Below are 114,639 nucleotides of genomic sequence, written 5' to 3' on the forward strand. Positions count from 1 at the left end.
TATTACCACTCCTGTTCAAAATAGTTCTGGAAACATTAGCCACAGCAATTAGAAAAGAGAAAGAAGTAAAAGGAATAAAGATAGGAAAGAAAGAAGTTAAACTGTCATTATTTGCTGATGATATGATACTTTACATAGAAGACCCAAGAAACTCTACCAAAAGACTTCTAGACTTAATTACAGATTCAGTAGAATAGCTGGATATAAGGTCAACACTCAAAAAACAATAGCCTTCTTATACACAAATAGCAGAGTCACTGAGAGAGAAATTTGGAAAACAATTCCTTTTACAATAGCATCCAAAAAAATGAAATGTCTAGGAATCAATCCAACAAAGGAAGCAAAAGACCTCTACACTGAAAACTACAGCACTCTGAAAAAGGAGATCAAGGAGGATATAAGAAAATGGAAAGAGATCCCTTGGTCCTGGGTATGAAGAACCAATATAGTGAAAATGGCCATACTTCCAAAACTACTATATAGATTTAATGCAATGCCAATTGAAAGTCCAACAATATACTTCACAGAACTAGAGAAAACAATCTAAAAATTCATTTGGAACCAGAAGAGACCGAGAATAGCAAAAGCAATACTAGGCAACAGAGACATGGCTGGGGGTATCACAATCCCCAACTTGAAACTATACTACAAAGCTACTGTGATAAAAAAACAGCATGGTACTGGCAAAGAAACAGACCCAAGGATCAGTGGAATAGATTAGAAGATGCAGAAACAACTTCAGACATACTCAGCCACCTCATCTTTGACAAAGGAGCCAACCACCCTCATTGGAGGAAAGATAGCCTATTTAATAAATGGTGTTGGAAAAACTGGATTTCAACCTGCCAAAGATTAAAAGTAGACCCATACACTGGAAGTCCCGTTTAACCCTGCTATTCCACTGCTGGGGATCTTCCCCAAAGAATTAAAAGAATCATACCACAGTGATATGTGTGCACCCATGTTCATAGCAGCACAGTTTGTGATAGCTAAAACTTAGAAACACCCCAAATGCCCATCAACTGGAGACTGGATCAAGAAAATGTGATTTTTTTAATAAAATGGAGTACTACTCACCCATAAAAACAGAGAAATTAGAGACATTTATAGCTAAATGGATGCACATTGAGGCGATACTCTTAAGTGAAATAAATAGGACACACATGTATAAATACCGAATAGTTTCTCTGGTGTGAGTAACTGAAAGTGTAAATAAGGACTAAAATGTATAATAGGTAATATGAAATAGGAAGAAAAGGGGCAAAGGGGAAGGAAGTGGGAGGGGTAGGGGAAAGGAAAGAAGGGTATGGAATTAATATGAGAAAATGGAAAAATAGGAACAAAATCTTTGTAAATAGGGAGGAATGGAGGGGTTGAAGGGAGGGCTGGGCAAGGGTGAAAAATAAGAACCAAGAGAGATTATGTAAAGGTGCAAATTTCCAACGATGAATGTCATTATATTGTATACCTAAAATGTACCAATGATTAGAATGAATAATCGATAATGCAAAATAGGAAGAAAAGGTCCAAAGGGGTAGGGGTAGGGGTATTGGGAGGGGCAGGGGAAAGGAAAGAAGGGAAAGGAAAAATGCCGAGAAATGGAAAAAAATGGAAATAAAGTCTTTGTAAATAGGGAAGGGTGGAGGGGGTGAAGGGAGGGCTAGGAATGGGGAAAAAATAAGAACCAAGATGCATCATGTAAAGGTACAAGTTCCCAATGAGAAATGTAATTGTGTTGTGTACCTAAAATGTACTGATAAAAGAATTACAAAAAAAAAGTAGACCCATACCTATCACCATGCACTAAACTAAGATTGAAGTTGATTAAAGATCTAAATATTAAGACAGAAACACTAAACTGGGTGGAAGATAAGTTAGGTAGAACTCTTGAAGACATTGGCATAGGAAAAGATTTTATGAACAAAACCTCAGTAGCACGGGAACTAGCACAAAGAATCAACAACTGGGATCTCATTAAAAAGCTCTGCACTGCAAGAGAAACCACCATCAGAGCTAAGAGACAACCTACAATGTGGGAAAAAAATTTTAGCAGCTGTACCTCAGACAAGAGACTACTATCTAGAATATATCAAGAACTGAAAAAAATTAGACCCCCAAAATTCAAAGACCCAGTTCAAAAATGGGCATCTGAAATGAACAGACATTTCTCAGAAAAAGAAGTAAAAGCAGCAAATAAATATATGAAAAAATGTTTGACATCACTGGTCATTGGAGAGCTGCAGATGAAAACAACACTGAGATTCCACCTCACCCCAGAAAGAATGGCTGCTATCAAGAAATCAACCAATAACAAATGCTGGCAGGGATGTGGAGAGAAAGGAACCCTTCTCCATTGTTGGTGGGAGTGCAGACTGGTGCAATCACTGTGGAAATCAGTATGGAGATACCTCAAAGAACTAGGGCTAGAGGTCCTATTTGACCCAGCTATTCCCCTGGATATCCATGCTGAATATCTTCCCCAAATAATTAAAAAGAATCATACCACAGCGATATATGTGTACCCATGTTTATAGCGGCACAGTTTGTAATAGGTAAAGCTTGGAAACAGCCCAAGTGCCCATCAACTGGAGACTGGATAAAGAAGATGTGGGTTTTTTAATAAAATGGAGTACTACTCAGTCATAAAGAACGAGAAACTAGAGTCATTTATAGCTAAATGGATGCATATTGAGGCCATACTCTTAAGTGAAATAAATAGGACACACATGTGTAAATACCAAATAGTTTCTTTAGTGTGAGAAACTGAAAGTGTAAATAAGGATTAAAATGATTAAAACGTATAATTGATAATTTTAAATAGAAAAAAGGTCCAAAGGTGTAGGGGTGGTGGGAAGGGAGGGGGAAAGGAAAGAAGGGAAAGGAAAAATTATGAGAAAAGAAAAAAAATGGAAATGAAGTCTGTAAATAGGAAAGGGTAGAGGGGATGAAGGGCGCACAGGTAATGGGGAAAAACATAAGAGCCAAGGTACATCATGTACAGGTACAAGCACCCAATGGTAAATGTAAACATACTGTATACCTAAAATGTACCAATAAAAGAATTTAAGGGATTAAACAAAAAAAAGAACAGACAGAAACTAGACTTACACTGGAGAGGCTGAGTCTTGGGTCCTGGTCAGTGCTGCTGATGGCAGGAAAGACAAAGACCCCCAAGCACATCCAGTATTTATCGAACACAATCGTAGGAAGGAATAGAGAGTGGGGTATGCATTGAAGGCATCTAGTGAAATACTGCCGAACACCTGGCATGATGGTGCCAGGCAGGGCTCTTAGGGAGGAAGCACTGCTTATCTTGCCTGGATAGAACAAACCAGTCCTGGGACCGGGTTCAATTAGCAAGCAATCCATCGGGACAGTGAGAAGCCATAATTCAGGGGAAAGGGTTTTAATTGGGGTCATGCTGCCCTCAGCTGCACAGAACTCAGCAGAGCCCTGCCACTTCACAGGCCAGGGCCTAGGTTTCCCAGGTGGCCACTGAGGGAGGGGCTCTGCTTGCCCAGTCTGCCATGTGACATGCCCATTTGGGTCATGGGGCGCTTCGGTCTGCTTCCTGTTATAAAACAATATAGCTGAATTACAGAAGGCAAGAAGCGCGTACCACTCATAGCCCACTAGTACTGGGCAGGGATGTCTGCTACACTTTTGCATATGAAGTAGGACTGGATTTTGCCACAGGTAGCAGAATCTGACCTTAACCTAAACAGGGAAGGATTTGCTACCTCATTTCCTTTGCTTAGCATATAGCCCAATGCAAACTAAATACTTAATACATGTGTGTTAAATGAGAGAATAAGTTCCTTAAGTAATAATTCTGCTATCTTGCATCAATATACTATTTTATTGTTAATGCTTCCTCCTCGTAGTTTCTGGAAGTACAGTACCAGCATGCTCATTTTGGGGGTCACAGAGAAGACCCCATGCTGTTCTACCTGTGCAAACAACTCTGTGCATGTTTTAATACCCCCATTTTGCAGAGGAAGAAACTGAGGCTTAGACAGCTTAAGTGATTGCCTAAAGTCAGAGTAAGAGCATTGCAGTAGAAAATTCAAAAGGCATTTTTCTGAGTTCAAGGTCAGCACTCTTTTTCTATGATTAGTATACCTCCTCCTTTAAAGAATGTAGAGGGCCAGGGATTTAGCTCAATGGTTCCGCCACCTGCCTTGCAAGCCCAAGGCCCCGAGTTCAATCCCTGGTACCAAAAAAAAAAAAAAAAGAAAAGAAAAGAAAAAGAATGTTGTAGAATCTAAGATGCATATTATTTTTTCTCATTAGCATTTTTTTAAAACATGGGTTTAAGGTTTTACCAATGGGGCCTATTTCACCTCAATCATCCAGGTGCGACTTGGTGAGGAGAGGGCATGGCTCACAGTCCTCCCTCCTCCCTCCCTCTTTCCTTCCCCCCCTGCCTCCTATAGTCTTGAGTCCTGCTGTGGAAGGAGCTGGAAGGCCAAGTCTGAAGACAAGAAGAGAAAACCTATTAGTTCCCTAGTATGATAATCATATAACAGAAATTTATGGTGCCCCAGAGGGAGAGAATTACAAATGGATGAAAGGTGACTATTTAATGTGCAGAGATTTTTTTTAGGGTGTAAAAATAAATAGAGGAAAACAGAGTGCAAACAGAACCCAGGGCAAATGGGAGGCAAATGGGCCCGTTTAGTTGGTGCTGTTGTTACCACCCACGACCCTGCAGAATGACAGCAGTGCTTAACATTGCCTGCTTTGCCATCTTTCAAATAGCACTACAGTTCCTCATTATTTGCCAGTCTTCAGGAGGTTTCTAGCACTCCCAGTGAATGATGAGTGCCTTTGTCCCCTTCTCCTTTCCCTGCATCCACAGGCCTTGTCCCTGCCACCTCCCTCCAGGAACATCTTGGGTTCAGGCCCTGGCCCACGTGGGCAGGAATGGAGCAACACTCCCCTCACTGTCCCCTCAGCCCAGGTTATCTTGCAGGGATGGTCTGTATGTGCTTGAGACATCCTGTGGGCAGCCCTTGGGAGGGGGTAAGGGGCAGAGAGCCAGTCTCCCGGGGAAACCAGGCCTTTGCTGACACATTGTGACAGGGTCCTTCAAGCACTCTGGCTTCTGGCTCAGCCCTTCTCCCTTTCAAATTAGCTCAGGTCAACATGAGGCCATCCCCTGCAAGGGACACCAGGCACCCACACCCCAGGTGTACAGCCTAGGTAGTCCTGCCGGCTGCCCTGTCCTGCAGCCCTCAATCTGCCCTGGGTCTGCCCTGCACTCTCCTTGCCGGGCCTGGTGCTACCAGGACACTCAGTGGGGACTGCTTGGCCCTGAAATCCAGCTGCACTCCATCAAGACTGCGAGCCATTCAGTAAGGAACTTCTCTTTTCCCCAAATCGTGCCCCATTCCAGGCTTCACCATTCTTGAGGAGGTTCCCGAACCTTTGCCTGCCACAGATGCTATTTGACTTGATGACCAAAGCACTCTTTCCCCTTTGTCTTTGTCCTCTCCCTGCTGTCCTCTCTGTGTGCTGATCCCCTTGTTCACCTCTTCTTCAGGTGGCATGATGCTCTCTGCTTTTCTTTCTGATTCCCATTCTCTCTTCACTCTCTCTCCTGTTGGCACAGCAAGCCAGGCAGCCCCAGCTCAGCCTTGGCAAGGCTAGAGAGGAGACGGATGTTTCCCTCTGGTTCCATGTTGGGTAGAGATGGAGGCAGAAGGTCCTGGCAGGAAGGGGGAACAGGAGGCTGGGGTTGTCCTCATCTTCTTGCAACACCAACCACTGACTGCCCACTGACCCGCCTGGGACTGGCCCCTCTGCTGCTCTATCTAAGCCCCAGTGTGGGCCAGGTTTCTGACTGAGGGAGGCTCTGCCCTGCCCGCCCAAGCTTCAGTTGCTGGCCCCTGTGTACCCCGGGGTCCACCGGCTTTCCAAGAGCTGTGAGACAAACAGGATATGCATGGAGCTGCTCTGGGGCTCTGGATCTCTAGCATTTGCCCATCGTGGCTTCACTCACCAATGTGGTCAGAGAGTGAGCTTGCATTTCCCTGTCCTTGTGTCACCCTGGATTTCTCCCCAGCATCTTCATCACCTCTACATTCCTTAATGTCTCGAAACCAAACCAAACTTTGACCAGGGAGCAGGGAGAAGCTGCCACTGAGCATGGGGGCATCACTTTCCTCATGTAGAACTGCATTATACAGTCAGTCCATTTCTGCCTTTTAAGGTTGAGGTAACTGTGGCAGAATATCAGTGTCTCCCAGGCTTTGTCAGAATGAGCCAACCACCTCCACCTTACCCGAGGGTCCTGGATGACATCTACTATTGGGAAGCAGAGGGCCAAACCCTAGGCTGTGGGGACTCCACCAGGGTCCCAAAGAGTGGCCCACTGCCCGGTTGCTCTGTGACAGGCTCTCCTATATCAGAGCTTTTGAGTTGGGCCCCAAGAACACAACAAAGCCTTGAAAGAAATGTATGAAGTCTGAGAGACAGGGGACAACCCAGGGACCCCAGAAATCAATAGCATAAGCCCGAGAGTTGTTCATTCCCCCACTCCGGGAGGTTAGGGAAGGCACATTAGGTAAGTCAGGCTTCTTGGAGGAAGTGGGCCGAAAAAGGGGAGGGAGCCACCCACAGTGGATGGCTGTGAGGAAAGGAACCCCTGCCCATGTAAGCCAGGGGTGCAGTTTTCTGTTCCTTGCAGTCCCATTTGACATACAAGGGGATGGTTTGGAGAACAAGAGACAAATGCTTTACCTTTCCACTGCCTCTCGCTGAGTTGTTGTTGTTTTCTCAAGCCTGCAGTATTGATATGATCTGCTCTTTTTCTGCCTCCTGCCCTTTTCCTTGCTCCTCACAGGCCACTAAACTGGGAGAGATGCTGACCAATGGCCATTCAGAAACCATCGGGCTCTGCTGGAGAGGAAGAAGGCACGGAAGGGAGAGAGGACGGTGCCTGCTTGCCACATGTCCTCTTTACCTTGCAGGACTTCCCCTGGTCCTGGGAAAGGATTGCTCAGCTTATAAAGGGAGATTGGGGAAAAAATTCCTTTCTGCCACTGTATACAACTCAGGTACATTGGTGAGCAGCTAGGTCAGCTAGGAAGAGCCCCTAGAAGTGTTTTCGATAATTTCAACCAGAAAAGTGTTTTTTCCTCGCTTCTAAATTGTTGAATTTTAAGTTCCTGTGCAAAAGTGCACATGATATCATTGTCCTTCTTCCTCCTGATTTGCAGGTCTCTGAGAATCTTGTGATATATGTATTACATTTTTGTTTAATAGCTAATTTGTGCTCAAAGTCTATGGGCTTCTCATTGAACAAAACTGACAGGTCTGCTTTACTGAAGACAGAAATAAGGAGAGGAGCTGGGCATGGTGGGCTACCTGTGGTTCCAGCTACTTGGGAGGCTGAGGCAGCAAGATCACCAAAGGCCAGGAGTTTGAAATCAGCCAGGGCAACAGAGCAAGAACTGTCTCAAATAAGGGGTGGGGATGCACTTGGTTAAGCCCCTGGGTTTGATCCTCAGCACCAGACAAAGCAAGCAAAAAACAAAATTAAAAAAGGAGAGTAATACAGTTCATTCCTAAGTCCTAAAGTTATGGAGTTTTGCCTCCAGTTTAGCCAATAGTGAGTCTGGAGGAGAACTTTCAGTAGGTCAGAGCTTTGGAAGATTTGATGTTGGGGCACTTTTAAAAAAAAATTCTGGACCCACTTCATTTAATTTTTTAAAGGAAAAACGGAAATGACTCTCCAAACAGAATCCACATAGAAATGATATATAGGCATTTTTTGGAATGAAAATAAACTATAAATAAGTAAGAAATCCTCTATAGGGCCATTGGAAATGGATAGCAATAATGTTGTGTTTATTGCCTTACTCCCAAAACACAGATATTTATTATAATTCAGTGCAATTCATTGTACTAGTCTGGCATTTATAAAGTTCCCATCATGATGTTAGTGTGAAAAGCATTTCCTAGAAAGCATTGTTATAATAAACTGTAATTAGTGGCTTGCAAACAGCCATAATTCATTGTTCAGAGGACAAGGAATGTGGACAGTGAAATTCTGTGTGCGGTCCCTCCCCTCTTTGGGCATTTCCGTCAGGTGGGCTGCTCACCTGGAGTGCAGGTCACCGAGGCAGCTGGGCAAGGGCTGGTGCCAGGCTGTGCTAGCCTCTTCAATTCCAGGCCATTGGATTTTCCCCTAATAACCTAAGGCCAGCCCCAGTCCCCAGGGCCTCTACTTATGCTGGTTTCTGTTCTTTTACAGTTTCCCCACCTGGATGTACAGCAAGTTGGATTCCCCAAGCAGAAACCAAGCACCCTACCAGGAAGAGGAAGCCAGGAGGGCTCAGGCAGTCTGGGCTTGCCATGACACAGTGTGAGTCCTTGGGCTACAACACAGGACTCGGGCGCTGTTCTGACCCCTCGTGTCTTGTGTTGCAGCCGGAGGGACACAGGTCTGCAGCAGAGCCTGCTCAGAGGCCTCCAAGGGAGTTGGCACAGGGAACGGAGGTGGAGATTTTGGGAAAACCAAGGTGGAAGTGGGTGGAGAGTCTGGCAGAATTCCGCTCCATCACCCTGGGCAGCACCTGGCTTGCCCTCCCTTATCCTTGCTCAGTCTCCTTGTATGTGGCCTGGCCTCCTCCCTAGCTTACTTCAGGAAGCTGATGCCAGCACTGGTTGGCACATTTTCTGTAAGATGGGTTTCACTGATGATTTTACTATCCAACATAATAGAGACTGAAATGAAGTGAAATCACATCATGAATTTCAATAGGGAAGAAGCCCCTCCCCTGAAGAACCCTACACTTGAAGTTGGGAGGTGTCAGAGACAAGACTTCTTCATCCATTCAGCTGTCACAGCACTGGGGTGGCCCTGGGGATGCAGGGTCCTGTGAGGGACCCCACCGGCACATCTCGGGTCTGTGGGTCACATTTCTGCAAGTTTCCTGTGCTGGGATGACATCTTTCAACCAGACGCAGATGTGGAGTGACTCTCTCCACACCTGCCCTGCATCCTGGGCAGAAAGCAGCTGTCAACCCCCACATGTTTACACTGGCTTTGTGCTGCTCTTATTGGTTCCTCTTTTACAAGAAATTGACTAGTTTTTAAGTGAAATTTGTTCCATGTTTTTTCTTCTTTTGAATGATTTGGAGGGGAGTCAAATAAAACAAGGAGGCTGTATTTAAATGGGAATAATAGAAGTTTAAATAAATAGAAAGCAGGGAGTTGAGAGGATTGAGCTAAAGAGAAGGTGCTAGGTTCTGCCACAGAACAGGTAACAGTCAAGTTAGGGCTACCATGGGTGCATTGTGTCTGGAAGCCTGTGTTTTCTTGCATGTCAAAAACTAGCAAGAGGCCAAAACCAGACAGGGGCAAGTGGGCAACTGCAAAGGAAAACCAAAGGAAGTAAATGGACAGGCACTTCTGTAAGTCACTATGAGGGCATGTCGTTTTGTGGCACTGCGGGGAGGGGGTAGTGGGGATTTAACCCAGGGTCTTGACACTGAACTACATCCCAGCCCCCTTTTGACTTTTATTTTGAGATAGGGTCTTACCAAGTCACTGAGTTGCCCAGGTTAGACTGGAATTGCAATATACCTGGCTCAGCCTCCCGTAGTGCTGGTATTATAGGTGTGTACCACCATGCCTAGCTTGTAAGATTTTTATTTTTGCATTTTCAAAGAAAAGCTACGACTTTCTCTCCCTTTTCCTTCCCATTCTGACCAGTTCTATCTAGAATTTGCTAGGTGGGGCTGAGTGAGAGGCATCTTGGGGCAGGGAGCCTCAGTGGTTTGATGCAGGATTATAGAACCCTAGTGGGTGAGGTTGGCCTCCGCTCAACATGGGGTGTCAGAACTGAGCAGGGCAGGATGTTTAGGGCAGGGCTTCATCAAGAAAATTTGTTATAGAGAATGGGAACAATCAAATACATAAATATAAACACCAGAATAACTCTGGAGTGTTGGAAAAAATTGGAAGTATTACCGTGAATTAAGGCTTTCGTAGATGGACATAGAAATGCACAAACACACACACACACACACACACACACCCCATAAGAGTGTCCATGGGAAGGACCTGGGAACTGGGACATCCCAATAAAAATGTGTCCACATCTTGGTTTTCAAATACTATTTTCCTCTAAAAGTATCTGGAGCTTCTTGAAGAAATGGCTGATTCTAGGTCTGGGAGAGGAAATATTTAAAAATGCCTGGAACCTCTTATCCCAGTAAGTAAAGAATCTCTTTAACAAATAATGAGTGCTTGTCAAAGGACACAGGAGCCAGCTAATGATTCCCACTAGCCATATGTAGGAATATTCAATCACCAAAATATGTACTTATATGTATTTTAATACATATATTTTGAACCCATTGAATAAAATAAGAAGCCATGGGTCCCTGCTGACTTAAGACCTTTTGTTGTTTTTGTTTTGGTACCGGAGATCAAACTCAGGACCTTGCGCTTGCAAGGCAGGTGGCAGAACCACTGAGCTAAATCCCTAGCTCTGGGCCCCTGCTGACTTAAAACAGTAATAAATGAGTAAGTTGAGAAAGTTTGATGAGGCAAAGGTTTTTGCATAATCTCGGTGTACATCTGACTAATGACAAAGGCAAGGGAATGAAGTTACTGTGGAGAGGCCTCACAGTCCTGCCCTTGATCAAGTGATTAATAAAAACATCATCAGTAATGGACAAAGCACCAATACCTGTTAGGTATTGTGAACCCAGAATTACTTCTGTGATTGTCCCTAAATCTAATCTCACACACACACACACACACACACATACAAGTCAGATGTGTCAAAATTGAGAAACATTTTCTGAAATGACTAAGCTGTCATTTTCATCAATTTTAATGTCTTGTAAAGCAAGAAAACCCTGAGAAACCTTTCCAGACTGAGAGAGACTAATGAGGGATCACAACCAAAGGCGCTATGTGGTTCTGGACTAGATCCTTTTGTTATAGAGAACATTATTAGGGTCTGGGTATGTAACTCAGTGAGAGAGTGCTTGCCTAGTACACTCAGGGCCCTGGTTTAAATTTCAGTACCACCAAAACAAAAAGCAAGCAAACAAAACCAGGAAATTATTGAGACAATTGCCAAAACTTGAATGGAGTCTAAGATTGAATGGTGGTGATGTAACAAGGGTGACTTCCTGGGTTTGATGTTTACTTTGGGCTTATGTAGGAGAATGTCCTTATGTGCAGGGATCACACACAAAAGAAATCAAGAATGAGGGCAATGTGTCCATGGTTTATTATCAAATGATTCAAGTAAAAAAAAGTTATTTTTATTATCCTTGCAGTTTTTCTGCTAGTTGAGATTGTTTCCTTTTTTTTTCTTTCTTTTTTTGAGTCAGAGTCTCTCTATTATGTAGTCTGGCCTTGAACTGGCTATGTAGCCCGGCCTGGATTCAAACTTGCAATCCTCCTGCCTTAGCTTCTCACATGTTGGGATTACAAGTATATGCCACCACTCAAAATATTTTAAATGCACTTGAAAAAAATAAAGTTACAATTTCCTCTAATGTTAAAAATACTTGTTTATTAAACAAAATTGGAAAATGAAACTTTAAACAATCACTGTTAATATTTTGCTCTGTTTTCTCCCAGTCTCTTTCCTGTGTGAACTAAGAAGGAAAATGTTACAATTTCAGTGGCTGGTAATAGAATTCTTAGGCAGTTGTCTTTAGTCAGGGGAAATCTCAGAATAGTAAATGAGGCCATGGAAGTATGGCTTAGCAAGCATCAAGGAATCAAAAGAAGCTTCTAAGTTGCTTTTACATTAGAAATGAGTAATAATTTGTGGATAGGGGAGAGAAAAGAATGGGTGAGGCTGGTAGGTTTTTTATTATACAATCTGAGGTATGTGTTGCTGAGGAAACAACCATCCTGTCTCCCTGATATTCACTAAAGTCTGTTATGCCTGCAAAGGGTATGTAAATGGGGTTCTGTTGGTTTGCTGGTTTGAGGGGACTTGATGGAAGGGGCTAAGTTCCACACTAACATCACATGTGAGGTGGTCCATTGATTCATAAACTGAACTAATTTAGGAGAAATACTACTTTGGAGATTACAAGAATATTCATCCTTCAAGAAACTTTGGAAATTGTGGTGGCAAGGTATGATGGCGAATTTTATGTTGACTTTGCTGAACCTTAGTTTCAAGATATTTGGTTAAACACTATCCTGGATATTTCTGTGATATTTTTGAATGATACTGATGTTTAATTGAGTGGAATTTGACTAAATCAGTTTGCCTTCTATAATGTGGTTGGAACCTCATTCAATCTATTGAAGGCCAAAACAGAATAAAGACTGACCTCCACTTAGGGCTCAAGGTGCAATTCTTCTCTGAGTGTTCTTACTTGCAAGCCCACTCTTCTCCTATTGACATACCCTGGAGAATTTGGATTTGTTAAATCTCCACCATCATGTGAGCCAATTCCTTAAAATAAATATCACTCTCTCTGTATATTTTGTTGGTTCTGTTTCTTTGGAGAACTCTGACTAATATAGGAAGAGGTGGATATTGGATTTCCGTAGAATAGAAAGCAAATCTTTCAGTCAATCATACCTAGATTTGGGGCAGGGATACTTACAGACATGTAAGTGAAGAATTGTGTGTGTTCTTTTTAGTTTAATTTAATTATGATCAGAGAACATTTTCTGTATGAGTACCGTCCTTGTGATTTTTTGGGTTGTTTTATGGCCTGGTACATGGTCTGTGTTGGTGAATATTCCATGTGCACTTGACAGGAATGTGAGTGTATTTGGCTGTTGTTGGAGGGAGTGTTCTATAAATGTCAATTAGGTAAACTTGGTGGGTAGTATCATTTAAATCTTCCATACCTTAGTGATATTTTTGCCCATTTATTCTATCAATTACTCCAACTGTTAAAATCTCTGTTCTATTTTTGCTTTATGTATTTTTATGTGAAGGGATATTATTTGGCACTTATATTTAGGGTTTTTATGTCCTGTTAAGGTGATCCTTTTACCATTATGAACTTTCACCATAATAAGCATTTTTTTAAGGCAAGGTCTTGTTAAGTTTCCCAGGCTAGCCTTGAACTTGTGATCCTCCTACCTCAGCCTCCGAAGTAGCTGGGATGATAAGCCTGGGTCACTGTGCCCACTGTGACTCCATAGTTTTTGATAAGTTAGTAACTAATAGTTATAATAAGTTAGTAACATCTTCATCCCCTTTCCCTTCCCTCCCTTATTATTATTGTTATTATTTATTTTATATGGTCCATTTTGGATACTTTCTATTGGTCCAGCTTTGATTTTTGATGATCATTTCTCCTTCTGTGTCTAGTTTTTAGTTAAGTCTTCTTATGAAGTTTTTATTTCAGATGTTGTATTTTTAACTCCATAAAGAACTATTTGATTCTTTTTAAGAGTTTCTCTTTCACTTTTTGAATTCTCCATCTCTCTATTTATTTTATCTTTTCCTGTGTCCCTTTAAACATATTTATAATAGTTATTTCACAAATCTTTGCTTTGTAATTCTGACATCTGAGTCATATATGGGTCTGCTTAATTTGTACTTTTTCTTCTTGATTATGGATTGCATTTTCTAGTAATTTTTTCTTGAATGTTAGACATTGTAAGCGATACATTTTATATGCTCTGTGCTATGTTGTCTTCATCTCAAATTCTTCAATTTTATTCTGACAGGCAGTTAAATTATTAGTGGGTACTCTTGATCTTATCAGCTTCTGGTTTTAGGTCAATTTTTTTTTCTTTTTTTTTTTTGCGGTACCAGGGATCGAACTCAGGACCTTGCACTTGCGAGGCAGGTGCGCTGCCACTGAGCTAAATCCCTTGCCCTTTACGTCAATTTTTTAATGGTTAACAATGTTGAAAAATAGATTATAATAAATACCAGTGTAAAGTCATGGAGTAGGTCCTTAGGACCAATGAAGAATGCATATTTTAGAACCTACATGATGTAGTAATGTTGAAAAATAGTCAGGAACAAACAAAACAAAACAAAACAAAAAACTAGCCATGGTGGTAGATGCCTGTAATCCCAGAACTTGGGAGCCTGAGGCAGGAGGATTGCAATTAGCTTAGAACCAGCGTGGGCTACATAGTGAGTTCAAGGGCAGCCTGAACTGCATAGTGAGACCCTGTCCCAAAACAAACAAACAAACAAAAATAATCAGGGCACAGATTTCCATTAATTTAGTGGATGAGAAATTTTTCATATTCTAGCCTAATTCCAATCATTTTAAATATCAGAAGTTCTTTGGGTAGAATTTTAAAATCTTTACCTATTTTGACACACCTCATTAGTCACTTCAAGTGATTGTCACTATAGTTCTTAAATCTTTGTATCACAATCTCTGTATCACAAATAATTAAATCAATTTACAAAGAGATTATCTGCAAGGATCTTTATTGCAGCATTGTTTATGATACAAAGGGAGACTGGAGTGAGATTAAAAACCCGTGTCTATATATTATGTATATAATGGAATATTATACACATTATATATCTATGTTTAAGCACATGGGACTATATACGTATTATATATTAACTAAAAAAAGTTTACTAAACAGAGTCTGAGCCATTTTTTCCTAAAGAAAGTATTATATATGTATTTAAAATATCTTTAGAAGTAGGCCAATGTATACTTTTTATTTTTGATGCTTATGTTGAGGACTGTAAGACTATCCTTAGGTTTGATGACTCAGTAGAAGACTTGCAGGATTCAGAAAAGCTGTTATAATCAGAGTTTATTATAGCAAAAGGATGTGGATTAAAATCTGGAAAGGAAAAGAGTAGGTTGAAGTGTGAGAAGAACCAGGGAAAACTTCTATCTGTCCTTACCCAGTCACTAGTCAGTGCTTGTTTCTCCCAGCAAGTATGTTGCCAAACAGGGAAGCTGGATGGAGCCTTGGTATTCAGGATGTCAGTCACCTTGGCATGCGGTGGCTGCGTGACTTGCCTCAGCTGCTCAGACCCCTTCATACCAGAAAGGCATACAAAAAGTTGCTCACCATAGATCACATAGTTGCTGTAAACTATCTGGTGCAGCCCAAGGCCTCAGGTACACACAGACACTCCCATTAAGCAGAATACTCCCAAAGTTCAAAGGTCATTGTCCAAGAGCTGGTCCAAGGGCCAGTCCTGAAGATGGAGGAATGCGCAGGGTTTGAGCAACCTAAGCCTGTTTAGTTAACACCTCCCTGCACAATGCTTTTTTTATTTCTAGTGTTTGGTACCATAAAGAACAATTAAACTATTTATATTTTGTGAAAAATGAAATACATCGGAAATTTTTGTGATGTCATTTTAGCATTATCATCAGGTGTAACCAAATTAAATCTCTACTTAACAACTTTCTGAGCTGCCAGAGGTGACATCTCAATAACCGTAGGCAAAATATATCCATTATGAAGCAACTTTCTGGCCAGGAATTCCCAGAACTTCATAAATAGTCTTATGAATTCACACCAAAGAAGGCCAGGAGCCAAATCCCTTACTTTATTGTGAAGTAAGAAATCTGAGTCCACGGTGCTAAATGACTTGAAAGTTAGAGAGAGCTAGCTAAGAAGGTGACTGAATGAAGATGAAATTTGTCACCCCAGCTACTTGAGAGTCAGGTAATTTAAAGCCACTTAGTTCTGGTGACTGTGTTATGAATTAAGCATTGAGAATTTCAGGTCTGTCCTGTTCAGAGCCTGTCGCACTCCACTGTTCATTTGTAGACAGTTCCCATCATGGACTCAGGGATTAGTGTAAACACCTATACTTTACCCTCTCACCTGCTTCAACCATTGCCATGGTCTCATTTACCCCTGATTCTCAACTTGGCTGGATTAAGAGACTCCCTAACCTCCTTAGCCCGTTGATGAGTTCCTAGCTGAGTGGGCTACTAGGAAATGGGGCCTAGTTGGAGGAAGTGGATCATGGGGCTGTGACTAGGAAACTATATCTGGTTCCTGGCCCCTTTCTCTGGGGCTCTTCCCCTGCACTCTGCTTCCCAGATGCAAGGAATTGAGCAGCTTTTCTCTGCCATGTCCTTCCACCATGATATTTCTGCCTTAGAGCCCAACGACTGTGGATCACAACTTCTTCCAAACCTCTCTTCCTTATGCTGTCTCAGCAACAGGAAAGCTGACCAACACAACCATGTTACTTCTCCTTGTCTGGCAAAGAAGGAAAGTAAGAATTGTTTGCCCTGTGCTAAGGCCTTTTCTTTGTCAAATGCTCAGATGATATTTAATCTTCACATCAATACTGTAAGCTATGCATTTCATTCCTATCTTACAGATCAGTACAGTTCCCAATGCAGTGACGTTGGAATAAGAGGTCTTTTCATTATAATAACTTGTTGAAGTAATGACACTAAGTAATGACAGTAAACTGTATAGAGGCTAAGGAGTCATACATTTCAATCTTATGGAAATGTCATAAATACGATAACATTTTAGAATTAAAATCTTTCCCTCTTAACTAGAGAAAATGGAAGATATAACCTAAATAAAATTCTTGAGAAAAAGAGAAAATTGCTAGAAAATATTCAGCCCAAGGTTGACAATGCTTCCATAACATTTGGAATTTAGATCTGATTGTGAGTTAAGTTTCAAGGGGTAACAATTCTGAATAAATAGATTGAAACTAAATAAACAGTTTCTGCATCCTACTCCTCAGCAGTTAATTATAGTGAAGACTCTGCTTCCTAGGAAGTATTGTTATAATAAATTATAATTAGTGGTTTGAAGTGGAGATTTTTTTTTTCTTTAAAAGATGTGTGGCGAAGAGCTTTGTTGGAGCTGTAGGATTTTAGTTAGAAAAGAACTACTGTATTAAATTTGTTCTTTTGGCAGCTGTAAAAACTGTCAGTCAAGAGTGCTACTCGAGGGCCCCGAAAATTATTCAAACAGGAGAGAATGAACCTTGTAAAATGTTCAGGTGTGGAGAGGCCCTCAGAGCCCTGGAAAATATTCTGCATTGCTTAATGCCGAATGCTAATTGATGGATCTCTGCTGATTGCTGTTGGTTTTAAAGCTGCATTCAGATTAGGCTTTCTCTGCCTTGGAAGATGAGGCAATTAAAAAGTGCTTTAATGTAACTGAGAATGAGCCCAGGAGCAGCATGATGGCTCCATGAGCACATCCAATGTAACGGCAGATGTGGGACTGTTGAAAGTGTTCAAGGTGGGTAAACAGCTCAAAGCACTGATTTTTAAACAAAGGCTCTGAGCTCAGCCCTGTGATAGTGGGATAGCAGAGAGCTTTCCCCACTCCATTACTCTCAACTCCACCTTGAATGTCTCTTTTCTCCTTTCTTGTTGCCTTTCTTTCCCTTTTCTCTTGGAGCTTCCTGTCATTGCTGTCAGGGTCCTGGCCTCTAGTGAAGGTAACTAAAACTTTCTATGGCTGCTATCCTTGCAAACAGCTTCACCCAATTCAATTATTTCTAGAATTATTGGAAAAAGCAAACTGGAAGTGAGCACTTTTCTGTTTGTTCCACCCATTCCTTCCATTCTGTGCCCCCAAAGGTGGACTTCTATGGAGTGTGACAGCTGGGGTTTCTTGGCCTCTGGCTTCTGATTAGATGAACATGGGAGGCATTAGCTGCAAATCAGGGGGTAGTTAATGAAAGAGAGGTGATATTTATTCTCCACCAGGGTCCAGCCTTGCCTGCCCAGCACTTATCTATCTGGTAGGCCTTGGCCTGAGGCTACCGCTCTCCCTGGGTTCCAGTAACTGCTCGCACTGCTTTCACTTACAGGCTTAGAGGTTAAAAAAAGTCCTTCTATATGCCAGATGCTTCTCCACATTTCTCTGGCCCCTCAATTAACTCTTTACATGCCCTCTGTCAAGAGTGTCTCCTTTATACAGTACTCTCTTCAGTGCCCTTTGGAGCAGCCATACATTAGCTACTGAGACTTTGATACTTGCAGCAACTTAAGTCCTTTTTGCAGAAGTGACTGCACATTAGATACCAGAAACATGTAGGATAGCCACTTGTCACCTGTGTGGCCAAGCAGTTGTCCTCTGTCCTGTGGAGCTCAGTTTCCAGTGAACATGTATTTCTTCCAGAAATATCTCCAGGTTCCAGGTCAAGGGTATTATAGGGTCCTGGTCTTGAACGAGATTCTCACTCCATCCTGTTTCTTTCCTTCTTTTCTTTGCTAATTTCAGGACTGTAAGTGGTGCCTAGTGAACCTTGGTTTTCTTGCCTCCTTTTCATTCCTTAACTCTGTGCCATTTTACTACCATCAGAATTGTTCTACTGAAATTGCTTTTGTAAAGTCACCAGGTTCCAGGACACAGAATTAAAGCAGTCTCCTGAAAAGCTGGTTTTTACTCTGTTCTCTGGAAAACTTGTGACCTGAATCCTAGATTCCTGGAATATTATCTGTAGAGTGTGTGTGTGTGTGTGTGTGCGCGCGTGCGTGCCTGTGCGTGTGTAGTGTATGCATGTATGTGTAAGTTTGTATAGGTAAAGATTTGTTTATGTATTGTCTAGAGGCCTGTGGTCTTTTCATTCAATCTTTATTTACTTTGGGGGTTACAATGAGACCTCATCACAGTTGCTTACATGTGGTAGGATATCATTAAATGTTAGCTAGGCTCTGTGGTAGGTAAAATAATGGCCCCCTAAAGATGTCTGTGTTCTAATCCCAGGGACTGAATATGTTACATTAAACAGCAAAGATGAATTAAGGTTGCTAATGAGCTGACTTTAAAATAGGAAAAGTAACCCAGATTGTCCAGGTGGCCCTGATGTAATCACAGGTTATTGTAAAAGTGCAAAAGGGAGGCAGAAAAAAAGGTCAGAGCGAGAGGGATGGGAGAAGGCTCAGCCTGCTGTCGCTAGCTTTGAAGATGGAGGAAGAGGCCACAAGCGGGAAGCCTCTAGAAGCTTCAAAAGTTAAAGAAACAGGTTGTCCCCTCAGCCTTCAGAAGGGAACAGAGCCCACTGCCACCCTGACTTTAACTCTCTGGGATCTGTACTGGACTTATAACCTTCAGAATGCAAAGATAATATGTATTGTTTTAAGTTTGTAATAATTTGCTACCACAGCAATACAAAAGTCATAAGTGCACTGTGCAGACCTATACATGGTACAGGAGCTAGCCTTAGAGCAAGAACCGATATGAGCCAGTGATCAGGGTGCTGCACGGGTTGCAGAATTGGGACTCAGCCTAGCCAAGGATAATGGCAGAAAAGCAGGTTGAGGGTCCTTAGGCACTCATGGGGTGGGAGTTGAAGCCCTAATCTAGTGTATGCTACATCTTGCAAGAACATCATGGTGAATAAAATATAGTCTATGTTTGTGCATGAGAGTGAGCTTATGGGGTGGGGGTGGATATGCTATTCTGGAAGGGCCATTCCTCAGAATGACTGCTACCTGTGCGGACACTTGCTTCCCCGGTTCCCTGCGTCCTTGTCCTACTCTGCTTGCCTTCTTCCTAAACTATGGCTGGCCGGGCGGGGTGGCACATGGTGTAAGGCAGTCAATCTGCAGGCTGTCAGCAGCTACCATGTGATTGCACAGAGGGAGGCACTGGACCATGTAGACTCTCTCCCAATAATCTCAACCATGAGATACTGAGGAACAGGGCAGCAGAGCAGGGGAAAGTGAAACTAGAGCAAGCTGAAGCAGTATGCCAGTCAAGGAAGAGGCTAACTCATGAGGAGCAGAAGCTGCTGGTTGGTACCGAGTGGAGCAAAGAGAAGAGCCAGAGACCAGTGGCCCATGAGGCAGATTCTGAAGAACCTCTGGTCACCCCAGGTGGCTCAGGACCTGATGCCTCCCTCTTCACAGTCCCACTGTGCCTGGCTGTAATGAACTTTTTGCTCTTGACTTCCCCTCAGTTTGTTGTTTCCCTGTATGTGCCAACTGTCTGCTAAGAGTGATGGACTCTTTAGCAGACCAATATTGTGTGGTCTCTGATCTTCACAATCAGAACAAGTCTGACTAAAATATTTGTGGGCCCCAAAGTAAACAACACACCTCACTGGGGACCCGGAGAGACTACTACAAGATTTACAAACTCTGAAAACAGAGAGGAGTGGTGAAGAAGGGAGGAATGGGGAAAAGGGTCCCCAGCCCATTTACACTCTCTTGTCCATGGTTTCCAGAATGAGACTGTCTGTTCTCTGCCCTGTCCCTTGGGATGTCGCACTTCCTCAGAGTCTGCTGCTTGAAAGATGTGGTACAGGGTCAATATTTAGGGTGATGGCTCTGGAGACAACTTGCCTGAGTCTGAATTCCAAATCTTTAAATTACTAGCTGTGAAATCTCTAGCAAGTTATTTAACCTCTAGCCTGAGTTTCTTCATTTGTAAATGGGTAAATTAATAGTATCAATTCATAGTATTATTATGAATGCTAAATAAATTCATCCACGTAAATGGTTTACCACAGTTCCTGGCATAAAATGTGTGATCAGTGTAGTGGGTTGAATTGTGTTCCCCAAAAAGGCATGTCCAAGTTCCAACCTGTGGCCCTGCGACTATGACTTTATCTGGAAACAAAGTCTTTGCAAATGTAATTAAGTTAAGGAACTTGAGACCATCCTGGATTTATGGTGGTCCCTAAATCCAATACTCACTGTTTTTATAAGAGAAAGGAGAGGGAGATTTGAGACAACAAATCTCAAATCAAACAGAAACAGAAGAAAGAAATAACATGAAGGAGGCAGAAACTAGAGTGATATGGAGAGAATATTTACTGTAGGAGCTGCTAGAAGTGGCTGTATTTTATGTGGGATTTCAAATTTATTTGCTCCGAAGTTTGAAGTTTCTTATGATTTTTGAAAAATTCAATCATTTTTCCCTTTTCATTTCTTAATCTCCCTTTTTTCTTGATTAGATTATCTGGTATTCTTCCTTTTTTCTCCATTAGATTGTCTAGTGTTCTTCTAGTTTGTTAATTTCTTCAAAGAACCAGCCTTGATAATTAACTACATTGTTTTCTTTTTTAACTTCTGCTTTCTCTTTTTTTTCCCCCCATTAAGTTTATTGGTACATTTTAGGTATAAAGTACATTTACATACATCATTGGGATCTTGTACCATTACATGAGTATCTTGGTTCTTATTTTTTTTCCCCTTCCCCTGACCTCCCTTCACCCCCTCCACCCTTCCCTATTTGTGAAGACTTTGTTTCCATTTTTTTCCTTTTCTCATATTTTTTCTTTTCCCTTCTTTCCTTTCCCCTACCCCTCCCACTTCCCCTGCTCCTTTAGATCTTTTCTTCTAATTTCACAATATCAATTATACATTTTTTAAATTAAAATATCAAGACCTAGGAGACATTACCACAGATTTTACAGAATTTAAAAAAATATGGAAAGCATATTTCAAAAATCAGTTTTGAAATAAATTTGACAACTTCTAAGTACCTTGGAAGACAAATTAATGAAACTAACTCTGGAGGAAATATAAAATTTGAATAGCACCTATTAAAGAATGTATATTCCTAGCTTGAAACCCTACCTATATGACAACAACAGGCTCATATACATTTTAACTGATAAATTATATCAAACATTTAAAGCAGAAAAAAAAAAGGAACACTTCTCCCCTCATTTTAGGAACTCAACATTGTGCTAATCCTAAAACTGGATAAAGATAATAGAAGAAAAAAGTATGAACATAGATAGAAATTTGTTTAACAAAACAAACTATTAGAAGTCAGATCTGGCAGGATGTAGAAAATGGTTTTGTTATAGGGATGGCAGTGTTGGTTCAGCATTGGAAGATCCACCCCCAAAAGTCATCATTTTAACAGAGGAAAGGAAAAAGCCATATGATCCTGTCACTAGTTGGAGAAAAAGTATTGGACTAAATTCCATAGCTGTTCATGGTAAAAGCTATCAGGAGACTAGAAGTAGAACAGAACCTTCTCAACAGATTAAAGACATGTACTCCATACTTCTAGTGAGAACACCTTATATGAATGGAGAAGATACAATGCTTTCTCCTTAAGGTGGGGAACAAGGGCAGATATGTTTACTCTTCATCTGTCCATTAAACTTTTTTTTTTTAATTCTTTTATTGGTACATTGTAGGTATACAACACAATTACATTTCTCATTGGGAATTGGACCTTTACATAATGCATCTTGGTTCTTATTTTTTCCCCATTCCTAGCCCTCCCTTCATGCCCTCCACCCTTCCCTATTTACAAAGACTTTATTTCCATTTTTTCCATTTCTCATCACTTTTCCTTTCCCTTCTTTCCTTTCCCCTGTCCCTCCCACTACCCCTACCCCTTTGGACCTTTTCTTCCTATTTTACATTATCGATTATTCATTCTAATCATTGGTACATTTTAGGTATACAATATAATGACATTCATCATTGGAAATTTGCACCTTTCCATAGTCTCTCTTGGTTCTTATTTTTCACCCTTGCCCAGCCCTCCCTTCAACCCCTCCAGTCCTCCCTATTTACAAAGATTTTGTTCCTATTTTTCCATTTTCTCATATTAATCCCATTCATTCTATCCTCTCCCCTAGCCCTCCCACTTCTTTCCCCTTTGCCCCTTTTCTTCCTATTTCACATTACCTATTATACATTTAGTCCTTATTTACACTTTCAGTTTCTCACACCAGAAAAACTATTCAGAATTTATTCATGTGTGTCCTATTTATTTCACTTAAGAGTATTGCCTCAATGTGCATCCACTTAGCTATAAATGTCTCTAATTTCTCATTTTTTATGGCTGAGTAGTACTCCATTTTATTAAAAAAACCACATTTTCTTTATCCAGTCTCCAGTTGATGGGCATTTGGGCTGTTTCCAAGTTTTAACTATTACAAACTGTGCTGCTATGAACATGGATGCACATATATCACTGTGGTATGATTCTTTTAATTCTTTGGGGAAGATCCCCAGCAGTGGAATAGCAGGGTCAAATGGGACTTCCAGTCCTAGTTCTTTGAGGTATCTCCATACTGATTTCCACAGTGGTTGCACCAGTCTACACTCCCACCAGCAATGGAACAGGATTCCTCCTTCCCCACAGCCCCACCAGCGTTTGTTATTGGTTGATTTCATGATAGCAGCCATTCTTTCTGGAGTGAGGTGGAATCTCAGTGTTGTTTTCATTTGCATCTCTCGAATGACCAGTGATGTTGAACATTTTTTCATGTATTTATTTGCTATTTTTGCTTCTTTGTCTGAGAAATGTCTGTTCATTTCAGATGCCCATTTTTGGATTGGGCCTTTAAATTTGGGAGGCTTGATCTTTTTAAGTTCTTTATAGATTTGAGATAGTAGACCTTTGTCTGAGGAAGAGCAGTTGAAGATTTTTTCCCACATTGTGGGTTGTCTCTTCACACTGCTGGTGGTTTCTCTTGCTGTGCAGAAGCCTTTTAATAAGAAGAGATCCCACTTGTTTATTGTTTGTGTTAGTTCATGGGCAACTGAGGTTTTGTTCATAAAATCTTTTCCTACACCGATGTCTTCAAGGGTTCTACCTAACCTCTGTTCCAACTGGTTCAGAGTTTCTATTTTAATATTTAGATCTTTAATCCATTTTGATTTTAGTTTAGTGCATGGTGAGAGATATAGGTCTAGTTTTAATCTTTGGCAAGTTGAAGCCCAATTATTCCAGCACCATTTCTTAAAGAGGCTATCTTTCCTCCAGTGAGGGTGTTTGGCTCCTTTGTCGAAGATGAGATGGCTGAGTGTGTCTGGCATTGTTTCTGCATCTTCTAATCTGTTCCATTGGTCCTCAAGTCTGTTTCTTTGCCAGTACCATGCTGTTTTTATCACAATAGCTTTGTAGTAGAGTTGCAGGTTGGGGATTGTGATACCCCCTGCCATGTCTCTGTTACCTAGAATTGCTTTTGCTATTCTGGGTCTCTTCTTGTTCCAAATGAATTTTTGGATTGTTTTCTCAAGGTCCATGAAGTATGCTGCTGGGATCTCAATTGGAATTGCATTAAATCTATACAGCAGTTTTGGAAGTATGGCCATTTTCACTCTATTAATCCTTCCTACCCAGGAGCAGGGGATGTCTGTCCATTTTCTGATATCATCTTCAATCTCTCTTTTCAGAGTGCCATAGTTTTCAGAGAAGAGGTCTTTGCTTTCTTTCATTAGGATGATTCCTAGGTATTTCAGTTTTTTGGATGCTATTGTGAAAGGAATTATTTGCCCTATTTCTCTCTCAGTGAGTCTGTCATTGGTGTAGAGGAAAGCTATTGATTTTTGTGTGTTGACCTTGTAACCAGCTACTTGACTGAATTTGGTTATTAAGTCTAGAAGACTTTTGGTGGAGTTCTTGGGGTCTTCTCTATACAGTATCATGTCATCTGCAAATAATGACAATTTGACTTCTTCCTTACCTATCTTTATTCCTTTTATTTCTTTCTCTTGTCTAATTGCCATGGCTAATGTTTCCAGAACTATATTGAACAAGAGTGGTGATAGTGAACATCCTTGTCTTGTTCCTGATTTGAGTGTGAAGGATTTCAGTTTGTGACCATTTAGTATGATATTGGCTGTTGGTTTTTCATAGATGGCTTCTATCAGTTTGAGGTAGAGACTATCTATTCCAATTTTTTGTAGGGTTTTTATCATAAATGCATGTTGGGTTTTCTCAAATGCTTTTTCTGTGTCTGTGGAGATAATCATATGGTTTTTGTCCTTGGCTCTGTTGATATAGTGTATTACATTAATTGATTTACATATATTGAACCATCCCTGCATGCCTGGGATGAATCCCACTTGATCAGGCTGTATAATCTTCTTGATGATCTTCTGCATTCTGTTTGCCATTATCTTATTAAGGATTTTTGCATCTATGTTCATTAGTGAGATTGGCCTATAGTTCTCTTTTTCGGTTGGGTCTTTCTCTGCTTTGGGGATCAAGGTGATGCTTGCTTCCAGGAATGAATTTGGGAGTATTGCTTCCCTTTCAATTTCATTGAAGAGTTTAAACAGTAGTGGCAGCAGTTCCTCTCTAAATGTCTTGTAGAATTCAGCAGTGAAGCCATCAGGGCCCGGGCTTTTCTTAGTTGATAAGTTTTTAATTACATTTTCAATTTCATTGGTTGATATTGGGTTGTTTAGAATTTTTAGGTCTTCTTCGTTCAACTTTGGTCATTCATATGTATCTAGGAATCTGTCCATTTCTTCTGTGTTGTCCATCTTATTGGTGTATAGGTTCTGGAAGTAGGTATTGATGATCCTCTGGATTTCTGCTGGGTGTGTTGTAATTTCACCCTTTTCATTCCTAATTGCATAGATTTGGACCTTTTCTTTCCTTTTTCTGACAAGGTTGGCCAAAGGTTTGTGAATTTTTTTTATTCTTTCAAAGAACCAACTCTTGGCTTCATTGATTTTTTTATATCGTTCTCTTAGTCTCCATTGCATTGATTTCTCCTCTGATCTTTATAATTTCTTCGCTTGTATGAGCTTTGGGGTTGTCCTGCTCTTCTTTTTCTAGAAGCTTGAGGTTCAGCATTAGGGTCTTTAATTGGGCTTGTTCTGTTTTCCTAATATGCATATTCACTGCTATGAATTTCCCTCATAAGACTGCTTTCATTGTGTCCCATAAATTCCGATATGTTATATTGTCATTGTCATTTAATTGAAGGAACTGTCTGATTTCTTCTTTAATTTCCTCTGTGACCCATTGGTTATTCAGAAGTGTGTTGTTCAATTTCCACATGTTTATGAAATTTTTTGAGTTTCTTTTGCAATGGATCTCCAATTTCATCACACTATGGTCTGATAATATACAGGGGATAACTTCAATTCCTTTGCACTTACTTAAACATGTTCTATGTGTGAGTATGTGGTCTATTTTGGAGAATGACCCATGTGCAGCTGAGAAGAATGTGTATTCTGATTTTGTGGGGTGGAAGACTCTGTAAACATCTGTTAAGTTCATTTGTTCAAGAGTTCGATTGAGTTCTTGTATTTCATTACTTATTTTTAGTCTAGTTGATCTATCTATTTGTGACAGTGGGGTGTTAAGGTCTGCCACTACAATTGTATTAGTGCATATATGACTTTTCATGTCTGTTAGTATTTGTTTTATATAGTTGGGTGCACTAGTGTTTGGTGCATAGATATTTATGATTGTCATCTCTTCCTCTTGGATTGTTCCACAAGGATGTAGTGTCCTTCTTCGTCTCTCTTCATCAGTGTTGGTTTGAAATCTACCTGATCTGCAAAGAGGATAGCTACTCCTTCTTTTTTTCGGGTTCCTGTGGCATGGAGTATTGTTTTCTACCCTTTAACTTTCAGTCTATGAGTTCCCTTTTGAATTAAGTGTGTTTCTTGTATGCAGCATATTGTAGGATCTTACTTCTTGACCCATTCTGCCAGTCTATTTCTTTTGATTGGTGAATTCAGACCATTAACATTGATGGTTATAACTGAAACGTATTGACTTGTCTTTGCCATGACCTTTTCTTTTTGTTGGGTTCTCCCCCTTTACATTTAATTTCTTGTCATGCCAGATGGGTTCATTCTGCTTTGCTTCCTGGGGTTGTGATCCTCAATGTCTGTTCCTAGGATATTGTGTAAAATTCCTTGGAGTGCTGGTTTGGTATTCAGGAAGTTCCTAAGGTGCTTTTTGTCATGAAAGTATCTTATTTCTCCATCCATTTTGAAAGATAGTTTTGCAGGGTACATCAATCTGGATTAGAGGCTGTTTTCTTTTAGGGCTTGGAATATGTCACTCCAAGCTCTTCTTGCCTTGATGGTTTGTGTTGAGAAGTCTGCTGTGATTCTGATGGGCTTTCCTTTGTATGTGATTTGTTTCTTTTCTCTGACTGCTTGGAGAACTTTGTTCTTCTGTTGTGTTTCTGGAATCTTAACAATTATATGCCTATGTGTAAATTTTTTTTGATCAAGGCTATTTGGAGTCCTATATGCCTCACTCATCTGTATGTCAAGCTCTTTTCCCCTGCTTGGGAAGTTTTCTGCCATTATTTCTGTGAAGAGATTTTTTTATGTCATCTCCACTCTCTCCTGTTTCTTCATTGAGCCCAATCAGTCTTATGTTATTCTTCTTTGCATCATCTAGCAGCTGCTGGATTGATTTCTCATATTCCCTTATAAATTTGAAGCATTTTTTCTTTTCCTGGTCACTAATTGCAATCTTATCTTCTATATCTGAAATTCTGTCCTCACACTGGCTCATTCTGCTGTGTAGACTTTCAATGGAGTTTTTCATCTCCTGGAAATCTATTTGCATGTGTTTTATGGATTCCATTTGTTTCTTATGTTGGGATTTCATCATGTTCCTGAGCTCCTCTCTAGATTTATTAGTCATGTCTTGCACTAGGGGCACAATTTCTCCTGTTATCTGAGAAATTATTTCTGATTTCATTTTTTCCAGATCCCCTTTTGTTGCCAGTTCAGTGGGTCCAGGTGGTTGAGTATCAGAGTGTTCCATCTCATTTCCCTTTGGGGTTGCTGTAGGTGATCTGGAAGTCTGGTTTTGAGACTTATTTATGTGTTTTCTCATTTCACCTGGGGGGAGGGCGGGGGGTGCTGTTGGGGCCCAGGCAGATTACCTCCTGTGAGTTGGGAGAGTTGGGACAGGGGCTGGGAGCAGTGGTAGGGATGGTGACCCCAAAGCCCTTTCCTGTGGGCTGGGAGCAGCGGGAGGGATGGTGGCTGGGAAGCCCCTTCCTCTTTACCAGGAGCAGTGGGATGGTGGCTCAGAAGCCCCTCCCTCTGGGCCAGGAGCAGTGGGACTCAGTACCTTGGTCTGGTGTTCTGGTGTCCTCTGCATCTTTGTAGTGTGGAACCAGGTAGCTGCCTATCTGCAGCTGGGTGATTCGGCGTCTTCCACGCAACTCAGGACCTTGGTAGGGCGTGCACAGACCTGCCTGTCTGCAGTGGGGTGATTCCTGTCCATTAAACTTTGAAACCTAGGCCCAAACTGAAATAGTCTGGCAATAAAATGACACAATTAGGATAGGATTGGCAAGGTAGAAGCAAAATCTTTATATGTAGATGAAATGATTATCTACAGAGAAAATACTAAGAAATCTCTAGGAGCCCCTAGAACTTGTATTTGAATTTAGCAGGATTAGAAAATGCAAGGTATATATAAAAATTCAGGTCTATGTATACTTGCTATAAATGAAGAAGTGGATATTGAAATTTAAAATTTATATAGGAGTACAAAGGACTTAGAAAAGTAAAAAAACAAACAAACAAAAAACAGTGTTGGAAGACGTTTAGTACCTAATTTTAAGACTTCTTCTAAAGCTACAGTAATCAAGGCAGTGTTGGTGTAAGGAAAGACATATAGATCACTGGAATAAAACAGAGAATCTAGAAATAGAACCACACATATATGGTCCACTGAGTTTTGAAAGATTATTTAACATTAACATTTTATAGAATATAAACTCGAGGAAAAGATAGTGTTTTCAGCAAACAGCACTAGAATACCTGGTATCCGTATATAAAAAATTAACCTCAACCCTTTATTTCCATACATAAAAATAACTTGAAGGGATCTATGAACCTAAATATGAAAGCCTAAAAGTATAAAACTTTAAGAAGAAATTATAAGGGAAAATGTTTTTGAATTTAGGGTAGGCAAGAATGACCTAGGATACAAAGAACATGATGTATAAAAGAAAAAAAATTGATAACTGAGATTCCATCAAAATTTAGAACTTTAAATGACATCATTAAAATGAAAAGTAGTCCTTAAACAGACCATATTTACAATGCATATAACCTATGACCAGAATATATAAAGAACTCTTGTAGCTCATTAATAGACAACCCAATTAAAAAGTAGACATAAGAAGATGATAAATAGCCAGTACAGCACAAGGAATGGTGTGCAACTCTAGAATCAGAAAAATACTAATCAGTATGTGAGACTGAACAACAGTTACTCCATTTTGTACTCCATTTTGTAATAGGGCCCCAACTTGTCTGCTTGTGTTATGGATCACCAGGTAGACATCAAGTTCTAGGATTGTACTTGTTGTTGTGCCAGGAAGGTCTGTTGTGTGTGCAGTGTTCTGTCATGCTTGCCCAACTACATATCTGAATATGTTATCTTAAGAACAATCTGTAAAAGTTCCTTCTGCATTTCGCTTCTGTATTTCTGCTTGCCAACTTCCCTCTAGCATCTCCTATAAAAGAACCTCAGGCTCTGAGCTGGGCACCTCTCTAAGTTTGGTGCTTGGAGAGTGCCATCTGGCCAGACTAATAAAGGTCTGTTTTAAGTTCACAACTTGTCCGGTGTGTTCCCTCCTGGGTGATCCTCACTATAGTCAGCTCCTCAGAGCGTTTGGCAAGACACACGGTCTTACAAGTACAATAACAAGACTGAATTATACACTCATTAGGGAGATGAAGTTAAAAGTTTTAAAAGCCTTGTCATGACTTTTTCTTTTGGTTGGATTCTCTCCCTTTGCATTTAATTTGTCACATCCAATGGATTCATTCTCCTGGGCTTCCTGGGGTTGGGATCCTCATTATCTTTTCCTAGGATATTGTCTAAAATTTTTTGGAGTGCCAGTTTGGTATTCATGAAGTTCATGAGGTGCTCTTTATCATGAAAGTATCTTACTTCTCCATCAATTTTGAAAGATAGTTTTGCAGGGTACAGCAATCTGGGTTGGAGGTTGTTTTCCTTTAGGGCTTGAAATACATCACTCCAAGCTCTTCTTGCCTTGAGGGTTTGCATTGAGAAGTCTGCTGTGATTCTGATGGACTTTCCTTTGTATGTGATTTGTTGCTTTTCTCTCACTGCTTGTAGAATTTTGTTCTTCTGTTGTGTTTCTGGAATCCTATTATATGCCAATGTGTAGATGTTTTTTGATCAAGGCTATTTGGAGTCCTATATGCCTCACTTATCTGTATGTCAAGTTCTTTTCCCCTCCTTGGGAAGTTTTCTGCCATCACTTCTGTGAACAGTTTTTTTATGTCATCTGCACTCTCTCCTGTTTCTTCATTGACTCCAATCAGTCTTATGTTATTCTTCTTTGCATCATCTAGCAGCTGCTGGATTGATTTCTCATGTTTCCTTAAAATTTTGAAGCAATTTTTCTTTTCCTGGCCATTAATTGCAATCTTATCTTCTATATCTGAAATTCTGTCCTCACATTGGCTCATTCTGCTGTGTAGACTTTCAATGGAGTTTTTCATCTCCTGGAAATCTATTTGCATGTGTTTTATGGATTCCATTTGTTTCCTATGTTGGGATTCCATCATGTTCCTCAGCTCCTCTCTAGATTTATTAATCATGTCTTGCACTAGGAGCACAATTTTTCCTGTTATCTGAGAATTTATTTCTGATTTCATTTTTTCCAGATCCCCTTTTGTTGCCAGTTCAGTGGGTCCAGGTGGTTGAGTATCAGAGTGTTCCACCTCATTTCCCTTTGGCATTGCTGTAGGTGATCTGGAAGTCTGGTTTTGAGACTTATTTATGTGTTTTCTCATTTCGACGGGGGGGGGCGCTGTTGGCACCTGCACGGATTACCTCCTCTGAGCTGGGAGAGGTGGGAGGGGCCGGGAGCAGTGGTAGGGATGGTGGCCCAAAAGCCCTTTCCTGTGGGCTGGGAGCAGAGGGAAGGATGGTGGCCGGGAAGCCCCTTCCTCCCTCTGGACCAGGAGCAGTGGGATGGCGGCTCAGAAGCCCCTACCTCTGGGACAGGAGTAGTGGGACTCAGTACAGTGGTCTCGTGGTCCAGTGTCCTCTGCGTCTTTGTAGTGTGGAACCTGGTGGCTGTACAGAGGAGTGGGGCGGGGGTGTCCAGCGGATTGTTGCTGGGGTGCAGGCTGATTCGGCATGTTCCGCATGACTCAGGACCTCGGTAGGGCGTGCGCAGACCTGCCTGTCTGCAGCAGGCTGATTCGGCATGTTCTGCCTGACTCACTCTCTCCTGTTTCTTCATTGACTCCAATTAGTCTTATGTTATTCTTCTTTGCATCGTCTAGCAGCTGCTGGATTGGTTTCTTGTGGTCCCTTACAATTTTAAAGTAATTTTTCTTTTCCTGGTCACTAATTGCAATCTTATCTTCTATATCTGAAATTCTATCCTCACATTGGTTCATTCTGCTGCACAGACTTTTGATGGAGTTTTTAATCTCCTGGAAATCTGTTTGCATCTGCTTTATGGATTCCATTTGTTTCCTATGTTGGGATTCCATCATGTTCCTGAGCTCCTCTATTTTTTTATCTGTGTCCTCTCTAGATTTATTAATCATGTCTTGCACTATGAGCACAATCTTTGCTGTTATCTGAGTAATTATTTCTGATTTCATTTTTCCCAGATCCTCTTTTGTTGCCAGTTCAGAGAGTCCAGGTGGTTGAGTATCAGATTGTTCCATCTTGTTTCCCTTTGGGGTTGCTGTAGGTGATCTGGAAGTCTGTTTTTGAGGCTTGTGTACATGTCTTCTCACTTCCACCGGAAGGGGGGTGCTTCTGGCACCCGTGCGACTCACCTTCTCTGCCCTAGGAGCGTGGAATGGTGTGTGGGGGGGGATGGAGCCTCCTTCTGGATGCTGGTACTGGCTCACCTTCTCCACTCTAGGAGCATGGAATGGCTGCAGGGGAGCCTCCTTCCAGGTGCTGGGACTGGCTCAGCTTCTCTTCCCTAGGAGTGTGGAATTGTGGCCTGCTTTTTCTGTCTATTACTTCTTTCCTTTTGCTTTATTTTGGTTTTACTTTGCTGTACTTCATCTAGATCTTGAAAGTAGGATTTTAGTTATCTTCATTCTTTTATATTTAAAGTTATGATCACGTTTTTTGTTTTTGGTCTTTACACTTTACACTGGCTATGCCCCACCCCTCTTTTAAAAATTATTTTTTATTTTGAAAGAGGGTCTTGTTAATTCCCTAAGTTGCCCAATCTGGACTTGAACTTGTGGTCCTCCCACCTCAGTTCCCCAGAGTGCTGCAATTTTTTTTTTTTTTGTGGTACCGGGGATCGAACTTGGGTCCTTGCACTTGCGAAGCAGGTGGTAGCACCACTGAGCTAAATCCCTGGCCGGAATTTTTGAACACTTTTTAAAATACGTTTTATACCTTCTAAAATGTAGTGTTGTCATTATCATTACTTTTTAGAAATTCTGTAAATGTTTTAATACATGTTTTTGTTTCTATGTGGAATAAAAATTGAAATAATTTTCAACATTCTCATTAATTTCTAATTTTATGACATTGTGATCAAAGAGTGTTTGTAATATTTCTACTAAAGAAGTTGCCTCTGCTTCTTTGTGACCTACTAATACAAGAACTTTTTGTGGATGTCCATATGTTCATGAGAAGAAACTGCATTCTTTTTTATTAGGGTCAAGAGTATCCTGTTCTGTCAATGTCATATGTATTGCCATAGGCTTCACCTTATAGAAATTTTCTTTTTATACTGGGAGTTGAATCCAGGGCTTCACCCATGCTAAGCAAGCATTCTACCATTGAACTATATCACCAGTCCTACTTCATTTAATTTTTAATTTTATTTTGAGACAGGATTCTGTTAAGTTGCTTAGGCTGGCCTTGTATTTACAATTCTCCTGCCTCAACCTCACAAGTAGCTGGGATTACAGTCATGTGCCGCTACTCTTACTTTTTATTTAGTTTTCACTGACTGTTTCATCTGTGTTTAATGGTATCTTTTGACTCTTATTGCCTGTACAATTAGTAATGTATGCCTCATAGACATGTAAGTAAGATTAGAAGAATTTCTAAGTTATTTAATACAAATTGTAGAATAAATTGCTTTGGAAATGTTAGTTGCTACGGTTACTTTTTTTTTTTTGGACTAGCCCAAAGCCTTCACTGAATCCACGGTCTTATAAAAAAAAAACTTTTTAAAATTTTGAGATAGGGTCTCACTAAGTTGCTAAGTTGTACTGCCTAGGCTTAAACTTGCCATTCTCCTGCCTCAGCCTCCTAGAGTGCTGACATTGCAAGTGTGTGCTACCATGCTGGCATATTACTCTTATTGGATCTAATTGTGACATGAGATGTGGCAGGAGTGAATTAGGAGGAAAAAGCTGGTTAAATTTTCTTTTCAGGGGAGAAGTTAAATATATAGTTAACAGAAATATATATTTAAATATATGTTTTAAATATTTAAGGGAAGCCACTACAAGAACAAAATAGAGGAAAGAAAATTCAATCAATCTTACAAAAGGCAAGAAAGAAAAAAATACTTGAAAGCCATAGCAAATTGAAGGAGATGGTAGAGCCAGTGTATAATCCAAATAAACATAAATAGGCTATATTCTATTATAGTTCAGAGTGGTTAAAATTAATAAATCATCTGTTATATATGAATCTCTCTAAAACAAAATGACATAGGAAATATATACCAGGAAAATATTAACAGAAACAAAAAATATACAACATGTTCTAAGACAAGGGAGATATTTCATATTGGTAGAAGTTATATTCCAATAAGAAGTTATAATAGTCTTACCTTTATGTGCCTAATAGTATAGCTCAAAATATAAAAATAAAAAACTTGTAGATGAGAGAAAAGCAAAACCACAATGAAATACCATTTCATATATAGTAGGATAGCTAGAATCAAAAAATAATTGCAAGTGTAAGTGAAGACATAGAGAAATTGGAACAATCACATGCTGTTAGGAATGTAAAATGGTCTGGTTACTCTGTAAATCAATTTGACAGCTTCTCAAAGACTTAAAACAGAGATACCATATGACCTAGTAGTTCTACTCCTAGACAAAAGAAAACACACCCACAGAAATTTGTACAGGAATGGTCATAGCAGATTATTGTAACAGGCAAAAAGTGGAAGTAACCCAAAGGCCCTCAAATGATAAAAATATCTTTTCAAAAGTAACATAACCATACTAAGGAATATTTGACAATGAAGAGGAATGAAGCATTGTTCGATGTGATGACATGGGCGGACCTTGAAGACATTATGCCAAGTGAAAGAAGTCAATCACAAAAGCCATGTATTGTATGATTCCATTAATATGAAATACCCAGAACAGGCAAATTCAGAGACACAGTAATCAGATTGGTCATCTATGGCTGGAGAGGTTGGGGCAGTGGAGAATGACTGTTAATGGGTGTGGGGTTTGGGACCATGACAGTGTTCAAAAAGTGTGGTCATGGTTGTGCAACTTTGTGAATGCACTGAAAACTATCGAAATGTACACTCTGAATTGTATGATATACAAATTATATCTTAGAAAAGCTGCTAAAACAGCAAACAGAAGCAGGTAGAAATATGAAAAGAAACTAGCAAGTAAAAATACAGATTTAAAAGAGCAATTGTAGGCACAGCAGATCATTCTGTGGAGTATTAAAAATGTCAATTGTATTCACTAACTCCAGACTCAATTTCTTCACCTGTAAAATGAGAAGCAGGCAAACTGTATGATCACAAAGAACCTTTCAGTGAAAACCTGAATGTTTCCCTTGATAGGCTGTCCCCAGAGGACTTCTTGACATGTGTGGGTCGTGCTGTCCCCTACCAGTCAGGAATTAAAACCCACCACACCTGAGTGGTAACCGTACAAAGAGAGAGAAGACAATGTGTGTGTTCATCTTATTCCATGGAGAAACCAGGTGGAAATTATGGAAACATGGGAAAAAGAGAAATGGCAAGTTGATATCATGGCAAAATAAGTGTGCAGTTTAGGGTGAGATCTAGACTTGAACCTTGGCTCATTAGTTAATAACTGTATGACCATGGGCCTGTTAAATCAACTCTCTGAGACTTAGTTTTCTTATCTATAAAATGATGATGTCCCAGCACATGGGAGGCTGAAGCAGGAAAATTGCTATGAGTTCAAGGCCAGCCTGAGCTAAATAGCAAGACCGTGTCTCAAAACACCAGGAAGGGCCAGAGATTTAGCTCAGTCGTTCCGCCGCCTGCCTTGCAAGTGCAAGGATCCGAGTTCCATCCCTGGTACCATAAAACAGAAAATTGGGCCGGGGATTTAGCTCAGTGGTTTTGCCACCTGCTGCACAAGCGCAAGGACCCAAGTTCAATCCCCAGTACCAAAAAATAATAATAATAAATAAAAAATAAATAAATAAAACACCAGGAAATAAAATTAAAAATAGCACAAAGACAATATGCCTGATCTTAGAGTTGTAAGATTTAGAGATAGTAGTACATGTTATTATTTCCAATTATTAAATGCAGGAGTTATTACATTAAATGCATAAATTATTACTAGTTTACAACAGCTAGATACTGCTCACAGTGCCAAGCATAGTCAAAAACTGACTTTGTGGATATCTGTGATTGCTATAAATTTTATCCTTATATAGGGGTCAAAATATGCATCCTACCATATTAACTTCTATCTATTGTCCTGGTTTTATTATTTAAATTATCCTGTTATTGTCATGATAGACTTTAGGTGCTATATTTTACCCTGCCTTTGACACTCAATTTATTCCCTTGGCTAAATATTCCCCATTGCCTCACATTTTCCTTCTGGGACAAAGTTTCCAGATTCCCCACCATCAGCTGGGTGACAGTCACTGTGACTTGCAGCTGAGAACAATGGACTAAATGTGATCTGATTAACCCAAAAATCACTGAGGCAGTTTCCTCCCTAGATACTTATAATGGGGCCTCGAGTGTCATTAACTCATTTAGCAGCCTAGTCACATCTTGATTCCTGTTGCATCTACATTCAACTAAAACATCCAGAGTTTTTCAAGTGGACTTTTTTCAGAGTCAAGTCTGGTGTCTTCTTCATCCTGTGTAGTTGTGTGTAGGGAACAGGGAAAGGGGACGTTACTAGAACCTCTGCAGTAAGTCCTAGTCTCCTGTGAGCCATGGCAACACAAGGTGAATTACAGGAAAGATAGAAAAATGAGACTGACAAGAAGCTGAGCTTTGGGTCTGATCAGTGCTGCTCTGGGCGGCAAAGACGAAAGCCCCCAGTTTACCACACTTTTTATTCAGTACTCAGTACATTGGGAGAAACAAATGTAACAAATGACTTGCAGAGAGTTCAGTACATCCGTGTAAACAAGATGGTAACAGTCCAAGAACAATGAGGAACTGAGTAGATGTTTGTTCCTCCCAGGATGCTTTCAGCTCCCAGGATGTTCCTTGTCCTGGAGAATCACAGCATCACCGGATCATTGAGGTCTCAGTTGTGACCGGAGGCCAAAATGGAGTTATGTCTCGGAATTCCATAGCTGGGCTGTAGGCAGGAGAACTAGGCTAACCAAATGATTTTACCCTAAAATTAGGTAGCATTGCTCCCACATATCTCCCTTTCTTTTTGTTTTACGTGAAGGTGTTTTAGGAAAAGCAAGCACACCCAACAATGGCTTGTCCCTATATATTGTGAGGATCTATAGTGTGTTTGACTGGCTTAGCTGTCTATAATAAGCACAATTTCTCTTAATTGGGGCTGTAACAGGATTAAAAATCTAATAATTTTTTTTTAAACATTGTTGGCTAAAAAACTTAAAACTTTTGTTGAACTCAAATAAATATTGTCTTCAGTTATACTTTTCTATTGGGTGTTTAAGACCAAGTTATGGTGAGACCTATATTAAATAAAATCAACCTCTTGCTCTCTAACAAGGTCAATTAAGTCTCTGCAGGCACTGTCTTGGAACCATGCATACAGCCTCTTAGCTCCTCTGTCAGTGTCAGCCATCAGGATATGTCACGGCCTTGCTTGACCATGTTGCTTTCTGCGAAAGCATGGGAGAGTTTTTCCTCCAGGTGACATTCCTTTGGCACACTTTTTGTTGGATCTTTACTGTTTTGGTGTTCAGCAACCTCCCTGCTCAGGAGGTTGGGTGACTCACCAAAAATGCAGGATCTTGGAGATGGTTCTTTCATGACCTGGATCTTTTTGCTATTGTTGTTGACCTTGGAGGGCCAGGGCCAAAATATTGGCTGCCTTCTTAGCCCAGGTGCCTCTTCAGTTTTGGTCTCTAAACTTTGGTTGTTGAACACCCAGAAGAGAAGATCAATAACATTAGCATTGTAAGAGGAGTAGTGAACTCAACTATTATAATTTTACCTGGATATTAAGCATTTTGGAATAAAAATATAGTTAAACTGTTATTATTGCCAATTATGGTTGTACTTGTGGTTGGATCCCTAAGTAGCTATCTTTTTATAGGATGTCATCTAAGGAAAATAAATCAGCCTACAAGTGTGCTTATTATCATAGGTGGCTGGAGCATAAGAGAAGGGCAAATATCTGAATCAAAAGGTTATTACCATACGCAATATGTTGGAAGATCCATACAATTAGAGGGCATGAATACATTTTGTACCCCAGAAAAGGAGCAGTAATAAATATCACAGTTATATAAAACCTTATGTTCTTCAATGTAGTTTGGTACCAAAAGCATCTTTCTAATAACACTCTCTTGTTTATGCCACAGAAATTAAGCTTTTGAAGATGACCAATGTAGACATATCACAATAACATTGTCAGAACTTAACCAATATAAACATTTTATAATAACATATTTAGAACTTAAACTTCAATGATAACTGATGTAATCGATTTATAATAACATAGATAATATTTATTACAGTGTGTCTCCCATAAGGTTATGAAAATTACTAAGAGGTCCCTTTAGTGAATTAAGACCAGAATAATTATTTTCTGGGCAACCACTTCTTTATTCACTAAAGGGAGTACCCATGGTCTCTATGTACTTTGACAAATAAATCTCTATGGCACTTTGATTAGTTAGCAACCGGGGGGAAGAAGGGCATGCCTTTAATTTAATAACATTCATTTGTAAGCCAATCCAATAATAGGTGAATATCTTTTAAGGAGAAAAAAATTTTTTTTTCAAAAGGTGAAAAGGAAAAGAGAGAAAAAATAATTGAGCTCAACTGTACAAACAGACAACAGACAAAACATATAAGACAATTTATAAAATTAGAGTGCACTCAAATATATTTGGCCAAATCAAATTACAATATCCCTTTTATGATTTTGAGGTTTATAATTGTATATAAGACTGGTCAAAAACTTTTGTAGTCAATTAACAGAGATCTCTTGAGATTAGAATCAGAAGGAATGCAAGCATTTTTATACTTATAAATGTAAAAAGAACATTTTCAAGTTGTCCCTTCCCTTTTTAAATTTTTTACCATAAATCTATAATTATTATTCCTCTGGGGACATCATCTCAGTCCTGGACCCTGCTGTGGATTTGTTGGTCATTGCTGGTGAGGTGGGTCGCTCAGGTGCAGCTGACTCATTAGTCTTAGCCAGGGTGCTGTCACCCATCCTCCAAGATGTTGGCGGTTCCACCAGCGTGACCCACTGTCTTATATTCCAGGAGGGCAGCCACAAAGTTTCATCATTATCTGTTAGGACACAGGCAAAACCTCTCCCCCTAGTTATTAAGGCAGGAGCAATTTTTTGACATATGGCCTTTTATAATCTTAAAAACAAGTTTAATAATTTTGGTTCTAAGGTAGAGCAGACCATAGCTCCTTCCAGTCTTTGAGTCAACCAAACTGCATAAGAGGAATCACTTAAAACATTAAGAGGTTGGGGAGGGAAGTTTTCAATCACAAATATAATGGCTAGCAACTCTGACCTCTGAGCAGAATGGACTAAGGCCCCAAGAAGGGAACGTTTGAGGGGAGAGACAATCACCCCTTCACCAGGCCTCATGGAGAACAGTACCTACACGTTCCCATGCTATTAAGTTAGTTGTCCCTTCCTGGGGAAAAGATGGGATGTACATTTGTATGTCTTTTAACAAATCTATCATAGCATCCTTAGGTACTGGGTACATAGCTTGCTGTAAAAGTGACTGAAGTAATTTGGCAAAGTTACGCTGCTCCGATGACAGAGACTGACCCATAGTTGTAACTCAGCAAAGATAGAAAATTACCCCCAGCTGGACACACTTATCACCAGTGTCCCTCGTCCGAGTCTGGAAATCAACCTGGGAGATCCATGTGCTGTCTCTTTTACTCCAAGTTTGTCTCACAGGCGAGTTCACCCCTGGATCCGATTCACATCCAAGTTGGGTGCCAAATGTAGGGAATAGGGAAAGGGGACGTTACTAGTTGCACACACACACACACACACACACACATACACAATTTATTTCTACAAATAAATACATTTATAGATGTAGTAATTATGTACATATTTCTAAGTTAACTATAACTACATTCATATATTAGCTGTGATGAAATACCTGATTTAATAAAGATATTAGGAGGAAAATTTTATTCTGGTTCATAGTTTCGGTGGTATCAGTCCATGGTACTGCAGGTTAGCTGCATTGCTACTGGGCCTGTGACAAAGCATCACATCATAGAAAACTGCTCTTCCCATGGCAGCCAGGAAGCAAAAGAGAAGAGGCAGCGGGGCTGAGGTCCTCACATCCCCTCAAGGTTATGTCACCAATGCCCTAAATTTCTTTCATTAATCTCCACCACTTCCCAGTAGTGTCACAGGCTGGGATAAACCCTTTGACACATGGGCCTTTGAGAGACCTTCAAGATCCAAACTAAAGCAGTTCATTTGTTTGAAGAGTTCCCAAAAGTTCTAAACATACTATACAGATAAAACCTAACATTTATTGAAAGGGTGCTATGAGTGGGCACTGACTTTACTCCACATTCAAATGAGGAAAGAGAGAGGTTAAGTAGCTTATGTGACTTTCCCAGCCACCACATGTAGGTGCACCACTCTTACGAGAGTAGGCAAGCAATGAACTGGTAGAACTGGGGGGACACTGAACAGCTCATACACAACAGCTCTGTGAGCCTCATTCTTTTCTTTGGTGAGCAGCTTCTCACTGTAGTAAGATTTAAAAAAATCACTTTTGGTAAGACAAGAGCCTGAGTCTTCTAATCCTGGCCTTCTTTTCCCTCATTCCCAAAACTAAACAAGAATTTGTCTCTTTTTAAAAAATCAATACACATACTCTGCAAGAAAAAGAATTCTTTTCATGACAGGTTTTGGTTTTGCTTTTTTGTTTTTGTTTTTGTTTCTTTGGTACCAGGGATTGAACTTGGGACCTTGCACTTGCAAGGGAAGCAGCAGAACCACTGAGCTAAATCCCTGGCCCTGCTTTCTTTTTTTAAACCAGTTGTTTCCCAGGCTCTGCATTGCAAACAAACCAAGCTGGGGTGATGTTTGATTGTCACAGAAACCCTGGCACTACTTGGGGAGGCCTTGGGGAAATTTTTCCTTCATGGCACTGACTATTTTTTTTTATCATTGGCTGCTGATGGAATGAATAGAACGATCAATATCCTCTTCTTTTTTTTTTCAGTGATATACACAAAGATTGATATTCTCCTTCCCAGAACATCTACTGTGAATCTCCAACCAGTAAATATACAGGCAATTTTACAAATTTCAGTTAACTTTCCCTTTTTTGTGTAGAAATTAGGCTTGCTTATTGAAAAATATTTCTAGACAAGACTAGAAGGAAGTCTGTCTCCTTGTTCCCCAATGAGGTAAGAGCATTGTTAATTAGATGTCACCTTTAACTCAGGAGTTTCTGCCCCAAAGAAACAGAAGTGAGGGCTAGGGATTTAGCTGAGCGGTTCCACCGCCTGCCCTATAAGCGCAAGGTCCCGAGTTTGATCCCCAGTACCAAAAAAAAAAGGAAAAAAAGAAAAAGAAAGAGAAGTGAGCCAGGATTCTTTACTCCTTTGCCTCCCAAAATATGGCAGAGGTACAGCCTTAGTCACAGCCATCTCTGATTTCCCCCACCCTGCCCAAAGACAAGTAAATTGAGTCATCTCTGAGGTGTTTCGTTGGATGTAGAATCCTACTTTTCAGGCACAGGAAGGAGCCAAGTAATGTGTGGATTTTTTTCAGAGGAGTTGGTACATGCACATAACACATCTGAATTCCTGGACTTGCCTTTTACTGGGAGAATGAGACCTCTCATCTGCTGTTTCTGGGAGTCCTGTGCCTTATGTCACATCACAATAAAAAAAAAGTGTCACCGGCCCAGACATAGGCAGCCTCCCTAATTTTGGCATGTCCTAAAATAAACAGTGAGGGATTAGATGCTAGGGTCATCTGACACCCAGCTCTCCTGACTCTCAACCCAGAGTCCTTTCCTCTTCACCTCAGGGGCCAGGTTTCTTCAAGCTGAAGGGCAGACAGATGCCACCAGGGTAGGTCTTCTAGCAAGGGCCTCCATTGGCCTCCATGCTTCTCTAGCGTGGGAGCCCCACACCAAAGATCTGGGGAAAGACGTCTCTGTCAAAAGAGCCGATTTTGGCCTCAATGTAAGCAATATGGTTTCTCTGGGAGAAAAGAGTAAGAAAAGACTCAATTTCCTTTTAGGTGGTCTGTTCCTCTGGGCCAGCCACGCCTGAGATCACTTCTTCCATTTCACTGATGTTGCAGCTCAGGAGATGCTACCCAGAGTATGACTCTTTGGTGTGTTTAGTACTTTGAACAAAAGGAAACTGAAGGGCTGGGGATTTAGCTCACTGGTTCTGCTGCCTGCCTCGCAAACGCAATCCCTGATACCAAAAAAAAAAAAAAGGAAACTGAAAGGCACCAGAACCAATGTCTTTCTGATCTTCTCCTGGCCTCCTGTTCCTCATCCCCCATTCTTCCATGAAAGTGAATCACAGAAACCAGAAATCTTCCCGAGGATGGGGCATACAAATTGGAAACTCTTTTCCCCAGAGGAAGACCTAAAGCCTAAAAATATTACCCTTTCCCCACCTTTCTTTTGGCCATAAAGAAAGTCTCTGACCTACTCTTGTCTGAATAAAGATAAGATGGTGCTCATTCCAAAGGAGTCCACCCTGTGCTTGGGAAGAAGAATGCTACAAACAAGAGGATGAGAAGAATCTGGACAGATAAGGGCTGCTGGGTTTCCTCACTCAATCTATTACTATTAGATCATTATCCTTTTTTCTTTCTTTTTTTTGGGGGGTACCGGGGGTCGAACTTGGGACCTTGTGCTTGCGAGGCAGGCAACAGCACCACTGAGCTAAATCCCTGGTCCTCATTATCCTTTTTTCCAATCACATTTCTACATGGCTTCCTGTGAGTTGTCATACCTAAGCATTAAAATGAATAGTTCCCCTTGGATCTCTGGGTCTTCATGCAGAAGACCTGGGGCCATGTAAAAGTTTGATTAAAAAAAGATTTGTTGCTGGAGATTTAGCTCAGTGGTTTCGCCGCCTGCTGTGCAAGCACAAGGAACTGAGTTCGATCCCCAGTACCAAAAAAAAAAAAAAAAGATTTGTTGTGCTTCTCTCTTGCTGACCTATCTTCTGTTATAGGATGTCAGAAGGACCCCTTGATGACAGGTAAGGAAAGGGACTTCCCTTCCCAACCATCTACTATGGTGCTGTTCCGAGCAACCTGAGCTGAAGTCCAAAACAGCTTCTTTTCCAATTCGAAGAACTGTAGTGACAGCAAGTTCTTTGGGTTTTCTAGTTCTCCTTGGATCAGTTCTTCTGTTGAGTGATGTGTCTGTCTTTCGTTGCAAGATTTACCTCCAGCTCTGTCCTTCCAGTCTGCTAGGGCAGGGGCCTCTTGGCCAGGTCAGCCAACTGTCCTAGAATGTCAGATTTCAGGCCCCAAGGTTGCCTCTCCTTATCCCTGGTATTTTACCACCATACAGGTATTTTGCCCTTTCTTTTCTCTGATCATAACATGAACATCCACACTGACTGTGCCGTTTAATTAAGAGGCCCCCAAATGAAAAATACCTAGAGGTCTATTCATCAAGAAGCCCTGGAGAGCTGGGCATGGCTGCAAACACCTATAATCCCAGAAGTCTGGGAGGCAGATGCAGGAGGATCTCAAGTTTAAGCCCCACCAGTTAACTTAGTGATTTAGTGAGACTATCTCAAAATAAAAAATGAAAAAATGCTGGTGATGTAGCTCAGTGCAAAGGCCCTGGGTCAATCCCCATTACCCACAGTGGAGGTATGGGGAATTCTGGAATTAGCCAGTCCATCCTGCCTAAGTACAGTTTGCAGCCAGGCCAAGGAGTCCACTTCCTGGTGGCAGCCAGATGAGGACATGAGGGGTCCCTTAAGTGGTGTTTAGGGGCAATGGTAGCTGCTCCTGAGCTGGTTGCTGCTTGTGCTCAATTTGCAGTTCTTACCATGCTCCAAAAACAAATGGTTTCTTTCGCTTCATCTTAGTTTTTGTGATAAATATAACCCTGACAAGCCAGGCAGAGTGGCGCGTCCCTGTAATTCCAGCACTCTGGAGGCTGAAGCAGGAGAATTGCTGAGTTTGAGGCTGGCTTGGGCTACACAGTGAATTTAAGACCAGCCTGAACTATATAACAAGACCTCACTGTCTCAAAAAAATAAAATCAATCAATCAACCAACCAACCAGGAAAACAAAACAAAAAACCCTGGCAAGAGGCTGAATGTACAAATGGACAGTGGCCAGACAAGATGTAACAGTGGAATTCTGACCTATGATCTCCATAGCAACCAGCCTGGAAAAAACGAAATCAAACCCTCTGCAGGAGTCAGCTCAGAGAGGACAGCATTTGGCAGTGGCTCGGTTTCCTGCTGTTTTAGCCCTACCCTCTGAACTCAGAACCAACGAGAGAGAGCCAACTATACACCCTAAAATGGTCATCTAAAATCTGCCTTCTTTTTAGCCAGCCAGCTTTCAGCTTCACCATGCCAGCAGCCTCCAATCAGAAGCCTTTCCTCCTCCCTTACAAAGCTTTCTCGCTCCCCTGCTGGCCCCCAGGCCTCTGCCAGCCAGCACAGCTCATGGTGGTGTGGACGACTCCCTTGCCAGAGCTCTGAACACATGCCCTCTGCCTGGTAGTTACTCGTGTACTCTGTTCATTTTCACCCTGGCTAAGTCATACCAGCTCTTCACCCTCCTGCCCATATCCTGCCCTCAGCTGCTCAAAGGGAAAATAATCCTCAATAATGAAGAGGGAGTGATTTTGCACTGATGGGCTCTATTTTCTTTAAAAGGACATAATCAAGTGACAGGAGAAGAACATAAAGGCACTTTTTCTCTTAGTATTTGGAGTTGTCTCTACATCACCCACACAGATATTAAAGGGAAGTGGCCAACTCTTAGGCTGAGGCTGTGAATGGAATTCAACATGTTCTGTAGAGAACAAAGCTTAAGAATTCTAAAATCCACTCGCAAGTGCCCTTTTCTTACTAATGGCTGAAGCTCTCACACAGCACAGGGTCCAGGGAAGTACCTCTAAAGAGGAGATGGGGACCGAACTCAGCCTAGGCAGATTCTTGACCTATCATCACAGAAAAGCACTTCAAGACTTGTCAGTGAGAGGCCTAGGCAGATTTATTAGGCACAATAGACAGAAAGAGAAAATGGGAAGAAATTTCAGCTTGAGGAGCTGAAAGGGTACAACTTTGATGGAGAGGATCTGATTGGCCTGTTAACAAACAAAGCCAGATTTTATAAAGCAGCTGAGGTGGAAGGGGGTCCAGTTGATCCATATCTCAGTTCTGTTTTTTTAAGATGACTTTGGAGAAGTCCCTAGCAATCTGGTCTCTATGAGAAGGTTGTTGATGCTTGGGGCAGTCTTAGTTTTATGGAGCTTTTTTTTTGGTACTGGGGATTGAACTCGGGTCCTTGCACTTGCGCAGCAGGCGGTGAAACCACTTGAGCTAAATCCCCAGCAGTCTTAGTTTTATGAAGGTTTTGATGGAATCCAAGATGACCACAGGTTTAGGGCCATGACTAGAGACCTCTAGGTGCCCACTGGTACTTGAATGTCCCCGTAAGTCTCTTATCTTGGTGTCCCTAGTTTTAAGGGGAATGAGATAGGTTATGTAAATTTAAGGCTAATCAACCTTATATTGCCAACTTTTAGACACGCTTCCCTAAATGATTAACGTTAAGGCAGAGCTGAGCAGGAATCTGACCCAAAGTTTTAAGGTAATAAAGGAGATACATTAAAAAGGAAGGTGAGGCTTTTTTCTGCTTTTAATTCCCCACTGGCCATCTGTAGACACGTGAAGAGTCACTGTTACAGCAAAAGAAGAGTACAAGTCCTTGACTGTCTCAAGAGAAAACACAAACTCTTCTTTTAATGAGTAACAGGTTAGGAGCCCAGGAGTGTACCTGCTCTTTGTCCCCCTGGTGGGGTGTCTCAGCTCCACCCACCCCCCCATTCTTATACATCCCTTCATTCTCTTTTTGAACACTTTTCTTCTGCACTGGGTTTGCACCCATAGATAGCTCTTTGCTCCCTGTAGAACCTCTGATTAACAGCAATTAAAAAAAGTCTTCCAGCACCTTGACACTTTTGAAATGCTAATTGATGCGAAGCAGAACCATCAGGCTGTCGTTCACACCTACTCAGTCCCTGCCTCAGGCTTTTTTGCATATTTGAATCAATAAGTTCCTAAATGAAGAAAGTGTGAGTTATGCAAATAGACTGTTCCCACCACCTTTGCTGAGATTGGTACCTATGGGGCTCCAGAAAGTCCCCACCCTACCCACTCAAGTTGACAGCATTTCAACTCTTCTGCAGGTGGATGCTCGCATCATCCAGGGAGCGATCTTTGTTGGAGCTGTGAGTATTTGCATGAACTGAATGAAAAACATTGCTCAGGTCCTTTGTCTGAGCAATAAAATGGTTTGAAATAAAACTTATGTGTACTGCCAGTGAAATAGAATGTAGTGATGAGGTTGCTAAATTAAGTATAGAACTGGTTAACGTCCACAGGCAAGAAATTCATTTGCAACTTATGAATTGTCCATAAGCCAGTATCTAGCATTATAGTCCGATCATTAATTAATAGTTTGTCAGTAGTAGCCAATTATATGTCAAGTTGAAGTAGGATAGAAGAAGTGAAGATAGGTAGAAAGGAGAGAAGGAAACCATAGTTTTAAGACATGATCAAAGTTACACAGGGTTAGTCATACATTTACTCCCTAGGCTTGTTTTTCTTTCAGGCCTATCACTCCCAAATCTCTTAAAGATATTATAAGTCCATAAATGAACTTAGTTGATAAAATAAAGGTCAAGAAACAAAATTAATATGCATTAATAAAACTTATTTTAAAAAATGTTTATAAGAAAATAAAGAGATAGGATACAAATGATTCAAAGAATGTTTTTAGGTAGAATATCTTAGATTGTCCATCTTAGAGGATATTGCCAAGACCGCACGCGCACACACACACACACACACACACACACACACACAGTCCACAGTGCTACTGGGTTTTGGGGTGCTCACCCCTTGGTTTCCAGGTTCTTCTCGTCTCGAACAATAACTTGAACAAGACAAGCAAAAATGGTGACAAAGTTTATTTGAAAGAGTAAAGAGTAAAAGTTAAGGGCAAGGGAGAAACTGGTTCTGCAGAGTGAACTTGGGCCAAATAAAAGAAGGAAAAAAGTATACCCTGAGGTACGCAGAGTGGGATACCATGAGGAAAGCCACCGTAGTGAGCTCTTCATTGCATCTGTGCACTTTTATGCTGTACACACCTGAAGGGATCCTGCAAGAACTTCTACATATGGGCTCCTGAAGGGCAATGCTGCATACTCTAGGACCCCCCACCCCATTCTTCCCAGCCAGTCTAAGCCACGCTTCTTCTCCTATCTCATTAAGGTGTCTCATCTCTGAGTGCCAACATTCTATTTCCTAAGTGTGTACTTCTACAACACTGCCTAATAAATCTGCCTATGCCTCTTACAGCTGTGTCCTAAATTTTTTTCTGCAGTGGGAGTCAAGGACCTGTCTAGGCTGAGTGGAAGTCTGCATCTCATCTCTATAAAGGCTTCCTTGGAACCTGTCTATCAAAAACTACGATAGGTCCCTCTAGAGCAGCAGATGTCCCTTAGGTGTGTTAGGCAAAGCTCCCAGGCACATCTGTTGAAGGCCAGGCCTCAACATAAAGACAGAATGACCAGGCCTACGTACTTCCCCAGGGGACAAGATAATTGGTATCACCTGGTCCAATAAAGTCTAGATAGGCATCAGTCACCCCGGTGCGTGAGCAAGACCCCTGATCCATCCTTTCCTAAAGAAGGTCTTTGGTGGGGCCAGGGATTTGGCTTAGTGGTCCTGCTGCCTGCCCTGCAAGCGCAAGGACCTGAGTTTGATCCCTGGTACCAAAAAAAAAAAAAAAAAGAAGGTCTTTGTTCTTTCTATGTACACTTCCTATGTAACCTGCTTCCCCATTGGATCAATATTACCTGAGTGACTCTTCTTGTAATCTTATTGGTTGATCATAGTTTTGACCCACATTGTACCCACCTCGTGATTTTGCTCTATAAAATTTCTTTTGAGAAGTGGGCTCATTGGCAGCTCACTTTTCAGGAGCTATCCCTCCCAATAAAGCTTTCTTACTCTTTACCTCTATTGTTCCTTAGAATTCATTCTTTGATTTGAGGGGACACAAACTTGGCATATCTGACATCTAGCAGGATGGAAGTTACATTATTCCACCTATATTACTTGTTTTATCATGAGGGATGGGTTCTCAGACAGGTTCCTAGGTTCTTGTACTTGACGAACAAAGAACTGAATGTGGCACATGATGGTAAGGAAAAAGCAGCAAAGCTTTAATCAGGTGACAGTACGCTCAGAGTGAGCCATCTCATGCTGGCAGAAAGGAAAATGGCACAAGTGCTGAAGGCGTTGGGTTTGGGGATTTAAAATTCTGTGCTGGGTGTACAATGCCTCTCACTGGGTCTTCCAGAGAATGACTGACAATATGAATGACAGGGTGCTGAGGAATGTCAGCTGCATCTACTCTGAACATCCTTTCCCATAATTCACTCTGTTATAATCGGATGTATGAGATGCAGCCCCGATGCACGAACTTTCCATGAGCTCCAAGTGAAGAAAGGTTACTGTAGTTCACGCCGGAGAATCTGGCACACATTCATCCTGCCTTGGGATTCTGGAATTTTCGAGGACAGGCTCAGGGGTCTTTGTTTTTGTTATCTCTGCCTCCCCATAGTAGGCCTTAGGACAAAGTTTGGGGGACTAGGCTTGGAGCATTGCCCAGGTTCAGGTTGAAGTAGAACTTAAAAAAAAAAAGGAAAAATAAGTTTTCCCAATCTTCCCCTCAGACATCCCCCCTCCCTATGGTGATTGTTAACTTTGTTCCTGTAAGTAAGGTTTTATGACCCCTCACTTCTATAAGATCCAGTTTGTTCCACCAAGATATGCTAAGTTGCCAAACTGTCACTACTTGATTAACTGCCTTTGTTCTGCTTCTGAAAACCCACTTGCCCACCCACCAGTTTCATGGCACTAGGAAGACTGACCCCCTTGACCACATGTATAAAACTGGAGTCTCTTCTTTGTTCGGGGCTCAGCCTTTGGATATGAATCCATTGGGCTGGTGCGCACCGAAAGAAATCCTGCTGTTTCACCCACTGGTCTCTCCAAGCTCTTAAATTCTGCAACAAGATGAGTGGAGGGGAGCAGCCTCCACAGCCCCAATTGTATTATCTATATTACTTGGTTTCTCTTTAACAAGACTCCTCCTACCCTTCATGTCTCCTTAGTAATTTGCCTCCCACTGACCCCAATACTCTGCTCCTTGCTACCGAGAGAAAGAAAAAAGCCCTCTTAAACCTTGAGAACACTCTCTGAAACCCTAAAAAAAAATCCTTTTTCATTAAGCAGTATTCTGTTTCAGATAAAAATACTGGCATTGCCAGGCATGGTGGCCCATGTCTGTAATCCTAGCATTTGGGAGGCTGAGGCAGGAGGATCACTGCCAGTTCAAGGCCAGACTGAAATACATGGTGAGTTCAAGGCCAGGGTCTTACATAGTGAGTTCTGTCTCAAAAGCAAAAAACCCAAAAGAGAAAAACAAAAAATAAAGAGACAAAACAAAAGAAACAACCCTACTTAACAAGCCATGCAGGCATTTAGCTTTTAGCTACTGCTGCAAAACAAGATGCAAGATAGAACCAAGTAAAAATTGGTTTCAGTCATAAAGGACAACATATTGATCTATCACTCACCAGCAGACTCATTACCATCCCATCGTAATATATGATCCCAATAAAACTCCCACCTACCAGAGCCATCTTTCTAACCTAGGCTGGAAACGGCCCATTTAAAGAATAAAAGAAAATTCCATCTCTGAGAATGAAGACCATCTCCCCTTCCTCCTCTTGCCCTTTAAAGAATTCTCAGCCTTTGTTCAGGTTGTGAAGCTGAGTTGTGAATGTGCCTCTTGCTTTTCCTGTTCTTGGCCAAGGTAAGTTTCTTTTCTTTTTTTTTCCAAGGTAAGTTTCATTGGCTGCCTGTCCAGTGCTTGGTTTCATTAATTGGCCTTGTGACTCCAAGAAGGAAAAAGGACCCAATTTGGGGTGCAATTTGATAACAAGATTAATGAGAAAAGCTTACAGAAGTTGAATAACATGTATACCTCATGTATACAGCAGATATCTATAAAATATCATCGTCTGATGAAACAAAGAAGAACTGTGGGGAAGCAAATGGGAAAATCCTGGTGGACAAGGGTGAAGTTTGTCTTGCAGATTCAAGTGGGTGCTTTCTTCATCCAGAAAAGTCTCCAGAGATTTAGTCATCCTTTTTTCCTGATACCGAGAGGAAGACACCCTTACAAATGGAGACTTCCTTTACAAATGTAAATTTCCCTTACAAAAGAGTAACTCCCACTCTGTTTTCAGAGCTTCTCTGTGTCTGCAGTTTCTCAAAATAATCAGCTCAAAATAATCCTTATGCCAAAAAGACGTATTCGAGATGGAACATTTGGGTCTCCTACAGCTATAAATCTCCTTTGTCGCTGCTTCATTCAGAGTGGAGCCCAATTTTCTCCCCTGTTGCAATACCTTCATTGCAATAGTCTTGACTTAAGTTTTCCTTTCCATTTTAACAAGTATAGGAACAATTATTTCCTCTAATAATTCCATAGGACACCACTGTCTGCCAGGACTTCTATTGCTGGATGACTGGGGCTTATAGAAACACTGGGTCCAGCAGGTGCATAGGGGTGGCAAATGTTGGAGCCATTGCTTTTGCCAGCAGTTTCCCTTCACCCCCTTTTTGTAGCACCAGCCCCTTCTTACTGGTCATAGGGTGGGCACAGGATTCAGGTCCGGGCCACTGCCTGGACACAGGTTGGTCTATGTGCTCTGGGGCTGATAGACTGCAGCAGAGATAAGGTCTTTTGTTGAGGGTGCCAAGCTGGGATGATGTCAATTTGGGACTTAGGTGGACAACATTTCCTGCAGTTGACTAAAATGAAGTTAAGATGCAGAAGGCATCGGCGCAGCAGAGGGAATCATCCTGAAGATATCCTGGAGATTCCAAACAGCCTGGGGCCCTCCAAAGCCAAGATTCCCAAAACAACCTCCAACCCACCCACCAGTGCCCCGTTCCTCACTCTGGAATGGCAGTGACACAGCACAGCTGGGGAAGGGTCTGACTTTTCTTCTCTCATTTCTTTTGCTCTCCTAACATGCCAACAGATGAAGGCAGGATTTCTTAAGTTTGGGTAAGGTACACACCCTTTTCAAAGAAAAAAATAGCAGACCCCTCACGTGAATTTATTTTTATATGAAATGCAAACATCTAACATATGCTTATGACTGTATAACACCAAAATAAATTTTCAATGATAAAATCAGCCACACTCACAGAGACAACAGTTTAGTGACAGATTATATTTTGCAAATGTTGACACTGTTTATTATTAGAAAATGTTCTTTATTTCATTGTCTCTGAAATTTTGGGGTTTTTTCCTTTTTTCATTTCTTGTTTTTTTGTTTTTGCTTTTGTTTTTGTATATCCTTTTATTGGTACATTTTAGGTGTACAATATAATGACATTCATCATTTGAGATACGCACCTTTACATACTCTCTTGGTTCTTGTTTTTTTCCCCCTTTCCCTGCCCTCCCTTCAACCCCTCCATCCCTCCCTATTTACAAAGACTTTGTTTCCATTTTTTCATTTTCTCATGTTAATTCCATTCCCTTCTTTCCTTTCCCCTACCCCTCCCACTTCCCCTTCCCCTTTGCCTCTTTTCATCCTATTTCACATTATCTATTATACCTTTTAGTCCTTATTTACACTTTCAGTTTGTCACACTAGAGAAACTATTCGGTATTTACACGTGTGTCCTATTTATTTCACTTAAGTGTATCATCTCAACGTGCATCCATTTAGCAATAAATGTCTCTTTCTCATTTTTTATGTCTGAGTAGTACTCCATTTTATATAAAAAGCCCCACATTTTATATAAAAAACCCACCAGCAGTGGAGCAGGGTTCCTCTTTCCCCATAGCCCCGCCAGCATTTGTTATTGGTTGATTTCATGATAGAAGCCATTCTTTTTGGAGTGAGGTGGAATCTCAGCCTTGTTTTCATTTGCATCTCTCGAATGAACTGATGAACATTTTTTCATATGTTTATTTGCCATTTCTACGTCTTTGTGTGAGAAATGTCTGTTCATTTCACATGCCCATGTATGGATCGGGTCTTTAAATTTGGGAGGTCTGATTTTTTTAAGTTCTTTATAGATTCGAGATAGTAGACCTTTGTCTGAGGAAGAGCAGGTGAAGATTTTTTCCCACATTGTGGGTTGGCTCTTCACACTGCTGGTGGTTTCTCTTGCTGTACAGAAGCTTTTTAGCAAGAAGAGATCCCACTTGTTGATGGTTTGTGGTAGTTCACTGGCAACTGAGGTTTTGTTCATAACGTCTTTTCCCATACCAATGTCTTCAAGAGTTCTACCCAACCTCTTTCTGTTCCAGCCAGTTCAGCGTTTCTGTTTTAATATTTAGATCTTTAATCCATTTCAATTTTAGTTTAGTGCATGGTGAGAGATATAGGTCTAGTTTTAGTCTTTGGCAAGTTGAAACCCAATTTCTCCAGCACCGCTTATTAAAGAGGCTATCTTTCCTCTGGTGAGAGTGTTTGGCTCCTTTGTCAAAGATGAGGTGGCTGAGTGTGTCTGCCATTGTTTCTGCATTTTCTAATCTGTTCCACTGGTCCTCAGGTCTGTTTCTTTGCCAGTACCATGCTGTTTTTATCACAGTAGCTTTGCAGTATAGTTTCAAGTTGGGGATTGTGATACCCCCTGCCATGTCTCTGTTACCTAGAATTGCTTTTGCTATTCTGGGTCTCTTCTTGTTCCAAATGAATTTTTGGATTGTTTTTTCAAGGTCTGTGAAGTATGCTGCTGGGATTTCAATTGGGATTGCATTGAATCTATACAGTAATTTTGGAAGTATGGCCATTTTCACTATGTTGATCCTTCCTACCCAGGAGCAGGGGATGTCTGTCCATTTTCTGATATCCCCTTCAATATCTTTTTTCAAAGTGGTATTGTTTTCAGAGAAGAGGTCTTTGTTTTCTTTTGTTAGGTTGATTCCTAGATATTTCAGTTTTTTGGATGCTATTGTGAAAGGAATTGTTTGTCCTATTTCTCTCAGTGAGTTTGTTGTTCGTGTAGAGGAAAACTATTGTTTTGTTTTTTTTGGTACCAGGGATCAAACTCGGGTCTTTGCACTTGCGCAGCAGGCAGCAAAACCACTGAGCTAAATCCCCGGCAAAACTATTGATTTTTGTGTGTTGACCTTGTATCCAACTACTTTACTGAATTTGGTTATTAAGTCTAGAAGACTTTTGGTGGAGTTCTTGGGGTCTTCTATGTAGAGTACCATGTCATCTGCAAATAATTACAATTTGACTTCTTCATTTCCTATCTTTATTCCTTTTATTTCTTTCTCTTGTCTAATTGCTGTGGCTAATGTTTCCAAAACTATATTGAACAAGAGTGGTGATAGTGGACATCCTTGTCTTGTTCCTGATTTGAGTGTGAAGGATTTCAGTTTGTGACCATTTAGTATGATAATGGCTGTTGGTTTTTCATAGATGGCTTTTATCAGATTGAGGTAGAGACCATCTATTCCAATTTTTTGTAGGTTTTTTAAATCATAAATGCATGTTGGATTTTGTCAAATGCTTTTTCTGCATCTATTGAGATGATCATATGATTTTTGTCCTTGGCTCTATTGATGTAGTGTATTACATTGATTGATTTGCATATGTTGAACCATCCCTGCATCCCTGGGATGAATCCCACTTGATCAGGGTGTATGATCTTCTGTATTCTCTTTGCCATTATCTTATTAAGGATTTTTGCATCTATGTTCATTAGTGAGATTAGCCTATAGTTCCTTTTTTGGTTGGGTCTTTCTCTACTTTGGGGATCAAGGTGATGCTTGCTTCCAGGAATGAATTTGGGAGTATTGCTTCCCTTTCAATTTCATTGAAGAGTTTAAACAGTAGTGGCAGCAGTTCCTCTCTAAATGTCTTGTAGAATTCAGCAGTGAAGCCATCAGGACCTGGCCTTTTCTTGATTGGTAAGTTTTTTATTATGTTTTCAATTTCATTGATTGATACTGGGTTGTTTAGAATTTTTAGATCTTCATTCAACTTTGGTAATTCATACATGTCTAGGAATCTGTCCATTTCTTCTGTGTTTTCCATCTTATTGGCATATAGGTTCTGGAAGTAGGTATTGATGATCCTCTGGATTTCTGCTGGGTGTGTTGTAATTTCACCCTTTTCATTCCTAATTGCATGGATTTGGACCTTTTCTTTCCTTTTTCTGACAAGGTTGGCTAAGGGTTTGTCAATTTTGTTGATTCTTTCGAAGAACCAACTCTTGGCTTCATTGATTTTTTGTACTGTTTTCTTAGTCTCCATTGCATTGATTTCTGCCCTGATCTTTATAATTTCCTCCTTTCTATGAGCTTTGGGGTTGTCCTGCTCTTCTTTTTCTAGAAGCTTGAGGTTCAGCATCAGGGTCTTTAATTGGGCTCACTCTGTTTTCCTAATATGAGTATTCAGGGCTATGAATTTCCCTCGTAAGACTGCTTTCATTGTGTCCCATAGATTCTGATATGTTGTATTGTCATTTAATTGAAGGAACTGTCTGATTTCTTCTTTAATTTCCTCTGTGACCCACTGGTTATTCAGAAGTGTGTTGTTCAATTTCCATGTGTTTATGAAATTCTTGCGGTTTCTTTTGCTATTGATCTCCAATTTCATCACACTATGGTCTGATAATATACAGGGGATAACTTCAGTTCCTTTGCATTTACTTAAACATGTTCTATGAGCAAATATGTGGTCTATTTTGGAGAACGACCCATGTGCAGCTGAAAAGAATGTGTATTCTGATTTTGTGGGGTGAAACGCTCTGTAAACATCTAAGTTCATTTGTTCAAGAGTTTGATTGAGTTCTAGTATTTTGTTGCTTGTTTTTTGTCTAGTTTATCTATTTGTGACAGTGGGGTACTGAGGTCCCCTGCTACTATTGTATTAGTGCTTATATGATTTTTCATGTCCATTAGTATTTGTTTTGTATAGTTGGGTGCTCTAGTGTTTGGTGCATAGACATTTATGATTGTCATCTCTTCCTCTTGGATTATTCCCTTTACAAGGATATAGTGTCCTTCTTTGTCTCTCTTAATCAGTGTGGGTTTGAAATCCACTTGGTCTGCAAAGATGATAGCTACTCCTGCTTTTTTTCAGGTTCCTGTCGCATGGAGTATTGTTTTCCATCCTTTAACCTTCAGTCTATGAGTTTCTTTTTGAATTAAGTGTGTTTCTTATATGCAGCATATTGTTGGATCTTGCTTCTTGACCCATTTTGCCAATCTATTTCTTTTGAATGGTGAGTTGAGACTATTAACATTGATGATTATAACTGATATGTATTGACTTATCATTGTCATGACATTTTCTTTTTGTTGGATTCTCCCCCTTTGGTTTTAATTTCTTGTCATGCCTGGTGGATTCATTCTGCTGGTCTTCCTGGGGTTGTGATCCTTGTTGTCTTTTCCTTGGATTTTGTCTAAACTTTTTTGGAGTGTTGGTTTGGTATTCATGAAGTTCCTAAGGTGCTCTTTATCATGAAAGTATCTTACTTCTCCATCAATTTTGAAAGATAATTTTTCAGGGTACACCAATCTTGGTTGCAGGTTGTTTTACTTTAGGGTTTGAAATACATCACTCCAAGCTCTTCTTGCCTTGAGGGTTTGTGTTGAGAAGTCTGCTGTGATTCTGATGGATTTCGCTTGTACGTGATTTGTTTCTTTTCTCTGTTTGTAAAATTTTGTTCTTCCATTCAGTTTCTGGAATCGTAACAATTATATGCCTATGTGTAGTTTTTTTTTTTAATGTGTAATTTTTTTTTGATCAAGGCTAATTGGAGTCCTATATGCCTCGCTTATCTGTATGTCAAGCTCTTTTCCCCTGCTTGGGAAGTTTTCTGTCATCACTTTTGTGAACAGTTTTTTTATGTCATCTGCACTCTCTCCTCTTTCTTCATTGACTCCAATCAGTCTTATGTTATTCTTCTTTGCATTGTCTAGCAGCTGCTGGATTGATTTCTCATGGTTCCTTACAATTTTAAAGCAATTTTTCTTTTCCAGGTCTCTAATTGCAATCTTATCTTCTATATCTGAAATTCTATCTTCACATTGGCTCATTCTGCTGCACAGGCTTTCAGTGGAGTTTTTAATCTCCTGGATGTCTGTTTGCATGTGTTTTATGGATTCCATTTGTTTCCTATGTTGGGATTCCGTCATGTTCCTGAGCTCCTCTATTTTTTTTATCTGTGTCCTCTCTAGATTTATTGATCATGTCTTGCACTATGGGCACAATCTCTGCTGCTAGGTGAGAAATGATTTCTGATTTCATTTTTTTCCAGATCCTCTTTTGTTGCTCGTTCAGGGAGTCCAGCTGGTTGAGTATCAGAGTGTTCAATCTTGTTTCCCTTTGGGGTTGCTGTAGGTGATCTGGAAGTCTGGTTCTGAGGCTTGTTTACCTGTCTTCTCTTTTCAATGGTGGGCGGGGGGTGCTGCTGGCACCCACAGGGCTCACGTCCTCTGTTGTTGGAGCTGTGGCATGCTGACCTGGAAGCCTGCTCTGGGCTGGGAGCAGTGGCATGCCTACCCAGAAGCCTCCTCCAGGCTGGGAGCTGTGGCACACCTACCTGGGAGCCTCCTTTGGGCTGGGAGTTGTGACACGCTGACCCAGAAGCCTCTTCAATGCTGGAAGCTGTGCCATGCCTACCCAGAAGCCTCCTCCAGGCTGGGAGCCATGGCACGCCTACCTGGAAGCCTCCTTCATGCTGGCAGCCATGGCACACCTACCTGGGAGCCTCCTCTGGGCTGGGAGCTGTGGCACACCTCTTGTTTTTGTTGTTTTGAGGTAGGAACTTGTTATGTATTTCAAGCTGGACTTGAACTCACTATGTAGCCCAGGCTAGCCTTCAACTCAGAGCAATCCTCCTGCCTCAACCTCCAGAGTGCTGGGATTAGAGGCTTGAACTGCACGCCCAGGGTGCCCAGCTGAATTTTGTTTGGTTGGGTTTTTTGTGCGTTTGAGTAGGGGGCATTGAGACAGGGTCTCTCTATGTAGTTCAGGCTGGCCTTCAACTTACTAGCTAGCCTGGCACTTATGATTATTGACAGGTCCCCCAAGTTGGACCCCCGCCCAAGCAGACCCACTACCACCTGCATCCACAGGACCACAGAGATAACAAGAAACCAGCAGCCACCCTGCTGCTTTCACCACCACCCTGTTTATCAGCCAGCCCCAGGCCCATCACCCATGGGACTCTAAAATTTTCCACCCTCTTGACCAGTGCCCCTCCCTACCTAAAATGCCCCATATAACCACTCACACCCTTTTCTCAATGCCAAGGGCCTTCTCACCCTTAGCCCATCTGCACCTAGATGGCAATAAACTCATCACATGTTGCTTAGGCTTTGCCTGCTTTGGTGATCTCAATCGTGCCTCGATCTGACCTTACAGTTGTCAGGCCTGGCCTAAACAAACAGGACAAAACAAAACAGGCTGCTTTCCGCAAACAACAGCAACCTCTCAGTAAATAGGAAAATGGGCACAAAATGAAGCATACACTCCCTCTGGCACCAAGAAGTCCCTTCCAAATCTCATGTTGAAATTTGGTTGTCAATATGACAGTTTTGAAATGTTGGGTCTTTAAGAGAATTTAATATTTTCTCGCAACATAAGAAAACACATGAGAGTAGGTTGTAATAAATAAAGTGAGCCTGGTACGTCCCTCCATCTCTCACACATGTGCTTTTCCAGTGGTGTCTGCTTCTCCACTTTTTTGCTACTCATGGAGCAGCGTGTGACCCTCACTAGAAACTGAGCAGGTGCCAATGCCCTTCTAATCTCCAGAATTATCAGCCAAAATAAACTCTGGAGCCCTGGGGCTCAGGTGCTCTTGTGATCTTGGTCATGTGCCTTGGCTTGACAAGCAGTCTGGAGACCTGTCTAGGGGGCACATGACCCTGGACCCTTGTCTTGGTCACTTGCTTGCTTCTGAGACTCCATTTAGGTCCACAGTTGGCTGGCTCAAACACAGAAAGCATGGTGGAAGGGCCTGCCATTCAGGAAAGCTACTCACATCCTGGTGGCCAGGAAGCAAAGAGCAAAGGGCGAAGCTGTAGAGGAAGATCTACCCTTCCAGGTCACTCCCCTAGTGACCAGCCTCTTCCAATCAGGCCCCAGCTCCCAGTAGTACATTGAGCTACTGTATGCACCAGTGGGTAAATCCACTGAAGCGTGTAGCTCCTCCACCATCCAATCACCTGCCTCTGAGTGCATGAGAGTTTGGAGAGCACATTCTGGATCTCAACCACCGCAACCTTTAAAATGTCTGTATCTCTGAGCTTTGGTCCTAGGAAGGCAGATGTAAATGTCGCTCAGAGGGGAAGGTGCCCCAAATCATATTTGGGGGAGCAATAGGGATTTTGTGATAGTTAAATGAGCTCAGCGTTTTGAAGGATACTAGAATAATATAAACATATTGAATAAATAAGTGGGATAATAGCAATGTAAAAGACAATGATGTTTATTTTCTAGGAACATTTTTTAATAAAAGCATATTGGGGAAAAACAAAGGTCCTGGGTAAACAAGGTGGGTGCAGAGAGGGGAGACCCCAGGGCCCCAAGTGCCCAGTTTTGACTCCTCTGCTCTCAGCCTCCAATTCCTAGACCACCCAGCTCCCAAGTCCTGCTCTCCAGCTTCAAGTTTCAGTCTCCAGCACCCCATCCCATTCTGTTTTCCCTAAAATGTTATCCTATTATAAAGACAATTAAGCTTTATTTATCATGCAGCAAACATTTTTGTAATAAACTGTGTAACAATTAAAATGAAAAACTTAAAATTTTCCTGTGACTATACTGTCTGCTTCAATTTTTTTGGAGGCTAATAATTGAAAGTAACATTTCGAAAATTCATTTCTTTTTTTTTAATTTTAAAAAATTTATTTATTTTTTGGTACTGGGGATCAAACTTGGGACCTTGTGCTAGGGAGGCAGGCACCAGAACCACTGAGCTAAATCCCTGACCCTGAAAATTCATTTCTTAATTGTTTAGTATCATCACTTGTATCAAAATACAAGTGATGATCAAAATATGTGGTAAATGTTTAAATTTTAAAAGTTTATTACTGTAAAAGACACATTGCCATTAGTTCCCCTGAAATTATTGTCCTTGGCTTTAACACACTTCAGAAAGTTGTTGCCACTTTCTGAAGCAGTTCTGGAAGTCCTCTTTCCTGTCATTATAAGGTATGATATGAAAAAAAATGCAGTGAATGCTGCTGCCAAAAGCTATTCAACAGAAAGGCAGGCTCAAACATATATTATGGTGTATCTTCATCCACTTTATTCACTGGGTCTGACACTTCCTCAAACTCAAAATGACCATGAAATGTAAACATTTCTAATCAATTCAGAATACTGAGGCAGCTAAGACAGTGCAACTACAGACACTCACAAAGGAGGACTTTCAGAACTACTTCAGAATATGGCGAGAACAACAGGCTGAGTGTTTCTAAAGCAAGGGGGAAGGAGTATTTTGAAGCAGATTAATAGCCATGTGTCTTTTACTGTAATAAATTTTTAACTTAAACATTCACTGTATTTTTGATAATATATGATATATAATTTTGATAAAATACATACTACTAATAATTATAATCTCAATTCAATCCTAAAGAAATATTTTAACACTTAGAATACTGTAGTCATAAGAAATTTTTTAGTTTTGAATTTCTATTATTTGATGATGTACTCCTTTGTGATTTTTGCCATGCACTTGGAAGGAGTTCAGATAATTGAATGAATTTCTGTAACAAATTTTTCATCCTCATATACTTAGTTATGTGAATAAGGATACTGACATCCATGAGAATTAAAAATAGTAATAGACTCTTTGGTGAACTCTGTCTCATTCCAGTAGTATCTGCACTTGTTATCCATGTATGCACGTACACATGAGGTATTTTTTAAAAAGACAGCATGGATGGAAGGCTGATTGGGGCTGACTTAAGTGGATACTCCTGGCAGATAATATCAGACTCTTGGGGATCCCCCTCGAAGGGTACATTTCTCAAATGCCACTATCAGGAGACACAGAGACTCTGAGTGGTGGAGAACTGTCCAGATCAGGGCCTGCAGAGCCTAAGTATCTGTGGGACATGGCAGCCAAAGACAGAAGGTCCCACTTTCAAAGAAAAGGAATAAAGTTGATTCATGCATCAGGAGAACTTATACAAAGCTTTTTCATGTGTCAGGAGCAACAGTGACTGGCAAATTCTCTCAGTCAAAAATGCTCCTAAAGCCAGGTGTGGTGGCGCACACCTGTAGTCCTAGCACTTGGGAGGCTGAGGCAGGAGAATTGCTGTGAGTTAGAGGCCAGCCTGGATTACATAGTGAGTTCAAGGCCACCGTGGGATACATACCGAGATCCTGTCTCAAAAAACCAAAGGAAAAAAAAATACTCCTAAAAGCAACCACAATTTTGTCATGGTATGATGAGTACTTCCTTCTCATCCCATGTGGCTTTCTTTCTCTCCTTCCTTCCTTCCTTCCTTCCTTTCTTTCCTTTTTTCTTTCTTTCGAGACAGGGCCTTGCTAAGTGCTTTAGACTGGCCTAGAACTCACCATGCAGCCCTGGCTGGCCTTGAACTTGCAGCAGCCTCACCAGTGCTGGGATTACAGGTGTATGCCACCATGCCCAGCTCACATGACTTTAAGTAAATTTCTACTCTCCCGAGGAGTGTCTTGGTGCTCTTCTTTTTTTTTTTCAGCTTTTATTTTTCGTTAGTGCATGTTTACAGCACATAATGATTATAGTCCTTGTAGGGAACTGGTGTGTGTACATAACACATCTTAATTATTTTTCATCCCCTTTTCCTGCCCTCCCTCCCTTCCATTTCTTGATCCCCTTCCGTTGCTCTTCCACAGGAATTTTCAAATGAGCTTCAGAGGCTCCAAAGAACTTGTGGGGATTTTGATGACTCTTGTTATCAAAATTATTGACTACAGATGTTGATTTATGTCTTCATTCTTTGAGTGTGGTGTATCTGTTTCTTCAGGTTTTCTATTGTATCCTTCAGTATATTCTCCTTAGAGATTTTAGACATATTTTGTATGTTCCTAGGTACTTTGTAGTTGTTCTTGTCATTTTTAATAGTATATACCTATATATATATATATATATATATATTACACATACATATGAAAATTATTGTTGTTATGTAGGAATTTTTACATTGGTCTTGTATTGAACAGAATTACTGGGTTCTTTTATTATTCCTAGCACTCTATTGATTTTCTTGGAGACTCTCTTTAAAGACCATCACATTACATGAGAATAATGACAATCTTGGTTTTTTCCAAGACTTATTTATTTTCCTAGTCTTCTTGTGTTGGCTAGAATGGCCAACACAGTGTTGACTGGAACTATTAATAGTGGATATCCTTGTCTTATTGTGATTTAAATGCATATCTTAAACACAAAAAAGCTCTTTTAATTCTGATTTTATAAGAATATTTATCATGAAGGAATGCTGAATATTATCAAATGCTTTTAATGAATTTATTGAAATAATATTACATTTATTTTTTCATTTATCTGTTGATATGATAAATTACATAGATTTTCTAATATTAAGCAATCATAAACCATCTTTATGAGCACTGCAGAGATAAATCTTATTTGATCATGATGTAACTGTATATACACACCATGCTAGGCAGAATAATGTCTTCTCATCCTAGAAGGCTCACACCTTAGTCCCTGGAATCTGTGAAAATGTCACCTTACATGGCAGAAGGAACTACCCTACCCCATGGAATTAAAATTACAAACCTTAGTATGGGGTGAGTTGAGGAAAATGAGGAACCCTTGGAAGTAGAAGAGGAAGGTAGAAATATGAAGTAGAGGGAGGCAAAGTGAAGAAGACTCAATTTGAAGTTGCTGGCTTTGAAGAGAACCATGAGCAGAGAATACTGGCATCCTCTAGAAACTGAGCATGACCTTCAGGTGACAGACAGGAAAAGGGATCTTGGACCTCCAGCTGCAAGGAACTGAATTCTGCCAGTAACCTGAATGAACAGGCAATGGATTTTTCCCTTAGGGCATCCAGAAAGGAAGACACAGCTATGGGTACCTTGATTTTTACTTGCTGGGAGCACACTGGCCCTCTGACCTACAGAAATGTATGATAATAATTGTGTGCTATTTTAAGCCATTAGGTTGTAGCAACAAGTGTGTTATGGCATCAACAGAGAACTTAAACACACACACTCTATCAATATTTCTGTATTCAGTTGGTAAATATTTTACTTAGCTTTTTATATTTGTCCCTAAGTGAGCCATCACTCAGCTTACCATGGAAGCCTTTTCTTGTATTTCTTGATATTTTTCAGTTGTGGCTCTTACTGTTTGAGTTCCTGCTATAGTAGATGTGTATTTAGGTCTCTAGACCCTCCCCTTCAACACACATATATGCACACACATGTACCCACACAATTCTCTTCCCCCATTTTCTCTATAGAGTTATATTGCCCTTGTAAGTTAAATCAATATTCAGTGTTTTATTTTATGACAGGATATATATTATTTATGGATGGACCAGCAGTGGACTATGTTTATATATCTTTTCTTATTCAATGATTAAAAAATATTTTTTTAGTTTTCTGGATGACTATTATTAAGTTAGTTCTAAACTTTGTTGTAGACTTGAAGGTCTGCTCTCAGTAGGATCAGATGTATCAGGTGCAACATTAATTTCAGTTTTTGCCCTGGAGACATTCTCTTTGGACTCTCCCATTCTGCTATGATCTGGACTTCACCCCTTGCAACTGCTACACCACCATCTGTTGTCTTAATTACTTTTCTCATTGCTGAAACAAAATACCCAACACCCTCAAGTTAAGGGAGAAAAGTTTTATTTAGTTCACAGTCTGTATGTAGAGGTTTCAGTCCATAGTCAGCTGTCTCCAAGGCAGGGAGGCACATGGCAGACAGGCATTGCAGGGGAGAAACAGTTCATGGCAGCAAAGCAAAAGCAAGTAAGTGATGACCACAGCTCTTTCTGGCCCTTATATCTTATCCAGGGTACTTAGGGCAGGTAGCACTCACACCCTTAATCCTAGTGCCCTTGAGCCTAGCATTGCACCATGAATCAATCCCAGCATCACACAGTCTAGATCCAGCCACCTCTGAAAAAGCCCCACCTATGACTGCATGAGGCTTGAGGGGACATCTAGAAACAAGCCATAACATTTTAGTTCTCACCTGCTTGTCATCCTGGTGGGCATCCTTGCCTCTCTCCTAAGCTGGAATTCTGGTCTTTGGTCTACTTCATTGTTTTAGTGGAACACATCCTTATTAGCTTCCTGAGGAAGGGTCCAAGGGCAGTTCATGTCCTCTGCTAGATTAAAGTACTGTACCAATTATACTGATACCATGGAAACACGGCCAGCTAAATCTAGAACACAGAGAACATGACAGGTCATGCAACCTAGCTTCTTGGTCAAGTATATTTCAAGAGGAAAAAAGCATTTTCAAGAAAATAATTTGGAAAAAAAAAAACAATTTGCAAGGAAAATGGACAGAAATGGAAACTGTAGATTAAAAGATTTAGACAGCCAACTATTTATAATGTGTGGATCTTATATGAATCTTGAATGAATAAAAACTATATATTTTTAAAACTCTGTGACATTTATGAAACAATTGGAAATTTGAACACTATATTTCTAATTATATCATTCAAATTTACTTCAGGTATAAAAGGGGCATTATTCTTTTATTTGTAGGCCCTTAACTTTTGGTGAGACACACTATTGGGGAAAGAGGGGAGATGTGGTTAAGATGTGGATACAGCAAGATTAGCCGTGATCTGACCGCTGTTGTCATCCCTGGGTGTTAGGGACATGGACATTAATTATAATATTGTTTCTACTTTTAAATTTTGAATTTTTCCACAATAAATTTTAAAATTAAAAATGAGGGGGAAAACCCACAAAAAAGTCACTATTCTATTCTCACACTTAAGTGAATATGAGCCCCAAAATATAAATTCTTTTTCCTCAGAATTTTGAAGGAGTTTCTCTATCGATATCTACTAACTCAAAGAGGGTCTGTTTCTAAGAGAACCAATGCTTTTCTGAAAGATGATCTTTGGTTGTATGCAACCTGTTTTTCCTTTTTCCTATAAGTCATTAAGACCTTCCTTTTTATTACTTTTGTTCTATATTTCTTAGTCATATCCCTTGGCATGAGTCTTTTTTCCCTCTTTCATTTATTATACTTAGAAATCAAAGAGATCTTTTACTATTGAATATTTTGCTAGAAAAAATGTGTTTTTTCCTTTGATAAATTTTTCTGAGCATTTTCTTTGTTTTTTGTATTTGAAATTCCCATTGTTTGGATGTTGAATTGATGCTATTTTTTATCTGGGATCACATTAAATTTGTAGAAATGAGACTTTTTTATGGTAGATGTTCCTATCCCAAAAAGAATATGTCTCCGTTTATTCAATTGCCCTTTCAGTTTTGTCAATTAGGTTTAACATTTTTCTTCATACTGCATTTTTTTTAGTAATCTTATTTCTAGCCATTTTTGTTTTGTGTCATTTTGAGGAAGAATCTTTTATTCTGTTATGTTTGCTACCTAGTTATTGTTACATGTAGGAAAGCTATTGGTTTTGCTTATTAATTTTGAAGACCATTTTACTAACTTTTCTTATCCTAATAGCTTTCATTTTGTCTCCATTTTTCAGGCATGTTTATATCATCTCCAAATAAAATTATGTTTGCTTTTTCTTACATGATTTTAACCTCTTTATTTAAAAATAGATGTGGAAATGATATGTTTAATGTATTGCTGTTTTTGTTTTGTTAGGTTTTTATTTTGGAGTTTTCTTTCACTATTGACAGGTGATACTGGACTGTGTTTATTAGACATTCATGGTGCAAGTCCACATACTCATCCGTTTTCTGGAAATCCTGAAAATTAAAAGCTGGAGTCAGAGATTGGGCCAGACTCAAGTTTAATTTCTTTGGCAAGACCAAGGGATTCACACAATGTCTGATTGTTTCTCCTTTTGTTGTCATAGGAGTTCTTGATGCTTAATATCTGTAGTCATTCACTGAGGGTCTCTAAAGTGATGGTATTCTGTCATTTCTTAGTATTTAAATAATACTTAAATAGTTTTATATTTACAAAAAATTTGCAGAGCTACAACAGAGAATTCAGTATCCTCCACACACAGTTTCTCTTATTACTAATATATCCACTTGTCACAACTATCAAACGCATATAGATACCTTATTATTGACAAGAGTCCATACTTAATTCAGATTTCCTTTTTTTTTTGTCTAATACCCTTTTTCTATTCCAGGATCTCACCCAGGATGCCACGTTGTGTCTAGTCATGTCTCATTCATCGCTAGTGGGAATGCAAAATAATACAGCTGCTTTGGAAGACAACCTATCAGTTTCTTATAAAACTACACTTAGGCTTACCATATGATCCAGGAATTGCACTCCTAGGTATTTACCCAAACGAATTGAAAATTTATGCCTGTACAAAAACCTGCACACAAATGTTTACAGAAGCGTTATTTGTAATTGTCAAAAATAAGAAGTAACCAAAATGTCCTCCAATAAGTGAATGGATAAATAAATTATTATATGTCTGGACAATGAATGAACAAATTGTGATATATCTGGACAATTGAATATTATTCAGCAATAAAAATAGATGAGTTATCAAGCCTTAAGAGGACATGGAAGAACTTTAAGTCAATCTGGAAAGTCATGCTGTATGATTCCAGCTATAGGCTATTCTTATAAAGATAAAACTATAGATAAAGTTAAAAAGTCAGTGATTTCCAGGGACTAGGAAGTGGGAGGAATGAATAGGTAAGAATCTAGGGGACTTTTAAGGCTCTGAAATGGTTGTGCATTATAGTATAATGGTGGTTATATGTCATCATGTATTTGTCAGACCCATAGAATGCACAGCTTAAAGAGTGAACCCCAAAGTAAACTAAGCTGATAATAATAATGTCTCAATGTTGCCTCACCAATTATACCACACTAAAGCAAGAACCTGATAATAGGAGAAACTATAGGGGGTAGGGGATGAATATGGGAATAAACTTTCCACTCCATTTGCCTATAAACCTAAAACTGCTCTAAAACATAGTCTAGTAAATTATTGATATTCTATATCTCTTCATTCTTCCAGTTCAGTTAATTAAATAATTACTTTACATACTAATAAACTCATAGATCCTTATTTTGGCCATGGGTTAAACCCATTCTTACTGAGAAGAAAAAGGTAGTCCCTGAGATCTGGGGGCTGGTCTGAGACTTGCAGCTGGGCCTTACTCATGTTAACAGCTGACCCGGTACCTACAGCTAGGCCATGCATATTTGTCTGTTGGACATACATAATCCCACATCAGACGAGGTCACTCTGAGACCTTGGGAAACGAAGATAAAGCAAGGCCACATCATAATTTTGTCTAGCCACAAAAATAAGATGCAACCCACAAAATACCAAATGTCCCTCCCTCCTGGCTAATAAGAGTGCTGGTACTGCTTTCCCATTGCAGCTTTATCCATGCTCTGGTCTGCTGTCTTCATGGACAGGAAATATTGAGATGGTCAATCATGGAGTTGCCCCCAGTTTCTGACAGTTTGCAATCCAGAGTGAAACTCACATTCTTCAACTGCCCCCAAACCCTCCCAACAAAACCTTACACCTATAGTAGGCATTTTCCTGACAGCTTTTGGAGACATCCCCTGGTATGAGGTCTCCTTCACTGTATTGAGAAATGAACCTAACCAGCTCAATGACGGGCTTTGCCACTATCATATATTTGAAACTCAAACTGTCCAGGACTTGGCCTGTAGGCCAGCTCCTTTTGACATCCCCATTGTTTTTTGAGTACTTTCTATTTTCTGGCCTGAGAAAATGCTCCAGGCTCATCTTTTCCATTCCTGGGCCCAACCCTCTAAGGAGCCATTTCTTTAAGGAGCCCCAGGGTTTTAGTGGGGAACGGTATCTAAAAGCCAACATCTGAGGGGCTGGGAGTACAGTTCAGTAGCACTTAACATGTACAAGGGCCTCAGTTTGATCCCTAGCAGCCCTAGCTCCCAGAAGGGTGCCAACATCTGGGTGTTAGTGTACTCATTGCTTTTAGGGTACCACAGCTGCTAGGCATGGCTAGAGTCAGGGAGTATGTGTGTGTATTTTAAAAAATACACAAACAAATATTTGCATCTCTAGTTCTTTATTCATATATATGTGAAATCATGAGCATCCCAATGCTCCCAATTCCAGTCCAGCACTCCAGGGCTCTTGCTAGTTTTCTCTGTCCTTATCTGCAACTACTTCCTGTCAGTAAGAAACCTTGCTCTCATTAGCATGTACTTATTTAATGAATCCCCCAGAATGTAACCAATTTCCCACCTCAGGCCCTCCCTCCCCATCCTGCAGATAATGTTCACCTACCTGGACTCAGAAACCCTGTGCTGGGCTGCCCCTCACATCTGGATGTCCTCCTCACTCTACTTGGATTTAAATGTTTTAAAACATTGCTTCATTGTTTGTTAAAGCATATTTTTATATTCTACTTTAATGGATTTTTTGTGGTCAGTTTTAGTATGTGCATGGTACAGAATGCATGTCAGGGACAGAGCCCAATTTGCAGCATTGCACCCTGGAGGGAGGCAGGGGTTCGCCTGCTATGAAGCTCTCAGGTGCTGGGGCTGAGGTGCAGACACACTTGTGTCTGCAAAGCCTGAGCAAGGCTGGGTTTTTCCATCAGACCCACTGCAGTGGCCCCACTGTGGGCAGCACAAGCAGAAGCAGAAGCACAAGGATGGGTGTGTCTACGGGTGGAGGCTGAGGAGGGATGGGGTGGGAGGTTGACAAGGCCTGTGCCCCTTCTCCTATCCTGTCACAAGAGAGTGTCTTCCAGGAGGTCTGCACAGCTGAGTGACAACATGTCACCCTTCACCATCCTGCCTCACAAAGAATATTTAGGAATCAGCATTTGACTGTTGATTTGGTCAAATGAAGCTCAGTCTCTTCCCCCAGCCTCCAAAATTCAATACAATGAGTATTGCCAAAGCATGAACTACTGAATTACATGTTAACATGAAGTTAATATATCCCAGCTGACAGAAGATACCTCCCAGATATATCACTCCAGACACATCAGAACCACTAACTGGTCCTAGAACATGCTTTGTGGTCCCATCTCTGCCCTGGGTTAACTAAGCTCTCTCTCTCTGACCCTTAGTCTCCAGCTTTGCCCACCATGTTCACCTCAAGACTCCACTCAGATCCCTGATCATCTAAGATGCTCACCTGACTCTTACCAGAATTACCCTGTTCAATTCATCGCACTTATCTTTGGACTGGACAGAAATACATATTCTGCTTTTTACCTCCTTTAGAGCACAGATCTCATCTGGTTGAACCCTAGTTCCTTGTGTTGTCTCTTTCTCATCCCAGGAGTGAGGAACCGAGCTCAGCAGCTTGCCCTGGGCTCTGTACTTGGTGGCACCAAAGAAAAGTTTGTAAATAGACACTGCCCTCTCCAGAGTGGCCCTCCTTAGAGCTTCCAGAGCCATCTCTCCTGTTTCTTCTTTCTTCACCCCCCTCCATCTGTAGTTTTTGTTTTGTTTTACAGTCATTGTCTTGACAGTAGACAGAATTGTAGAGCTATTGTGATTGTATCCTAATAATGGGGGAGGGCTCATCAGTTGGGTTTATCAGCACTAAGGGAATAAGAACCAGTCCTAAACAAGGCCTGAAAAGTCCAGATGAAGCAGGCCAAGTTCCTGGAAAAGCAATTCATTATTTGCAGGATACTTAGATGATGCTGCATGTTCAGTTGCTGCCTTGGGCACCACTCCACTGAGTTAGGTGCTGTTCTGTTCATTGTCATCTGTTCAATTCATCCAGTGGCTCTTGCTGCAGAACCCTGACCTGCTCTCACCTGGCTCCCTCATATTCTCTATCTCCATTTTCTCTCTATGCAGGTGCTTTGCTCCCTGTGCCCTTCAGTAATGTCCTCAACAGATTCCCTTGGCTGCCGTTTCCTCCCTGAGGTTGCCTTGACCCAAGGAGACCCTCCTGGTTCCTTCACTGCCCATGGAGGCCGTGACAGTAAGAGATATCTGCCCATTTCCATAGGCCCACTGGCTGCTCCTTTCCGCACTCAGCAGCTCCCCATCCTCCAGGGGGCTCTGTCCCTGGCTCTGCTCCTGGATAGTAGGAAGAGTGCAGCAGATTTACCAGTCTTTATGAGGGTCTTTCTTTTTTCCCACATAACAATACATATCCTTCCAATTTTAGTGTATGCTGCCAAAGTGAGCAAAACAATACATATCATGCCACAGGACTTCCATAGGCAGCTGAAGGCTGTAAATCTTGCCAGCAAAAGTACTTTCTTCTGATCTCCTTTTGCTCCTGGGACTGTCTTGACAGGCTGTGATTTGTGGAGGTTTTTTCATGATAAGGAGCTTCTGGCTGGGAAAATAATTTGCAACCTTCAATCTGTTCTCTGGGCTTCTTTGTCATACAGCTGTAAAAACAGGTGGAAATGAAGCTATTCCCAACTGCACATTCTTGGTGGCCCAGCCTGGGGTGGAAGGACCTGGGGGTCTTTGGGGACAGATGGTTCTGCTCCATGTTGTGAGAGATTCTTTTTCCCCCTTTAGGCCAAATTTGCATTATCTGAGCACTTTCTGGAAGCCAGGCTCTGTGCCAGCACTTCACTGTTTCATGTAATCCTCACAACAGACCTGTGAGGCAACCTCATCTTCTAAAAGAGGAAACTGAAGGTTAGATAACGTAAGCTGCAGCACTGGACTTCCAGCCCAGGACTGCCTGGACTTACAACCGCTAAATTCTCTCAGCTTGTAGTAGTCTACCCAGTCCAGCCGTATGGAATACAGGAATAATTTTATTCTAATATGAAGCGTTATCCATTGTCCAATGCAATCTAACTACATTAACTACATGATGTAGTTATAAAGCCATGTTTCTACAGCTGGAAGCCCCAGTCTAACCTCTCTCTCTCTCTCTTTCCTTTATCATAGCTTTATCTGCTTTATTTTTTTATAGCCTAGATCTCCTGGTGGAATGTAAAGGTTAAGATTTCTGCTGCTGTCCAAGACAACCCCAACCATCAGACTTCAGCACCACCCCTAAGGAAGCCCAGCCCAAGAAACTCACATTATGGCCTCTCACCTTGGATCTCCCAAACTCTTTCTGGGTTCTTTTTTTGTTCTTGTTTTTGGTTTTTTTGGTACTGGGGATCGAACTCGGGTCCCTGCGCTTGTGGGGCAGGTGGCAGAACCCCGGCCCCCTGGGTTCTTTTTTCATCTCCACAACTGAAAACATTCTTCCTCCTCTTTCCAAGTGCTGGTGGTGCTAGAGAATTATGCTGGAGTTTATTTTGGAAGGGTCTATCCTCTTGCTTTTAGCCTTTCTGGTCTGTAAACCAGGGCTAAAAGAAAGACTGGGTACCTCATGTGTCTTGAATCCACTTCAGCTCTTTCTCTATGTCTTTTTGGAGCTCAAGGAACTGCATTTCCCAGGGTTTTTTTTTCACCCAGTGGCTTCTAGTAGGGGCGTGTTAGATTTTCCATTGCTGGACACAATACCCAACACCCCACATCTTAAAGAAGGAGAGGTTTAATTTGGCTCAGTTTTAAGAGGATTCAGTCCATCACCTGGGTCCAAGGCAGGAGCATCATGGTGGAAGGGTGTGGTGGAACAAAGCTGCTTAGTTCATGGAGGCTGGGCAGCAGAGCAGGGGAAGAGTGCCAGAGAGTAAGGAGTGAGTGACTAGCCACAGATCTCAAGGCCATGTCTCCTGACCCACCAAGACAGAGCTAGAAGTGTTTTCCACCAATTCCTCTGGTGAATCCCAAAGCCACACATGGCTAACGGGAAACCTGGTAGGAGACTGTAGGAAGGAGGAAAGGAAATGCCTGGTGCTTTACTCCTTGCTCTGCTTCTTGCACCTCAGTAGTGGCTGCATTTCCTTCACAGTTCCAGCCCTGCACTTAGAGTTCACCAGACTCCCCCAGTACAGTTGCAGCATGTGCTGGTTTTGGCTCCTGGTTACACCTTCTGCTCCTGCTATCTCAGGGGCCCTGGCATGTTAGGATCTTCTTCCTTTGGCAAATCACTGCCTTTCCCCCACCCTTGCTTAAATCCTCTGCCCTCTTGTTACCTAATCTGAAATTCCTCCATTCAGAGATTGACTTTTACCAAGTACTTTGCAAACAATGCAACCTACACAAAGGAAACAGAATCTTATTCCTCTGATCTTCCTTGTCCATTTCAAAAATGAACCCAAAGCTCATTCTTTTCTTTAAAAAAAAAATCTGAATGTGTTATGATTACAAAAGTTATTTGTTCACAAGGAAAATCCTGAGCAGCAGCAATGAAGAGACCATCCACTCAGACTACAAGGACCTATTTCCTCTCTCCACCAGACTGTCAGCCCCGACACGGGGTCAGATGGACCCTCGCAGCTGGAGCAGTTCTCATTCCCAGAAGACTGAATCCCCACTGGCTGAGAACCAGGTTCGTGGGGATCATGGCTCAATGCTTTGGTTCAAAAGGCACCAGTTGGTCCCAGAAACACAAGCTACACAGACCCAGCCTTGGCAGGCAAGGGGTGTGAATGTGGGGAGTCCTATATGGGAATCTGAAAATGCCAGTCACTGTGGGGACAGGAGGGGACAGGGTAGTAGGGATAAGAGCAGCTGATGATGATGTAAATCCATCCTGTCACCCAGGAGACCCATGTGTTTGGGACATTCAGAAAATACTGATTCCTTTCTTCTATGTTATGTTTATTTCTTTTACATGTTACTATTTGACACCATAGTTATCATACTTTGTCAAAAAAAGAATATTACATTTGAAGGAGAAAATTCAGCCAGTTCTCTAGTGGCAGGGGAATGGAGAATAATGTTGGCAGAAAAAAAAAATCTCCACTTAAAAACTGGCAGGTGCCGTTGGAGGTGGCTGCCTTGATATTACTACAATGCTTCTTTCTTGATGCTCTGATGGAGGAAACTGAGATATTCCAATTATTTTATTCCTAGTGTCAGAAGAGTGGGAACTAATTATAAAATATCTTCAATATCCTCTCCATTAAACGATGACGTCACTATGTTTTTTTCTCTTTTCAAAATGTAGAAGCGATGGATACACTTCATTGCCTGGCACTGGCTGTGTAACAGTCTTTCCTAAAGTACACATTTGGGATGATAACTACTGTGTCTTATAGGAACTTTCCTTTGATAAAACTTCCAAATAGATGATGCATCCTTTGCTTTTAGGAAACAGTGACATGCAGCAGAAAAGATGTAACTTGGGCTGAAAGAGTCCCCTTTCTGCTCTCCATCCTGAAAAACAAATCCTCACGGGTAACTTTTCTGTTTATGAGTCTTGAGGAGTGGAAGGGTGAGGGGGTCACCCTCCTAAGAATTCCAATCTGGCTCAAGGGAAAGAACTAAGATTTCAAGGTCCTGACCCAGAGCTTGTTAACCAAAGCTCTCAGCTATTTGGTAAGGATTGTACTCTGAGCACGGTCTGGACAGAGGAGGATAAACAAAGACCTCAGCTAATGCCTAGTACCTTAATGAAAAAGGCAGAAAAAAAAAGCATGGAAAGTGGGGAAATTAAAGGTTAGAGAACATGTCATTGGCCGTGAACAGAAGCTGCACCATGGGACTTCCAGCCCAGGCCCGTCTGGACTCATAACCATTAAAATATCTCAGCTCCCAACATTCCAGCCTTAAGGAATACAAAAACAATTTTAATGCAGCACAATGTATAAGCAGTTCAAAAACATGTAAAGTGTCCAGTGCCAGCACATGGTTGTTGAATCTAAGCATATTCCTCCCTTACTATTGTTAAACTGTTTTGTTTCTGAAAAGTCCCTGTCAGTGGGAAGTGTGCGTGTGTGTGTGTGTGTGTGTGTGTGTGTGTGTGTGTTGGGAGGAATGTCACTGCCCAAGAGTGCTGTGGGGAACTGAGGGAAAGTGGATCGGGGCTCCATCTCTTTCAAAGCCGTGCTGTAGGTGGAGGGCAGCAGTCCCAGAATTCCAAGCAGCAGCCAGCAGTGGGGGCGCAGGGGCCCATGGGGTGCTGAACATCCCATAATGAGGCACCAGCAGAGTGAGTGGAGCAGCATCTGTGTGAGACAACACCTTCTTTCCCCAAACGTGACAGAAAATGAACTCTGCTTGGGGCGGCGACACAATGATCACAAGTTCTTCTAGGGTGTAATGAAGGACTTTCTAGATGCATTCACTGGTCATAATGCCCAGAGAAAACACTGTCCACCACAGAAGTCCCTAAAACACATACTATTAAAAAGTGAGATGGGCCGGGGATTTAGCTCAGTGGTTTCGCTGCCTGCTGCACAAGAGCAAGCACCCGAGTTCGATCCCCGGTACCAAACAAAACAAAACAAAAAAAAACAAAACAAAATTTAAAAAGTGAGTTAAGAATTTATAAAGAACTTAAAAAAACCAGACCTCCCAAATTTAAAGACCCAATCCAAAAATGGGCATCTGAAATGAACAGACATTTCTCAGACAAAGAAGTAGAAATAGCAAATAAATACATGAAAAAATGTTCAACATCACTGGTCATTTGAGAGATGCAAATGAAAATAATGCTGAGATTCCACCTCACTCCAGAAAGAATGGCTGCTATCATGAAATCAACCAATAACAAATGCTGGCGGGGCTGTGGGGAAAGAGGAACCCTGCTCCACTGCTGGTGGGAGTGTAGACTGGTGCAACCACTGTGGAAATCAGTATGGAGATACCTCAAAGAACTAGGACTGGAAGTCCCACTTGACCCTGCTATTCCCCTGCTGGGTATCTTCCCCAAAGAATTAAAAGAATCATTCCACAGTGATATATGTGCGCCCATGTTCATAGCAGCACAGTTTGTAATAGCTAAACTTGGAAACAGCCCAAATGCCCATCAACTGGAGACTGGATAAAGAAAATGTTTGTTTGTTTGTTTGTTTAATAAAATGGAGTACTACTCAGCCACAAAAACCAAGAAATTAGAGACATTTAAAGCTAAATGGATCCACATTGAGGGGATACTCTTAAGTGAAATAAACAGGACACACGTGTAAATACCGAATAGTTTCTCTAGAGTGAGAAACGGAAAGTGTAAATAAGGACTAAAAGGTTTAATAGATACTGTAAAATAGGAAGAAAAGGGGCAAAGGGGAAGGGGAAGTGGGAGGTGTAAGGGAAAGGAAAGAAGGGAATGGAATTAATATGAGAAAATGAAAAAGTGGAAACAAAGTCTTTGTAATTAGGGAGGGATAGAGGGGTTGAAGGGAGGGCAGGGGAAGGGGGAAAACTAAGAACCAAGAGAGATTATGTAAAGGTGCAAATTCCCAATGATGAATGTGATTATATTGTATACCTGAAATGTACCAATAAATAAATTTTTTTTTAAAAAGTGAGTTAAAGTAATAAATAATTACTTATGAAAGTAGTTATCCTACACAAGGCAAATCATTATTTACAAAATTCAACAACAAAAATTAAAGCTTTAAAGGAACTCAGGTTACAATGTAACCTTTTGAAAATGAAAAAAATTTACAATATTGGAGATTGAACCCAGGGCCTTGGGCAATTTTGGCAAGCACTCTACCACTGATCTACTTCCCCAATATCTCCTTCTCTGTTAAAATATTTTACTCTGAGATAGGATCTTACTAAATTGCCCAGGTTGGCCTTGAATTTGGAATCCTCTTGCCTCAGTCTCCTCAGTACCCGGGAATATAGGTATGTGCCAGCATGCCTGGCCACAATGTAATATTTGAAGAAGTTATATCCTATAGGGTGGGAAATTGTATTAGTCACTTTCCTGTTGCTGAGATGAAATACCTGACACTCACAACTTAAAGGAGAGGTTTGTTTATATTTTTTTGCTAAAATTCTTTTATTGGTATATTTTAGGTATACAATACATTTACATTTATAAATGGGTGCTTGTACCTGTACATGATGTATCTTGGTTCTTATTTTTTCCCCATTACCTATGTGCCCTTCACCCCTCCACCCTTCCCTATTTACATATTTCGTTACCATTTTTTTTCTTTTCTCATAATTTTTCCTTTCCCTTCTTTCCTTTCCCCATCTTCTCCCACCACCACTACCCCTTTGGACCTTTTCCTATTTCAAAGTATCAATTATTAGTTATTAATCCTTTCAGTCCTTATTTACACTCTCAGTTTCTCACACTAGAGAAACTTCGGTATATACACATGTTTGTCCTATTTATTTCACTTAAGAGTATGACCTCAGTATGCATCCATTTAGCTATAAATGACTCTAGTTTCTTATTCTTTATGGCTGAGTAGTACTCCATTTTATAAAACAACCACATCTTCTTTATTTAGTTTCCAGTTGATGGGCACTTGGGCTGGTTCCAAGCTTTAGCTATTACAAACTGTGATGCAATAAACATGGGTACACATATATCTCTGTGGTATGGTTCTTTTAATTCTTTTGGGAAAATACCCAGCAGGGGAATAGCTGAGTCAAATGGGACCTCCAGCCTTAGTTCTTTGAGGTATCTCCACACTGATTTCCATAGTGGTGATTGCACCAGTCTGCACTCCCACCAACAATGGAGAAGGCTTCCTTTCTCTCCACAGCCCCGCCAGCATTTGTTATTGGTTGATTTCTTGATAGCAGCCACACTTTCTGGGGTGAGGTGGAATCTCAGTATTGTTTTCATCTGCATCTATCGAATGAGCAGTGATGTTGAACATTTTTTTATATGTTTATTTGCTGCTTTTCCTACTTTTTCTGAGAAATGTCTGTTCATTTCAGATGCCCATTTTTGAATTGGATCTTTAAATTTGGGGGATCTGATTTTTTTCAGTTGTTTATATATTCTAGATAGTAGCCCTTTGTCTGAGTTACAGCTGCTAAAAATTTTTTCCTAGGGGCTGGGGATTTGGCTCAGTGGTTCTGCCACCTGCTGCACAAGTGGAAGGATCCGAGTTCAATCCCTGGCACCAAAAAAAAAAAAAAATTTTTTTCCCACATTGTAGGTTGTCTGTTAGCTCTGTTGGTGGTTTCTCTTGCAGTGCAGAAGCTTTTTAATAAGATGAGATCCCAGTTGTTGACTCTTTCTGCTAGTTCCCGTGCTACTGAGGTTTGGTTCATAAAGTCTTTTCCTATGCCAATATCTTCAAGAGTTCTACCTAACTTATCTTCAAGCAGTTTAGTGTTTCTGTGTTAATATTTAGATCTTTAATACACTTTGATCTTAGTTTAGTGCATGGTGATAGATATGGGTCTAGTTTTAATCTCTGACAGGTTGAAATCCAGTTTTTCCAACACCATTTATTAAATAGGCTATCTTTCCTCCAATGAGGGTGGTTGGCTCCTTTGTCAAAGATGAGGTAGCTGAGTATGTCTGAAGTTGTTTCTGCATCTTCTAATCTATTCCACTGATCCTTGGGTCTGTTTCTTTGCCAGTACCATGCTGTTTTTATCACAGTAGCTTTGTAGTGCAGTTTCAAGTTAGGGATTGTGATATCCCCAGCCATGTCTCTGTTGCCTAGAATTGTTTTAGCTAGTCTAGGTCTCTTCTGGTTCCAAATGAATTTTTGGATTGTTTTCTCTAGCTCTGTGAGTATATTGTTGGAATTTCAATTGGCATTGCATCAAATCTATATAGCAGTTTTGGAAGTATGATCATTTTCACTATATTGATTCTTCCTACCCAGGAACAAGGGATGTCTTTCCATTTTCTTATATCTTCCTCGATCTCCTTTTTCAGGGTGCTGTAGTTTTCAGTGTAGAGGTTTTTGCTTCCTTTGTTAGATTGATTCCTAGATATTTCATTTTTTTGGATGCTATTATAAAAGGAATTGTTTCCCGAATTTCTCTCTCAGTGACTCTGCTATTTGTGTATAAGAAGGATATTGTTTTTTGAGTGTTGACCTTATATCCAGCTATTCTACTGAATCTGTCAATTAAGTCTAGAAGTCCTTTGGTAGAGTTTTTTGGGTCTTCTATGTAAAGTATTATATCATCAACAAATAATGACAGGTTAACTTCTTCCTTTCCTATCTTTATTCCTTTTGTTTCTTTCTCTTTTCTAATTGCTGTGGCTAATGTTTCCAGAACTATATTGAACAGGAGTGGTGATAGTGAGCATCCTTGTCTTGTTCCTGATTTTATCATGAAAGTTTTCAGTTTTTGACCATTTAGTATGATGTTGGCTCTTGGTTTTTCATAAATAGCCTTAATCAGGTTGAGATAAAGACCTTCTATTCCAATTTTCTGTAGGGTTTTTATCATGAATGGGTATTGGATTTTTTCAGATGCCTTTTCTGCATCTATTGAGATGATCATATGGTTTTTGTCCTTGACTCTGTTAATATAGTGTATTACATGGGGCCAGGGATTTAGCTCAGTGGTTTTGCAGCCTGCTGTGCAAATGCAAGGACCCAAGTTCAATCCCCAGTACCAAAAAAAAGTATATATATATGTGTGTGTATATATATATATATATGTGTGTGTGTGTGTGTGTATATATATATATGTATATATATAGTGTATTACATTTATTGATTTATGAATGTTGAACCATCCTTGCATCCCTGGGATAAATCTGACTTGGTCAGGGTGTATGATCCTCTTGATGACACTCTGTATTCTGTTTGCCAGTATCTTGTTGAGGATTTTTGCATCTATGTTCATTAGGGAGATTGGCCTGTAGTTCTCTTTTGGGGTTGGGTCTTTCCCTGGTTTTGGAATCAAAGTCACACTTGCTTCCAGGAATGAATTTGGAAGCCTTGCTTCCCTTTCAATTTCCTTGATGAGTTTAAAGAGTAATGGCATTAGTTCTTCTTTAAATGTCTTGTAGAATTCAGCGGTGAAGCCATCAGGACCTGGGCTTTTCTGTTGGGAAATTTTTATTACATTTTCAATTTCACTCATTGTAATTGGGGTGTTTAGAATTTCTATATCTTCTTCATTTAACTTTGGCAATTCATATGTATCTAGGAATTTGTCCATTTCTTCTGTGTTTTCCATTTTATTAGAGTACAGGTTCTTGAAGTAGGTATTGATGATCCTCTGGATTTCTGCTGGTTCTGTTGTGACTTCCCCTTTTTCGTTCTTAATTGCATGGGCTTGAGTAATTTCTTTCCTTTTTTTGATAAGGTTGGCTAAAGGTTTATCAATTTTATTTATTCTTTCAAAAAAAACAACACTTTTATTCATTAATTTTTTGTATAGTTCTCTTAGTCTTCATTGCATTGATTTCTGCTTTGATTTTTTTTTTTTTTTTTTTGTGCCGGGGATCGAACTCGGGACCTTGCGCTTGCGAGGCAGGCGCCTCTGCTTTGATCTTTATAATTTCCTCTCTTGTACAGGCTTTGGGTTTGTTATTCTCTTCTTTTTCTAGGAGTTTGAGGTTCTGCATTAAGTTATTTGTCTGAGTTCTCTCTGTTTTCCTAATATGGGCATTCACTGCTATGAATTTCCTGCGTAGAACTGCTTTCACTGTGTCCCATAGATTCCTGTATGTTGTACTGGCATTATCATTTACTTATAGAAACTGTCTAATTTCTTCTTTAATTTCCTCTGTGACTCATTGGTTATTCAGGAGGGTGTAATTCAATTTCCAGGTGTTTGTGTGAGTTTTGCAGTTTCTCATGTTATTGATCTCCAATTTTATTGCACTATGGTCTGATAATATACAGGGGGTAATTTCAGTTATTTTGCATTGACTTAGACATGTCCTGTGAGCTAGCATGTGGTCTATTTTGGAGAATGACCTGTGTGCAGCTGAAAAGAATGTGTATTCTGATTTTGTGGGGTGGAACACTCTGTAAACATCTATTAAGTCCATTTGTTCAATAGCTTGGTTCAGTTCTAGAATTTCATTGTTAACTTTTTGTCTAGAAGATCTGTCTATTTGTGATAGTGGGGTGTTGAGGTCCCCCACTAAAATTGTATTAGTGCTTATTTGGCTTTTGATGTCCATTAATATTTGTTTTGTATAGTTGGGGGCATTTGTATTTGGTGCATATATATTTCAGACTGTCATCTCTTCCTCTTGGATTGTTCCCTTCACAAGGATGTAGTGACCATCTTTGTCTCTCTTAATTAGTTTTGGTTTGAAATCTACTTTGTCTGCAAATAAGATTGCTACCCCTGCTTTTTTCTGGGTTCCTATTGCATGGAGAGCCATTTTCCATCCTTTTACTTTCAGTCTATGAATTTCTTTTTGAGTTAAGTGTGTTTCTTGTGTACAGAATATTGGTGGATTTTGCTTCTTAATCCATTCTGTCAGCCTACTTCTTTTGATCGGTGAATTGAGGCCATTAACATTGATAGTTATAATTGATAGATATTGTCTCATCCTTGTCATGATGTTTTACTGTTGTTGGCACTTATTTCTTTTTCCCCCTTTCCCTTTAGTTTCTTACCTTGTCTAGTGGCTTCTCTCTGTTGAGCCTCATGGACTTGTGACCTTCATTGCCTTTTTCTAGGATATTGCTTAGAATTGTTTGGAGTGCTGGTTTGGTGTTCACGAAATTTCTCAGGTGTTCTTTGTCATGGAAATATCTAATTTCCCCATCAATTTTGGAAGATAATTTTGCAGGATACAGCAGTCTAGGTAGGAAGTTATTTTCTTTTAGGGCTCAAAATACTTCACTCCAGTCTCTCTTTGATTTGAGGGTTTGTGTTGAGAAATCTGCCGTGATTCTGACGGGCTTTCCTTTATAGGTGATTTGTTTCTTTTCTCTCACTCTCTGTAGGATTTTGTTCTTCTGTTGGGTTTCTGGGATCTTGACTATTATATGTCTAGGTGTAGATTTTTTTTGTTCGTGGCTGGGTGGATTTCTATATGCCTCACTTATCTGTATGTCCAATTCTCCTCCTTTGTCTGGGAAGTTTTCTACTATTACTTCTGTGAACAGTTTTTTTATGTCAATTGTACTTTCTTCTGTTTTTCCATGGACTCCTGTCAGTCTTATGTTATTCTTCTTTGCATCATCTAGCAGCTGTTGAATTGATTTCTCATGATCCTGTACTATTTTTAAGAAATCTCTGTTTTCATGGTCCTTTACCACAATCCTGTCTTCTATATCTGATAATCTATCTTCAGATTCTCTTAATCTGCTCTGCATACTTTCAATGGAGTTTTTAATCTCCTGAATATCTGTTTAAATCTGTTTCATGGATTCCATGTCTTTCTTATGTTGGGTGATCATGGTTTCCATTTCTTTCTTATGCTGGGCATTCATGGCTTCCAGCATGTTTCTGAGCTCATCTATTTTTTTTAAATCAGTTTCTGTTCTAGAACCTCTAATCATGTCTTTCACTCTGCTCACCATCTCTGTAGTTATCTGGGAGATTATTTCTACTTTGAATTTTTCTAGAGCCTCATTCATCTGTTTTGTTACTTCCTGTGCTATCAGTTCAGGGTGTCCAGGTGGTTGATTATCAGACTTTTGCACCTCATTTCCCCCAGAAATTGCCTTTTGTGGGGTGGAAGTCTGGGTTTGTGACTTGCTTAAATGTCTTCTCATTTTTGTTTTTGGTACTGTCCTTCGTTTAGTTCCTGGGTTGATATTTTGAAGTTGTTTATTGTAAGTATCTTTGTTGATGTATTTAAAACCCTTATGGAATGATTGCTTCTTAGAGGTGTCTTCCAGATATAGCTGGTCTTTAGATTTTGAGTCTCTAATGACTCTGAGGCTATCTCATTTTCATTACACCAGGAAGGACAACTGATTAGATCAATCACAACACCTTAGCCCAAGTCATACAATCAGCAACACCATAGCATCAACTACCTCTTAGAGAATGACAATTTGTGGTAGTTATTAATCTATCACCTTTAAAAAAATAAAGGGCCTCCTTCAGGTTATGTCTCTGCTATCACAACAGACAATGTGGGCAGCAGTGTGCAGTTATAAGGCAATGAGTCTCAGTAAGCTAGTCCCAGACCCATGAGATTCAGGCAGATTTCTGGTTGCAAGTCCCAAGTTGAGCTCCCTGTCCTCCTGCAGGTTTGCACTCTGCAAGTTTCTACTGCAGGTTTCAGCTGCTTTTCCCCTGAAGAAAGTCTAGTTTCTGATGGGAGCTGATGATCCCTCCAACTTACCAACCACGGTGGTCTGGTGTGCCTTTATTGCAGAGATTCCCTTCACTTTTCCAGTGGGCTTCAGTTTTCATCAGGGAGCCTGAGAGAGGCGCTCTCTCGGTTGTTCACTTCTGCCACTCAGGACAATGGCTTTTGTCCCCCTGTGCCTCTGCAGTGTGTAACCAAGTAGCTGCACAGCCAAAAGGCTAGAGGCCAGTGTGTGTGTGTTTGGGGGGTGTTGTTGGAGGCACCCGCGCAGCCTAGCCCTTGGCTGGTGGGCCTGCCCGGGGCGGGGCGGTCCTCCTCACCCTGTCCTGGTGGTAAGCTGGTGGAACAAGCTGGAGCCGGAGAGCTTTATTTTGGCTTTGAGTCCATGGACAGCTGGCTCCAAGGTAGAAACAAGACAGCAGAGGGGCCTGGAAGAGGAAAAAGCACTCAACTTATAGCTGCCAGGAAGCAGAGAGAGAGAGGCAGGAGAAGCAGGAGATGAGAATATACCCTTCTAGGTCAAGCCCCTAGAGATCCCCCTTCCAATCAGGCCCCATCTCTGAATATGAGACTTTTGGGGGAACTTTTAGATCTAAACCATAACAGAAACACTGATAACAAATTTACATCTCACTCATAGGATTTATTATGGCTAGTAGCTTAAAACTAGTCTACTGTTGAAACGGTCATCCGTTCTCAATAACTCTCAGTTGAGTGGGGCACAGGCAGAACCACTTAGATTGCTTGCCAGCATGGACTGGTATTCGGGACAACAACCCTTCAATTGCTGGACTGTGGGAAGGACTGAAGGCTTTGTGGGAGGATGAGAATCCAAGGTGGCCAGAACAACAAGGGCCACTTATTCTCCAACCATTGTTGAAGTGTTTTAATATTTTGACAGCTTGAATGCCTATAGTGGTGCTTATCATTTGGGCTCTCCATCCATCCATCCATCCATCCATCCATCCATCCATCTAATTTGCCCATCTACCCCTCCTTCCATCTATCTACCATCCATCCATTCATCTCTCCACTCAATATTCTATCTTGTATCCATTCAACAAACATATTCTGGGTACCTGCTCTCAGGGGATACATTGTCATAGTGGATGTGTGGGTGAATTAGAAGTGGCTCTAATTCTCAAGGACCTCATAAATTATTTTTATAACTTGTGGGAAGGATCTACTTTAAGTTCTGCCATTCATCCTACTATGATAGAATTATGGTGGGATTTTAAGTAAAAAATTAAATCAATTTATAAAATGTCACAGAAAAAATGTTTATTATTTTAGACTTTTAAGGCATTCTGGATTTTATCACTTATTCCTCATAGTACTCCAGAGAGAAGGGCATAAACACATTCTACAAACAAGGAAACTGACATACAAAACTTTTTCATGACAAAGAGAGAGGGGCAGAGCCAGGAAACTGGCCAATGAGCTTTTTATCAAGGGTACACTTTGCTGAGTGATTGTGGCTTTGATGTATATTTTATTTTGACCTTAATGGTGGCATTTTCTGATGAATTCTGTAGGTAGGACTGGATGGTCCAGTTTATTGTAGTTGTAGCGATACATCTGACTCGTCATTGACCAATTTTTGGCTCTCTGCTAGTTTGATAGAGCAAGAAGGAAGGAAGAGCGATGCACTGGCCCCAGCCCGGGACTGCGGGGCGCCAGTCCCCGACTGTCCCGGATGCCCCAGCCAGGAGGCAGCGGCTGTACTGCGCTGGAACCCAGGCCGAGGACTGCGCACAGAGAAGCCTCCCCAGCTTTCTGAGGATGATATCCAACTGAAAAGCGAGAGACAACAATAGTGCCAATCTGCTGGAGTCTGCTATCAGCTCTCTATTCACCTCCACATAATGGCCTCCTCACCCTTCACCACGAATCCCTGGATTACGATGTGGCCAGAGAGATCCGATATCTAGACGAGGTGCTGGAGGGCAACTGCTGTGATTCTGCGGTTGATGGAACATACAACGGCACATCCTCCCCAGAGCCGGGTGCAGCGATCCCGGAGAGCAGCATAAGCCCACCCGCCTTCACAGCCACCCAGCCTGAGCCCGCTGACAGAGAAGTGGGCAGGCAGGCTCCTCTTCACATCGAGCTCAGTGGAAGGCCCTCTGACACTATGGCAGAGGGGGAAAGGGCGAATGGCCACTCCCCTGACCAGCTCCGAGGTACGCTGGGGTTCAGCCTGCAGGCACCTGTGTGTCCCAGATCCTCCACCAGCTCCCACTGTTCTTTCAGCGATGGGGAGTTCACACTCACCGCGCTGAAGAAGGAAGCCAAGTTTGAGCTTCATCCCTTTCACAAGGACAAGAAGCCCTCCAAGCTCTTCGAGGAGGATGAACATGAGAAGGAACAGTGCTGCATTCGGAAAGTGAGGCCTTCAGAAGCTGGAGAAGCTGGAGGAGCTGGAGAAGGAGAGGAGGGAGCTCATCCAGAGTCAGGCTGTGAAGAAGAATCCTGGCATTGCAGCAAAGGGGTGGAATCCTTCTCAGGAGAAAACCACTGAGGAGCAGCTGGACGAGGAACATCTGGAGTCACACAAAAAGTACAAGGAGAGAAGGGCCTAGCAGGAGCAGCTGGTGTTACAGCAGCAACTACAGCAGCAGCAGCCCCCAGCACAGCTCTGCACAGCCCCAGCTTCCTCTTATGAAGCTCCCGTCAGCGTCAGTGGGACTGAAAATGCAAAGGAGGACATTGTCACAGAACAGATCGACTTCTCAGCAGCATGCAAACAGTTCCAGCTGTTGGAGAATTCCAAGCAAGCAGTGGCCAAGGGCCAGAGTACACCTCGGCTGTTCTCTATCAAGCCGTTCTACAGGCCTCTGGGGTCCATCAGCTCTGACAAGCCAGCCATCATCCTGAGACCAGCTTCCATGGTGGGACCTCCGGAAGACAGTGCATCGGCGGCCAAGAGGTAGAAAGCGCCCTGTGTGCCAGAGACTCAGTCAGGTGGAAGAGGCCCAGGCACTGCCACCCCTCAGAGAAAGGAAGGGCCTTACAGTGAGCCCTCCAAACGTGGGCCTTTATTGAAACTGTGGTCAGAAGACGGAGAGTTTATGAGCACCCGCGTTGTCCTCACTGTGGACAAGGATGACAACTGTGGGATTTTGGATCAGTTTTCAAGATCGGTCAATGGCTCTTTGACCCATGAGGAGCTTGACTCAGGTTTGGATGTGTTGTGGGTGAGGTCCCAGGATACCAATGTCCTGGAGACCCTGTCCAACAATTTCAGCATGGACAACATCAGTGACAGTGGTGCCTCCAATGAGACAACCAATGCCCTCCAGGAAAACTCGCTGGCTGAATTCTCTCTACCTCAGACTCCACAAATGGAAAACCCCTCAGAGGGCCGAGAAGGGGTCTTGAAGTCATTTAGTGATCATGGTTTCTATTCCCCTTCCTCTACCCTAGGAGATTCTCCATCCATGGATGACTCCTTGGAATATCAGGCAGGTCTTCTGGTGCAGAATGCCAATCAACAAGCCATAGCAGAGCAGGCGGATAAGGCTGTGCCCCAAACCAGCGAGGATGGAGCAGAATGGCAGGGATCAGAAGAAACTCTGGAGGAAACTGAAACCAGGGCTCCCAGCTCAGAGAAGCCTCAGAGCATGTTTGAGCCACCTCAGGTGTCCTCTCCTGATCAAGAGAAAAGGGATGTATTACCAAAGAACCTACATGCGGAGGACAGGGTGCTCAGGGAAAGGGGCCCTCCCAGCTGCCGCCAGCTGTGCAGCCCAGCAGCCCAATCGACATGGAGGAGACCAGGCCCGAAGGAGGCTACTTCAGCAAGTACTCAAGGCAGCTGGGCTGAGAAGCACAGCCTCCCTCCTGGCCACTCAAGACTCTGACAGGATGGTTGGGCCCTTCAAGCTGAGGTCAAGGAAGAAGCAGACTTTTTCCATGATTGAGGGGGAGATTCAAGCAGCCCAGGAGAGGGAAGAGGAGCTGAAGCAGCAGAGACAAGTGCTGCAGAGCACCCCAAGCCGCAGGACCAAGAATGCCCCGTCGCTGCCCTCCAGAACCTCCTGCTACAAAACCACCCCAGGCCCTTGAGGCACATGAGTAAACCAAAGAAAGAGCGCACTGGCCTTGCGCTGGGAGGCAGGGATCTACACCAATGAGGAGGAAGAAGACAACGAATACATTTCCTTCGGCCCAGGAAACTTCTTTGGTGCTTGGAATACCAAGAAACCAAGAAATTGTCTAATCAAAGCATTTTAATGGACTGTTTATTAAAGTGCATACAAACTCAGCAATCCTAATGTTGACCAGAAGCTTCAATACACAATGCTGAAAAATAAAGTGAAAAGAATGTCCACTCATCAAACTCTGAGACCCAGGATCATAAGAGAAAGGATTTCTATGACACTCAAAGATGACTCTGGATTTGGATTAGTCTACAATCGATCCAAAAGAGCAAAGACAATACGAGCAAATCAACAGAGTTGCTGTAGGCAGAGCTGAGACCAGCCTTGCTGGCTGATGGGGAAACACAGTCGTGATAGAGCCATTCAGAGAGCAATAGGCTGTGTGGTCTACACAGCACAAAATATTTCTCTGAGCCAGCTTCCCATTCCTTGCTCATGACATCAGAGGTGTCGGGTTGACTACATTTTTTTCCAGCAGCCCTAAAATTAGTGGTGTTTCTCTCCATTGTTTTCCAAAAGAGACAGCTGTGATTCGGTTTCTCTTACACTTACTTATTTTTAATTGGGAGCAATCAGTGATTGCAGTACACGAAACCCATATTTTTAAGACAATATTTCTTCACCTTGCAGATGCAATCTATTCTGCACTAGGAGGTTGAGAAAGATGGGGGGAAGAAATCCAAACCAATGGATTATTTTAGCTTTAGGATCTTGTCTGCTTATACTATTGACCGATCTGCAGTTTAGGAGAACACATTTTCACAATTATGTTTCTTCATATGAAAACTATTTTTGGTGGGCAACAACTATTTTTATGATGGGATAGGGGTACATAAACATGGATAAAATCAATTCTTTTTTTTTTGTTTTTTGGTACCAGGGATTGAACTCGGGTCCTTGAGCTTGTGCAGCAGGTGGCAAAACCACTGAGCTAAATCCCTGGCCCTAACATAGATAAAATCTGTACACATTGAACAGCTTCATTCAAGATGGTAGGGGTATTTTTAGAGTGGAAATAATTGAAAAAAGGGCAAAATGCCTTAGAGAGGTAGGTGATAAGAAATAAAAAGGTGTTTAAAACTCTTTAGTGTTATAAAATGGGCCTAGAGATAATAGGGAGAAGGATAGATTGTTTTGAATCAACCAGAAAGGAAACATTAAAGTCCTGAAGGTAGAGAAAGAAAAAGGGAGGGAGGGGGAAGAATGAGGAAATAAGGAAGTAAGAGAGATTATTTTTGCTGAGCAACCAGTGTTTTTCAGGATAATAAAGAAATTTAAGTGCAGGCTTGGAATCAGCTACAAATCCAAAAGATGGGGTGTGTATGTGTACACCTTCGTCCATTTGTGTAAAGAGTATGTTCACAAGGGCGTGTGTGTGTGTGTGTGTGAGAGTATGTGTGTTGTTAAATTTCCAGATTAATCAAAGCACCTGGGTGTACAATTATTTCCTCCAAAGCTGTTTTCCAGCTTCAGGAGTGAGTGAGAAATTCTTTTTTATGAAAAGGGATATAGAGGCACTGAGCTGATACAGTATTCGTAATATTAAATTGACCTAATATGGTATTTATCAGTCACAATTGCAAAGTTTTGAGCAGTTTTGTAATTTGACATGTAGGAATGTATCCTATTTATTCTCATACTTTGTATTCATGCTTAGTATACTATAGAAGACACCAGCTTTACTCTTTCTGTCATTTAAAGCAATATGATAAGGGCATTCACTAACTGGGTGCCCTACATTTCTGGATGAGAAAATGTTCAATTTCGGGCCATGAGAAAACAAAACAAAAAAACAACTAACCAGCCTTCGTTATTTTTCCTTTGTTTTAAAACTATGTTTTTGTTTTTGTTTTTAAAAAAAGCAATAATTAAATCAGACCTCACTAAAATTTTTTTTTAAAAAAAGAAGAAGGAAGGAAGGGTCCATTGAAATTCACAAGTCTCCTGTGATTAGTAGTAATACCTTTCTCATATAAAATGTAATTTAGCATGTCAAAGAAAGTAAGTGCTTCTCAGTTTCTTTCAGGAAATTATTGAACCAAGGAAAATGTCCCTGTCTTCCTCTTGAGGTTTACTTTCTTCCTTTCCATGAAGCCAGTATGAGTATTTGCTTTTTAGTTATCTGGCCCTTCTGTACCTGACTTTGGCAGGTTCTGATAATGACTGCCTTTGGCTTTGAGAGTGAAGAAAAATTCTTGTGGTTGAGTGAGAGAACACCTCCCCAAAGTTGGTTATGTTTAAGTCCATTTTAAACTGTCAATAGGAAACAGTCTATAAGATGAAAGTAAGATTTACTGCTCTTTTTCTTTCCTGAATTTCACTGAAAGTTTTGAATAGAGAAGAAATAACTGCAAGAAGCATGACCTGACCCAGGAGATTGTGACCAGGGGCTGACCAGCAGTGATTAAAGCTAAAATCACCTGGCTGAAAAGCAGAAGAGTTCACTCTTATTGGCCATCCACAAGGTGAAATGGTCAGTGTCTTCTATGTCTAGATCCATGGCAGATACATTATTCAACCAAAGCAAATAGACTTCAATAGGGTTTAAATGGCCAAACCCACAGAAGGATATATGAAAAGATAGTTTGTTCATGAACAGATGAGCATAGGCTGTGCCTGTCAGAGATGTGAAAGAAGAGATCCCAGGGGCCCAGCCCTGGGCCCAGCTGCCCCTCAGCCAGGAGTGAAGCCTAGATGGGAAAGGAGCAGGATCTGAGAAAGCCAGAGCCACACTTGGAGAAGTTGTCAACCAAGCCCTGCCTGCTGTAGGTGTGTGTACCTTGGGCCCCTTCCTGTCCTTTGTTTTTCATGGGGTTGGCGCCTCTCCACACATAACCACTGAAGGAGTTGGAAAATCTACACAGCACTGTATGCATTGCAAGGTACGCCTCTTACAGGTTATTTATTGCTGAATTAAAAACCAGCCCCAAACTAAAAGGCTTAAAACAACCATTTTATTCATTCATGATTCTATGTAAGAACACAGAAAGTGTCTCTAATAGCCACCACCATTAATGTTCCTGAGTGTATACAAACAATTTCCACAGCATATAAACAATACTCAGACAAAGCCATTGTATTAGCTTTCCATGGCTGTGACAGAACACCTGAGAAAAACAACCTAAATGCAGAAAGGTTTACTTTTGCTTAAAGTTTCAGAGGTTTCAGTCCATGGCCATTGGGCTCCATTGCTTCTGTGCCCATGGTGAATCATAACATCATGATGGGGAGAATGTGTTGGAGGAAAGCATCTTACTTCAAGGTGAACAGGAACGGGGTGGGGGCTGGGAACAAGATATAGTCCCCAAGGATACACTCACCCATGATCCACTCCCTTCAACTAGGTAAGTTTCCATCACCTCCCAATAATTCATTAAAGTATGATCCAACATGGATTCATCTACTGATGGAATTAGAGCCTTCATGATCCAGTCACCTTCTAAAAGCATCAGCTCTGAACATTGCTGCAGGGGCCAAGCCTTCAATATATGAGCTTTTAGGGCAAATTGCGTGTCCAAACCATAATAGCCATGCTCTGACTAGAGTAGAACAAGACAGAGGCAATACTATTTTGTGATAATGCCTGTGTTAGTCAGCTTTCCATCACTGTAACAAAGTACCTCACAATGTCAACCTATACAGAGGAAAGGTTTTCTTAGGCTCATAGGTTTGGAGTTTTCAGTCCATTATCGAGTGAGTCTGCTGTGTTGGAACTGTGACAAGGTAATACATCACGGTAGGAGTACATGGTGGAGGAAGCCTGATAGAAAAGAGGAAGATAAGGGGGTTAGAATCCCAATGGAGGACACACCCAAAATGATCCAAAGCCAGCCAATAGGCCCCACCTCTTAACACCTGATGTCCAAACTATAGCAAAGCTTAAAAGTATACAGAAGCAAAAACATTCTGTAATTCCCAGGGTGGTCACAGACCTGGCAGCAGACAGTGCCTGTTCACTGCCTCCTCGAGTCTAGCTTTGCTTCTTTGAGACAGTACTCCCTGGGCGATGCTGTTCCCTTTCCCAGCCCCTCCCTCCCAGTTCAACTTTTACTGCAAGTGTGTTCTTAGTTGTCTTTGACATGTGGGTGGCAGTTTGGGCTGTATTCAGCTGTCTGGTTCGTCTGCACCCAAAGTCACTTATCTGGCTTGAATACTCTGGCAGTTCCACTGGGTATGACAGGTGTCCTCTGATTCAATTACATTCTGATACTGTCTACCTGGAGATAGCATCAGATGCCATGGGCTGAGGCTCAGTTTCCTACTTTGGATGCCAGTTGAAAGCTCAAGTTTGTTTTACCTGTGCTTCTGACCCACAGCCCCTCCTTAGGTTCTATTAATTTGCCAGAGTGGGTCACAGAACTCACATTTTTACTGGTTTATTACAAAGGATATTACAAAGGACACAAAGTAATGCATAGGGTGAGGCTTGAGAGAAGTTTGGAGCTTCCATGGCCTCTTGGCTAGCAGGCAGGTGTCAGTCCCCTCTCCCACCAGTGCTACCCTGAATTATAACAGTATGGTTTCTTCACTTGTGTCTCTACTATCAGACTGTGGGTTTCTGAAAACAGGAACTTTGTCTATATTGTTTACCCAGGACTGCCAGCCTAAGGTGATACCCTCCATGTAGAATATGCTCAATAAACTCTTTTAAAAAATAAATTTGATATTTGACCCCTGATACCGGTATGTAGAGGGGGCATCCTCATTTCCAACCAAATCTCTGGCAAAACAAGTTTATAGCATTGTAAAAATTTTTTGATGAATTAATATGAAATACTAAGAGAAATTATTGACACATTTATGATAGAGAAAGCATTAGAATGTAATGAGACTATAAAATAAAATTGTGGCAAATGACTAAAATAAGGGATTCATGTTCATAAACAATCTTTCTGTAATTTGTTTTTTTCTAGTGAATTGCAACAGCAGCTGGTGATTTACAACAGGCTGCTTCTGACCAAATCTAGCTCAGCTTGTGATAAAGAAATATAACTCAGCATGAAATATAAAATATTTCGTTTCTGTGCACCAAATGTCATCAAAGCATTTAGGAAAATTCTAAACCACCACTCATGAGTGATTTTTTTACCTCTGATAAATTTTAATCACAACAAATAGGCAATAAACAAAATGCAGTCATTTCCTCTATAATTAAATTGACTAAATTCACAAGTTTACCACATGAATTAAAATAGTACTCACCCAGTTGTAAAATTACAAATATATATTATTCTTTTGGCTTCAGAAGGTGATTTTTATTAGTTCATATATTTGAACTTATACAGGCTATCACTTTCCCTGCACTATTTCAGATTTGTTAAATTTGCAACAAATCATTTATTAGAAAAAAAATGAAAACTTAAGTAAAATCTGACCTTTATCTGAAGCCCACACTCATACCTGATGGAACATTTTTTTTCAGTCAAATGCCAGTTACATCCCTATAAATAAAACTAGTTATGAACTGCAGTAATAGATAACCTTGAACTTTCAGAAAAGTAAAAGCATATTTATTTTAATCCATTTTAGTCTGGATATGTTATTTTAGAACATAATGGTGCAAAAAGCCGATATTCCAAGAGACTGCTTATATTTGACTCTGAAGACCTAATGATGATATGATGTAATTAAACATGTGATACATGCAGTATATTTGAAATACATTATCTGAAGGGTGAATAAAGAAAAGAAATGGGCTATCGTTTTTTTAATGGAATATTTAAAAAGTAAATCTGGGTTTAAAATGTTCGGCTACATCATTCTTTGTCTCTCTCCCAAACCCCATCTGAAGTAGTTACCATGGACTCAGATTTGGAAACTCTTGCATCGAATTCCCAACTCAGGGCCACGATCCCCTTTGTCAAGCTCTAAGCTCAAGCAGCCTCTCACAGCAGCCCCTCCTCTGTTAACAAAGGCTGATTGTGGGGAGTGGCTTCTTTCTGTTAGAGGTTATTCCAGGTCCCAGTAGTGTCCTCAGTCATTAGTCCTTGTTCTGCCTTCTCCTCCCTAGGAATGAACCAAATCGTACAATTATTGCTTATATTATACATTTTTCAGACATCTCTATATATCTCTAGCTGTCATGTGCTGGACTGACTCAAACTCATCAATATCAGTCTTAAAATGTAAATCAGAAGCCAGGTGTGGTGGCGCACACCTGTAATCCAAGCAATTGGGAGGCTGAGGCAGGAGTACAACTGTGAATTCAAGGCCAGCTAGTGAGTTTAAGGCCAGCCTGACAATACCACAAGACCCTGTCTCAAAAAACTACAATGTAAATCAGAAATGCAGATCTTTTAAAAATTATTATTAGTTTGTGGTTGTAATACATACTGATTATATATTCATCATGGGGAGTTGTCACATGTACCTAACAGCCTATTCCTTTTACTTCTCCTTTCCCTTCCCTCTCTTGACCCTCCCTCCATCTCTTGGTCTTATTTACATTTGCAAAAGATCTGTCTCCCTGTTTCCTATTACCTATCTTTTATTTTTCTCTTTATTTATATTTTGGGTTTCTCATATAAGAGAAACCATGCAATATTTAAGCATGTGTGTCTGATTTAACATCATGGTCTCAAGGTACATCCATTTTCTTAGAAATGACTCAAATTTATTCTTTTTTATGGCACAGTAGTACTCCACTGTGTATATATGCACCACATTTTCTTTATCCATTCATCTGTTGATGGACATACAGGCTGCTTCCAAGATTTAGCTATCATGAGATGTGCTGCCATGAATGCGGATATGCCTGTATTATTGTAATATGATGCCTTAAACTCTCTCAGGAAGATACCTAGAAGGGGAATCGCTAGGTCGAATGGAATTGCTACTTTTAGTTTTTTGAGGAAGCTCCATGCTGATTTACATAGTGGTTGTACTAGTTTACATTCCTACCAGCAATGTAGGAATCTTCCTTTGTTCCCAAGGCCTCTCCAGCATTTGCTATTATTTGGTTTTTTACGATAGCCATTCTTTCTGGAGAAAGGTAGAATCTTAGTGTTGTTCTAATTTGCATTTCTTTAATGGCCAGACATGTTGAATAACTTTTGATGTATTTATTGGCTATTTGTACTTCCTTTTCTTAGAGGTATCTATTCAATTGCCTATTTTTGATTGGGTCTTTTATTTGGGAGGAGGTCTAATTATTTTGACTTCTATATATCATAGACATTATTAGAGACATTATTACGGACATAATTATTATAGACTATATTATAGACATTAGTTAGTCCTCTGAGGAGTAGCTAGCAAACTTTTATTCCAATTCTTTAGGTTGTCTCTTCACTCTGTTTGTTTCCTTTGATGTGCAGAAGATTTTTAATTTGATATGATCCTATTTGTTGATTATTGATGTTATTTCTTGTGTATTTGGGGTTCTGTTCAAAAAGTCCTTGTCTATGCCTATGTGTTCAAAAGTCTTACCTATTTTATCTTCCAGCAGGTTGTGTTTCTGTTTTAATATCTAGATCTTTCATGCATTTTAGTACATGGTGAGAGATGTGGATCTAGTTTCAATTTTCTGCATGTGTATAATCAGATTTGCTAGCACCATTTATTAAAGAGAGTATCTTTCCTCCAGAGTATGTTTTTGGCCCCTTTGTCAAAGATTAGGTCACTGAATGGGCCTTGGGTTGTTTCTGTAGCCTCTATTTTGTTCTACTGACCTGCCTGTCTGTTTTATGCCAGTACTAAGTTGTTTTTATCCCTGTAGCTTTGTATTACAACTTTATATCTGCGACTGTGATGCCTCCTGTTTTGTTCTTGTTGCTTAGGATTCCTTTTGCTATTTGAGGTCTCTTTTAGTTCTACATAAATTTTAGGGGTTTTTTTCTAGTTCTGTGAAGAATGATATTGGCATGTTGATTGGAATCTATATATAAACTTTGATACTCTGGGCATTTTGATAATATTGGGTCTCCCTATCGAGAAAAAGGATACTTTTCCATTATCTGATGTCCTCTTAGATCTTCTCTTGTAGAGTACTATAGTTTTCATTAGAGAGGTCTTTCACTTTCCATGTGAAGTTATCCCTATGTATGTAATTTTTTAAAAACTATTGTAGTGGTATTGTTTTTATAATTTCTTTCTTGGTGGGTCTATTGTTGGTGTAAAGGAATGCCATTGATTTTTGTGTCTTGATTTTGTATCCTGCTACCTTGATGAATTTATTTATTAGTTTTAGGAGTATTTCGGTGGAATTTTTGTGTCTTGAAATCCATTTTGTCTGAAAATAGGATAGCTACTCCTGCTTGGCTTTGGGCTCCTGTTGCATGCAATATTGTTTTCCATTATTTTATTTTTAGTCCATGAATTTCTTTTTTGATTAAATATGTCTTATATATATATATATATATATATATAGTATAGTGTTGAGTTTTGTTTTTGATCTGCTCTTCCAATCTGTGTCTTTTGGGGAAGAATCGAGGCCATTTACACTGAGGGGCATTACCAAAAGATGTTAACTTATTCCTGTCATTGTATTATTTTTCTGTTGCTGATCCCTTTATTTTTCCCTTTTACTTAACTGCTCACTGTGCCTGATATAGTCATTCCATTAGGCTTTTTGGTGGTGTTGATTTCATTGTCTCTTTCTAGGATATCCTTGGAAATTTTTGGAGTCCTGGTTTGGTGGCCATGAATTTCTTAAGGTTTTTTGTTTGCTTTTTTTTGTTTTTGTCATGGAAAGGCCTTATTACTTCATCAATTTTGAAAGGTAGTTTTTCAGAATATATTAGTCTGAGTAGAGAGTAGTTTTTTTTAAGGATTGAAACATTTCACTCCAAACTTTCCTGGCCTTTAAGGTTTGTATTGAGAAGTCTTACCTTCATATGGGTTTACCTTCCTACATGATTTTGTTTGCTTTTTACTAACAGCTTTTAAGATTCTGACTTTGTATTAGACTTCTGGGATATGTCATGGGGAAATTCTTTTCTGATTGTGGCTATTTGGCACTGGTTGTAAGGTGAACTGGCTGCAAACTAGGGCACCTTGAGTCCTTCCCCTCTGATATTTCACCCTCCAGGAAGCTAATGCAGGCTTTTCATTCAGATTGCAGGGTCCATTTTCAGGTACCAGGGCTTTCAGCATTTTCCCCGTGGATCTCCCACCCTGGTAGGTCATAGGGCAACAGAGGCTATGACAGAGCCACACGGGCCTCCAGGCCTCAATTTCTAGTTTTTTTCTTTTTTAAGTGATTTGACTGAGTAAATGTCTTCTAATCAAGCAGTATTAGATGACACACAACATCCATCTTTATTTTCCAAGGCTTCTATAGTCATATGATATAAGTGAATTTGCTTTAATTAATTAGCTTTCCTATTGCATGTGTGTCACAGTGGTGCTATCACGGGACCGGACATCAGGGAGGTCAGGCCACAGGGTGTGGGCCTCAACTTTTTGAAGTATCAAGGTAAAAGAACCATACGTTTTCAGTAACTGCTAGAAATTTTGCTCTTTTAAACTTCTTCCTTTCTTCCCACCCCTCATTTTACATGGGCAGCTCTACTCTTAATTCCTAAATGTTTCAGAATGTGAAGTTACTAGCATACCTTTTCCTCAACTAAGGGCTCCAGGTACTGATTTTGGAAAAAGTGGCAATTTCTACTAATTGTGGAGAGGCCTCACTGGGCTTCTCTCATCATCCTGTTTTTCAGAGTTTGACCTTCTGTTTTTAGTTTGAAACGTTTAAGAATGTCAAAAATAGCTATACCGAGACCTTGGCCTGAAGGTGAGTGGTGGGAAGGGGATGCACTTTGCTGTGGTCCTCAGGATTTCCTTGAGGAATTTGGTTTTCAGACTTGAAGACTTAGAAACTGTTCTGTGAGTTCTACCTTCACTACTCATGAACTCACAGTGACCTAGGTCACCAAGGGGCAAGTGGTTCAATTACAATGAGGAAAATTTACTTCTAGTCTCCTTCTTGTAGTCTGAACAATTCTCCTCAGACCAAACAAGAAATCAGAAATTTTCTAAGTGAGGTGCCCGATGTATACAATGGAGGGTATTTCCAATGAGTTTGAAAGTCTGGTGAAGTATCTTTCTGTACTTTGAGGATATTTCATGTAAATGCCCATGATTGGTCCACTAGAATAGAAACATCTTCTCCAGAGGTCACTGCTGGAGTCCAAACACCTTCACTGGAAGAAAGATAGCCTTTCCCATAACTTAGTTTTAATTTTTATTAAATTTTGTTTGTTTTTAAATTTAGCAAATTATTAGTTAAATTAGAGAGGTAATAGTGTAATCGTTTATTTTTACTCCTGTGCTATTTTACCTCCATATTTCAATGACATACCTTGATATACTTAGGAATGACCTAGTGATAGAAAAAATTAACCCAGAGAACAAATAAATCCAGAAAAAAAATTTTCATTAAAACTCAGAGAAAGCTCTGATTTGCTAACATGGTAATTCTCATATGTGTGTAATTAGAACATGATGACAAAATAAATAGTTCTTTTTAAATTCATTGTTGATTAACACAACCAGCTCTGAATCATATAAAACTATCAGAAAATATATTGTCAACAAAGTTGTTTCAGAGCTTAGTTCTGATACCACAGCTGCAATGTCAAAAAGTCACTTTGGATTAAAGAAGTTGTGATAGACTATAAATTAGTGCCCTGCTTCCTTCACTGAGAAAGTTTTGCTAGCAAAGGGGGAAATAATCAAGTGAACTAATTATACATTCAATGATAAATTAAGAATGTGTGAATTACATTACAGCAAATGCATTGAAGATTATTCTCCTTTTATATGGTAATGTAGAAATAGAGCATAATAATCTCTCATTTCATGCTGAGGTACATGGTTGTTGAGAAAAATCTATCAGGAATAAAATGTAGAACAAATTCATGGTTCTTCCAAATAACGAATCAGTTTTAAAATGCAGAATGGACATTCAGACTTGTGGATTTGTCCGATATTTTAGGAATTTTTAATGATATTAAAACTTCCATATAAGGAAGAAATACAAGAAAAGATTAAGAGGCAAACCCCAAAGTTCAAATTTCTACATATTTTTATGACATGTCTCAAAAACAGTAATATAGATGATGGCCTATTACTGTACATCTGTACCTCTGTGAATTTGGGTTTTATTTTCTATCAAAAGGTAATGGCCATCTAAGAAATCTATGGCTCTGGAATTTATTTCTTTCATGAAAAGATAATTTAAATTGAACTATAACTTTGCAGGATAACCATGGAACTGGCTACTGATCAGGAACTGAAGATTAATTTTGAAATAAAAAACATTATTCATCTCATTTTTTACTTCATTTTTGATAAAAGTTAAAAATGAATATTTTGAGTTTGCCAAACTTACTTGAAAATTCATTCTGCTCTTCTCATTAACACATCCTGCGAGGCCGATTTCTCCGCTAGGAATATCACGACAAAGAAACAGACAAGTTGTTTTTTTCTTTTTTTTTTTTTTTCTTTTTTGGTATCAGGGATCAGACTCAGGACTTTGCGCTTGCGAGGCAGGCGGCGGAGCCACTGAGCTAAATCCCTGGCCCCAAACAGACAACATAGGAGCATACCATCTTCCATGAGCAGCAAAGTCCTCCGGCCTAGATTGGATAAAGCGACAAACAGGAAGTAAGCTCATTTGTCAGATTTTATGTATTGATGGACAAGTGCTTTTTGTTCAAACTTGTTTTTTTGTGTTTTTTTTGTATCGGGGCTCGAACTCAAGTCCTTGCACTTGCGCAGCAGGCGGCGAAACCACTGAGCTAAATCCCCAGCCCCATGTTTTTTTTTAATTACTTAAATTCTTTTATTCGTACATTTTAGGTATACAACAGTTACATTTCTCATTGGGATCTCTACCTTTACATAATGCATCTTGGTTCTTATTTTTTCCCCATTCCTAGCCCTCCCTTCACCCCTTCCACCCTCAAACTTGATTTAATATGGGGAATTGCTATCTTCATAACTTGCTGATAAAATTATATTTGTGGATTGACAAAAAATTAAGTGTAATAGCAGTTCTCGTATTTATCATTATGTATACATATTCCATGAAAAACATGTGGTTTAAAAATTCTTTTGCCTTTCCCTATGGCAGGTCTATTCTGATATTTATTTAAATATAATTTTGTGTATGTTGAATCCAATGAAAAATCTGGACTTACAGTTTTATGTCCAGTTTTAAATCATTTAATTTTTAATAATTCACTTTTATTATATTTATTATATTTAATAAAAGAGTCTGTGACAAAATGGAAATTTAAAAAAAAGAAATCAAACCTTCCTCCCAGCTGGAAGAGAAGCTACGTGGGCGTAAAACCACAAGGGTCGCATCAGCCTCCACAGAGCCCCATGTTCCAGCACCTTGTGTCAGCCATACTCCCACATATATGGTTTTTTTAATTTTTTAAAATTTTTTATTTTTTTATACTAGGGATCGAACTTGGGTCCTTGTGCTTGTGCAGCAGGCGGCAAAACCACTGAGCTAAATCCCCAGCCCTCCCACTTATATTTTTTGCTAGATTATTTTAAAGCAAATCTTAGCTATAATAGAATTTCACATGCAAAGACTTCAATATGTAGCTCTAAAAGTAATAATTTAAGAACTCTAACCCCATGCAACAGAATAAAATATGTAATAGTAGCTAATACTTGGTTTATATTCAATTTTTCTTGATTATCTGAAATACATATTTTAGTAATTGTTTTGTTCAAGCCAGGATGTAAGTAAGCGGTGTACCCCATATTAGGTTGATCTATTCAAGTCTCTTTGGCTCAATATTTCCTTCCCTTGCTTATACAGATATTCCTCGTGAACGACCTATCTATTTAACGACTGTTTGGACTTAACAACCTGCCACTTGGACTTATGACCCGGATTTGGACTCATGTCAGAGGAACGTGAGCAGCAAAGTGGCCTCATGGTGGTTTCTTCTACATTATAGTACTACAGTTCTTGCTGATTGTACTGTACAGAAGAGTTCTGTAGTTCTATGTTCTGTATACATTACAGTACTGCATGTAGAAGTTATGCAAATAAAAACAAAGTCATCAAGTTGGAGTTTCCTTCGGCTATTTTTTTGTTCTGAATATTGTAATCCACATACTATATACAGTTCCTCATGTGAACTAGTTCACTAACGACCTACTCAGCAACTCTATCATTAAACAAGGAGTGTCTTCTCTCTCTCTTTTTTTTGGTCTCTCTCTCTCTTTTGTTTAAACCATGTGGTGAGGAATGACCAGAACCTCTCGAACATCCACATTTCCACCACTATGCCTGAATTTTGATTTGTAACCAATTTACTGATGAGTCTCTGGAGAGTATAAGGAAATCCTGGGTTTAGCCATTGAGTCTTGGGTGCAGGAATCAAGACCATCGCTGTGTTGGATGAACAAGGGGGACAACTAAACCGCATAGAAAAAGGCATAGACCAGATAAATAAAAACAAGAGAGAGACAGAGAAGACTCTATAGAACTCAACAAGTACTGTGGCCTCTGTGTTTGTCCATGTAACAGGACAAAGAACTTTGAATCTGTCAAGGCCTACACGGCAGCGTGGCAACTCACCCGGCAATGTGCTATGAAGCAACCAGTCCAAGTCACAAAAGGAGTAGTTGGCAGCAGATACATCAAAAGTATAACTAATGATACCAGAGAAGATGAGGTAGAAGAGTACAGGACTCAAGAGGGCAATATCCTGGGAAATTTAAAGAACATGGCCTTGAACACAGGCAATGAAATTGAAGCTCAAAATCGACAACTAGACCAGATCACAGGAAAGGCTGACACCAGCTAAGATTGTATTGACATTGATATCAGAGCAAAGAAACTCACTGACAGCTAAAGCTACTGCTGTACTTCCTTAGTATTTCTTCACTTCTCTAGCTGCTCCTCCTGAGCAACTGCCTTTTCAGAGTTGGAAATTTTGATCTCACACTGAGCTAATCAGGGATAACGTAGAAGGGCCAGTGGCGTAACAGCCTCCCTACCTTATTTTCTGTTTCTCTTGAGGGTGCTCAGCCTGCACTAATTTTTCTTTTCTTTCTTTTTTTTTTTTTTTTTTTTGTACTAGGGATCGAACTCGGGTTCTTGCATTTGCGAGGCAGGCGGCGGAACCACTGAGCTAAATCCCTGGCCCCTGCACTATTTTTTCTATTCATACTCTTAGATGGGTTTTCATATATCACATCTAGTACGAAAGAAGAAGTATCATCCTTTCACCTCAGCAGGCTCTTTTGCTTTCAAGATTTGGAAGCATTGCCAAAGACAGCAGGAAAGAAGGCAGCTGCAGAGGTATTTTTTGTTTTTGGCTTTGCTTTGTAATAGGTGAAGGACAAGAGAGAAGAGGTTGTTACCTCAGTAAAAGTATGCAGGCTGCAAATCAAAAAGTTGCACAGCTACTATAACGATGTAGTCATGTTTAGTTTTTTATTTAAGTGGCAGTTTTTGCCAATTGGGGATAATGCTTGATTTTGGAACTTTTATACACAATATCTTTATCTTACATCACTATTTTGTAACCCTTGCCTCAAAGAGTAGAATAGAATGAGATTTTTAAAAAGTAGGCTTTGGGGCCAGGGATTTACCTCAGTGGTTCTACCGCCTGCCTCGAAGAGCAAGGTCCCGAGTTCGATCTCCGGCAACAAAAAAAAAAAGAGTGAGAGAGAAAGAAAGCCTAATTTTGAACTCTAGAAATGAATACATGTACATAGGTCCTGTGATCCCAATTCATACTGCACATTATACAGATGACTGGCTTTTTATGTTCATGCTAGTAGTAGTAGTTTCACAGTACTGTTACAGACATTAATCACATAAACTTGTCATTAGTCTTTGAAGAAAAAATGTAAATATATATGTGTAACACAAGAATCTCTAAAGCAAAGCTTAAATTTTGGGAGGAAAAGTTTGACAAAATACGTGAATTCAGATTCATCTCAATGCTACGAATTATGTTTAGATAGGAAAAAGAAAGCTTATTTTGATCTCAGGTAGATAAACAGATTTCTTTGAGTTTTCTCTATCTTTATATGTTTAAAAAGTTAGAATGAATTTATCCTGTCATACTAAAAATGGTTTGGAAATTACACCTTTGGTTTAAAAAAACAAAAACAAAAACTATGTGGTTGTGGAGAAACTGACTCATTTGTCCTGTAGAAACTTCCACAATGAGTTGGGGATTTAGCTCAGTGACACCGCACCTGCCTTGCAATTGCAAGGTCATGAGTTCGATCCGTGGTACCAAAAAAGAAAAAGAAAAAAAATTTTCCACATTTCTGAATGTGGCCTATTGCTTCCTGGGACTATTCCTCTACTCCTGCCAGTTCCTATCTCATTGGAGTTGGTCAAACACTATTAGATTCAAACATGTGCATGACCTGTGTATGTGTGTGTGTGTGTGTCCACACACATGCAAGATTATTTCCTGGTGGTGCTCTGTGTTTCCATTGCATCAGCCCAAGACACTTACTTTTTGTGACATGACTGACATTGATTAGTGACTTCAGTTGCTCACTTTGTTCCCTCCATTATAACGTCTTCCATTGGCTTTTACTTAATAACGAGCAGCCATTAATTATTCCTATCTCCGTCCATTATTTTGCTGGGATTCGCAAAATGGTGATTTTCTAATTACCTCATTGCTTCTTCATTTATTAGCTTGGATGGCTTTCCATAGAGAGAAACATTATCTCTTAAACCAGTCATCTTGAAATACAATCTGTAAAGGAAAACAAGAAAAATGCTTGATTTTCTTCCTTTTATCAATACGCAGAATAAGAAATTTGTGCTTTAGCAATCTCCCAAGGTGACCAATTAATTTTGTTTAGTTTTGGATTTTTTTGAGTATCAATATGAACTCAGACTTTGACATTGTCATCATTAAAGACACTGTCATCGTTATTCAAATGGTCTCATCTTTGGCACTGGGGGTTGCTTTGAGTTGACTCTTGGGTCTTTTTTGTCATTACCCTGGTCATCTTTGAGTGCTCCTTGTTTTCAGACATGACAAAGTATCCCAGGCTCCTCTTTTACACTTTGAGTTACAGACATGAAATCAACCATTTCTCTAAGGAACTCTGGTTCCTTTCCGTAGGAGTTGACATTTATGAGCTGCATTCAGTGTTCTATAGGCCACTTCTCATGGGCTAAAAGAGCTCGCCAGCAACAAAATGACCAAGGCCATTGCTTTGCTCAGAGTCCAAGGCACATGTCATCCTCAGGAATGGTTCAGCATCAGGAAATAAACGCATTCCACCCCTGAAGCCCTAGCTGACTTTATTCATTTGTTCATCCAACAAGTCCTTAATGAGAACCTATTACTCCTGTTTCCAGCCTCAGGAGCACAACAAGGAACAAAACAGGTCTAATTCCTGGTGTCAGGGAGATGCTTCTCTGGTGAGAGGAAGACAACACACAGAAAACACATGGGTTTACATGTGGGGCTGCTTTTCTATAGAGACCAGCCTGAGAAGCACTGGAGCTGAGACCTGAAGAAGCGAGAAAGGATGTCAGGCAGAAGACTAGGGGAAGGGTGTTGGGACAGAGGGAACAGCCAGTGCAAGAACCCAGAGTCAGAAGCGTGTTGATAGCTGTGCTGGTGCATGCCTGTAATCCCAGTACTCAGGAGGCTGAGGCAGGACAATCGCTGCATTCAAAGCCAGCCTGGACTACTTAGTGAGACTTTGTCTCAAAAACACAAAACAAAACAAAAAAGTGTACCCACTATGATTTCTAGCACTGGAGATGCTGACAAATTCTTTACTATCCCAAGTTTCAACATGTTTTATATGTTGCAAGATAGTTTCTTACGGTAACATTTTCCAAGTTTATAGCTTATCTTTCAATAACAATCTTTTCTGTGGTGGCTTTTATGCCATCACTTCAAGGAGTCTTGAAAGATAAACCATCTTCCCTCCTTCCCCAAAGTTCATATTCTTCTCTTTCTCTTTTCTTTTTTCGGTATTGGGGATTGAACTTAGAACCTTGTCCTTGAGAGGCAGGCACAGTGCCACTGAGCTAAATTCCCTTCCCAAAGTTCATATTCTTAAGGATAATTTCTCTAATTCCAGATGTTGTAGGCATTTCTTCTAGAAGGCATAGAAAACACAGGAAAAAAGAACACAGAAACTAGATGTGGTGGTGCACAGCTGTAGGAGGCTGAGGCAGGAGGGTCTCAAGTTCAAACCCAGCCTGGGTCACTTAGTGACTTAGTGAGACCCTGTCTCAAAATTAAAAAATAAAAAAGGGGTTGGGGATATAGTTTAGTGCAGAGGCCTTGGGTTTGATGCCCAGTACAAAAATCAACACGAAGCAAAAAGCAAAACTACCAGAAAATTAAGACAAAACCACAATAAAATTAAATCAAAACAGAAGACACCTATGACTCTTCACTGAGAATGACCTCCGCTAACACCACATTTAGTGTCCCTCTGTTCTTTTCATAGAAGTGCTGTCCAGCTATGAGTTGCAGGCCCTGCCTTCCCACTTTGAGACATAGTCTTCCGGTCCTGTCGAGATTTTTAGATTACATCTGCTCAGTAGATTTCTTTTAGAGCAGGACACCTGAGATCTCACTGAGCAATGGCTTCCCCTGCTTGAATCGTCCCTTTGGATTTAGGGGATTCTCTAGAGGTGCACTGTACCCCTCCTCTCTCTAGGGAACATGCCATGAGTCCTGCTGTTTGCACAACACCAACCTGTTCTCACTTCTTGGTCAAACAGAAGTGACAAAAATGAGCCCCCAGCTCCACTCCGCCCTGTACCGTTTCTCCTTCCTGCTGTGAGAGGTCCTATGGGATGGGTGGGGCGGTGAGGCAAGCAATATTTCAAAGGTAGCAGTGGAGACAGGATTTAATCAATTCTCCTTAAAAGGAGAGAATCTATTTTAGTGTAAAATGGAATTTTCATTTACCGAGTTTGCTTTCCTCGCCTGAGGCTATGCATGGTATTACCATACAGAAACTGTTCATTTGGTAGGTTTCATCTCCAGCTATCTGACCACTTGGATACGTGAAATATTCTTAACAGATTTAGACACACGTGGAAATAAATAATGATCACGCAAGTGAGAAGAGGCAGAAGCTGTGCTTTCAGAGCCCCACCATGAGTTGCACTGGCAGAGACCAGGGCCGGTGGGGAGGAGGGGAGGTTTCAGGTGTGCTCTGGATGGAATCCATTGGTGGGGGAAGTTGGATACTGGCTGTCTAGAGGTGGCCAGATTTTGTATGACTGGTTTCGGGCACACATTTGGCTTTCTTTGAGTTTCAGAGGTGCGGGGATAACAACTGGGAAACTGACTCCCTGCCATGTGCTGACCCATCTGGGCCGACTGCTATGGAGGGTGTGACTTGCTTTGCAGGCTGGTTGCTGTGGAAATTGTAGGTCAGAATTCCATTGTCAAGTATAGTCTGGCCACTGTCTGTTCGCATATTCAGCTTCTGCTATGTTTTCCAAAATGTCCTGTTGACAGTTTGAGTGCAGTGATGGAGAGAGACTTTCCTTTGGAACAGAGTTCCGTGGGGATAGGGTGGCCCCAGAAAAACAGCTCAGTCATTGGTGGTCCATAGTCTAAATTCCAGCAGGTGACTTTGGGCAGACCATTTTCACGGGGTTGTTGAAAGAAGAAGAACTATAAATGGGACAGGTTTTCTACAAGGCCCTTTGTAAGTAAATGCTTGATCAGGGCTGTGCACTGGAGAGGGGTGACTGGTGATTCTTTGGGGGTTGGATTCAGGAGTCTTAGCAGAGCTGAGACTTTGGGCACAAGTTTCAGGTTAAAAAAAAAAAAAAAATCCAATGAGTGGAACTCCGCTCCAGACACTTGGCCAGGGAAAGGAGGGTCCATTCAGCAGGAGGCCATGGGATGTTGACCCCTCCTGCTCCCTGTCTAGAGGCAACACAGAGACTCAAACTAGGGACATTTCATATCTAAGTATGAGTGGATGTCACTCTATTCTCCATCTTTGTCCACCAGGCTGACAAATCTGATCCAGACGTGTTTGATCTCTAACCTGAATTCCATCAGCCCATAAAGAATCTCATTTCTCAAAGGTTCCTATTCAGACAGGCCTTATCTGTAGCTCTTAACGAATATATTACCCACTGCTTCAACTTTGGCTAGGCATTGCACATAGGTCTACCTAACTAACCATGTATCACATTAGAGCTCGACATTTATGCTCCCCAAAGAGCTGGTTTCTACAGAAATACACATCTGGATACACTTAGGTACTATATTAGATTCCTAAACCTGCTGAAGCAAAATACTACAAATCTGGTGACTTAAAACAAGAGAAATTTATTCTGTCACACTTCTGTAGGATAGAATCTAAAATCAAGGCTTTGGCAGGGCTGTTCTCTCTCTCCTCTCCTCTTCGCTCACCCCCTTCAACACTAGGGCAGCTGCCAGAAATCCCTGTGTTCTCAGGCTTGTAGATACACTTGAATCTCTGCCTCATCATCACACGCAGTTCTCTGTGTCTAAGCCCAAATTTCTCTCTTAGAGTTTTTGCATTAGTCTCCCTCCTAATCCAGTCTGAGCTCATTTCATCTTGATTACATCCGCAGGGACCCTTTTTCCAAACAGTCAGAATCAGGTACTGAAGGTTAGGATTTCAATAATCCCTTTTAGGGAGACACCATTCAACCCACAACAGATGCCTTCATATTGATAAAAAGAGCATTTTACAGAAGCAGCAGGGCTGGTTAGGAGAGGGATTCTGGCGCCAGATTCAACCGCTGGCTTTGCCACTTCTTACTGTGCGATCTTGGGAAAGATGCACAGGTGATGTGTCTTAGTTTCCACATCTGTAAAGTGGGAATGATACTAATGAAAGTACTGACCTAGTTGGGGCTTAAAAGGTTCAGGTGAATGAACACATGTAGAAAACTTGGCATTAGTGCTGCACATAGCAGGTGTTCAATCCACATTGGCTGGGTGGATTGACCAGGCACTGTTCTGGGCTCTTCATAGGCATTGACCTTTTAATAGTCTTCAAAACAACCAATTCAATGAGTTCTTAGTCATCTCCTCTTACAGAAGGTTTAACTGAAGCACAGACAGCTTAACAACACACTGGGAATTGTACATTTGGGACTTGAGTGGAGGAGTCCAACTCGGAGCCACAAACTAGACTATGCAGGGCGCAGACCCAGGGAGACTTTTCTTCTGAATGCTTTCTCTTCCCCATGCCTTAGCCACAAATAGGCTTTAAGTTTAAAATGAGGCACTGCCCGCCTCTCGGGCTTCACTCCTCCAACAGCACCGACCTTTGGCCTTCAGCAGTAACTGTGCTTCCTGGGAGGGAGCTCCGGGAGGGGCTTGTCATCAAGTGCCCCACCCCACCCCCAGGCCAGGCTGCCATCTCCCAAACTTTACCCCCTGTTCCTTGTTTGTTTTCTTCATTTGTAGTAAACCCTCGGCCCCAATCAGCTGCTGCTTTCACGCTCTGTGTATCCACGAAACACGCCCCTCTCACAGAGTTCTCGCGGCAGGGCCAGGCAGCCACGAGGGAGGGCACAGCCGGGCATTGGGTGAGTCTGGGAAGGATTTATCCAGAGGAAGTGGAGTAAGCTAACACGTTTCTAGCTTGTTCTTGCCCTCTAGCATGGACGGCAGACACACAGCAGGTCCCTGGATATGACCCAAGAGGGCAGTGTGGAGGTTGAGGAAGGTTTCCGGGAGGAGGGGCCCCTGAGCTGAGTCAGAACCTCTGACTTCATCACTCCCTGCCACGGCTCCCTAATTGTATCACGCATCAGCAGCTTTTCTGACTTCTCACCAGCTAAACTGAGCTGTTGAGAGGCGAAACTGCCCCATCTGTGTAAACCTCATCAGTCAACGCATTTATAGGGTTGGCCTTGAACAGACTGCAAACTAATCTGTAACGTCCGCTAAGTGCTCCCGTGTTGAGGGCTTCGTGCCCAGCAGGTGGCGCTCTGGTAAGGTGGTACAAGCTCAGAGGTGGAGCTTAGTTGGAAGAGGTGGGTCACTGGGTGGGGGCCAGGTTGTGCCTTTGAAGACGCTTCCTCTGCCTCCAGGCTGGCAGGAGGTGAGCAGCTTTCCTCCACCACACCCTTCCACCCTGCTGTTCTGCCTCGCCACAGGCCTAAAGGTAATGGAGTCCGCAGACCACAGACTGAAGCCATGAGCCAAAAATAACAGTGATTTTGTTGGTTAATTTGTCACCGTGGTGAAAGCTGACTGGTCAGTACATGCTCTCTTTCTTCAGAGGTCATATTCACTTCCATGAACAAACCCCAGCCTACACGCAAATACAACTGTTCAAAAAATATAATGGTGTATACAGGAACAAGACTCTGAAAAAGGTGTCATAAATGGACTTGGTCACAGACATTCCATGCTGCTCTCACACTTGCTGTTTTCTGCCCCACCTGACCAGACTGCCAAGATCCCCATTAAACACTGAGGTGTGCAAAGAGGGAGCCTGACCTCCCACCCCAGTGCTGTCTTCCTTCTCCAGAGCATCGCAACGTTGCTTCCTCCACTTCATGCCTTCCCAGGGACATGCGATTATTATCCTAGTGGAGCAGCCCTGGCTCCCTGGGATGGCATCCTAATGATGATTCTTTTGTATTATTGCCATTATTTCTTCACAGAGTACTACTGAGCAAAGCTGAGCTGCTGAGACAGACGATTTAGGCATGTCACTACATTAAATGGACGTTTCTTCTCTGTGGCCATTAATAATTTATACCTTAAAGAAGGAGACAAGTAGCTGCCCAACACGCTAATTAAAAATACTGAACCTCACAGATGAAAAGTACAGTTCTTATTAAAGTGTCTATTTTCTACCTGGACAGTCTGTGAGCAGCACATATGCTGACTGCTCCAGACATCAAAGGAACAAAGTCACCCAGGCATGGGAAATCCACTTAGGAAAACAAGTGAATCCATGAGACCCCACTAGAATGCTCCAGCTTTAGTGCAGAGTCAGAAGATAAAGTAGACTACATTCAGAAAAACAGTTTTGCCAGACATGGAGATGTATGCCTGTAACCCTAGCACTGACGGAGACGGAGGCAGGAGTACCGGGAGTTCAAGCCCAGCCTGGGCAATTTGGGGAGACTGTGTTTCAAAATTAAAAGGACTGGGGAGATAACTCAGTGGTAGAGCACTGCTGGGTTTGATCCCCACTACCACAAAGAAAAAAGAAAGAAAATTTTCCTTAATTAAAGGAACTGGAACTTTCTTCATGTGTGTCAGCCTATGGTATGCAGCTTTCCCCCATTTTGTTAAGGGATTTGTTGAACGTAAATATCTGGCATCTTCTCACAAAAGACAGAAGAATTTCACTGAGGAGCAATTTTGTGAGAAATCGGAAGAGCTGAAAGTTAGAAAGGACTTCCAGTAAAACAAGCTGTAAGGATACAAACTCCTGTTTCTGCTCCCTCGCTGAAGTCCTCTAAAGTGATCATAAAGGGACAAGACACACAATAAGCCCCAAAGGCAATGTGTCCGGCTAAGGAACCACAGCCGAAAGGAAAGGAAACCAGGCCTCTGAGTGGTGACTGACAGCACAGCAGAGGGAGCTGAGCTTCGAGCAGAGACCTGGCAGAGACCTGTCGGGGCAGCCACATGAGCCAACAGCTAGGGGACTCCACACAGAGGCTCCGGGGGTCAGAAGCACAGGTACAGGTAGAACCTGTGAGAGCAACATCCAGTTCTTGGGAGCCAGGAGCTGGCAGGGCACTCGCCCTTGGGGCTTGACACTTTCCTGTTGAAGAAAAACAATTTTACACAGCACCTACATCAGACAATGCCATTCAGTGACTATGAAAGACGGAGACAAGAATGATACCAGTCTATTACCATACCGAGCACTGGCACAGACAAGAACAGTATCTAAATCTGAAAAATGAATAGACCCCATGTCTGGCTAACTCAGTAGCGACTGTGGCTTTTCCCCTGATTACAGCTTTCACCCTCTTTATTACTCGCAACTCCTGGATAACATTCAGGAAGTTATCACAGGATAGGTCCCCACTTCCCAGCTGCCAACCCACTGAGCTCAAGTGCAGTTCTAGGTCTTTCCTGGTGCTCTTCCTGAGATGCCCATGGATCTCTATCATGGAGTCTCCTTCACTGCAGCAAGCCCATAAGTCCAGGTGTTTTGGTCTACAGATGTGCTCCCTGTGGCCTTCGATTGATGAACATCAACAGTCACCCACCCAGGACTCCCCCACCTCTGCCGCACAGTGTGGGCAGCCAAGGGTGGGAGGGTATTATTATGGCTGGAATATGTCTTCCCAAAGGCCATGTATTGGAAACTGAATCTCCAAGATTACATGCTGATGGTATTTGGAAGTGAGGCCTTTAGGAGGCAACTATGGTTAGATAGGGTCATGAGTGAGGAGGCCTCAATAGTTTTATGAGAAGAGGAAGAAGGACCCGACTTTGCATGCTCCCTTTCCCTCCCCCACGTGGTGCTGTCTGCCATGTTACGCATCTTGAGAGCTTGCTTGGAGGTTCTAGCAGGGAATCACAGCTACTTGGTTACCCTTGAGCAAGGAACAGTCCTCTTCTATTGAGGAAGGTCTGTCTTCTTCCACCAAGTGCGTAGCTTTGGGAAAGATACTCATGGAGCTGTGAGGGAGCAATGTGAAACCTGCCTAACTAGCCAGATCAGGTGAATCAGTGTTGATCAATGGAGTGGCAGATATGGCAGCTAGGCCACCCTCACAGCCTCTGCTGTTTTATGGCATAGCAAGAAGACCCCCACCAATGCCAGCACCTTAATACTGGACTTCACAGCCTTCAGAACTGGGAAAAATAAATTTCTTTTCCTTATAAATTATCCCGCCTCAGATATTCTGTTGTAACAGCACAAAATAGCCTAAGACAAGGCTCCTGGAGAGATCAGAGCTGACACAGGGGACTGAGTCTCCTGAGGTAGGGAGCTGAGGCCCGGGGACAGTAGGCCCTGCTGGGGAAGGGATGTATTCTCCAGAAGAAGAGAATTCAACAATGATGGGATAACAGCCAGATTCTTGAATCCTTCCTCCACCTGGCTTGGAGCAAATCTCGTAGCCAAACATTTACCCTTTGCCAGGTAATAAAGAAACCCCAGTAGGAAACAACCTCAGCTCACAAGCTCACCAGAAAGGCCTTTGGTCCTCTCTGCTACCCGGCGGCCACTCTCCTCCAGTACTTGTCCCATACCTTCCTGTCACCTGCCCTCAGCGCTCTCCTCCTGCCTACCCTCACTGTTCCCTCTTGGCCTCCCTGCCTGACCTGCTGCAAGAAAGCCCACCAGCCCTGAGCCCACCAGCAAACAGAGCCTCTTAAATATTTCTCTCCTCTCGGTTGGTGCTTAAAGCCCCACAAATATCTGAGGGAAGTCAGAAACAAAGCAAGAAAAAGCAAGAATCTCAGAGGAGGCAAAAGCAAAGGAAGAAATGAAGAAAATACACAAAGGTGAAGCATATTCTCCAACCAACAAATTACAAAGGAAAAAACAAGAGTTGGAAGGGTTAGATACATGGAAAAAGATTTGTGAACATTAACCGGTAGCAAAATGTAGATCTTATCTGCATCCTGATTTATTCAAACCCTAAAAATAAAGCTGCTTATGAAACAGTCAAGGAAAGAGGGATATTGGTGGTACATTTGATAATATGAGGGAATTATTGCCAAAATTTTTGATATGATAATTATATTGTGCTTATTTACCTAAAAGATTTATTATCTTTGGGAGATTCATATGGGGATATTTACAGGTAAATGCTATGACTTTTGGAATGTGCTTCAAAATAATCCTTTGGGTGACTACTAAAGATGAATCAAGATTGACATAAGCAGGGTTGTCGAAACTGGCTTGTGGGTATTTAGTGGTTTGTCCTTCTATTAGTTCTTTTTCATATGTTTGAAATTATCAGTAATAGAAAATGAATGAAACAAAATGAAAGCCAAAATGCTCCTGAAGTATATAGCCTTTAGTCTTGTGGGCTATGCAAAAATGCCCTGGTTTCCCCAGACCTGTGCTAAATTCTAATACCAGGAGGACTTAGGGGAGTTCAACCTCAAAGTCTTCAGACTTCAAGGCAGTCCAACCTTTAGACTCTTTGAAAATATCATAAACCTTGTAAAGACCATTTAAAAAGGGAGGGTAGAGGACAGCCCCAACTACCAATGTAAATTGCTCCCTCCTCTTCTTCCTGTTTTGTCTTTTTCTCTACCCTTCAGGAATTCCAGGGCTTCTGTAGATGAGCCTGCTTCTATACCTGAGGAATCAGCTAGCTGGGCAACTTGGTTAGGGCTGGCCCACTGTAGGGTCAGATATGGCCCTGGGAGGGTTAGGGAGGTGGCTTAACTTGACCCAGTATAGACCCTAGGCTGGTCCTCTTCCTCTCTACTTATTCTGTGGGGTAAATAGAAGGACGTGGTAGATAGAAGGGCCCACAGAAAAAATGAAAACATGAGATAAGTCCTGGGAGAGCACACAGGGCAATGGGCATTCAGAAGGAGAAGTGATAGCTATTCCCCTTTGGGAAACTCTCTGGAGTAAGGGACCTGGGCTAGGCAAGGGGGAGGAGAAGGGTGCCACTGGCCGGGGAGGGGGGGCGGGTTGCAAGGACATGGCTGGAGCCAGTCTTTGACTCGTGTGAGGGAACAGAAATGGAAGATGACTCCAGCTGGGGCACCGGAGTTGTTGGCAGAATGGGTGAGGGAGGTAAATAGGATCCCACTCTTAGAGGCAAGGAGCCCGAACTCTGGGTCTTTCCCTAAGGAATGCTGCTTAAGAGCTTGTGACTTCTCAAAATTCCTCTGCAATGTTAATTATGGGGGAAGAAACCCTTCATCTTAGACTGAGTCAAGTTCACTGTGAAATCCAGTTGAAGCTTGAAGCTGAGAGTTCTTTTGCCTTGAACAGGAGATTTCCAAGGGCTCTCCTGCTTTTGAATAACACATCTAGCTTTGCATATTTTTCTTGGACTTGTTGCTTTCATCCTCTTTGAAGTACAGTGGGAAAATATTTTTTCCATCTTAGTCTTAGAAAGGACTTTTAGATTTTATATCTGAGGTTTCATTGAGTTTCAGGACCCAGTGATTCACTTAATGATGGCTAAGTGTAATCTGTGGCTAATCAAGAGCTGTTTTCTAAAAATAGGCATTTATTAGTGTGCTTGACTCACCAGCAAAGGGCCCCATCAAAACAGTACTGAAAAAGGGGGCACAGGTCAGACTTTGCCTCCTGATCATTTTGGAGTCACAGACCCCTTCAAGAATCTAATGGAAGATATGAATGCCTCAAAAAAGTATACAAAATGCGTGCACACATATTTTTTGCATGTAATTTTAGAGAGTTCATAAACCCAAGGAAAAAGCATCTGAGCAAGAACAACAAAGAGCAGGAGGAAGCGACAGATCATTTCCATTACAAAAGGGTTCTTTGCTCTAAATAGGATTCGCTGTGGGGTCCAAAATGCCTTCTGGTATATTCCAGTTGGCTTATTTGATTTGCAAATATTCCATTTCTATGAGATTTTACAGGTGAGACAGTTTTAATCAGTTCAAACCTATTCCCTGCATACATCTACCAGTGAAATAACAAATTTTTAAACTAATATTTGTTACACCCCTTCTCTGAGCCAGGCCTGCAGGCTGCACAACAGACAGGGTGCTGTCTTCTGGAGCTGGTAGTGGATCTGCGAGGGTTCTTACTGTATCTCCAGCACCGAGGACAGTTCTCAGTGTCTGCTGTGGGATTGACGGAGGAATGAGAAAGAAGCAAAATACAAAATTCTATGAAGAAAACCAAGTGTTTCAATGACAACAAAAGGGTGGGACAGAGGGACAAATCTCCATGGAAAGCAAGACAGGGAAGTTGTACCCTGAAGGATGAGACCTGAGGAAACAGCATTTCAGATGGAAGACCAGTGTGTACAGGAATCTCCTCAGAGGAGGTGTCCCCAAGTGAGATGGAGCACAGCAGAATCATGGGGACCATGGGTGTGGAGAGGCAGACAAGACGCCTGGAGTGTGGAAAGGAATGAGAGGACATAGGGCCTTCTCAGCCATGTAAAGAGCTCTGTTTAATTCTGGATGCTGTGGGAAGTAATTGGAGGGTTTAAGTCATGGAGTGATACACACTTTGATCTACAGTTTCAGAACACTCGCCCTGAATGTTGTATAGAAAATAAGTCAGTGGGAGTAGGGGACAAAGGGGCAGCTGAAGGCCAGCCATGTGGAGAAGAGATGAGGGTGCTGCTGGAGTGTGGGGGTGGCCGGGATGGTGAGAAATGGCTGGATACAAGTGGCCATTAGAGGGAGTGTCAACCAGGCACGCTCAACTTAAGGATCGGTCTCTGGCTTCTGCCTGGGAAGATGAGGAAAATAGAAGAGCAGGTTTTGAGGGAGAAATCGCAAGTTTTAGGGTTGGGTGTTTGGGGTTTAAGAGGATGACCAGACACCCCAGTGTCCCAGTCAGGATGGAAAACAGGCAATGCTGTAGGAGGAGGAATCTGGGCTGGGGGGTGAGCCTGAAGCTGTCACAGCTATGGGGCAATAACCTAGAGAAGCAAATGGGATGCAGAGAGATGGAACCAATGCTGGGGTACCTGCTGGACATTAGAATTGGAGAAGACTGGCACAGGAGAGCAAGGAGAAGGGACAGTGGTTCTGGAAGGGGACTCTGCCCAAGCCCAAGTGCCTTCTTCAAGCTTCTCATGATTTCTCATAAGGCCCTCTGTGTTTCTTTTCACCATGCGGCTGGGGCTCTGAGGCTATGCTGTGCCTTCTCTACTACAACCTTGAGCGAGCACTGTGCTTCTCCTGGTAAAGTGCCCACCCTGAACTTCTAGATTCTTTTTAATTTCTTCTCTGACATGGAGGTGGGGGGACGCCCCATTTCTCGCTGCTCCTGGGCTGGAGGCAGTGGCTGGCTGGCCCCTTGCCTTCCAGGCAGGTATCACACACCATCTGTCGTGGCCCCCAAACTGCAGAGGACAGAATCCAACTCCACAAGTGTCCTACTCAGCTGCTCTCTGTTCTTGAGTGAAAAGGAAACTATCCCAGCTCCTAGCCTTTTTGTGTATTGGATGAAGGCAAGGGGTTGAAAAGTCACAAGACTTTTGTGTAAGTTTTGCTTCATGGGCTTGCACTTCCCCGGGATCTGGCAGTCTGGACACCTTGGTGTTCTGCCCACACCACCCTTTAACTATTCCATTGCGTGTGTAGTTGTAACCCTCGTTCCTAAGGGACAAAGAATTAGAGGGAGTGATGGCCTCAGACGGTTCCTGAAGCAGAAACAGGCTTCAGAAAGGGAGTGAGGAGGAGGCCAGAGCAATAGGAAGACTCAGTGGGGTGAGCAGGGTTTAAGAGACACAGTGAGGCTGGGAGCCCATGGCTGAAGAGCTAGGGTGACGGTGCCAGCCGTCACTAGTCGAACAGTACCTGAGAGGAGGGGAGAGGATGAAAGAAAAACAAAACCTCTGAGGAAAAGAAAAAGGAGAGAGGCGGAGGAGAGACCCCTCTTCCCACTTTATTGCCCTTTATATACCTTTTCCACAACCCCCCAACCCCTCCTCAGCACATAATTCGGGCGACTAATTATTTTCCAGGGAAAAGGTCAAATGTATCTTTACAACTCCGGGAATAACATTCCCTTGCATTACAGACATTCGAACTCTTTCTATTTAACCACTCTCGTTACAAGTAACCATCCTTGTTTTTGTGCCAGCTGCATATCCAGGATTCATTATGTTCTCAAGAGACTCAGAGGTCTCTCAAGGTTATTTCAACCTTTCGCTCTCCACACTAGGGTTTTTAGCATCTGGGCCATTTCCATGGTTCCCTTTTGATACAAGGGATGCTTCACCATGCCCCTGTAAGAGTGGGTAAATGTTCTGTTTTTTCTTTTGTTTTGTTTTTAATCAAACTGACATGAACAAAAATATTCTTCCTTCCCTCTATTGGAAGCCTTATTCTGAGGGGCGACCTATGAGGCACAGGGCAGGACCTAGAGCCAGACGGGGCATTGGTGATGGATGCGGTGGGCAGCAGGGAGCCTGCGTTGGCCCATTGAGAGAGCCTTGCAGGGTAAAGAGAGATTTTGGGAGGTGGCCAGTGACTGAGACATTGGTGAGAGAAGCCTCTGTGCGGGACAGGAACCATGGAATGGCCTTGGGATGAGAGGACCCGCTGAGCCGAGGCCCTAGAATGCTCCCAGGACAGACGGGCAGAGGCCTGAGTGAGAGGGTGGGCCTGAGGTCTTATAAACTAGTCAGTTCAGGAAAAACTCTCCCCCACTTCAAACGCCTAAAATAAAATATAAGATTCCCCTTTAGTAAGAGAAATTCTTGAGATAAAGGAATCTGTGCCAGGAAGAGAGCTACGGAAAGATAAATTTTATCACTCAAGAGACCTTGATCAGCATAATACAGCAGTCTTTATTTATTCACCACACATTTCCTCCCCTTATCTTCCCATAATTTACCTCCATCTCCCCCTGGAAGCCTGAACCCCTGGGTTTTTTTCTGTAGCTTAGGATGTTATATAAGATCTAATCATCTGACCGTTTTTTTGAGTCTCATATTCTTATGGAACTTCCATGTTTATATGTAGTTAAAATTATTAATTTCTCTTAAGTCAGTTTAATTCATAGATGCTACAGTTTGGATATGGGATATGGTTTGTTCCCACTCAAATTCATGTTGAAAACTGATTTCCAATGTCACCACTTTGAGAGGCTGTAGAACCTTGAGGAGATAATTAGGTTATGAAGGCTCCATTCTCCTCTCTCAAGAGGCTGGATTAGTTCTCTTAGGAGTGGGTTGCTTCTCTCAGGTCTGGATTAGGTACCATGATAGTGGGTTGTATAACAAGTTTACCCTTGGTGTTTTGTCTCTTCTGCACACACCTGCTCACCACTCTCACCTGATGCCGTCTGCCGTGAGGGCTCACCAGAAACCAAACAAATGCCAGTGCCCTGCTCCTGGCTCTCAAGACCTGTGAGCTAAATAAAAAGCTTTTCTTTATAAATCAGTCAGACTCAACATTTTGTTACAGCAATAGAGCAACAAATGGACCAATAGTA

The 114,639-nt window shown here is 41.2% G+C and overlaps 1 long non-coding RNA gene and 2 pseudogenes across 1 annotated transcript; all 3 read left to right on the top strand.

Moving 5' to 3' along the window:
* Positions 1-2,856: 2,856 nt before the first annotated feature.
* LOC147830118 (uncharacterized) lies at positions 2,857-113,084 on the top strand. The gene is made up of 3 exons (XR_015443932.1): positions 2,857-7,061; positions 8,261-13,806; positions 112,963-113,084. It is a non-coding gene; the product is annotated as an uncharacterized LOC147830118 (long non-coding RNA).
* On the top strand, positions 81,190-84,505 carry LOC101699250 (PALM2-AKAP2 fusion protein pseudogene; annotated as a pseudogene).
* On the top strand, positions 97,881-98,426 carry LOC101710972 (synaptosomal-associated protein 23 pseudogene; annotated as a pseudogene).
* Positions 113,085-114,639: the final 1,555 nt, after the last annotated feature.

This window comes from Heterocephalus glaber, unplaced genomic scaffold (assembly GCF_053883595.1).
Source record: "Heterocephalus glaber isolate CG9 unplaced genomic scaffold, H.glaber_assembly_v1.0 deba00000331, whole genome shotgun sequence".
Lineage (NCBI taxonomy): Eukaryota > Metazoa > Chordata > Mammalia > Rodentia > Bathyergidae > Heterocephalus > Heterocephalus glaber.